Source organism: Coloeus monedula (assembly GCF_965178545.1).
Source record: "Coloeus monedula genome assembly, chromosome: 10".
In the NCBI taxonomy this organism is placed as follows: domain Eukaryota; kingdom Metazoa; phylum Chordata; class Aves; order Passeriformes; family Corvidae; genus Coloeus; species Coloeus monedula.
In genome coordinates, this window is record NC_138790.1 from 173,211 (window position 1) to 316,014 (window position 142,804).

At 44.2% G+C, this 142,804-nt stretch overlaps 5 protein-coding genes across 17 annotated transcripts in view; 1 reads left to right on the top strand and 4 right to left on the bottom strand.

Moving 5' to 3' along the window:
* Positions 1 to 1,030: 1,030 nt before the first annotated feature.
* Positions 1,031 to 16,651, top strand: IWS1 (interacts with SUPT6H, CTD assembly factor 1). Of its 5 annotated transcripts, none has more exons than XM_082287781.1 (15): positions 1,031 to 1,165; positions 1,477 to 1,592; positions 7,351 to 8,023; positions 8,518 to 8,710; positions 8,949 to 9,006; positions 9,309 to 9,409; positions 9,680 to 9,830; positions 11,280 to 11,362; positions 11,647 to 11,776; positions 12,466 to 12,583; positions 13,295 to 13,406; positions 13,598 to 13,654; positions 13,845 to 13,956; positions 14,102 to 14,164; positions 16,228 to 16,651. In XM_082287781.1, exons 1-15 carry the CDS (start codon positions 1,132 to 1,134, stop codon positions 16,351 to 16,353), a joined length of 2,127 nt encoding a protein of 708 aa, XP_082143907.1. In that variant the 5' UTR covers positions 1,031 to 1,131; the 3' UTR covers positions 16,354 to 16,651. The 5 variants fall into 5 exon arrangements, with proteins under 5 accessions (XP_082143907.1, XP_082143910.1, XP_082143909.1 ...); XM_082287784.1 differs by lacking the exon at positions 14,102 to 14,164 and adding an exon at positions 14,500 to 14,657 and having other exon boundaries at positions 16,228 to 16,363; XM_082287783.1 differs by lacking the exon at positions 14,102 to 14,164 and adding an exon at positions 14,500 to 14,657 and having other exon boundaries at positions 16,222 to 16,360.
* Positions 16,652 to 18,463: 1,812 nt separating this feature from the next.
* Positions 18,464 to 38,332, bottom strand: LOC309576594 (uncharacterized protein; the record flags this gene model as incomplete). The annotated part of the gene is made up of 19 exons (XM_082288004.1): positions 37,779 to 38,332; positions 37,334 to 37,417; positions 36,787 to 36,947; positions 35,837 to 35,861; positions 35,247 to 35,357; positions 34,415 to 34,555; positions 33,942 to 34,051; positions 32,932 to 33,049; positions 29,548 to 30,088; positions 28,253 to 28,280; positions 27,394 to 27,446; positions 26,791 to 26,882; positions 24,990 to 25,150; positions 24,088 to 24,112; positions 23,841 to 23,954; positions 22,797 to 22,931; positions 21,456 to 22,162; positions 19,904 to 20,021; positions 18,464 to 19,041 (listed from the first exon to the last, which is right to left on the bottom strand). Exons 2-19 carry the CDS (start codon positions 37,398 to 37,400, stop codon positions 18,464 to 18,466), a joined length of 3,285 nt encoding a protein of 1,094 aa, XP_082144130.1. The 5' UTR covers positions 37,401 to 37,417; positions 37,779 to 38,332.
* A 3,653-nt stretch (positions 38,333 to 41,985) lies between these two features.
* On the bottom strand, positions 41,986 to 100,398 carry DGKD (diacylglycerol kinase delta; the record flags this gene model as incomplete). 5 transcript variants are annotated; one of them, XM_082288226.1, is made up of 30 exons in its annotated part: positions 41,986 to 46,579; positions 47,689 to 47,819; positions 49,066 to 49,183; positions 49,524 to 49,643; positions 49,986 to 50,078; positions 50,245 to 50,356; positions 51,098 to 51,249; positions 53,688 to 53,822; positions 54,197 to 54,310; positions 54,411 to 54,518; positions 55,276 to 55,372; positions 56,111 to 56,221; positions 56,512 to 56,608; positions 57,550 to 57,678; positions 58,406 to 58,567; positions 60,411 to 60,684; positions 60,838 to 60,937; positions 61,025 to 61,119; positions 61,682 to 61,766; positions 62,483 to 62,622; positions 63,361 to 63,469; positions 65,503 to 65,665; positions 66,188 to 66,290; positions 67,342 to 67,467; positions 67,984 to 68,090; positions 68,641 to 68,773; positions 69,586 to 69,690; positions 84,123 to 84,203; positions 84,873 to 84,983; positions 100,243 to 100,398. In XM_082288226.1, 30 exons carry the CDS (start codon positions 100,396 to 100,398, stop codon positions 46,490 to 46,492), a joined length of 3,657 nt encoding a protein of 1,218 aa, XP_082144352.1. In that variant the 3' UTR covers positions 41,986 to 46,489. The 5 variants fall into 5 exon arrangements, with proteins under 5 accessions (XP_082144352.1, XP_082144354.1, XP_082144355.1 ...); XM_082288228.1 differs by lacking the exons at positions 84,123 to 84,203; positions 84,873 to 84,983; positions 100,243 to 100,398 and adding exons at positions 79,239 to 79,375; positions 79,683 to 79,816; XM_082288229.1 differs by lacking the exons at positions 84,123 to 84,203; positions 84,873 to 84,983; positions 100,243 to 100,398 and adding an exon at positions 79,683 to 79,823.
* A 3,206-nt stretch (positions 100,399 to 103,604) lies between these two features.
* SAG (S-antigen visual arrestin) lies at positions 103,605 to 117,841 on the bottom strand (the record flags this gene model as incomplete). The annotated part of the gene is made up of 14 exons (XM_082287978.1): positions 103,605 to 103,648; positions 109,637 to 109,701; positions 110,112 to 110,135; positions 111,011 to 111,088; positions 111,389 to 111,526; positions 112,557 to 112,629; positions 113,842 to 113,926; positions 114,233 to 114,368; positions 114,554 to 114,621; positions 115,714 to 115,773; positions 116,496 to 116,689; positions 116,976 to 117,020; positions 117,107 to 117,167; positions 117,743 to 117,841. 14 exons carry the CDS (start codon positions 117,839 to 117,841, stop codon positions 103,605 to 103,607), a joined length of 1,170 nt encoding a protein of 389 aa, XP_082144104.1.
* Positions 117,842 to 121,719: 3,878 nt separating this feature from the next.
* Positions 121,720 to 142,804, bottom strand: part of ATG16L1 (autophagy related 16 like 1) — a 21,157-nt gene continuing 72 nt past the window's right edge. Inside the window, exons 1-19 of one of the 5 annotated variants that reach the window (XM_082287713.1) lie at positions 142,532 to 142,804; positions 141,410 to 141,503; positions 139,110 to 139,215; positions 137,580 to 137,653; positions 137,139 to 137,390; positions 136,197 to 136,262; positions 133,895 to 133,981; positions 133,127 to 133,183; positions 132,890 to 132,937; positions 132,095 to 132,197; positions 130,001 to 130,106; positions 129,811 to 129,881; positions 128,191 to 128,262; positions 126,105 to 126,225; positions 125,158 to 125,263; positions 124,506 to 124,655; positions 124,057 to 124,104; positions 123,588 to 123,689; positions 121,720 to 123,189 (exon numbers count right to left, since the gene is read on the bottom strand). The exon at positions 142,532 to 142,804 is cut by the window's right edge and continues 72 nt beyond it. In XM_082287713.1, the coding sequence (XP_082143839.1) occupies positions 123,096 to 123,189; positions 123,588 to 123,689; positions 124,057 to 124,104; positions 124,506 to 124,655; positions 125,158 to 125,263; positions 126,105 to 126,225; positions 128,191 to 128,262; positions 129,811 to 129,881; positions 130,001 to 130,106; positions 132,095 to 132,197; positions 132,890 to 132,937; positions 133,127 to 133,183; positions 133,895 to 133,981; positions 136,197 to 136,262; positions 137,139 to 137,390; positions 137,580 to 137,653; positions 139,110 to 139,215; positions 141,410 to 141,503; positions 142,532 to 142,646 (1,872 nt within the window). In that variant the 5' untranslated portion in view covers positions 142,647 to 142,804 and the 3' untranslated portion in view covers positions 121,720 to 123,095. Of the gene's footprint in view, positions 123,190 to 123,587; positions 123,690 to 124,056; positions 124,105 to 124,505; positions 124,656 to 125,157; positions 125,264 to 126,104; positions 126,226 to 128,190; positions 128,263 to 129,810; positions 129,882 to 130,000; positions 130,107 to 132,094; positions 132,198 to 132,889; positions 132,938 to 133,126; positions 133,184 to 133,894; positions 133,985 to 136,196; positions 136,263 to 137,138; positions 137,391 to 137,579; positions 137,654 to 139,109; positions 139,216 to 141,409; positions 141,504 to 142,531 lie in introns of those variants that run through there. The other 4 variants (XM_082287712.1, XM_082287715.1, XM_082287714.1 and 1 more) reach the window with 4 other exon arrangements.

The following is a 142,804-nucleotide window of genomic DNA, read 5'->3' on the forward strand; positions in this document are numbered from 1 at the left end:
CACATTTATTAGACTCACATTTTTAAATGCTGAATCAATGACAGCAGCCATCCCTAATAATCCTCAACTTGCATATCATGGGTGTGCCAAATTCTTGAGTAATGCAACTACTCAGAGGATAGGGGCTATTGAAACAGAACACAACAATCCCTGAAAAATACCAGCATTGTTTTGCCCTGCCTGTGTTTACTCCAGAAGTCACCATCCCCTGGGAGCTCAGGATGAACTTTCAATGGATCCTGACGGCTAAATCTGGAGGAACCGCCCACACATGAACTAGATTGAACTGGAGCTTCAGCCAGGACAGTCACACCTAAATTTGCTGAGAGAACCTGTCCTTCCTTTCCATGGCCACGGCGGGTCCAGCCAGCTGCAAACATGAACAGTGCCAACCCTATTGCAGCATCAGAGCCCACCTGTGTGCGTGTGCCTGACCTCAGGCTCTGCTTTGCCACCTTCTTGTAGAGATGCATGTTAATCTTGCTGACTTGATAAATTTACCTATTATTTAAATGGCAAAACCTTTTCTGCTCTAGATGACACTCCGGATCTCGCACCCTTAATCACTGTGGGAAGCATCGCACCGGATGGCCCTCGGTCTGGTGGAACGGAGATGTTGGGAACTCCGGTGTAGCTCAGGCCTGTGGTTCCGAGCAGCCATTAACAGTGTCAGGGGTCGGTTTGGTCTCCTGGAAATTCCCGCAGGGCTCAGACAAGGAAACACCTTTGCCAGGATCGCAGCCACGTCACCCTGCAGCCGAGCACTGCCGTGGTCACCCAGGGGCTACAAATAGCCTTTTATCCTCCAAGGCTGCTTCAATTTCCCCAGCGCTTCAGTGATCAAACTGAAACCAAACCATATTCTAGGGGAGGGAAGCAAAAAGGAGAGGCCAGCACGTTCCTGCTCGCTGTGGCACAGCCCGACCCCACGGCGCGGGGGCGGCTGTGACCGTGCAACGCCCCCTGGCGGCCGCTGCCCCGGGAGTCTCGCGAGACCCGGCGCGCCGTGCGCGCGGGGCGGGCGTGCTGCTGGGCGGGGAGGCGCCATCTTGTTCCTGTGCGAGGCGGCGGGGCCGGGCCCGCGCTGAGGGAGCGCCCGGGGCAGCGCCCGCCGCCACCGCGGGGCGCGGCATGGACACCCACTATTACGGCGGGGAGCAGTCAGGTAGCGGCGCGGGGCGCGGGACCCTCCGGGGAAGGCATCGGTCACGGCGGGGCCCGCGGGTTCGGGGGGACAGCGGGCGGGCCTTGGCCTGAGGGCAGCACGGCGTTAATTCCTTCAATAGTCCGGTGTGTAGGCAGTGCATCAGTCGCTGCCCGCATGGTGTGGGCGGTTTTGTGCGCTCTCCGGGGGTGTCTGGGGTGCTTTGTTCGGACAGCCCCGTTTTCCTGCCCCGTTAGAGCGGGAGCCCGCCCGGTTCCTGTGCGGTTCCTTTAAACGCTGAGTTTTACTTTCTTTTTTTAACCTCGGGATAGATGATGGAGGAGCTACTCCGGTGCAAGACGAGCGAGACTCAGGATCTGATGTGGAAGATGAAGGAAACGAGCAGCATTCTGGATCCGAGAATGGAAGTGTAGGGCATCATTCAGAGGTACTACGGGAGCTTTATCTAGATAAAGTTTACTGTTCTCTGAATTCTTTTTTGTTGTTGTTTAAAGTGGCATTCTCTCATAACCGAGGCATACGTATTTATTCAGTTCTTCTTAAGGGTCCTATCGGGGAAAACTTTACTTCCATAAAAACGCATCGGATAGTCTCTTGACAAGTATGTTGGCTAGGGTTTTGATTTTCTTCTTAATTGTTATGATAGCACACATTGTTCTGAACCTGAATAAGCTGTACTCGATTAGCTTCGATTTCACAAAGATAAAGTTTTGGGGTTTGAAACTCTAAGCAATGGATTATGAGGAATTCGAAGTTGCACCTGAAATTCTGCGCAGTGATGTAAAACCACATGCTTTGGAGGTGTAGATTTCCTTGCCAGAGAATAAATGCTCTCCCAGCTTCCATGTCAGATGGGGGCACTGACTCTTGAGTCTGCCTTATGCTGGTTTTCACCTTGTAATTCACAAAGGAGCAGGTGTGCATGTGGAGCAGGTTAAGGTTTCTAAATAGGACCTGTTCTTCCTCTGAAGTGGTTCCCATTTGGAGAAACATTCAGCATGGAAAGGCTTTGGTCCAGGATTGTATCTGGGACAGAGTCACTTCATTTGTGGATTGACTTTTTGGGCTGAGAAGGAATTGTGATAAAAGAGAAGGCTCCCTTTAGACTTCTAGGACAGTTTGGAAGTTAAGAGTTAATTTTTAAGAATTGTTTGTGACTCACAATAGAGTTATATCTGGTCTTAGTCGGATGGAGTAATTCTGGCCTGTGAACTCAGGTTTTCTAGCCAGCAAAGTTACAGAGAACTTTTTGATACTCATAAAAACTGTAATCAAAGCCATTTCATAGTGGTGTGCATATTTTATGTAAAGATCAGGATTCACTCTGGCTGGGTTTTCAGTGTTACACATTTTAGAAATTGCTTAAAATGCGACATAGGCTGATGTGGGAGAAGGCTTGACTCCATTGTGGCATAACTTGCAATCCTTTTTTTTTTCTTCTTTTTTTTCCCTGCCTTTATTGAATTCATACTTCCCTCAGAGTTAGAAACTGGATGAAGATTTTGTATTTGTATAAAGTGAGAGTTCTTCCCATGTATTTGAACTTACCTGTAAAGCACATTTGGAATTTACGTTTTTTGAAAGGTGTTGATAAGTACAAGGGAAGAAATAGATTTGGTGTGAGGCAGCATCTCCTATTGTGACAATTACAAATTCAGTGTGGCAGGAAACATATTTCTCAGCCTGGGAAACATAACTATCTGTCAGGAGGGATTTAGTACTTCTGTTTTAATGAAGGAAAAGTGTGATGAGTATGTGAAGAGTCATGGTGCTGCTACAATAATATTAAACTTTTTCTGCCATGTACAAAAGCTTAATCATTGGCTCTTACTTTCCTATGCTTCTCTGAGATTTTACTTTTACTTACTGTGACAAGGAAGTTGACTGTTGTTTACATCTGCAGCATGTCTTCTTCAGATTTAGGTAAGCAGAAAGTACCAGTTATCATTGTTTACTGGTCCTCTTCATGTGCTGCAATATTTTAAGGGCTTTGTTCTGTGGTGGCAGGTGAATATTCCTCTATAGATAAAATACTTCAGAAAGTCAATTAAAAGAAAAGAGCCAAGCTAAGCCACCTTTCTGACCAATACTAAATGTGAACCGTCAAGTCTTAATGCTTTATTTGATTCAGCTCAAATCAAAATCTGAATATTTTGTTTTGCTATGAAGTCTTAATTTTTCTTGCCCTGCATTGAGTTCACTTTGCACTCAAAAGGCAATGTGGAGCAGCCATCTCTGAAAGGAGTAGCTTTCAGTCATTTGTCTTATTATTTACTCTAAATATTCTCTCGTCTTATTTTCTTCATCTTTAGGAGTATGTGGGAGAAATGACACTCAAAGGTAATAAAACCTTTGAGACAGCCTAATCAGTTAAGTCTATTTAATTACTATTTTGTCTCTAATTTAGAACTCAGATGTAAAGAACTAAAGTTTTAAAATTTCAAACTTTTCTTTCAGGTTCTTAACTTTAAAGAAAAGGGGAATCCTGAGGAATTACTTATGTAGGTCTCAGGTATGTGGGTTTTTCTTCTCCACAATTCTTTTCTGGCTTTCCTTCCCCCAATCCCACTTTATCTATAAATGTTCTCCTTGATGTCCTTACTGATTCTGCTTTAGACAATTAGAATTAGTTTTAGTACAGTAATGAATCTGAAATCATGTTTACAGTGTTTGTCCAAGTCAGGGTCATATGGAAATCTGTAATAACTTAGTTCTTACACTTCCACCAAGTTGCTGCTGTTTCATGAATTGAGTTCTGGTTAGACTGTGACTGTTAGCAAGCACCAATATGTGACACTTCTGAAAAAAGGAGGAACTTGCTGATCTGCCCATGATGGTTATGTAGGTCTTAGTTTAACACTCATCTTTCATGAGATTGTAGTGGATGGGTTCCATTTTGTTGAAGTTACTGAATTATCAAAGAAGTAGCTCTTAAAAGTGGCTGCATGTTGATCCAATAAACTGCTTGGTAGCTGAAATTTTTACATAGAAGTGTAACACTGTAAATTTGATTTTGATGTATTCTTTATTTTATACTGTACTAAAGCCTCATGTTATAGAACTCTTTCATTTAAAAAAAAAAGTTAAGGACATCTCAATTAAAATGTTTATAGATAAAGAGGAGGAAGAAAAGAAAGCAAAGGAATTAGAGAAAAATGCAGTAGCAATTACCTGAGACCTACTTGGTTTTGAGAATGTCTGATCTTTCAGTTAAGTATTTGGAAAAGGGAAACTAGAAAAGTCAAAAATTACATACTTAATTTCTTTGAAAACACTTTTTTAGAGATGAACTAATACATTTTAAAAGGGGTGGTGAAGACTATCAAACTTAATCCAACAGTGTTTAGTCATTTTACTGTGAAGTTGGTACACTTTTTATATCAATTACATTCCAAAACATGTGGATTCATTAATTGTATGCAGAAGTCTTTCCCGCTGTGGGCAGCTCCGGCCCGTGCAGGGTCTCAGCTCTGCTGCAGAAGGTGCTCCGCGGTGCTGGGTGGGGGCTCTGGGGCGCTGCTGCGCTCACTGGCACAGTGCTGCTGCCTGGCCTAGCCTCCCACACCAGGCTGGAGGAGGTGGTGCTGAGTGCCCAGAGTGTGCAGGGACACCTCTGTTACCTCGGTGCTGCTTCTCCAGGTGGTCACACTGCAGCAGTTGAGCTGCTCTGAGCGCTGGGCGAGCCTGCCAGCTGTGTGTCTGCTCTCCCTCCCCAAACATCTTCATTCTCAGGAGTGATTGTCAGTTTGCAATAACAGAGTAAAGGTTTGGAATCTTGTAATAATCTGCAGTAATAATGCTCGATAATTATAGTGTCCTCTCACCAAGCTTTTGCATAAGAAGTTCATTGTAATTTAGTGATTAATTCTGAACAGGTGCATATATAACCTGCAGCCACACTTCTGATCTTAGAAATATTGAGTATCATTACTGATTCTAGTTGGTTCTTAAATTTGTTTGTTCACCAAAGAATTTCTAAACTGGAAGCTGGGATGGTGATGATCCTAATATCTTAAAGAGTAGTATTTTAATTAATTTCCTTGGGTTCATTTAGGAAGATCCTTTATTACTGCTGGCATAATTATCAGTACTATTCAGCATTCACCTCTGACATTGAGAGAAGACAGACAAACCTACAAAAAATAAAATGGTAGAAAAACAAGGATTAAATAATTTTTGTTACTGTAGATACCAATTTCATTTCAGTGTTTCTCAATGACCTTACCTGTAACTGCTGTGGAATCTGCTTTCTGTTCTGTTTGCAGCTGCAGTTTTCTTTAATCTTAAGTATTACAGTCAGGGAAGATCTGTCACATGCACCTGTGATTGGTTTATGTGAGACATACTAGGAGATGGCAATCAAAGTGATTTTTTGGTAGGGGAAAAAAATAGTAAGTAACAAGCTGAGAGCAGTTGAGTGTACATCCTCAATTCTGTCACTTCCTAATATTCATATTGTTTAAAATTCCAGATTCAGGTTTTAACAGAACGATGTTTCCTTTCTGTGAGGAGAAACGAGAACTACTGGATACAAAAGATTCAAAAGATGCATCACTGTAGAGACAGGAGCAAGCAGCAGAGAGAAAACAACTCAGATTGTCACATCAGCTGTTTGTAATTAGGATTAAGCAGCATGGAAATAGTGAAGTAGTATTTAAAGTGCATGTTTTAAAATTGCATAGTCCTTGGGTTTTTTTCATTGTTCAGTAACTTTGTTAGTCATTCTGCAGTAATTTAGAAGATCTTTATCAAGTGCTAGCCAAGGGAATAAACATATAAAGTCCAAAGTCTTAAAAAGCAGTGCTCTTTGCCACTTAGAATAATTATGAAGGAAGTAGTTCCTAAAAGCAATTGAAATTAATTTTATTTAAAATTCTTCCTACGTCATGCATTTTAAAGATTAATAGTATTTTTTGTTGTAGGTGTAGGATAGCTACACCTATGATTTTTTTATGGCTCTGAATGTGGGAGTAGAATGACTACAGAAAATAAAAATAGATAGAATGTCTGTTTCCAAGGAAATTAAATTGCAGAATAGAGAGATTTGGAAACTCCAGCACGTATAGGTCTTAAAGCATCCCCTAGGACAATACTCAGTTTGGAAGTAGAAAAAGTTTATAGCTGAGACAGAATGACTGAGGTAAGCCTGGCTGAGGCTTTGAATTGAGTATGCAGAAGAGAAGTTCCTTGTGCAGTGTTGTTTTCAGCTGAAAACAGGATTATGGTGAGAGTAGCTGTGAGATCTGAGTTAATGGAGCGAGTGTTCAAGAATCTAATTTCATATTCTCAGGTAAATGCAATTGAAATTTTTTTCCCAAGTAGAAATTAGATGTTGGAAAGATAAAAGATGATGCTGTAAGTAATTATATTTAGCAAGATGGCTTGTGAGAGGTTCTAAAATGGAGCGTATGGCTCAGTATTTTTTACTGTGTAGAAAAGTCAAAGGATTGTTTCAGTTCTAAAGTTGTCAGGTGGGTGTATTTGTGCATGGGTTATCTTGGGTGTCTGGATGAGCATGGGAGCTGTCAGCATAGGGGAGCGAAGTGTTGAAACTCTTCTGGTGCATAGAAACACAAAACTTTTTAACAATAATACTCTGAAAGGTCTGACTAAAACTTAGTTCCTGGTTTTTGGTAGGCTTTTGGTCTTGACTTGTTCTTAAATAGGTTTCTTGGACAAAGAAACAGGCGCTAGCTTCCCTTGGAGAGTAATGCTTGTGCTGTTTCAGTAAGATGTATTTCACAGAGAAAACATCTCTCTGAGATCTTCAGGAAAATAAAATGATAGATGCAAGATACTCTTTCTTGCTTTATTACTGGGAATGTCACCTAAACCACTTTGAAGGCCTGACCTATTAAAATAAAAGTACTAAGCCTTTTCCCTTGAGCAACTGGACCCTTCTTAGACATGCTTTAAGTGTTCTGTGAGTTCTGTTAGCATTTTCAAAATACCATGGGGCTGCAGGATGGACATACTTCCATTGATCTCTTAATACTTTTCTTAGTATAAAGTATTAGATAGTCTTTTGATGTAAATTTTCTAATTATTTCTACGTAGAAATTATTTCAGTTTGCAGCTCCTTGGATAATCAGATTGCAGGAAGGACAAGCAAAAATTCAGAACATTTTTTCTTTACTTTTTAAGGTGTTTTTGCTTAGTTGCCTGAGATTATTTTTCTGTTTCAGAATGAACACAGTGATGGAGAAGATGACAGGCAAGTGGGAGAGCCTCATATGACAGACTCTGAAAATGAAGATATCCCAAGGCAAAAAGACAGTGACTCAGATAATGAGGAGCCCCCAAATCACAATGTAAGTGATTCAGAAAATGAAGCAACGCATGGAGGGAAAGACAGTGATTCTGATACTGAGGACCATCCAAACCAGCATTTAAGTGACTCTGAAAATGAAGAGGCCTTAAATCATCGAGCGAGTGACTCTGACAATGGAGAACCTCCGAGGGATCACAGCAGTGATTTTGAAAATGAGGAATCACACAAGCAGCCAGCCAGTGACTCTGAGAGCGAGGAGCTCCAGAAGCAGCCAGCCAGTGACTCCGAGAGTGAAGAGCTCCAGAAGCAGCCAGCCAGTGACTCAGAGAGTGAGGATGTCTCCAGACACAAGCAGGTAGAGTCTGAAGATAGCGATGGGGAGGACAGGAAGGAAGACGTGCAGAATGACTCTCATCATTCAGATAATGAACACGTAAGGAAAGGATTTCAGGGCTCTGACAGTGAAGATGAAGCCCCTAAGAGACATAAAATATCGGACAGTGAGGAAGATGAGAAAGAGGAAGAAAAGACGGTGAAGAGGAAAACAGCCATCCTTTCTGACAGTGAGGATGACAGTGAGAAAACACGTAAGAAACTATACTGTGAAAACCTGCTGTGACAGGCAGTGGTGTGAAAGTTAAATTGTTGCTTTTATGTGAATAAAACATCTAAGTGAGAAACCATAAATCAGATTTGGTTTTGGAGCAGAATTGCAATTGTAGTGGCTGTTCTAACTGCTTTGCTGTGTGAATGTGTATCTAATACTTCTGAGTAATAAGTAGGTCTAACTCAGACTAACAGAAGACTGCAGGGATCTTACTGGCATCTGTTGACATGATAGTTTGTTATTTATCTACTTCATTGCTGTTTCTCCAGTAATTTTTTCCTGTCGGTTTTTTTTTCATATACTGGGGGTGAGAGATTTAAAATTACAGCTCCAGTTGCTGATTTAATAAAGTGGATATGCTTTTTAAGAAATGGCAATGGTCTGGTGTAGGAAGACTAGACAGAGAATAGTTTGAGAGTAACAGTTGTCCCCTCTGTTACTGGGACAAGTAGTAATGCTCTTTTCTGCTGGCAGCTGCAAAAAAGGTGCGAATCCTTTCTGATGTTGAAGAATCAGATAGTGACGCTGCTTCAGAGAAATCTGACAAAAGGAAGAAAAATGTTGTGTCTGATAGTGAGGAGGAGGAAGAAGAAGGAAAAGAGAATGCTGGGAAGAAAAAAGAGAAAGATCTGTTTGGCAGTGACAGTGAATCTGGAAATGAACAAGAGTAAGTGTGAAAGAATATGAATTATTTTGGGGTTGAAGACTGTGGGAGTGATGGTGAATAGAAAATGGATAAATCCCAACCAGTGAATGACTGTCTACCTTCATTGGTGGCATGAAGAGGAAGGTCAGTAGTAGGAGACAGAATGAAAGGGGGATCTTCTCACATTAGAGATTTTGCAGAAAAGACACATCTCATTGTTGGCAGTCCAAATAGATAAATGTTGCTGTTACCTTCATAGGAACCTGATCGCAGATATATTTGGAGAATCTGGTGATGAGGAAGAGGAGGAATTTACGGTAAGTATTATTCTGGATGTCTCCTGCTCACTTGCTAGATCTGAAGAGAATGTATATGCTGCATCAGGTCAGTTTTGTATCTGCCAGACTCACTGGGGAGCAGTCTTTGGGTTAAATAACATTTACAGCTCATCTTTTGGGAGAGTTGGTGTGACAGTAGTCACAGGGGGAATTAAAAAGACTGTTCATCTTGCTAGATCCTCTGAAGACTTACCTGAAGCTTTTTTAGTGTCAGTGTCAGGTACCTGCATAGATGCTCAGTCCTGATCCATATACTGATTTGCACTGTCTTTACCCATCAGGGTTTTAACCAGGAGGATTTGGAGGAAGAAAAAGGTGGTGGAGACATGAAGGAGACAGCAGATGAATCGGACTCTGACGATAACATCAAAAGAGGGAAGCAGTAAGTCAGTGGGTTGTGTATTCCTTTCTTAATGCCAGATTTTGGTGAAATGGCATTGTGGACCCTGGATATTACAGGTGTGCACATGTTGGGTATTACAGCGAGGTCTGAGGGCCTCTGGGAGCCATTGGAGTCCTTTGGTAGTTTTGCATTTTGCATACTGAGAATAACTAATTATCTCACAGGGACCTTGAGACAGTGTTTGTACACTACAGAAACACAATTATTTCCTACCAAGGACCATCAGCAAATGCTGTGGTTGTGTTTCAGCATGGACTTCATGTCAGATTTTGACATGATGCTGCAGCGGAAGAAGAGCATGAGCGGCAAGCGCAGGCGGAACCGTGATGGGGGAACTTTCATCAGTGATGCAGATGATGTGGTCAGTGCCATGATTGTGAAGATGAATGAAGCTGCTGAGGTGAGTTTTCCAGGTTCCAAAGATACCTTAAAATTCAGTTCCCTTCTATGGGCAAATCTTGTGATTAAAAAGATACAAAAATCTGGCTTGTATTCAGCAGGAGTAATCTGTACACTATGGAAAGCTTCTAATGTCTATATAACAATTTAAATATTTATTCTGTTGAAATTTTGATAAAATACAAATTTTTAAAATTAAAATTAGCTAAATTGCTAAACTTTGATCAGCTGAGATCAACTTACATCAAAAAGGATATATAGGTGCTCTATAAACTACCTAGAAGTATATTAAATACTGAGAAAGGGAATGTGCTTTAATTCCATTATACTGTTACTGGCATGCGTCATACTTTGGTATTTGTTCCTGAGAAGAGCCCTTTTCCAAATTGTTTGAATGACAGTGCTGGTAACGATGTCAGAGGAACAGATTCATGGGACATTCTGTCTTGGCAGCCCGTGTTTTTCAAGGAGAAATGTTTTAATATGTTGCTGTGGAAGGTTTATTGGGATCTTGCCTTTTGTCAGGTGTCTTCTGTTTTGTTGGAGTAGCAATTAAATTAATAAACAGCACAGCAAAACGCATTAGAACCAATTGAGGGATATACAGGACTTGAGAAAGAGGAGCTTTACAAACAGTAAAAACAAAAAAATATCTTCTTGAGAATGAGATCAGAAGGATAATGAGTTCAGAAAGATGGGGAGACTGAGAAAGCAATATGGAAGGCAACTGAAACTTCATTGGGCTTGACAGGAAAGCCTTTCTTGGACAAAATGACAGCCAGATGTTTTGAGTGAGGTGGTAAAGTTCGAAATCTGGGGGCAGGAAGAGGGAAGAGATGCAGTAGAAGAATCTTCCCCCTTGCAATAAAACAAACACTGCACAGAAAGAGCCTTCAGTGGATTAGGATGAGTGGAAAGGAATTACCACATCTGGACAGAAATCTGTTAATTGCAGTGGGTGTTTTTGATATGGGAGACAAGTACTGAACAGATAGTGACAGTCAGGCCTTGGATTAAAGTAATTTTGAAATTACAGAGGTGAAAATACATGTTCTCCCTTCCCACTGTTCTGGTTAGCTTTTTCTGCTTTTTAGGTGAGGCTTTACTAACAAAGTGTTGAGTTACCTGTGCACAGCATAGAGGACCTCCACTTAATTGTAGTCAATCTAAGTCATGAAGTGGAAAAAAATCGTAAATTTAGGGGCACTCTCCTAATGTGATGCTTTTGTGGGAAATATTAACTAAAGTGATGACCCTTTTTTCAGAGAAATTATTGCATAATTGTTTGTGAGCTGTGGGATGGTGGGGCAGGAGATAAAGTTAGTGTAATCCCTCCAAAGTTGCACTTCTAGTTTAATAGACTAGTCTTTTTCTTGTAAGTGTTGCAAAGAATGAGAGTTGCTGATTTCTTTCTTCCATTAATTTGTGCTCATTCTTCAACTCTTTACAGGAGGATCGTCAGCTGAATACACAAAAGAAACCAGCACTAAAGAAATTAACTTTGTTACCAACTGTAGTTATGCATCTTAAAAAGTGAGTTGTCATTCTTTCAGTTAACTGTAACTTTGGGGAATAGTAAGAATTTTTAAGATTTCATGGAGTTACACTACAGCTGTACTGAGTATGGAGTCAAACACTTTCTTTTTATTCCAAGTAAATGCTGAAGCTAGGTGACCTCAAAAACCTAAAATTACACATAATTTTCCCTCTTAATTTAACATGAAACAAACTCAAATGCACTATTTTCCTGAAGGAACATCACATCTTAAGATTTTGCTGTATTACATGACTTCAGGGCTTCTCTTTAAACCTTTTAGGCAGGATCTCAAAGAAACTTTCATCGACAGTGGTGTTATGTCTGCCATCAAAGAGTGGCTTTCTCCTCTTCCAGACCGAAGTCTGCCAGCACTAAAGATAAGGGAGGAGCTTCTGAAGATCCTGCAAGAGGTTTGGAACTGATTTTTAACCATATTTGATTAGTGGCTTCCATGGTTTTACAGTCATGTGCTTTAGGGAAATATTTGGTGATAAATGAACTGCAGCTGCTGCCAATGGGCTGTGCAGGGAAACACACAAGGAAAGCAACCTGCACAACAGATGTCTAAAACAATTTAGATGATTTGGCCCTGCCTGCCTGTTTCAGGTTTATATGGAGATTTAAGTGAAGAGTTATTTGCTGTGCATCCCTGAATTTTCTTCTGTTGTGGTCCCTTCTCTTTTCCAGTCTGTTAAAATGTGCAGTGCATGGGAAGGCCCCTCACACTCAGTGTAGGCTTTCAGTGTCTGTAGCTAAGCTGATTGCTTGAGTGTCTTTGCCACGTAAGATTTTATCTTTGTAGAATGAATGATTTGAAGGCAGTAGCACAGTTTTGGGGTAATACAAGCTAAAGAGCATTCAGAGCAAAAAAGTTCTAGAAAGCTACTTAATTTTGTGTATAAACCTAAGAATGTTATGGCAAATTTCTAGGTTTAGGTGTTTGATCCTTTAAACAGTTCCTAGTGGGGCAATGAAAAACATTAATTTTTCCAAGGATATTTAAGTGAAAGGTGAGTTTTGGTCTTTTGCAAAGTTCAGCAACACCATTAATATTCAGACATAATTTATTGCTATTTTCTGACTTGCCTTTACTCTGCAGCTGCCCAGTGTGAGCCAAGAGACCCTGAAGCACAGCGGCATTGGACGGGCTGTGATGTACCTGTACAAACACCCCAAGGAGTCGAGACCGAACAAGGACATGGCTGGGAAGCTGATCAGTACGTAAACCTGCCTGTCTGAGATTCCACTGATGGGGAATGGAACTTCTGCATCAGTTTCTGATGCACTTCTGTTGTCTGTAGAATAGATTCTGCAATGTAGGAACCTCACTGATCTGTTCCATCACTTCATAGAGCTCTTAACAAACACTGTTACGTTAACTACTGCATGCACCTGTTTCATTCTTATCCTAAACCAGAGGGTGGCATTTGTTTTGTCCCGCTTCTCTCTTGGCTCATTGTCCAGATCTTGTGTATATGCTGCAAAGGCAGGAAGGTGCTGCCAGAGGACTATTTATTCCGTGGACTTCAGAGAGAACTTGGCTGACTGAATGTTTACTACTCAACCAGCTCTACTCCATGTGGAGCGCATTCCATCCAGAACGGCTGCAGACTGATGATAAACTTAGGTTCTTTAGGGACTTTCCTGCGTATTTCTAAAATAGCATTCCTGTGGTGTGCAGGACAACTGACACTGAGTATTCTGAGAGCTTGGAGACATTCTAAAAGAGCAGGCAACAGAGGCTTTGGAGATGAAAGCTCTTGTTTCTGTTAACAAGGCTACTTCTCCATTAAATACTAAGGGCTCAAAAATCGTTTGGTTAAAGGAAGCGTAAATACTAGCCACAAACTTTCAAAGCTGTACTTTTATCACCAGTGTGGTTTGAGAGAAACAAAGGCCTCGTCTTTAACTCATTATTTTTTTAATAGATGAATGGTCTCGACCCATCTTTGGCCTTACCTCAAACTACAAAGGCATGACCAGAGAAGAGAGGGAACAGCGAGATTTGGAACAGATGCCTCATCGAAGGAAATTGAGCAGGTAGGAGTAGCAGGCCGAAACAGGAAATCCTCCTTTCTAAGACTCCATCAAGAGAAACAAAGTGGTGTGTAAATACTACAGGAAATAAAAGGGTAGTGAGTTACGGCCTCTTTCTTTTAACACACTTGATTGTCTTTTAAAATTTCTTTCTCTTCGTATAGATGCCTATAAATACGTAACTTTTCTTGCAGCTCTGGTGGTCAGACTCCCCGCAGAGACCTGGAGAAAGTGTTGACAGGAGAGGAAAAGTAGGTTGGAATTTTTTTTTTTTTTTTAATAAATTGAGTGAAGTATTTTGGTGGCACTACCACTACGGAACTTGTGTAGAGGTTTTAGAGGCAGTGGTATGCAGTGTGTTTCAGAGGAGAGCACACTGTGTGGCTTTACTTCTTTCTGGATAAGATTTGTCCATTACAGTCACATCCTTTTTTTCCATAGGGCTCTCAGGCCCGGGGACCCTGGTTTCTGTGCCCGTGCAAGGGTGCCAATGCCCTCCAACAAAGACTACGTGGTCAGGCCCAAGTGGAACGTGGAGATGGAGTCCTCCAGGGTAAGCACTGGCAGTGTCCTGGTGATTATTCCTAAGCCTGGTTACTGTACAGGAGGGTAGTTCTTTTAAGGGCCTCTTCTAGTGAGCATCGACAGTAAATTCTCTGCTAAGTAGGCTGCTCTAAGCTCATCACGTGTTTTCACAGGAAAACATCTTCTCTGACCAAAAAGAGATTTTTGAGTTAACTTTTCTAGAATTTCTCTCTCAGGTGAGAATCTGATTTACAGGCCTCTTGCTTTTAAAGCATTTTGAGCTAAAGCTGCAGTTCAGTCCTTGTGTCACTGCACTGATGTTTTTATACCTCTCCCAGCTTTTGTATCATGTTCTGATAATGTTCCAGTTTGGGAAACCTTTGAGGTTTTGGTAAACATGAACAGCTTCAGTGGAGGCCTTTGTGTTGCTTTATGTGTTCATCCATTACTCATACAGTTTCATTTAAAAGGGGTATATGTGGTAGAATATGTATAAATGGAAGAAGTAACAATTGCTGTGCTGTCTGCTGTTCTCTCTCCTTCTGTCCATTAATTGAGATGTTGTTTCTAGCCCGGGACTATTAAGAGAGGTATTAGTCGCTTGGAAAAGCACAAGAGACGGTTTGCTGAACAGAAACGACTCAGCAAAGTGCATCGGGCCATCAAGTTCAGCATTGAAGGCAACAGGATGCCCCTGTAGCCATACCACTGCCTTCCCAAGTTGGAGAGGTATCCCTCGAGGGAGGTGTGAACAGTGCATGTGCTCCAGCTGTTGGCAGTTTGCACATGCAGGACAGGAGTGTGTACACCCTAACTTAAACCTGGAAAACTCTCCTTGAATTCTCTCGTGTCTGTACTGTGACCTACAAGGGAACTTGTACAGGACTAAACAGGCTCTAGCACGTAACATCTGCCATGGCTCCTGCCTGCACAGCTTCAGGGTATCAGAATGACAGGAGTTCAGTGAAAATACCTGTGCTCAAAACCAGCTTTGCACCACCTGTGGTTTTGAATGCTGTTCTGGTACAATTAGGTTTTCCAGGTTCACCTGAAGCGACATATGGGAATTCTTAGCCCTTGGTACAGGACCTCGTGTCACTGCATGCCGGCGTCTGCGGCTGACCTCTGACTGGGGCACAGTGAGGTGTTTTCACACCTGCTCATTCAAGGAAGTAGAATGATGTGAGATGAGGGTGGCTGATGGGAGGTACAGAGTGAGACCAGGGGGAGAGGAGTCCTCTGCTGTGAGTGTGGGTTGGGAGAACATGCATCAGTCTGGGAATTGTTTTCACAATTCCTGGTCTGCATTTCAGTGCTGTGAGCAGGGCTGCCACAAGCTAACAGTGACAGGAAGAGGTGAACACAAGTCATAGATAACTGTTGAGTTTAAGCGTCATATTTATTTGGTTTTTAAAATATATTTTCTTAAACATCACTGTGAAATTTTAGCTATAATTTCAATGAATAGTGAACAGTTTTATGAATAAAGCTTATTTAAAATCAGCGCGTCAGGAGCACCTTCCTTAGCCATGGGAACAGGTTTTTAATGGATGTGTTTTTCAGATACTAAGTAGCATGTTCTGGATATCACTGTTTCTCCCAAACTTAAAGGTGTCATGTTTCCATCACTTACTGTTTCTGTTGTCTAGTTAAGGAAAATTGCCTTCTAGGAAGCACTGGCTATGGCTTGGAAGGTCCTTGCTGTTTGTCTTCAGTGGTGTGTCAGCACAGCATCACTGTATTAATCTGTGCGGAATAACTGTTGCGCCACCTGGTTTTCGTTTGCAGTTCAAATACAGAGATGAAATGCAATAACTTCTAATAGCTTGTATAGTCTGCTTAGGCATTTCTTTTTGCTACCCCCTACACTGCCTTTGTCCAGTAATCCCTTGCTTTCTAAATACTAATCCTTGACTTTTAAAATAAATGGCAGTGTGGAATTGATGTGTCAGTCTTAGTCACAGTGTATCCGTGTCTAACTCTCCTGCAGGGCTGACACTGGTGCACTGTGGTTCTGACAGAGCTCCAGCCAATAGATACCAAACTTCCAAACTGTATCCAGCTACACAGTGATTGACCCTGCACTGTGATGGCTGTGAGTGCCACTGCCTCTGCCTGGGCCCTGCAGATACTGCGGGAAGCATTTTCCCCCTCTGGGAAGAGAAAAGACAGACCAGCTGGGCCTAGGGGCTCCCCAGCTCCTTGACCGGGTGCAGCCTCGCATGCGCCGCTTGCCTTGGACCTCTGGGGCGTCTGCTTTTTTTCAGTGGTAATTATTAGTTTTATTTTTAAGTTCCAGGGGACCTCTAAGAAAGGGGTGAGTCGACTGGACAAACAGATGCGGAAATTCACAGATATCAGGAAAAAAAGCAGATCGGCCCATGCAGTGAAAATCAGCATTGAGGGCAATAAGATGCCATTGTGACCCTTCACAGAATGCCCCATGAGCTCTGCTGTAAGACAATACACCCACAGACTCTTTGGAGACCTTTAAATTTTTTAACTTGTTTGGGGTGGGTTTGGTTTTTTGGTTTGTTTTATAAGTGAATCCTTAAATTGTTGGTTCAGGTTCTGGTAGAAGATGTTGTCCAAGGACTGTGAATATGGGGACTCCTTTCTCCTGATTGTATTTAAACTGGCCCTGTTGTGTCCTGTGTACAGATCATGTATTTGTTGTATTGCAACACTTTAAAAAATAAAACATCTTCTGGGTTTTTTTGGGAGGGGACTGCCTGTTTATTGCTCAGAAGAAGGTATGCACAGACCATCTGGGATGTGGAAAAAATGAGGGGGTTACCTTTTTGTTCACCTGTGTCCTTTTTATTCATTGCTTTATTAATCAGTTGTTACATCTTTGGAGATCTGCATCTATTGCTTTTGATTTAGAAATATTGATCATCTTCCACGCAAAAGATTTTCTTTTCATGAAGACTAATGTAAAGTTCAGGAGAAAGCCAGCAGATTGACCACTTAAAGTTCCAGCAGCTTCTAGGTAAAATGTCGCTGTAGCTTACCAGTGATTTTGCAAAAGTTTATTTTACCAGTGGGAAGGAGAACGTTCTTGTGTAAGGGGGGATAATGCTGTTTCTTTGTTCCTGCTGCTACAGAATGACAACAGAGTAACATCTGGTACTGTGGCTTCTTTGCCTCTACCTCTGAAAATGGCTGTCTTTGCTGAGCTTGCCTCCAAGAAGAGGACTCTTTTGCACAGGTAATTGGCAGTTGGTATTTCTTCAGTAAAGAAGTCATCTTTGTGCCAGAGGAGCAGAGCCTGTGTGCTGTAATTAGCCTGTAATTCTGGGGATCCTGATGTTGGCTGAGTTACTGCTGGGACCAGTCATGGAGAGATTGCAAGTGTGTGGAGGGTCACATGTTAAATTTGTCCCTGTGAGAGTGGAGGGAGTGACAGTAACATAGAGCTGTGTGCTGGCTGGGGCACTAAAGAGCTCTGTTCCTGCTTTCCCCAGGTACGCGTATAATGCAGTAACCATGTCAGGTGTGTGTTTTTAGTGTGCTGAGCCCTTCAGGGGTTTAGGGTTTGGGGTTTTGGGTTTTTTTTTTTGTTCATTTCTTGAAAGCCAGGACATTCTTTACTGCCATAGTAGCAGATGCAACCCTGTGAACTGTGTAGAGCTGTTCAGAGCCAGAGTCTGGCCAGAAGGTTCAGGGGTTAGAATGGATTCTTTTTTCATCTCCCAACTTTTTTTGTAGGTCTTATGCTACAGTCTGGTCCTGTAGTTAGGGGGGGTGCTGGGGACTGCTTCTAAGAGACATTTCCCTGAAGTACTGAACCTGGTTGGTCTTGTGCAATGCCTAATGCAAATTCTTCCAGCCAAAATTAATTGTAATTGCTCAGCACTGCTTGTTCTCTGATGAAAACAAAGATTCTGTTGTGGAACAGTAAGAATGGACTTTCACAAGTTCTGGGGATTTGTAATCATAATGTCATAGTCAACTGTTAGAAAGGGTCACAAAATCGAAACTTTCGATGTGAAACACAACTTTTCAGAATTCTATGACAAAATCCTTTTATCCTGCAGAAGGTTCCTACTCAGTTTATACACAATTCCATACAGCCACTGGTTTTTGTACTGAAAAACATCTGTAATTTTAGTAAACTGATTTGTATTTGAGGTTGTACTTTGTGCCAGAACTTTGGAGCTCCCTCCCTGTGTTGAGCACTGTCTTCTGATGGACACCATTAGCACAACTGCACTTCATTCGGTGAGCACTGAATTCACACAGGGCTGTGGGCCTGGCTGTGGTAACACAGGTGGGCTTGAGACATGGAAAGTGCTTGCTTTCTCTAAAACAAATCTTCCAAATTCACATTAAGAAAAGTTATCTCCTCCTTTGTTACTTGCAGATAGTTCTTTATTATACACAAGGACTTTACTCAGCAATACTTAGCAATTTATGCTTTTCAAAACTTCTTTGAGGCTAAGTTGATTTTACACCATTAAGGATGGGAGCAAGCATAGTGTCATAGGCTGAAACATTGTAATAACAGAATTGCTCCGTTCATAGAGGTGGTATTAAGAAAAGTCAATTGTAAAGTCTTCTGAATCTGCTACACTTTCAACCACCTCTTTGATCCAAGGGATGTAGTTGGATACTCTGGTGTATACGCCATATTTCCCTTGCTCAGCACAGCCCTCGCCCCAGCTGACAATGCCCAGGAGGAACCAGGTGTTGCGGTGGGACACAGTGAAGGGCCCCCCGCTGTCCCCCTTGCAGGCATCGGCTGTGGCCGTGCTGTGCCCTGCACAGAACATGCTGTCGGTGAGGAGCCTGTCCATGGCCTGCTGGCAGCGCTCCAGGCCCACGATGGGCAGCCGCACCTTCATGAGGAAGCGCAGGGTGGAGCCCCTCTCGTGAGTGGCTCCCCAGCCACTAACCATCCCCACTCTCCCCTCTTCGGAGAGCAGTGCAGCCAGGTTAGGGCTGGGCAGGCAGATGGGAATCACGTACTCGTTCAAAACAGCAGCACTGCTCAAGTAGAGCAGGGCAATGTCACCGTCGTAGTTGTTGGAATTGTAATGTGGGTGCGTCCAGCTCCGTTCCACAGCGATCTTCTGTTCCTTGAACTCTCTCTGGTATTTGTCAAAGTCTCCTGCACTCAGGACAAGTTAAACCATTAAGCAAACTGAACAGCCTCGGTGATATTGTCACAGGAAACAGGAAGGATAGGGGGTTATAATGCTTTTATCTTTTGTTCCAAGGTGGGACAGCCCAAACCAAATCCTGCTTGTGACACTGATTTCTGATGCTGTAGCTGTGATCCTGCAGTCCAAACTATCCAGGTGCCCTTTAGAGGCAGGACAGAGCTGGAGCCTGGATGCTGACACACTAACAGAGATTATTTATTTCCCATAAATACTGTCAGTTATTTTTAGTAAGCACTGTTGTGTCTAAACTTCCATGTTTTCCCCTCAGGAACATGACATCAGCATTAAGCTGCAGCTGGATCTAAGGCTGGAGAATTGTTTCCTGTCACGTGCCCAGTGGTGGAACACTGTTTGCTCCTCCCACTCCTCCCTCTCTGCAAGAGTTTAAGCACAAATTGTGTTTGCAGCATTCCCGCTGCAACGGGTCCAGTTCCTGTGGCTGGAGCTGGCGAGAGGAGCTTTATGCTCTGATGCAGTTACAGGCTTAGTGGAAGAGGCAGCACAGGAGGAAGCTAATCTTAAGGCTGACTGAAACCCCAAATGGCCTTGAGCGCAGACTGTCACCTGCAGAAACTCTTCACCCTGAAGTGTCCCTGAGATGTGCACAGTGAGTTTGCCAGAATGGGTGTGTGCTTTATGCTCTCAGGTTCTCAGTGGAAACAGAAGGGACCAGCTGCAGCCCTTCAGCCCTTGCATGGTGCCAAGGCCATGATGTGTTCTCTAAATCCCAGAGAGGTTGGGCCTGTCTCAGCCCTGCCTTCTGTGTCACACAAGGCCCAGCTGCAGTCAGAGGTGCCCCTTGCTCACCCAGGGTGACGTGCTGGGGGCTGACGAGGTCGAGGCAGTGCGCAGCCGTGAGCACCCAGCGCGGGCTGATGAGGCTCCCGCCGCAGAACCCGACGTTCCGGCTGTTCCGGAGCAGCACCTGCGGGAGGGGAGAAGCGGAACCCGGCACCAGGGCGGGGCCAGGCTCTTGCACACATGGTCGGCTGCAGGCCTGACCCTGGGTAAGGAACACGGCTGGTGGGAACGACCCACCAGCAGACCAAGCACAGGTGGGGTGAGAACAGTAATAAAATGATTGCACTCCTGGAACAAGGGAGCAGAGTATGATAAGGAACTAAGCTTGACAAACTCAAATCGATTGCCTGCTGCAGTGGCTGGCATTCTTCTGAAGGAACATGTATGACTGAGATTTTGTTTCATGTGGTTTGAAAAGTTGGGGGCTAGGAACAGAACTGCAAGGTGTAGTTCCCTGGGATTTTGTTCATCAAATTTGTAATCATCTACACAGTAGCAAATGGAGAAGTTAAAACATGCTGCTCTGTGTTTGATGTTCGTCTTGTCTGTTCAAAGTTATAAGCTCCATCAGTGCCTCAGCATCTCCTCAATTAAACTCTCTAGACCTGTAAATTAATGTGTTAAACTCAAGAAAATATATATATACAAACTTAAGTTACAAATTGCCTGCTGTAATGAAAACTTGAAACTTCCATGATGGTAACACTTCATTTCAAGAAGAAAATGTATAGGTTGGGCAGCATTCAAACTACATTCCCATATAACTACTCAGAATCAGGCTATAACATGGTGGAAACCCCTAAAATTGGCTAATAGTGACATTTTCACTTGTCCACCTCTGATTTTTCTACCTGTAAATAGCTCCTGACTTGTGGAATTGGGAAATCCACTTGTGTGACAGCAGTAAAAGAGACTGATGATAACATGAGGGTTTTTTAGATCAGAATTTCTGTGCACAAACCCCCACACAGCACTAGGACACCGACCAGAGACAATAGAGTGAAAATTAGCAACAAATAAGGACATGCACAAAAAATGCCCCAAACCATGATTTAAAATCCAAAACAAGACAATGGAAACAAACACTTCAGTTATCCCTGTTTGCCACATGCACTTGCCTTCACCTTTGAGCCCTCAGTTTTACCTCCCTTACTGTAACACCTGTGAACAGCTCTAAGGAATCTCAGTTGGCCATGGAACCTGACTTGTGAAAAGTACCAGCCTTCCAAAAGGAGGCAAAGCCTGGCTTTTCCCCAAGGACATGCAGACCCAACCTGAATGAGAGCACAGAAGATGTGACTGACTTAAGAGAGAGGGTATTAACATTCCAATCCAAAAGCAAGATAGGGGAAGAATGATAAAGGTATTTAAGGTCCCTATCATCAAAAAGCCCTGCAGAGGACTGAGAAAATACCTGTGGTTCCATTGCTCTTGACCTGAAACAAACAACTTTATAATGGCTTGATGAACTCTGCTCCTCCTGATGGACCCAGTGATGATAAAGTAAACAAGCATTTAGGTGTGGTGTTTTATGGTGAGACTGGAAGGAAAGTATTACCTGCCAGGGGCAATGTCCACGATGACACAGTGTTCCTCCCGTTACTCTGGAGTCATACTGCTCCCAAGTAGAGCCGATGTTTGCCTGGGAGGGCTGAGGGGCGGGCTGAGGCGTGTCCAAAACATCTTCCCCGTCACTGCTCTGATGCAGCCCCTCATTCCCATGCTGAACAGCTCCTGTTCCGTTCTGGCCAGAGCCCTCCCCTTGCTGGTTTTGCCCTGTAGTATTTCCCGCTGTTCCTTCCCGTCTGGCCGCAGGTGCTGTGGTCTTGTTCTGCCCTGCAGGACCCTGGGTCGGCTCACCCTGGGCAGCCAGGGCTCCCCTGGGCCTACCAGGCCTGGTGGTCTCCTCCACTGCCTCGTAGTGCTTAGAGACATCCAGCTCTTGCCCCACGGCACTGTCCCACAGTGGTTTCTGGGTCACAGAGCCCACCTGTGTCTTGTTCCAGCTGAAAACATCTCCTGCCATCCCCGTTTGTCCAGTGTCACCCTTTGTGCACACGCTCTGTCCAAAAGCATCCTTTAAAGTCTCCTTTCCCCCAACATCACTGTGTTCCAGCTCTGTCTGCCTAACCATGCCCTCTGTGCTCCCATTCCACTTGGGCACGACATCCCTGTGCTCCCATTGGCCCCTGCGGAGCCATTTCGGCCCCAGCCGCTGTTCCTCCAGAGCCCACCTGGCTTTGATCAGGCCACAGGGAAACGGTGCTGGAGGGAGGAATGACAGAAACAGCCTTGAGCTTAGGGTATGTGGTGTCGTGTTGAACTCAACGCAGCTTTTCCAAAGATAGGACTCAACCTTCCAGTAAGAGCCCAGGAACAACTCTGACAGCGTGATGTTCAACAGCCCATTGGCCAGCACCCGACTGAGGTGTGCAGAGCTCATTGCCCGGAAACGGGCCCGCGGCTGTGCCTTTTCTGAGTCACTGGCATCAGCCAGCAGCAGCCTGCCCAGGGCCCTCTTCAGGACAGAACGCAAACTCAGCGCTCCCTTCCTGCCTGAACAACCACTTTTAAAGCCCCCGGCCTGTCCCCTCGGCACTTCAGCATCATGACTCTGTTTAGCCCGTATGGATGCAGAAGGAACAGACCCAGAGCTGACTGTCCTGCTGCTCCTTGACCCAGTATCTGTTCACAGGGGCACTGGATTACAGACACCTGATAGAGAGGAACCTTAACATTTAAAAGAGATAAACATTTTAAATAAGACGGATCTTTTCATACACTAAGTGGAAGCTGCAGTAGCTGCAGCGTCTGCAGCTCTTCTGCAATTAGTGAAGGAGAAGTCGCTGCCTGCCAACTTGCCCCTTGCCTGAGGTAACCCGAGCCGCCCCTGCTTTACCTGCCTGCACGCATCTCTTCCCATCTTCATGCAGGGCGTAGTCCCTGGCGCAGGAACACACCACGTGGAAGGCGCTGTCGCCGTCCCTGCAGTACTGCCAGCAGCCGCCGTTCTTGTACCAGCACTCCAACTTTTCTGCCAGGAAAACACCGGCACCGCGCGGTCACAGCTGCGCACGGGCGCCGGGCAGCTCCCAGAGCTACCACTGCATCAAGGAAAGTAGGAAAACATCTGCTGGAATCTCACAGGGAAACAGAAGGAACCACCTCTTACAGTTCTAGAAACCCACGCTGAATTGCAGCAAACCAGACTTTATGTTTGCTGTTCTGTTTAAACTATTCTCCTCCTATTTGCCAACTTAGTCCTGAGGCCACAGCTGAGCTCAGGGCCTTTCTATCTGTGGACCAGGGGCAAGAAAAGGCCTAGAAGAGAAAACATTTCTAAATACACCTGGTTTTGATCCATCTGCATACCCTGTCTTTTATATCAACGCAAGTTTAAAGCACAGGGCATTTTAGGGGCAGGGGGGAAGTTCTCTGAGAAACTGACTGAGATTTTTATTCATTGTTACAGTAAAAATAATCATGTTTAATTGCTTCACTGTACAGACAAAAAGTTGACACTTGGAGGAAAAAAATTACTTATGATTCATAGTTTCCACATTAGTTTAGCTTTTGCTATTATTTCATGCCTCAGTTTGCAAACTGGATACAGCCTTTCAGAGGATCAAAAATCTGACAAGAGAAGGCAGTTTTTCTCCTTCCTTTCCCATTATTCATATATGACAACATAAATATAATAATTTTTTTTTTGCTTACAGTAGGCTTTGTCTCATTTGTTTGATGATTGACTCAATAAAAGAGAAGAGCCTCACCATGACTGATCTCCAGTGCAGACATCTATGGCAGGAGTTACTAGAGTTGTTATCCCTCTAAAGTGATAAAAAGGGGTAATTCCCTGTCATTTCTTGAAAGCAGATGGGAGATGACCACATGCCATCCTTCCTTCAGAATGAATGTCAATGTGTCTGCTCCTGTACTCTACCTGTTTCACAGTTGTGTCCTCCAAATGCGGGGGGGCAGATGCAAAAGTAACTGTAGTGTCTTACTTTGCACACTCCACCATTGTTACAGGGATTTGCACTACATGGATTTAAACCTACGGAGAAGAAACAAGGTAGAGAGTGTAGCTCCAGGAATTAAGAGAAACCTGGCTCTAAATTGCTACATAATTCTTTGTACCCAAGAGGGACACAAGAGATACATTTTCTAAAAATTCCTTTTTTACCTACCTTTGTAATTGAACCAAAATTCCATCTGCAAGAAGAAATCACAAATGAAGAGAACAGTCATAAACGGTCATATTGATTACTGAAGATATAATTTAGAAAACTTTTTTTTAGGGTCCATGTAAACTAACATTTTGATTAGAACCATGAATGCACTCTCAAAGCAGATCTCCTGATCACCACCATGCCACTCACTTTTGTTTGCACCATGGACCAGCCTTAGAGTGCACAAACTGGGCTGTCCTGGAACCAAAATGAAACTGGAAAGCTCAGGTCCATAAACCCTTTAGCCAGTGTCTCCTGGCCCAGGAGTTTCAAATGGCACCACCATCACCTGCACCACCCCCCCACCCCCCCCCCCCCCAAAATGTGTCAATGCAAGGCCTCAGCACCAGCTGCCTTGCTCTGAAGAGCCACTTCCCCTGCACTGCTCTACCTGCTGAGGAGACATCACCTGGCACCTTGGGCTGGATCCAGGAGAGCTCAGGCCCCTCTGTGAGAGCTCTGTGTGACACCCCTGAGCAGAAGGCCCTGGCAGAATGCCCCAGCCCTGCTCCCAGCAGGATGCTTTCAGGCCCTTGGGAGCAGGATACCCCTCCTTTGTATTTGGAGGGTCTGATCAAGCAAGTGACCTCTGAAAATGTCCCAGTCATGTTGCTGGATTGATACTCACACAGATACGGGGTTTAGATACTTTCAAGGAATTGTGTTTAACATTTACACAACAAACTGAGCACTCAACAAAGTGAAATCTCACAGGTGCCTTGAGTGACCTACCCTGAAGGGACTCAAGCTGCAGCATCCGTAGGCACACACCTACCAAAGCCACACCAGCTGGCTCGGGAAGGATTATTTATACCCCACTGCTAACTTTCCTCTATTTCTCCTAAAATCAGGTTTCTCACTGTTTTCTCCTGTGACTGGAAGATCTCCTTAGCCTCCTCAAACGAACACTTTTCCTCATTGCATTCTCTCTCCAGGTTCCCTGGGCGAATCTCTTCTAGGAAGTAGTTGGCACGTTTATGGACTTGCAGCACCTCATGGGCTTTTTCTTTTCTCATAAACACTAGAAGAGCAAAACTGAACAGTTGGTACAGGAACACAAAGCAGCAGCAGCATTGTTACAGTCACAGTCAGACAAGTATTCAGTGGGCTGGTATAAATAGGGGGAATGGAAATTTACACAAACAGCCCAAAGGAAAATAAAATTATCCTGTGTTCCAGCAAAAGATACCAGTAGTTTAAGCTTTCTTTCAGTGAATCAAAAGAGCCACTACTGAGACCTGCAGATAAGTGCAGAAATAATTTTTTATTCCACAAGACTCCTGAGTATTGCAGCTTCTTCCGTGGAGGATGGTTATATTTTTCTGCTCAACCATCTTGATTCACAGCAATCATTAGTTTGGTATTTGGTAATGGAGACCCAGAGTTTTCCAGGTGCTACCGTGGCCACAACAGGACAGCCACCAATCCTCCATTGAGAGAAATATTAAAGTGTCAGATCTGTACTTATACCTAGGTCATCTCAGCTTCACTTCACTAAACTACCTGCCCTTCTCCTGTGGTGCCTGAAGCTACTACTGTAAGTTAAGGGAGGAATGCAAAGAGTATGGCAGTAAGGTCCCCCCCCCACACCCCCTGCTGCTTCTAAAGGTTTTTGCCTTTTTGTTACATCTCCAGAAGTGTGGCCCAGTACCCAAAGCCCACTCAGCAGATGGAGAGGCTGCTGCTACCAGTGCTCTAAGCTGAAGGCTCAGGCTGTAATCCCCACAAAGTCCACAAAAAACCACGTAGAAGTGCACCTAACAATGCTCCATTTTCCAAGTCAAGGGGCAATGCCCTGCACAAATCAAAGCCTTGGACAAAGAACCCAGTTTTGGAGGTGGACTGTGAAAACACACATTTCTATGTAGCTGCAGGAACAGTATCTACAGCAATGCCTGAAATTCTAGAATGATATTAAATTGTCTCATTTCTAGGCAATTAGTAACAGCCCATAAAAACTCTTAGTGGAGAAAGGCTTTGGATAGATCCTGCTGTCTGGTAACAGAAAATATCTTTCATGAGTGGAGAAAGGCTTTGGATAGATCCTGCTGTCTGGTAACAGAAAATATCTTTCATGAGTGAAATGTCTTTCATGAGTGAAATTCCCCCTCAGCACTCCTTGTATTCTGGGGTAACCTCAGAGGATTTACCTGCTCTAAGTAGATGTTGCACACAGACGAGATGCCTGTGGTGAGCCTTCTAGTGTGCAGATACACTGGCAGCTCTGCTCTTCCTCCTCTGCAAGAGCAGCCACAATGATCCCCGAGATCCTGCACACTCTCGTGCCTGTTTTACAGCTCTCTGAAGCCATTTCCAAACCTTGTGTAAAACAGTCAACACAAGGTCCAAGGATACATGTTGAGAGTGCCTCATTTTAGTGTCCCAAATTGGAAATCTTTGCCATGAAAAAATCATGATGATTTTGGGTTCAGTATCACAAGGAGAATATTTTTCAGCAGGGGTGTGGGCTAAGTAGAAAGCTAAGAAAAGCTGATTTCTCTTGGAAATATATATATACAAATATTATTTTTTTTCTTGTGCATTTCAGGAAGTGTTTCTTCAACCCACAGGACTTTGTGTTCAGAACAGGAATGTGGTTTCAGTTTAAATGCTGAAATTACCACACTAACACAAGTTAAAAAGGTAACTCAGAAGTACTACCTGAATATGAAAACGGGCAGCTGCTGTTGATGGAGCACATCAGCAGGAGAAATATCGCAAGTAAGGAGCTGCTCCCCATGTCAGTGAGTATTCAGAACACTCTGACTTCCTTCAGAGGGAAAAGAAGAATCAAGTTAGTATGTTGTCACAAAACCAGCCAGCAACAAAGATGAAGTAGAAGCAAAAGGACAAAGAAATCAACATCTCGCCAGTTCATTTTGACCTTGTGTCCCTTGTTTCTCCAAGTCACCACAGCAGGAATCCCCACAGGCAGAGGCTGAGCCAGCCCAGGATGTGGTGCAGGGTCTGAGCCAGAGGCCCCACAGAAAAGCCATGGGGAGCATGGGAGTGCAGGGGCCAGACCCCAGAGGAGCAGGGGCCGCTCCCAGTCACAGCCCAGGCCCCGCTGTGCCAGCTCTCGCACCAAGGGCAGATGCACAACCAGCCACGAGCTCCAGCAGTCCCAGCAGTTCCAGCAGCCACTGTGCAATTCCTGATGGTCTGGGCAAGTAAGATCATCCACACCAACCCCAGCCAGGCACCAACCAGCACATACCTGGGAGTCACAGGTACAAGACAGAAGTTTGGATTTCTTGGCATTACCTTCCCCCGCTGAAAGATTTACCAGGATTCGACAGCGCGTACTTCTCTGCTACCTGCAGCGTGTTTTCAAAAACACAGGATCCAGAGTGAGTTCAGCTTACACAGAACCATGCAATTATACTCACTTTATTTTTTTTAGGGGAAGACAGGAAAGAGATTTGGATGTACACCAGGAACAGCCATGAGGTCAAGAGATTGATCATTAACCCGTCACAAATATTGACAGAGGAGAGACAACCTGGATTCTATGAAACACATTAGAAACCCAAAATCAGAACAAAATTGCATGTGTTTCCACATATACACAGGTGCATTAAAAAGAGAATTCAAAAGGTCTTAAAAAATATCCTTCAGTAATAAAAGCCACCTTTTGCAACAAATTTATTCAGGAAGATGTGGAAATTTCGAGAGCACATTTCTGACATTCCATCACCTTTCAGCAGGTAAGACCGACCAATTTGGAACACACACAAGCTGCTCTGTAGCCCTCTGTTGAAATATGCAAAGCTGGGAGTGTGCAGGAGGATTCACAGCAGTCACCTGCAAGCAGGCAAATATTGCCCTGCCACAGTGACAGCCACCCCTGACATTACAATTTCTGCTGTTTCTCAGATCTGTGTTTTACTGCCTTTGAACACAATCGTGTTTTTCCCTGCGAGACAGTGATACAGGTTCCCTCTTCCCAGTGCAGGCCTGGTGGGAAGGCTGCTGTTCAAAGCATTATTCTTTAGCATTCATCCATCCCTAAATCCTGTCCCAAGGCAAAAAGAGGAGGAGAAGAGAGAGACAGAGCCAGCAAGTGACAAAGAAGCCCTTGGCTTGACTGCTACTTCTTCAGTGCATGACTCAACATCCTCACTTGGGTAATGAGCACAGAGAGGCAGCTTCTGAGGGAACAAGCTCACGAATTTAAGAGGTTTTAAGCCTCCTTGCTGATACCATATTAAATTTCTCACAAACCCTAATAAAATTTTGTGGTACCTGGGGTTTTTTTGTTTAACAGTCTCATCACAAGAGCAGAGTGAAGTTCTTCACTGATCCAAACATGTATCCAAGCCCATCGAGACGTTGGAAATACAACACTACAGCAGAGGTAGTTTTCCTTTCTCTTTCTACAGGATTAATTATGTTTAACAAGTCTCAAGTACTAAGATGAGAAACAAGTACAAATTGTGATATTAAACTTCACTTGGACTACTGCTACTTCCTATAGACTTACTGGTGCTGAATGTCTATTTTTTTTACTGATACACACACAGACAGAGATGCAAACAAACACATATTTCTCAGTAAAAGCACCAGCAATGCTAACACAGCCTGCAGTCGTTTGCATTCACCAGAACAGGAATGAACAGAATTGTTTGCTTGCCTTGTTAATTAGAGGACAATTACAGATCTCATGATAAATAGAGCCGGCAAAAGCTTGGAATTAAATTTTGTTGGGTTTTTTTGGTTTGTTTGTTTTGGGGTTTTTTTGTGAATAACACTAAAGACAGTTCCCATTCCTTTTGAAGGAAGTTTGGTAGGGTAAAATCAGGCATGAAGTGTGCAAAGAATGGAAAATACAGATAAGTTCCAGTCACCTGCTGAATCAACAGTCTGTGAAAAGATGTGAAGAACTGGAGGTAGTAATGATATAATAAAAATTTCACTGAGTTGAAAGAAAAATTATACAAATACAGAGCAAACCAAAACAGTTACTGTGGGTAATACCTTGCAGTACAGCTGAAATGATAGAGCTGCATCTCTAGGGTTATTTGCAAAACACTTTTCTCTGTCCCCTCCTCCCTTCACCCCAACCACTTTAGACATTTTAGATCTCAAAGATGGAGTTGTCTGACCATGGACGACCTTATTTTCTACAATGCTGTATGTATGTACAGCATCTCAGCTAACAGAGGATTTTTTCTTGCCTGTAAGGCCTAAGTAGGACCATACCACAAATAAATAACATAACCTGCAACAAACCAATGTAAACAAGAAAAAAAAGGAGGAAAAAAAAAATAGATACCAAGGAAAACAGCACACAAGGTTAACACATACTCAATATTTAATACTGAAGATCTGACAGTACATTTCACTGCATACTGTCACTGGCACAGAGCCACAACATTCCAGACCGTGGATCAGAATCAACCCTTCAAAGGAGCTGACGTATCTATGTGGTGCTGGATCCACTCAAGGTACTGACTAACTTTGGTGTAGACTCCAAATTTCTCCCTTCTTCCACAGCCTTCACCCCAGCTCACCAGTCCTACCAGAAACCAAGTATCCTTATATCTAGTGAACATAGGGCCCCCGCTGTCCCCGCTGCAGGAATCTTTCCTGTCTCCCAGGCTCCCAGCACACAGCATGTTGTCAGAGATAGGGAAGCTCATGGCCTGGGCGCACTCGTTCCGGGCCACGATGGGGATTTCGATGTACCTGAGGGAAGCAGCGTAGCTGTTGTTGCGCTCACTCGTGGTGCCCCAGCCCGTCACCACCATCTGCTTCCCACTCCTCGTCAGCTCCTGCTCTGCCAGGCTGCGGGTGGGAAGGCAGATGGGGAGCGCATATTTGTAATACATCACGTGCTCAGCCAAGTGCAGCATGGCTATGTCATTATCCGAGGTCTTCTTGGTGTAATTCTCGTGGGTCACCCATTTATCCACCCAAATGGTTTGCTCATCTGCCTCAGGACGGAAACGGAATTTACCTGGAAGAGCAAACAAGATGACAGATGCTGCCAAAGCTTCCCTTACCTTGAACACCCAAGTATCTGGATTACACCAGGCGTTAGGACTGCACTCCATGTTTCTACTTCTCTTGTAATACAGACAACTGTTTATGTTATAAGTTAACGGTGTTCTTAACAGATGGACAAATCTGTAAACTTTTCATATTTATGGAAATCATGAATACCTACAGAGCCCTAGAGCTCTGGTCATCAGCTGAGAAACAAAATTGCCCTGTGGTGTTTGTATTTCAGTACACTTGTGTGATGTGAGAGACCTTCAGGAGGTAAACAACCTTCTTGGAGCCAGCATGAAAAGCTGGGAGAGCAAGCACACCACAAAACAGGACATTAACAACAGGACATGAGCTTTAGGCTGCACAGCCAGGGCCTGGATGGCTGAATGTCAGTATTTGTAAGATAAAGTTGACTGATGGGTAAGGTTATTCCTTTCTGAAATCTTAACATCTGTATTTTAAGGAATTTTTCACTGCTTAAGACTCCTCAGTTGCTATTTGTTCTACGTGATCATGGCTACTTCATGGGCCAAGCAGCTATGGAACAGCAAGCAAGAAACTAAGTTGAAAAGGGCCAGAAAGGCAAGAAGTCATTTGTGATACACTGCAATAGGAAAGGCAGAGCTAGGTCTTTCTGGCAGGCTGTCAAGGAGGTTTTGCAGGTTTTTTTCTGTAAGGAGTGTCTCCAAGCACAGGGACTTATGAGCCACAGTAGTTACAGAAATACATTCCCAGCAAATCCCTTAAATCCAACTTTGGATCTTGGACTTCCAAACCACTTATTTCTGAGTCTCCGTTCTTGTTCCTCCACAGACAGACAATGGACAGTTTACCCACGGCCAGAGTAGACAGCTGAAACTGCTCTGATGTCTTGTACTAAGTGGCACCAGCCCCTGAAGGACTTGCTAGTATCGAGTCAACAATCACAAACCAGTTTTTCTCTCCTATCACAACCTCTTTTCCTTGCAGTGACAGTGTCCACAGCACCCCTGAGGCAGCCTGAAGCCACTGCATCTGGAGGCTGGCTGGCAGGTAAGAGGCAGGGCTTTATTCCTGCCTTCACAGGTACAGACTCTGCTTTAGGCCTTAGAAATAACTCTGGAGTCGAGCAGTGTCTCCTCTGAGGAAAGCAGAGTGGCTGTGCAGGAACACACTTGCTGTGGGGTCACACTCTCCGTACACCAGCGCAGCCACCAACTGTCCCCATCCTGGGGCACTCATCAAGCAGTGGATGACACCTTTTGCACTGCAGGTGAGGGACAGATTCCCTCACCCCAACCCAGGGGGACACCCTTTGACTTCTGGTGACTATCCACCCCCAGAGTTTCAAATTCCAGAAATCCTGGATGTACACCTGGATGTACTGAACCCACAGGCTGTGGAAATGCATCAAGTTCCTTCTACACAATAAGGAGCATCACAGTATTGCTGCTGACATGAATATATTAACTATGAAGGCAGAGGCAGTATTTTGAATTGAATCATTACATCTACCTATCTGCTCTATTTTCGTGGAGTTCTGAACACACTTCTGGATGCTCTTAGGCTGGTGATGCAGGAACAAGAGGCACAAACAGAAATACTGTGCTGTTCTCAAATCCATCTTCCAAAACTTCAGCTACTCTGAGAACTAACTTTCTACATCAGACACTAAAAAGCCACACGAGCCCCGCTACAAGACTTCTCCCCAGGCTGAGTGCAAACCCAGATGCAAGTTCCCCCTCCAGTTTAGCTCCTGTGGGTGGCAAGCTGCAGTGGGACAAGTCCAAAAGGGTGTGGGGTATCCTAGCCTGACAGACACAGGCTGAGTACCACCTGTGCAGGCACAGTACAAACACTTTCCTGGCTGCCCCCATGGACATGGCAATGTCGCCATCCAAAACTCTGCTCCATGTCCCTCACAGAAGTTTTCTGATTGAGAACTGCTTTTGTGGTGGCAGGTGTCTCTCTGTGAAAAGGTGAATATTCTGGCACCAAGACTACATCACACACTTTTCAATTCATTCTTTGCATTGGATGTACATAAACTTATTGTCTCTGCTCTCAAGCACCTGCACATCCACAGCGTGTATGGAACATGCACACAGAGCATCTATTTTTAAGGCTATATACACAGATGATATATTGGCAGGACTCTCCACAAATACTTGGAATAATCTATCCTTTCACTCATGGAAAGCAAGCAGTTGAGCTGTTATGCCTCAGCACCAATGGTAGATAGAAAACATTGTTCGAAAAAAAATCTGTGAGTGTGAATGAAACACTGATTATTTTTGTCTATTAATTCAGAAGAAGCACTTACTTGACATAGTGACATTTTCTCATGCTCCAGAGCAGCAGAGCAAGTAAAGGCAGTGTTGCCATTCTGTAGCACCTCTCCTTCTCCAGTGAAACATTGAAGTAGCAGTGTTTAAATGAATGAAAAGGCAAGAAGAGTCCCTGTGACATTCTCCTTCTGGGATCAACTTTTTTTCAGACTTTTTTTCAGTATTGGGATGGGCTTAAATATTTTCATCACCAGAAAAACACAGGCAGAAGAGACCAAGTCTTTCTACTTCACAGACCAGCAGCAGTGCTCAGAAGACATCAGCTCACTTCCAGAGTAAGGTTGAAAATGGCTCAAATGAAATCAGGTTTTTACTAAACTTTGTTTTAAGCTAAGGTGCATATTAAATACTACCTAGACAGACCACTCCTACAGCCAAGGACTTTTGTCTTCAGAACCTGCTAGTCTTTTCCCTGAGATGATAAATGTTGGGGATGAAACAGTTATATTTAATAATCACAGGGATAGGTGCTTTTCCATACCAAGTTTTACTCTGAACCCCTTTTGTTCCTCAAGGCAGTGTGCTGCTGTTAGGACCCAAGCTGGATGGATGAGAACACCCCCACACAGAAACTTCCCTTTGGTATTTTGCAGCATAATCTGAAACAAGACAAAAGAGGTGTGACACTGCATGGAGCATGGCTCACAGAATACTGTACTCATTCTTCTTGGAGGCTGCCAAATACCCAGACTTATCAAGCACCAAAGCATGTCACATTCACTGAAGCCAAAGCTCTACACGGGGACAAAAGCTCTATGAACAGAGTCTCTGTGAAACACCTACAAAAAAGTTTTGAATGTTCTTCCTGAGTGAGGGCTGGCTTCATCCAAATCAGCATGGGGTGATGCTGGTCATTGCAAAGAAGCACTTTGTACTCAAAGCTTTGAAATACAGAGCACAAATGAGGGCTGTGTCCCACAGCAGAGACAGTGCATCATCTCAGGCTGCAGCTCTCATGCTAAGGTGTAAAAGGCCCTTTAATATCAAAGGGAACCTGGCCCTAATTATTTGCATTCATTAGTTCCATGGTAAGCTCTGTGAGATCTCCCTTTTCTCTATGATAACCCAACCTGCCATGGCATATTTTGCTGATTAAATCTGCTAACTTGAATTTATGACAGACAAGGCTTATAAGACAGGGCAGGAAGATCACCTCCCACTGGAAGGCTGTTGCGGGAGCTGAAGTACACATCACACAGCACGAGTTCCCCAGGATGCAGCAACAGAGCAGGTGAGTGTCATCACCATCCTCTATCTTGGCAGTGTTGGCAATGTAAGGTCAAAAACTTGGCAACAGCAACAAGGTCAAGAATCCTCACAGACACTAAATTTTTTTTTTCCTGCCACTCCAGCCTTTGGGATGCTTTGAAAAAGCTAGCTTCATATGACACCACCAGTAGCAATGCAAGAGCGTTTCTGGAGCAGAGAGGCAGGCAGAGCAGTTCAGGAAGAGCCTGGACTATTTGTGGCAAAGAATCCCTTTCTCCTCACCTGCCAAGGGCTGCCTCCCCTTCTTCCAGCTGTTCCATCAATGAGCCTAATATTGAAGTCTGCTTTGGCTTCAATGTAGTCCGCCTTCACTCTTCCACAGGGGAACTCCACTGTAGGAGATGCAGAGAAATTTACCAGCAAAGCCCAGATCACCCAATACAAAACCTCTTTCTAGAGGATTCCCTCTGTCTCTCTAATCTAGGCAATATTGTTCAAAGGCTTCATGGAAGTCCCTCAATGCTTGGCAGAGGAGGCAGTCTCCTGATTCCCCTCTGTGTCTCCATAAGGCAAACATGGATTAAGGGCCATAAAGTGGGTATGGAGTTGGGAAATGCAGGCAGAGTTACTCTTCATGGAATAGATGTTTTGAAAATGAGTACAAAGTGCACTGCAGACAAATCTCCCCTAAAACTCTTTTACATCAGTCTGAATAATCCTCTGTCAAAGCTGGACTACAAACATCCTGCTCTTACCTACAGGCTCACACATGGTGTGGTCATCCTTGAGCTGATACCCCGATGCGCAGCTGCACAAGCGATGCTGCTCGGCAGGGTCCTCCCTGCAGAAATGTTCACAGCCGCCATTGTCCACAGAACAGTTGCTGTATTTGACCTCTGTGGGAAAAACAAACAGCAAGAGAGACGTGGAGTTGGGAAGTCAGAGTCACAGAAAGGTAAGGTGGCAAAATGACATCGTGCTTCAAGTGGGCAACAGCCGTCAATGGATTTGGGACGACAGCTGTGGGCTTCAATGGCACTTGGGCCCCTAGACAACAAACAGACCTAGGTCCAGAATCAGGCAATGGGCAGATGGAGGAAACAGATTACTGTCAGGCAGACTGGAGAACAGAAAATTCCCTGTCGCTATGTGCCAAGTCACACAGTGAAAAGTGTTGATGACACATGACATACAATGCTCATCCCTAAATATATTATCCAGCTTTTGTCCAAGGAAGGAACTGCCACAGTAATAAAATATTAGCAGTGGACTGGGTCCTGTATTTAAAAACCCCACCATAACCCCTGTGTGGACAATTCTGGAGTAAACCCCTGCTTTACAGAGTTATTTCCAGTATTGTCCAAAATTTAGATATCTCATACCTCTAAAATTCTCCCGTGACAACACAAAGTTAATTTTGCCTTAGATAAGCACAGATAAACCTCTTTACACATCAAGAAGCAAGAGAGAAATCACATTAGTAAAGAAAGTGAGTATGCTGTGCAATGACTGAGGTGTTGATCCCTATTGCACAGAGATCCCTGTCACAAAGAATGTTATTTTATAGCGGATTAAATGCAGCGTTACCATAACTGCACAAAACCCCCTCCCAGCCTTTGTTACAGATGCAGGAAAATTTTCCAATATTGTCCTTGCAGATCCCGTTGGAACAAGGATGTTGCTCACACTGATCTCCATCTGAAACAGAGGTAGGCAAACGCAGTTGCTGAACCATACAGAGCTCACAGATCAAACTCCAACACGAACAGACCCTCCCCAGAATCCCAAGTATCAGCCATGTTACTGGCACTTAATGGTGACACCTCCGTGGCACTCGGCCAGAGACAGGGCCATCAGTTCGGGTTCTCAATCACAGCTGCAGAGCGAGTGGAGTGGGCAGAAGAGGAGGAAAGAGTAAAGCCTGAGGCAGGCAGGGCAGCAGCAGGTTACTGCTGGACCACGTCAGGCAGGGTTCCCTAACTCTGCAAAGATGACTAGTGATAGGTACAGGTGCACCTCAAGTGTTTTAGGAAGGTTGCTTGTATGATAGAACAGGAAAACATTCTCTGCACACCCCATATGAGAGAGAATGAGAATTTGAATCTGGCAGGAGGAAGGCTGAGTACAAGTGACTCCTGAGGAAGCACAGAGAAGTGATTAGGAAAGTCTTTACTTACCTACATACTTGCTCCAAAAATTTAGCTGTGGAGAAACAAAACTTGTATTATGGCAAGAAAACCATTTTTAGCAAGTGAGGGATTTAAAGTGTTTCGTGGTCTTGGCCAACAGGACATAGTACTCGGGTCAATAGCATCGGTCTCATTCTTCTTGGCAGTGTCTCAGTTTTCTTGGCAGTGTAGTGACTGGCACTACAAACTAAAAAAACTTTCCAGTGATCCTCCTGTACTGTCTCTACTAAGCACAGAGTCCCCTGCTCTGCTTGCAGGCTTTGTTTTCTTGGCATTTACTGCCAGGTAAGTAACCCAGTTCACTTGAGCCCAGTTAGACAAAACATGGGCATTCCAAGGACAGCTGCTCTCTCCTCTGGGGTCTGAGGGACAGCAAGGACTAGCTCGTTCTATGCTTTGAGCCTACTCTGCTCAACATAGCAACAGAGATTGAGTGTGGAAAGGGGCAGGAATCAGCAGACAGTAAACATAGTGTGCAATTCAAATTAGGAGTTCGGAGAAGGAAAGAGAGAACATAGTGATGAGAGAAATGTTTGTCAGGCATAACTGGGAGACTTGGGACATACAGTGAAAAGCAGCCAGGACTTGTGAATGGACAACAAAGGGGAAAGACTAGAAGGACTGGGAAAAACTTAGTGGCAGCAAGAACAGCCAGTGGGATCAAGCAAGGATTGGAATTAACTGTCTGGGACCTAAACCTCACTAGGTGGGTCAGGTGGGACATGCCTGAGTAGCCAAGCTTCGTGGCCCATACAGAGGTAACCTGGCAATCACTGTAACACAGTGACACTCAAGACCATGCCTACACCTGAGGAGTCAGGAGAGATCCATGTTCAGTACTGACAGCATGATCTCCTATGCCCTGGATACAGCAAATATTTTAAGAAAAAAAATTGATTGGCTAAGTTCCCCACTCATCCTTAAAAAAACCAACTTACTGTTGCTTCCCTGGTTTCAAATATCTCACTGGCCTCCTCAAAGTCACAGAGCTCTTCAATACACTCACGCTCCACAGAGCCTGGCTTGAGCTCCTCTAGGAAAGTGTTTGCCCGCTTCTGGATTCTCAGGACTTGGTTTGCATCTTTACTGCTGTAAAATACTGCAAGCAAAAAAGTGAAAGCACAAGCAGAGAAAAGAGCTGGCTGAAAACTGGTAGTGCTGCTTCCCAAAGGACACTTCTGAGAGCAACAGCCCCTCTCCAGCACAGCAAGAGAGGCTGCCCTAGACACCATGTGCTGTCTGTGCTGTGCTGCAGAAGCAAGCTCCAGCCTCTGCCCTGTGCTGCTCTGAGAGCTCATGGGGCTCAGCAGGGCTCTCACCAGGCAGCTGCCATGGCCCCAGCACCGTCTGTCAACCACTGCTAAAGGAAGTCAAAGCCCCCTAACGGGAACTATTTCAGCCACTCCCTCTGACTAACAGAGGAGCAGGAAATGCACTTGCACTGACTGGGAAAGGGTGAAGGCCATCTCCCAAAAGAACACTTACTTGAGGTGCCACAGCCCCATGAAAAGCAGGCAGCCAGCAGCAGCCCCACAGTGAGGAGCTTCCACATCCTGCAGCAGGAGTTACCTGAGGAGGAGAAGGCAGGTGTAAAGAGGAGCACACTGCAGAGTGACACAAGACCCTGCTGCAGACAGCTCCCATCCATCCAGCTCAGCCAGGTTGCTCACTTGCTTTTAAGAGAGCAGCTTCCCTGCTGAATGCTCTGCTGTGCCTCGTCTCTGACTCCAGCTCTGGAGAGGCTGTTCACTAGAGCCCCTCCAGACTGGTTTGCTTGTTCCCTTTAACACATCAGCAGCTCTCCCAGAACATTTCTGGTCTGTCCTGACACCCTCCCCTTGTCACTGGACATTTTTGACAAGCTTCATGCTCCAGTAAAGCAAGCTGTACCTGGAAATCTCAAAGAATACAATACTTTCAAAGCACTTACTGCTTTATTCAGTGGGAATCAGTGTGATCTGTTCTTCCTCCATGAGCTCTGCTGGAACTTAGTTAATCCATAACTTCAGATATTTACTCTTTGGAGTGACATGAAGTGCTTTCTTTTTAGTTGTTAAACAAACAGTGCTCAGGCAGAGCTTGACCATTTACCTGCATACAGGGGGAAAGTGAAACAGCTGAGGCACCCACTCTGCCTTTCTCAAACTTTTTTTTTCCCTTTTGATTCTTTGGTAAGCAGAAATGGTTATATATAATTTGCAAGTGTACATACCCAGTGCTGAGGTCTCTTGAGAGATCCTGCCCTCTTCTCACAGCACACAATCACCCAAAAGGGACACATATTGCAATTTTAAGTCCTCCCAGTTCACTTTCTCATCAAAGCTTCCACTACAAAACAGCCAAGGGAACTCCCCCAACGGCCATGAGCAGGTACCAGATGCTTGTACCAGCATGTTGTATCTTCTGGTGTCCTGGGCAGAACAAAGTATTCTACTGAATTCTGAACACTAAGCATTTAGAGAAAACCCCCAATCGTTTTCAGAAGTTTTCTTGCATTCGAGGTGGTAGGAACCAGCGTGTCCCAGTTCTCTGAGAACAGCATGTGCAGTGGCACCTCTGTGAGCTGCGCAGCAGAATTCCAGAATCATTCAGGTTGGAAAAGACTTCCACGACAATTGAGTACAACCCGTGACTGATCCCCACCTTGCCACTAGCCCAGAGCACTGAGTGCCACGTCCAGTTGTTCCTTGAACACCTCCAGGGATGTGGAATCCAAACCCCCCTGGGCAGCCCCTTCCAATGCCTGACCATCCTTTGCAGGAAGAAATTCTTCCTGGTGTTGAAGATGCATCATCTTAATCCAAATTACCTGTGCACCCAGGAGTCCTCTGGGGTCCTTCATCAGGGAAGGTGCCACCAGAGGTTAGGGAAAGATGGGCCCCCCCCAGGATCTCAGCTCACATCCCGTGACACTGATTAGGAGAGCTCTGACTGCTTATAAACCTTTTATTTCCTTTTTCCCTCACAAACTTGGCCAGGGACTTTCTTGAAAACAAGTTCTCTTTAAACAAAGTTCATCCATTTGGGACTTCAGCTAAAAAGATTGGTGCATCCATATCCCAGCTGGGGAAGATGTGTGCACTGCAAAGCTCTACTGATATGGTGTTTATCCTCATTTCAGCCATTCAACAAGAAAACTTCAGCTGAGATTAATGATAACAGATTTTTGCTGCAAATTAAATTTATGAAACACACCTCAAGACAGGAAACATAAAATAGGAAACCTAAATAGAAACATGGGTAGTACCCTGTATTACATGTATTTCTCCTATTTGTAGCTGACTATTTGCTACCACGTAGGTTACATGGTTTTGAACACATGTTTGTTTCTAAGATTTGGTATAGTCTTAGAAATAAGATTGGAAGTTCAGGACACGCACCCCAACTGCCAACCTCAAACATCCACACCAATGTGTCAGCCTCCTAAAAACTTTTTTTTTTTTTTTTTTTAAACCCCTGTATTGATACTTAGTAAGAATTAACTTACTTCTTCACCACCCCTTTTGTTTTGAGGGCTTTATTTTCCTGTTTTCTCCTGCCACTGCAGTAAAGAAGTAAGTATTTTAAAAGCCAGCACTTGGGCTCTCAGGTGATCTTATGACTTCAGGTGCAGAGGATTGAAGAAAAGATGCTCCAGGGTACTTCAAGTTTTGCATGCCAGGGAACAATTTCAATCTAAAAAAATCACAGTGCTGGGCTCACTGCTTTCTAGTTCACCTTCATTTTTAAAAAATAGGGATTTTTCTAAGGAGGGCTAGAAGAGCATAAAGAGGAGAAAGGCAAAACCTCAGAAGAGAATGGCAAGACAGAAGCTCCATAAATTTAAATTAACACTGTGGAGACTTCTGATCCAGTGTGTTATGAACAGGCACTAATATTTGAAGAAATCACCTCCTTGAAGTAAAAAAGCATCATGGATGTCTCAAATTTCACAGCTGAAAGATACTCCCCCTTACAGCCTGAAGGGACAGAGCACACCAGAATGTTTACACACCCCGGTGTGAAAAGAAAGCCAAAAGCTTTGGTTTTCCCCTTTCTACAGGAAAGCTTCTGGCAAATTCTCAAATATGTTCTCAGCCTTTAGCCTCTTAGCCAGGAGTACCAAATCGCTCCTCTCAAATGTTTCTAAATTGAAATAAAAAATGTAAATTTCTGCAAATTAAATTATAGACAGATGTAAATTTTGATAGAGAAGGAAAGTGAAGTGGGGAAAAAAAAATCAAAAAAATGAAAATCCCCAGCTCTTCAGCGGTCATCCTGTGCTGCATTTATCAGTGCTTCCTAGTTCATAGCTTTTAATTTGCAACAAATCTGAACGATTCACTGAGCAATAAAAGCACCAAGCCTACTTCCTACATGCTCACTGGAGCCTCTACCTGCCAGGGCTCTACCAAAGTCTCCCGCTCATCCCAAGTCCAGATTTCTTGCAAGACTTGAAGAAACACAGTGTTCTGTGAACCATCATCTCTCCCTGTGAACTGTCTGAAAAGAGACAGCAGTTCCAAACAGGCATTAAAAGGGGAAAGACAGGCTCATACACACATCACCAGACAAACAGACTGCTCCTGCTTCCTTAGGAAACCCAAGGAGAAGTATTAGTCTCCTTGGGCAGCTCTTCTAAAAAGAAAAGGTCCTTGGAGCCCAAGGTTTTGCACAGTTCAGAGGAGCACTGGAATATGTGCCAGAAAGGCAAGAACCTCTCCATGGAGAACCTTTGTGCTGCTGGGAAGTGCTGCTGTGAATCCAGTTGTAGCCTGGGAGCAAGAGAAATTGGACAACCTGAGAGGTATCAAGTTTCTCCCAGCCTGTCACTTCCCCGGTTGGGATCTGCTCACACCTGAAGTGCTGCTGGGGCTGCAGATCTGCACAGCCCTGCCACGAGAGACACCGTCCGCTCGCTCCAACGCCTCCCCTGGAGCAGCCCACCAGTGCAAACCAACCTGCTCATGGAGGAGGACACGAGGGCTGAGGCCACCCCTTTCCCTGCTCCCATGAAGAAAAGCCATAGGCCACAACTGATTTGCGTTTTACCAGGAAGTCGACCAAAGGGGTCTTCTAGGTCATATGCAAACTGCCCCAGCTCTTCCTTTCTTGTAAAGGTCACTGGGTAAGCCAGCAAAATGCTGGAACTCTTCAGATGGAAGTTGCTGGAGGACTGCCATGACTCTTTCAGCTGTCAACATGGAATGTCACTTTCCACAGTCTCAGGACCTTTTCTTTCTGCCCACATGAGAATTAAACACCTCAAGCTACTCCAGGCCCAGCTAGGGGGTGCACTTACTAATAATTTTTTATTTAAACTCATTAGTAGAGATCTTCACAGCACACCTTCCTCCCAACCCACTCCACCCTCCTGAGATCCATTAGGTAGTTAAACCAAGAGGATGGCAGCCCTGAGAAGGAGGTCTGACATTCAGTAATGACACACTGAGTGGGGCAGTAAGATTTTTTGCTATTGGCTTCTGCCACATTATTTTAAAAAAAAGACCAAAATTAATAAACCTGTAATAAACCAGAGGAGAAAGAATATCTTCTGTTTCCGCTGTTGCTTTCTTTGCATGTTTTCTGCAGTGCCACTTAAAGCAGAGCCTGATACTCAGGGTCTGTGTGAGTAAACACAGTAACTTTTTTTTTTTCCTTATTCTGTCTCCAGGTAACTAACATCGTAGTAATCAATTTTACCATTTTCATCATGCAAGAGTATATAATACTAGAATGATGTTCCTGTTCCATACACTATTCTCTCCATACTTCTGTTTAATTATCAAGTACAAAGGTGCTTTTCACACAGAAAATACTCACGACCATTGTAACTTACTTTCCACCCACTTTGCAACAGTACTGTGGAACTCTACAACCATCCTCTCAGTTTAAATAAATCTGCTGGAAGTTTCCTGTCAGCATCTTATGAACACACCAATCTGTACAGATGGAAGAGAAGCTTGTCACAATCCCTCCATGGACTGCTCACCCGAACACCTCCAGATTTTTTAGTTTCAAGTTTACAGGTGTCATTTATGGCATTCAGTTTCTACATTTCATGAGAAAATTCACTTCTCCCACATTCTTGTGAATGCGTTTTCACTTTCTTCAGTCACTGTACATACTGCCTGCAATAAACTGAGAGCACAGAGGCCGAGGTGGAGGAGAGAACAACGGCTCCTGTCTCATCCTGGCACCGCAGCACTGTGGCCAGGAACAGCCACCCGAGGAGGGGTAACCAAGAGAGCCCTGCCGAGTCTCACATTTCCCATCGAGCTGTGGGTTTGCTGCCAGCAGAGCTATGATCAGGATGAGCACCAGTAGAAGCACCACATTTAAAACGTCTTTTGTTCACTGCAAGACAGCTAAAAAAAATTAAACTACCTAATGTCCTCTACTCCATGCCAATTAAACCAACACAAAAAATGCTACAAAACTAGTCTACAACACTTAAATTTACCATTTCACTCCTCTCTAAGGAACAGCTCTGAACTTCTGATGCAAGCCAGGATAAAGCCATTTAATCACAGCACAGGTTTTTATTAGCTGGTTCCCACCAGACGGGCACAGTGGCCCTCTCACAATGAAATCAGTAACAGAGAATCCTTACTGGAAGCTCAGAAACATGTTTACTTTATATACAACAAAAACATATTTACAACAAGTAAACTATGTACAAAAAAAAAATACAAGAGACATTTCCATGGCAATCACTGTATAAATTAACAAAATAAATAGGAAGGAAGCAGGTCCCATTCTTAAGGCACAAAACCTTCTTCCCAAGACTGTACAGGGATTCACTTGCTTCCCAACACTTTTGATAGGATCACAGGAATGGTGGGGAGACCCCTGAGGAACGACGGTCGCTGGGCAATGATACAGACACACAGTCACTGCTGACAGTTGTAGAAAAACATCATTTTTCATCCTTTCCTTTTTTTTCTTTTGACAGTACACACACCTTAAGATACAAAATAAGTCTTGTAAACAGCCTGTTTTATAAATCACATCACTATTATGCACATTTTTAAATAACACTAAAACAATGAACAAAGCTTTCCATACAATTTGGGTGCAGAAGCAGTTGCAGCACTGGCACTTGAAGGCCTTGGCAGTGCTGGAGGCTCCCAGGTGCCAGGCCAGCACCTCCAGGCACCCAGTGGCACAGCTGCCCTTGGCCACCGTGCTGGCTCCTGCTGACATCCCACGAGCTACAACAGAGAGGTTGTACCAGCCCGCCCAAGGGCAGCCCAGGGCAGGGCACTGCCAACAGCCAAACCTCCCTCCAGCCTCCACTGCATGCAATCTCACCTAGCCTGAACATCATTCCTCAGAACCTGCCATTAAATACCCACGATGCTGCCAGAATGTGAGAGAACGGACTGAAGCCTCCTCCAAGCAGAAGAAACCCCAGGCCCAGCTCACTGCAGCCACTGCCAGGGGTGAGGGATGCAAACAGAAGGCGTCGCACAGCTTTCACAGGAGTTGCATTTCTTCAGGGACTGAACACCTGTGTGATATGTGCCGTTCTAGCTTCTCTCAGGCTGGTGTTCCTGACACTGCTGGACAGTCTCTTTTTGGCAAAGCAGCAGGTTTTTTACTAACTATCTTTCCTGAGTTTCTCTCCCACAAAAAATTATCAGATGCCAGAAGAGAAACTCAGAATAATGTAGCCAGTTCTACCTGGCTCCCTACTTTGCACATAGCTCTCACTGATGTTCAACACAAATTGTCTTCATCTATTCACAAAAATCTCTGCAACAGAAATCTGCACTATTCCCAGTGAGACACACGGAACTACAACCCTTTTAGGTTTTTTAGATCTATACCTTAATAAATATTCAAAGGCACTCAGGTTAAATGTAGATCCCATTTTCTAGCTCTTAAAAGAAGGTAGAACTCCTTCCCTGCCTCCGGTAAGTAATAGACAGGAATATAGTGGCTGTCAACCCTTTGATAAATGTGCATGTGCACAAAAAGAATCTGAAGGCATTGACACACAGACCATAAAAATGATTGACACACAGATCAAAAGAAACGAGATGGGTCTGTCCAGGCCTCATCACTCATGCAGATGGCTAAAGGCCATGAGGTCTTGATAGATACGGCATGAATTAAGGAACACACCTGAACGTAAAAACTCTTTGGATTCCTCTGTTGCTCTGGGCAGGAAGAGTAGAGAGGAGCTGTTTCTATGGAATCAAGAATTTAATCCCTCAGGGATTATGCAAGCAAAGCAAGTGCTTATTGTTCATGCATCTTTAACCATGAGGCTGCCTGGGGAAAGTCCACAGCAAGAACAGTTCCTTCACTACATACAGGAACAAACACAGATCTCACCTCTTCCCAGAGTTATCACCTGCCTCACCCCCCCCACTGCACTCTCCTGGGAAGGCACATGGATGTCCCAGCCACGGACAATTCTGGGACAGGCAGTGGGATGCACACACTGTGAGGTCACTGCACACCACCACTGATGGCTGCATACTGGGGCTCTCCTAAGGAGGTTTCTCCTCATTTTCATCCAGACACTGGTCTGTGCCTCAACAAGCAAGTGGGACAATACAGTATGTCTGCAATTCTTACTTACCTGATACCTCAGGAATTCAATATAGTAAGAGGGGGTCTGTACTGATAAAAAATACAGCTATGGAAGCAACTGCCAACATATAGATAGGAGAAATAAATTCAGGGCAAGGCTGGACATATTTCCTGCTCAGGCCCCAGAGTCTTTCTACCATTAGTGTTTCTAGCTGGATCAAGAACGTTTAGTCTTCTTTTACCTTCTCATGAGCAAACGCTGTCATTTGCCAGGCTGAGAGGAGACACATGGGTGAACGTGTCTGGTTAGAACAGACAGGCAGAGTCAGAATTACCCTTGGTGAAATACTAGAGAATTCAGTGGAGTTTGCCCAGCTGAAACAAAATCAGCCCAGAGCCTTTATAAGCTGCCAAATCTTTACATAAACTAACTTGACTGATAGTTATTAGACTAGAGAAGTGATATCAATTTGATAAAAATCCTTACATGTAAAAAATGAAGAATGATGTCCTCAGCAAATTATCTTTTATTCCACTGTGTATGTGGCCTTTTCTGTCTGCAGCCATAGTCAGACAGGTGCCACTCTAAAAATAAAAAATAAATACACAGAAGATGACAGAGTAATTAAAAATTCTTGCTGTCTCTCGAGTTTCACAGCAATGACTGTTGCCAAATTCCCCTTGAAGTGATAAACTATGCATGCTGGTTTTGGGCTTTAACAGCCATCCAGCTGGGGTCAGCCATCTAGAAACTCTGATTCAGAGGCACTAATTTTTCCATGCTTCACTGTAGCTGGTACCAAAGGCAATGTATCAACACACTCCAGTTTTCATTATGATGCTCATTTACTTGGTAACAATCCTCTTTCTCTCAGTGCTCTTACAGGAGCCCCAATGTTTGACAGCATAAGGAATTCCTCTTAGGGGTACAGCCCAGGGAACTGAGTTACCCTTGTCTTTTGTATCACCCTGGAGTGAAGCAGCAAGGCAGCAAGAAAGAGAAGCAAGGTGCAAAAGCCACTAAAACCAAGACAGGTGAAAAGATCCAAGTACTAGACACAAATAACGTATTTTGTGACAGAAATAGTTTCCTACACTGCAAGCTGAAGTAAAGAAACAGCTCTCGTGTTTATGGCCACAGAAGTGGCACTAAATGGGCAGGAAGCTACACCTGGCCATTGACAGTCGTGCTGCTGCCTCCACCAAGATGAAGTAAGTTGTCCAGTATCTCCCTTCTTGTGCAGCCCAAACAGCTCATTAGCTTTTCCCTCCCTTTTATCTGGTCTCCCAAAGATAAATTCAGAACAAATGTCAGAGCTGATCCCCTGTAACCATTTGGCTCTCCAGAATTTTCTTTTCTTACTGCCAGGAATTTCTGAACAATTGTCCGTGATGACTCAGCACCACATTTTTTGTGAAAACCTAAAGGTTGTACCACTGCCCCTGGCTGGAAGAGGAGAGATGGCCCAGCAGAAGGCCCCACCAGCTGGTGCAGACCCTGTCTGAACCACGTGCACTGTTTGCTGCAAAGGCATGAGTGAGTGAGAATCACTGGATATTCATCGGAAGAGGCCTGTACTGGCTTCCAATTTTGGATGCACATTGCACACAACTACAGACGCATTAAAAAGGGATTAGTAAGACACAAGGAAAGGCTTTGTCCCACTTAAATACGCTAAATACAGGTGCGACACGCAGATGAGCAGGAAAGTTTTGGGTCTGAAATGACTGTCAGATGCTCCTGAACTAAGACTGGCCAATATATCTTTTGCCCTGAATGATTCTACTGTGATGAAGTTAACCAGTAAAGGTAGCTGTGTTGCAATTCTCAGGATTCCTGCACTGTCCCTGGAACCAGAACTTCCCACGTCGGAGGACATGGCTCTTCCAACAGCGAGTGAGTTCTCTCCAGGAGGCTCTGCCAACCGCAGAGGAGGTGCCTCTCCACTGGGTGCAGCCATACCCCACAGGAAAGAAGTAGCACCATGCTTGGTTGATATGAGCTCTGAACAGCTAAAATTTGGCTGTTCAGCAGAGACAGTTGTGAGGACATCTGCTTTGTGAGGTGACTGCTGTGCAGTTAGGGGGAATGGTAGACACAGGCTGTGAAAACAGAAGCTAAGCCTCGCTGGCAGGAGTACTCCGGCTCAGCTCCTTGATCCCGTGCAGTATCCTCTTCATGTGACCCACTTTGGTCACACCCAGGTCCTGGAAGAAAAAAGAAAACCTTACATTAAGAGAAAGGCAGAAGGAAACTCCAGGTGGCCAAGCAATGGTTATGAACTAGTCAGCCAGCTACAAAGAGAGGAAGAAACCAACCAGAAAAATTCCAAACCTGACCGTTATATATAGAGCCTCAAACCACATGTCAAAAAGCTACTAAGGAATGCAGAGTGGGCACAGAGCAATGCAGAGAAACAACTGCAGACTGTGAGCCAGAACCACAAATTGCTTTGGCTGTCAAAGGCTGAGAAAACAGAAAGAGGACACAGATGTCAAGGACCTAAACTAGTAGTCAAAACATGCAGGAAGAACTAACCAGTCACATCTGATAACTGGGTACCATGCAACAAACACAGGCTGTAGGTGGATGACATGCAGAGAGCTCAGCTACACAGGTTACAGCAAACCTCACCAGAGGAAGATGGTTAAAACAACAAAGATTCAAGGGGCATTGAACAAATGCCATGCACTGCTTAAAAAAAACAGTGTTCTCCTCCTCTATGCAAGTCACCAGAATGATGACACAAGTCTCTTGCACATGCAAGGAACCACCACTTTCAATTTCTCTCAGTAGAAACAATGTCTCCTGGTGAGGAGAAGAAAAGTTGTGCAATGTGGTTTCTAAGCACTATAAAAAAGGATTCTCTCCATTCATAAGCCTCATCAAAGTGCACAATCATGTTTTCTTGTAACAAAGTGTGATGATCTATTTGTCCAGTCGCTGCATAGTGAGAACCAAATCTTCCCATCAGAGCACCTGCTGCAAAGATGGTAAAGTAGCTGAGAAAAACTTCACCATTAAAAACAGAGACTCTCAAGAGCACTATTGGCAATCTGTGTGCTGGACTGCATCACATCTCCAGGAAGCTGTGGCAGAACTAGACGGCTGGTCCCTCAACCACCTCTTCTACCTCCCTGCTATTAAAAACCAGGTGAACTGAAACGGTGAGAAAATAAAATGAGGCTGTAGTGAACCCGTCCATCTTGCCAAGGCACCTGGAATGAACAGCAGGCAGACCACCTCCAAGCACATTCAGCACAGAAAGTCATGCAGATGCAGCTGGCTATTTCTCATGAGCTGACCATGAAAGTACCTTGAGGTCCCTCCGTTCGAGGTGTAGGAGCTCAGAGCCCCGGACGTCATGGCGGATGAAGATATCCTTATACTCACAAAGACTGAGGTGCTCAAGCCACGCCGCAACCTCCTCCGTTCCCCAGAGGTGAACTGTTAGAGATGGAAAAGCAGGAGTGCATTGAGTACCCAGAATCCCAGGAGACAGGGAGAGATGAGGACACCACAGCACTCAGTGCCAGAGGAGGAGGGCAAGCAGGACCACAGCCTCTAACCAAGGGGAGGGCAGCACAACCTTCAATCTCGAATGAAGGAGGAAGGGCAAAAAAAGGTAAGAGACATTCTCTTAAGAAGAGGCCTGCTGCAGTACAGCCAGGAGGAAGTGCGTATTTGTTTTGATGGGATGGGTTATCCTTTGATGGGCATAACTTTTTTAAAGTTTACCCCCATGTTTAAGAACAGTTAATTCATTGTGTAAATTCTGTGTACAAAACAACAGATTTGTAAAATATATGATGGAGAATCACAGCACAGATTAGTTTGCATATTATCATGTACAACCACTTGTGCTCAGTTAACAAAATGGCAGCCTCTCTCCCCCTTGTCTGAGGGAGAGAGGAAGTGTTTAGACTTCCACCTTCTTGCACAGTCTCTAAATAAGAGAATAATACAGTTTCCCAGTTCTGGGAGACAGCGAATGAACACCAGCCCGTCAGACAGGAGACTGTACCCACAACTCCATGGCAGAGGACAGGACCCAAAAGCCAACAAAACAGGTCATACTTCTGAATTTTGGAAGAAAGCCTTCATAATGAGAGCATAAACCAAAAATCAACTACACCAATTTAGAGAGAAAGTGTCTTGAACGGCAATTTGTTGATTCATAGCCAGTTTTTATCTACTGACCAATAGGATTAAAGGTCAGGGAGCACCTGTGGTGATGCTGATCCCCAGCCAATTAGACAGGAAACTTGATTAAAGCCTGAAGGTGAATCAATGAGAAAAATATCATTTACTGTATCATAGAGAACAAGCAGTGAAAAGACCGGAGTTATGTGGACTTGGGCCCCACAGTCATTTTTATACTTAAAATGCCGAAATCCTCGAATTCACTTCCCTAAGCACCCTCTGAAATATCCCTGAAAATCTGTACAGTGTCAGGAGAATTCTTCAGAGGGTACTTCCTGCTCAGGAATGTTTTGCATGGTACAGGGGGACCATGACTCAGAAGGGAACAATAAGCTACTCTGCCACATGAAAAAGATCGACTAGACCTGCAAGAAGAGGCAGATGCAGGTGAAACAGAAGGAGAGGACGTGTGAGGAAACAGACCAAGAAAAGGTAGTGGTGTGACCACATTGATGTGACAAAAGACACAATGAATGAGCAGACTTGGTACCCGGCAATCCCACGCTACTGTGAGTCTCCTTATTTTTGTTGTTCTTCTCCTTTTTAAACTTGGTCACCAGGCGGAATTTGCCACTGCGGCTGCGTTTAGAATAATCCAGCATCTGGTTCTGCAAGAACAGAAAGGGAAAATCAAGCACACAATCATAAACTGATTGGAATGGACCAAGAGCAACAAGCACTGTCAAGCTCAGCTCCATGATCTTGTAAGAAAGGGAAAAAAAAAAAATCATAAGCTCGTTCTGATCAGGCCAGAAAAGGAAGCAGAGAAAGTTGATCCCACGTTAGGCAAGGGATCTTAGCAGGAAATTAATTTCTTTAGCCCTAGGGACTCAAGTTTCTTCCTTAATAATTATTTCTCACATCAGTCACATAGTAACAGAAGTCAAACACACAGCCAACTAGGGAAAAAGAGAACAGCTAGGGAAAAATAGCCTTGATCCTCCTCACCTCCTCATCACAGGGCTCCATAAGCTGCCACAGCCAAGGGATGTCTGCCAGTTTCCTCAGCTGGAGGTCCATGTCTGCCAGGGCTGCCTGGAGCTGCTCCTTCTGTGGAGGATCTAATTGCTGGATCAGGAATAGAAGGAAGGCAGAGTTAAAAGCCACATGGTAGAACACACAGCCAGGCCCTTGCCTTGAAGTTCCTCACTAACAAAGCAGTTCCTCCTTTTGAAAGGAAGTGCACAGCAGGCACTCTGCCCAGACCAAGTTAACAATTCTTATCTTTTCTGAGCTCTAGGCTCCACAGCATGCCCATGAAGCAAAATCTTCTGTAGCAAATGATTTCTGGATGATTAACATCTAAACTGACTTACAGAGTCCAAGACAAGCAAAATGCTAGGCCAAGGCAATAGGAGGAGAGGGGAGAAAGTGAGTGGCTGCTTTTTCCTCTTGCTTTGTGCTCCTTACCAGTGCCATCTTGCCCGCCAGCAGGAGCTCTGTCTCATTGTGCAGGGCTCTGACATTATTCACCATCTCTACAACAAGGCTGCAGTTCAGACCCTGCAGGGAAGCAATTCATGCACAAGTTAAGCTTAGAAGTGCAGAGGTCTGAGCAGTCAAAAGGAAGAAGTCTTAGACTAGCAAGGCCTACTTTTGGTCAAGCAGAATGGAAAACCAAGGGCTATGGAGCAAGGACAAAATGGGAGATGCCAAGTGAGTGCAGTACCTCTGTAGACTTGGATTTAGCGTAGACTTTATCCATAGACTTGGAGCTGGCATTGACAGCATGGGCAAGCTCCTGTTCCATGTCCTGATAGGACTGAGCTATTTCCCGAATGCTAAAGAGAGAATTACAGATTGCATCAGCATATGCTCAAAGCAGGAGATCTCTCCTGACTGGATATCCCATTTTAACACCCATCCGAGCAGCGAGCCGAGCTCACGGCAGGGGCACAGCCTCTGGCAAGGCAGGCCAGTCCTCCTGTCACACTGAGCGTGCACAGGCAAGGAAACGCAGCTCTCACAGACACAGCATGTTCAGTTCTGCACACAGACTGGGATCAGTTTGAAATACAACCCAGACATTTTAGTATGACCAGAGTGATGTGAAAGGCAGCTGCACTTATAGCAGCCTTCTCTAATGACTCTGGGAATTTTCTCTCAGAAGCCTGACTAAAGGATGAGCAGGTAAGCATACATTCTGGGCTTTGTACAAAAATTTCTGCTGGGCATCAGGGTTACAAGAACCCAGGTTGTAATCTGATCTCCCTGAGAGGCCTTTCTTTCTTTTCTGAAAAAATTAATTTATATTCAAAGGTAACAGGTTCTTTCAGAATTAAAGGATCCATGTTTGCTCATGAAAGTAACATTTTTTTGTTCAGAATGGCCTAAGAAAGTTTATTGAACTTCAGTCCTCGTTCAGCTGGGACACTGAACAATGAATGACGCTACTCCCAGTGACATGGACCAGTAATGCAGCAGGTAAGACTGAACAAGAACATCTCCAGAAACAGCAAGCAGGACAAGAACTTCAGGTCCTAAAGGAGGCTCTATTCATCCAAAAGCAAGTTGAGTCACACCTGTGGATCAGAGCACCTGCAGCTTGACCAAACTGGATGATCTGGGTGGATTCTTCTTCAGACATGATCTCTGGTTGCAGAGAGAAAGAGGAGGGTCGTGACAACTCACACTTCTGTTTGTCCTCCCAAGACTTCAGGGTGCTCTCAAATGCCTAAAAACACAGCAAGCAAACTATAAGGTCCCTTGTAAAGCTCCTATAAAAACCCAGTGACTGTGCCTATGCCTGTAAAACATGTAGATCTGCTACAGGCACTTTTCACTGCAGGGCCCAGTAGTTAAGTTGCTTATAACTTCACTAACTAGCTGGCTGGGATGGAGTTTTCCAGGTCACATGCTTGCCTTGGCTGAATTTTTGCTTAAGCACAGTTTTAGTCAAAATTACTGGGCCAATTCTGAGGACCAGACTAGCAAAATCCAACAATTCCCTACTGGTAGCAGCCTTTTATTTGAGCAGCTGTATCACCTTCCCACTTCAGTATTACTGTGACACTTCAGAGCTTGAAATGAAAAATGGTCAAGGCTCCTTCTTATCTGGACGTAAACTGGGCTTCCCTAGGAACTGGTGGGCTAAGCAGCTGCATTTGGAGCTAGGACCTGTCCCATCTGCAACCTTACTGATATTCCTGTGGGCAGCAGCTAATGGTGCAGGAAGAAGAGAACAGATCCCATGTAGAAAAATCAATATTGTATATGGTGAGAATGAAAACTATGGAGCCCTGTGGTAAAGCATTCCCTTCCCCTACTGCCCCTCATACTGGAAAACCAGGCTCTGTCAGCATAGTGCAAGCTACCTGCTGATCTCACTCTTGCTGATGACTCTTCAGTGGTCCAGATGAGGCCAAATAAGGGAATTTGAGTTTTTCCATCTTCGGTTTAGGAAACTATATATCCCAAATCACATTTGAAAAATGTTACCAAAGGTACATGGTCACGTGCATGAAGGGAGGACCCCCCTTCATCAGCTGAATAGGACAGGTTTGCTCTGTGAAAGCAGGGGCATGCAATGACCATCAAAAGGACAGCAGGAAAAACAAGAATAAGTTGAGACAAAGTTGAGTGTGCAACTGAAAAACTGGAACTTCTTCCTCAGTGGCAATTCCATGACTGCAAAACCAAGTTGGCAGGCAATTAGGAATGGGCTGGCACAATCAGAGCTATGGCTTCTGATGGTCCAACACATAGCACACTCACAAAGGGACTGCTGTGTCCTCTCTATCTCTTGTGCTTCCCATCGCCTTTCCCACCATGCCCATACATAGGTTGCCTCTCCTTTTCTCCCTCCCTTTACCTTTTACAGCAGCAATCCTGTTCTCTCATGCTGTTTGTGCTATCTCCTTCAAGCACTCTCCCTCCAAGTGTCAGTGTGATGCTGCAGAAGCTCTCTTAACCTTCACAAAAGATGGTGTGCACTATTCCTGTCTGCTCTCCACAACATTCACATCATAGCTGACAAGACTCTCTTTGAGCTCAAATGAGGATAGATTCAGACTAGATACAAGGCAGGACTTTATACGATGAGGGGGATGAAACACTGGCACAGGTTGCCCAGAGAAGTGGTGGATGCCCCATCTCTGGCAACATTTAGACCACAGGCTGGATGGGGCTTTAAGCAACCTGGTGTAGTGGAAGGTGTCCAGCCCCAAGACACAGGGTTCAACTAGATGACCTTTAAAGTCCCTTCCAACCCAAACCATTCTGTGGTTTTATCATCAACACCCACTGCTCTCCCAGCTAAGAGGTCTCCAGTGCCCTGTCCTACCATGACAGGGGCTTTGTATGCCCACCTTTGCTTTCTTTTCATACTATCATCTTTGTAACTCCCTGCCAGGCAATGTGCCTCAGGCCTGTACCAGGCTGCTTTCCCTTTTTCCCTTTGTTGTACTCCTTCCTCTTGTGATTCAGCAGGTGAGTCCTTTGCAGAGGACTTTGATTTGCTCTGGAAGCTAGGTAAAGGGGTGTTACCCTGGAAAGTATGAAGAGCTGCTATCAACTGAACTGTTTATGCACGGACAGTTACAGAGTTAGGCGGAATCATAAAGCCTGTCTGTGCCACAGCAAGGTCTTTATCCTTTCCTTTGTCTTACCACTGCTCAGTCATACAGCAAAAGAGCAAAAAGGCTTCCTTATTTGCTGGTACTCATCAGATGTATTTGAAAATTATCAGATGAGACCAACACACACTTCTGAACAAGGCATAAGACGCTGCTTTACATGGTCAATGAGGTATAAGCCACATACTGAACAACAATGAGAAATTAAAACATTGACCGTCTGAATTTAGACAATCCACAGCACTTGGCGAGGCAGGCATCCTGTGGGAAAAACAGCATGCAAGCATGTTAAGAAACACTGTCATAAGACACCTAGAAAAGGAAGTAAAATAAGCTTGCATAGAGAATCTTATTTATGCCCTTTCCCAAGTGGTGAATGAAAGTTTAACCACATTCTTTCCCAAAAGGTTTATGGTGTGTAACAAAACATTCCTACATTCACAAAGATAATATTCACATGTGGCCCTTGCCACGCTCTCCAGAAATATGTGACATCAAAACACATGTGTACTGCACAGGGCATTCAAGATGCTCTTACCCTGTCTCGGGTGAGGGTCTGTGCCCTGTTCTTATGAACAATCCAAATGTAACCTGGAGGCTGGATCCAGGCTTCTCCATCCACTTGTACGGGAACTCCCTCTTCTCCAAGGATTGCTATCTTTACTGTCCGGCACTGCAAGGAGTGACTGGGTAAGAAAAGCTCTAAAATGTTGATTTTCCAAAAGCATAAGCCAATCTCTGTCTTTCCAAAGCCCCACCCCACGTGCTGTAGCTTTGGTGCTACTTGAGGGAAACATGTCTGAGCAGCAGGGCACACCTCACCCTTAAGCAGTCTTTGGACTACCCCGCATTTGAGCTGTTGGTCTAACTCCTACTACAGTGAATGCTAGCAAACAATTCCATACTCAAATGTCTCTTGAGCATGCCCATTTCCAGCCCTGGTGGATGCTCTTTCCATGGACCAGAGAGAGCAGAAAGAAGAGCCTTACAAAGTCACCAGCTGGAGAGTGGGGCAGGTGGGAAGAACTCACAAAAAGCAGCTGATACCTGTGCAATCCGGTGATGCTGTAGGTTTATCACACGTGACACTGCCATCTGCATGCTACCAAACACGGCTACCACCTCCAAAATCTTGTCATCGAAGGAAGGGGCTGTAAATGTCTGCCACATACAAGGGAGAGAGAATTCGGCTGAGGCACAGCTCTGTTGGAGAGCAACATTAAGTAGAAACATTTTTTGGATGGCCTTAGAGAATACTCACATCATCTTCCTTGGTTCCCCCCCAGAAATTGGTGCCTCCTGCGTAGCTGGGAATGTTGAGTACAGCAATCCCCTGGAGACTGGGCAGAGGGATTGGCCTCCCATCGCACTGCACAGAAACGAAGGCAACACTACTCTCAGCCCAGCAAGAGAGAGACCCTCCTGCCAGAGCACATGCTCTGTGAACAGAAACAGCCTGCACCATCTTAGTAATACATTAATTCAGGTTTTGTCCTGTGCATTCTTGGCCTAGAAGAGCAGAAGTTATCCACTCAAGCCTCACGAGCCACACATCTTCTGGCAGACACAGATTTTAGAGAGATACCGTTGCTTCTGTTTCTCTAACAGGAACAGGGCACACCTCAGAGCCTTGGCAAAGCCTCTTGATTTATTCCTCAAGAAAGGGGAATAAAACTCCTGAAACATCCATATGATCAGAGTCTCCTCCTGCAAGTTACCTGTTTATGCTGTACATGACCTATACAAAAATACTTCTTTTCCAGTTGGATGCACGTTATAGCACTGTTAAATTCAGAGCTTTCCACTGCACCCACCATCTAAAGTGATGTGTTCATGTGAGATACCACATGTAATATAACAATCTTATCCATGCTGAACACTGTGTTGCGAACAGCAAATACTTTCCAGCAGGAAGACACTTCTTCCCTCATGAGCTGAGAATACAAGTTATGCTCCAGAACCAAGAAAAGCCACTTTTAGTTAGCTCAGGGTGACATATAGCAAATACATTGTTTCAGGCAGGCAAATGGCACCAAGTCAAATCACCATGCCAAAGTCACAGTGCCTGAAGGAGATGGAATTAGGCATCCCAGTCTTAGGAACAGAAGAGCATGCTAATCCCTCACCTCCAGCAAGACCTTCTGCTCCAGGTTTCTATATGTTCTGTGCAGCAGCTCCTTGGTCCCCAATACTCCATACCACATCATGTTCTTAGTACGACTTCTAACAGGGCAAATAAAAAGAGAAGAAGTCAGCACAGACATTTACCCTTTCACTAAGAAGAAATAAAAACTTCACACTGAAATGGTACCTGCTACATCCTAAAACACAAAGGTGCTTTGCTTCAAAAAGGGTGAAGCACTCCAAGTGGTCACTGTTTGTGCTGGGAAACTACTTCCCTTTAAATAAATGTCAGGTAGGAATAGAGCATGAGTAACAGACACTACCAGAAACATACACAGACTGCCCTGGCACAGAACTTGTCCATCTCATACACCAGGACATCAACAGTGCTTGGTTGTATTAGCTCATATACAGCAAATGTAGCCAATCCCAGGCTACACAAAGCATCCTGTAGTTGCTCAGGTATTCAAAAGGCCAAACCTGTGGTTTGTACTGAGTCAGGATCAACCAGCCTCTGTGGCATTTAGAATTGAAATGTGCTTCTCTCATAGCTAAATAGCAAGCCCAGGAGAAAAATCTGTGAGCGAGATGACATAAATAGAACCAATGTGCTAAATCTGCACCAATGTAGCTACTTAAATACCTTACAGTATAATGAATCAGTAATAAATCAGTAACTAATCGCTTCCACCATGATTTCAAGCCTTGAAGAAGCATTATGGAGACAATACACCTATTCAGCACATTGTATACAACCAGCTTCAAAACCACTCAAAAGCACCAAGTGGTTCAGTCGCTTCTGGCATCAATCCAAAGGTCAGTCAAAACCAAACCCACCTGCATTTCTCTGGGTGCTCATCACGTTTGTTGTTGAAGTCCAAAGAAATCTTTGCATCCAGTCCAATTCCAAAGTAATTATTCATGACACACTTCTCTGTGTAATATTCACTGCCAAACAGAAAAACAAAACTTCCATTTGTACCATTTGGTGCGTATCTCACACAGAATCAGAATCATTTAGGCTCGAAAAGACCACCAAGCCCAACCGTGTCAGATGTGTCACTGCATGTGTAACTCCATAAACTGATCCTTAATCCCTGGAGTCCAGCATATGGATCCATTTACATAACTCCAGGCTGCTGCAGTCCATTAGTTTGGTCTATAAACTAATGCCCCTCTCTGCTGAGGTCTGTTTGCAAACACCCACTCCCTCCCTTAAAGCTCCTGAGCACACTCACAGATTTTCAGGCTCAGAGTTAAAGGGATCAGCATGGATCAACAATCGGCTGATGACAGAGCTCCCAGGCAAAGAACCTGACATTCCAGCACGGATATCTGTAGGAAAATTGACCATGGAGAAGAGCATGATGAATAATAAGCAGAAAACAGGTAACTTCAATCCAAAAGATGAGATAACAAGAGTTGATACATTCTTCCCTGTCATTCATGAAGAAAGCAAATAGCATTAGTGCTTTCTTTCACTCCAGAGGTTAGGTCTTTTGACAAGGAGAAGGGTTTCTGGGGCTGCCAGCAGGGTTTCTGACTGACAGTGAACTGCCTAAGGCCAGCAGCACAGTTGTACAGAAACACAGAAAAGGGAAATAGGAGTGTACTCTCTGCCGCAGCTTTTTTGTTCCAGGGCGAGACACACAATATCCCTGCTACAGTGAATAGAGAAAAAGAAGTAGGAGTAAAGCTATGACCCAAGTTATTCAAGAATTACTGTCTCCTGCCTCTTAAATTATTAACTGGTGACCCACAAATAGTAGGTTTGTCAGAGAGAAAGGAAATTATCTGCTTCCAGAAGGAGCAATTTGAACAAATTATTTGGGGGAAGAGATGGAAAGATACTGCCACAGTGATGGGGAGAAGTTGCTGTGCATCATGTGGGAGGTGGGATTCTGCTGGGTCTGTGCACTTCCAGTCACTTCAGCCTTCACAGAAAGGGACTGCTGCTCCCAAACCTATGGCTGTCACTCTTCAGAAACCTTCCTCAACAGCATTGTCTCCCCCTTCTCATGGTTACTTTGAGATCAGTATGTCCTTGCAACTGGCATCTAAATTCTGCCACTTCACAGCATTAATAAAAATCTGTGTCTAAGTCTTAGCTACAAACTGGAAACCACTACAGTTCCAAGCCCCCACTTGCAGCTACCCACAAAGGGACTTCTCTCACGGTCAACCCTGCACAAAAGGGCACCTGGCAGGACAATTTCGTGTTTTCACCCATGCTCCAGTTGGCTGCCTCGGTGGGAAGTGCTGGGTGTTACACTTACTTGGGTAGAGGATTTTTGTGTTCAGCATAGGCAAGTTGTCCCGGTTTCCTGTCTGGGGAGGAAGGGATGCAGAGCTGCCCAATGACAAACTTCCTTTGTTTACTAGTCTTTCGCAAGGAGACTTTGAGGCTGTAAAACACAACACAAACTTGGTTATTGACAAACATAGTGCTGTGATTCAGACCAGCACAGCCCAAGCAGAAAGACTGGGTTATGAATCACTCAACAGCAAAACACTTGAGCCCCCAGAAAACAAAGAATTGACAGAATCAGTCATTAAGAGACAGAGATGTCACATATGTGCTGCTGGAAAACCTCAGAGACTGGAAGTATCAAAATGCCACATGAAAAATATTAGCAATGGAGATGAGAAAAAGCTGGTGCCAGCAGCACAACAGACAGGGTATTTGGCCCCAAATCAATACTCAGGGAAGTTCCACATGTATCTGGAGTGATCAGGGATCTCTAACAAATCACTCACATAACACATTTACTAAAGCAAACTGGCTGCTGTTCTCTGTCATCTGCAAAGGATGACATGAAAAATGCACAAGACTGTACTTGTCCAAGCACTGAAAGCCAAGAGAACCCAGATTACTGGCTAAGGTGCAAGAAAATTTCTGAATCCTAGGCTTCATATGCTAAGATCATGGAAGCCATGAGAATGTAGCAAAAAGTGGGGTGTACAGCACAGGCTAGAACACAGCAACGTGCAAGGCCTGAAGAGCAATCATGCAAAAATTTGAGAAGAACAGAACACAGAGGGTAATACACATAACACCTCCTTCCTTTTTTACAGCTAACAGAAATGTAATCCACAGGCAAGACCTGCATGGTGGCAGCCCCAGAGCAGTACCTTTCCTCTGGCTCCTCCCCTTGGACACTCCAAAGCTGCTGCTGTGTGATGACTGCATGGAAATCTTATCCTCATTCCTCAGCTCCTTGCCCTCCTCAGAGGCTGAGAGACTAAGGAGGAAGCCCTCTTGCTCCTGCGTCTGGGCATTCTGCTCATCTACAGCTGTATGGAGAGATAAAGTAGGTGAGTGCCTCACAGCTCTTCTGGCAAGGAATACCTCCCACTCATGTAAATAACAACAGGATGGGACTCTAAATGTCCTGATTCCTTAAAGGAAAGAACAGGAATAACACAAAGCTTTCTTTTATCATTTGTCTCAGCTCTGCTCTGAAGAGATTTTGGAACCAGCCTGGCTCAGCCTCCTTGTTTACTTTGCTGAGCTCTTTAACAGTGAGGCTCTAAACAGAAGTGTCCATTTTTAATGCCACAGGTTCTCAGGCATCCTGAGATGTAAACTGTGCTAGAGGTGATCGGCTTCCATTTATTTGCATTTAGATGTTGCCAGGAATTCTAACCAGATGGATGTGAAATGATTAATGAATTTCCTGTTTGTTTAATCTGTAGTGGTGCAATAACATAAGCCACTTGAAAAGGGAACTTAGACACATATAATCAAGAAGGAAGAAAATAGCAGCTGGTAAAAACCAATACAAACAGAGGAAAGAATCAGATTGCGCACTTTAGAAGAAGAAAAACAGTTTAGAAAAGTTGAACAAATACATCTGAAATGTAACTGGAGTTTGCTTGAGAGCTGGTAAAATTCAAATGTTAGCATGCTGCCTAAAGAAATCAAAACTGCCTTTGAATGCCATCAACAGGTCTTTTCCTCCCCAGCAGCCCCTGCCAGGGACACAGCTCTGAATGCCCTCAGCTGCTCTACCAGCTGACTACCTGCATAGCTCACCCCCTTCTTTCAGTCTCTTCCTCTCCCTTGTGTGCTAACCCTGTAGTTCATCAGAACTGCCCACGAGGCAATCCAACCCACTTGCACAGCAGAAACAGAACACTTCTGGCTGGGTTAAGCAAATTTCTTGGGCTCCAAAAGAACTCCACAAACATCAAACTGGCCTAAGGTAAGCAGCAGCAAATGAGGGAGCAGTGAGGTCAAGGCCTCCTACTTCACCAGAAGCAGGCTGTTTGCTGAACTTCCACTACTCACCTTCAGCAAAGGTTGTACACAATGCTGCAGTGCTGGAAATCCAAGCAATATTGCAATGATTCATAACTCACTACACAGTTGTTCATAGTGCACACCTGGGTGTGCATGAAGTTACATCTGCAGCTTCAATGCTTTTATCTCCAGTAACAATCTGTTAAGTACTTCCTTTGGTCTCAGTTAACCCCCGAGTTTATTACTAACACCTGGAGACTGACGCCTTTCAAAGGAAAGGGAACTTGGAGCATTGGGCGGCGTGTGCCTGGAGAGAGATAAGGGTCAAGATGTGGAGAAGACGGTCACCTGCCTAAAAAGTTAATGTCAGAACAGAACTGACTTGCACCAAGGTGCAGTGTTTTCTTTCCAAGGACAAAGCTCATTTAAGAAGTTCCTGTCCTTTCCTGCAGTTGTACCACAGCAATGTTTTGCTGGGCTCTGCTATAAAGAGATTGAAACAATTCAAGTTAAAATACTTAAAATCCTTTCTTCCCAAGTATTTTCAGATCTTGTTTTACAGTAAGGCCACACAAAGAGCTGCACTGACACAATTGTGGTATGGGTGGGGACAGACAGGAAATGCAAAGTAACAGTGTGGGAGGGTAGGAACTTCCTAAAGCAGCCCGCTGGGAGAGAACACACCTTGAACTTCAGACTCATTTACCAAGCAATGTTTCCAAAACGTGGGCTTGGCAGAGGTGACACTGAAACTAAATGGCCAGGCTTACTGAGTAGCTTATCTAGCTCAGGAAAGCTGCTTTCAAGAAGGAAGCCTGCTGCCCCTAGAACAAAGGAAATTTTTACTTTCTAAGAGGCTGTAGGAAGCGACAAGCAGGACTCCTGACAGGTTACCTTTCTCTGCATGCTCTATTATCTGGCGAATGGCTTTTTTCAAGCTGTTAGCTCTGAGCATGAGCTGCTCTCGGGGACGGAATATCTGGGGCCTTGCAGTGCATGCCGAGCCCACCGAGCGCTCGCTCGAAGAGTCACCAGCACTGCCCGACCCATCCCCGTCCTCCGTCTCCTCTGCAATGGTGGGAGGAGGGTTGGACAGAGAGGAAGATGCTTGAGATTCATCATTCAGTGTCTTCAGCAATGAGTCCAGCTTCTCCTTCAGGACAGAGCACTACATGAAGAAGAACAACATTTGAGTAAAACTAACAGTTGCCTGGGTAGCTCATTCTTTAGTACTTACTGAACTGCTGCTATCCTAGTTCTATGAGAACAGAGCATCTTTACATTGCAGAAGTAGAAACCCAAACATTTTTTCAAATTTTACCTTCCTGGCCATGACCTCTGATTCCTCTGAGCTTTCTGTTGCCTTCTCATAGGCTTTCCCTACTCGAGCCACAAAATCCTTCACTGTCTCACAAAGCACCCTAGACAAAGAGGAAAACAAAATCACACAAGGATTGTCGCAGGATTTTCACAGTGCAACTTAGAGCAGTTTTCCTCTAAGTACTCACTTGGCTGAGGAGATCACCACTGAGTGTTGGTCAGAAGTCAAAATTTTGGACAAATGAGCAGCCACAGAATCTTCATAGCAGAGAATCTTCTGCACCTGTTGACAGTCAGAAAGAAGCCACTAGGGTGCTGCTTCCCAACATAACAACATATGCTGTGAAATCCTGGCTCCTCAGGGAGTACCTATCACTCTACAGATTCTTTTTGCCCTGAGAAAGTTCCACAGACCAGGGCTCTGTTACTCACTGAAGATCTGAATGTGATGAAGAAACTAATTCTGAACCTACAAATCATCAGCAATGCAGTTCTTAGAGTCTCTGATCAACTGCAAATCTAAAAGCACTTGGTTGTTTTGTGACTGCTATGCAGCTTGCCACTATTTCAACAACTTGATGTCATGAAGCAAATAAAAGGCAGTACTTTCCTTTCCGTCCCGTTCCAAAGTATCTTCTCCTCATCCCTCACTATGGTTTGTTGACTCTTGTAACCCAACCTCCATCCTTCTCCATAATACTTCATTGACTTAAAGCCCCAGATTTTTGCAGCTCTGGCTACACCCATGCTCAGGTCTGCTCCACTGGAGCTCAACCACTGCCTCCTATCTGGTGTGCTCCAAGGCTGATGCTCCAGACCCCTGCCCTCTGCATCCTGCAAGGTACCTCTGAATCCTCACTGAAATCTTCAGTGACTGTGCAAGTGGAGGCCTGGCGAGGGAATTTGGTTTCATACACCATGATGCTCCACCTGTTGAAAATCACACTTGTCACTACAATGCAGATGGTTTCCTCTGTTATCCAAATATAACAGGCTAGAACCTCAAAGCAGAACAAACTTTGAGGAGCCATCACTGATATAAAGAAGCCACAGAGGGGCAATGGAAGTACAGAGGGGCTGAACTGGGGAAGAAGGAAGGGTGACACTATGAACAAGCATTCTACAGCACAGGGAACATCTCTTTTCCCTCTCCACAGAAATTCCATGGGCATTACTTGATTCAATGTAAGAGATGCCAAGACGCAACTCTAAAGACATGAAACAGTTTTAAATGTACAAAGATACACAGGATCTATCAATACTAAGGGTAGACATCCACTTCTGCATTTGGCTTCCATTTCTAAGCCAAGCTCAAGATAAATTGGTTCAGATTTACCAACAAGAAATTGCTTAAAAAAAAAAGTCATGACTTTAAGGCTGACAAATTCAATTAATGAGGACTCTGGGACAGAAGAGAGGACACTGGACATCAGATAATTTCACTTGTTACTGTTCTGCAGCAGCAACATGGAAAGCCAGACCACTTTCTGTTGCTAGAGGGTGACAGTAGATTATCAATGACAAAAGGTTATCTGACATTAGTAAGAGGTCCAGAAGCTTGGCAGAGTCAGGACTGCCCCGTGCTCCTGAAAGGATATTTGCACACAACTTTCAAAGAGCAGACAATGTTAGTGATGGTTACTCACCTGTCCAGCATTTTGGTACTGGCCCTCTCCAGCTTCTCTAGGATCTGAGGGAGCTGGGTATCATCATCACAAGCAGAACCCCAGCCTAAAACACGAGCAAGGTCATTCCCTGTTCCCAAGGGCAGCACTCCCAGCTGGCACTGCATTAGAGAAAAGGAAAATAAAAGTGATAGTCAAATGGGAAAACACAAGCTGGGAACAGCCATGAGTAACATGACTGATTCCTTTACACACCAGTCACTGAGAAACAGCTAATCCCAGGGTGGGGACAAAGTAACTGGATGGGGAAAACAGCCAGAAAGCATACAAATAAGGAAAAATTTCCTCTACTTTTGGTTGCGATTTGAGAGAGGAGCATTTAACAGCTACCATCTCAAGGAGCACCTCGCTACAGTAAACCTCCTAGAGGTTTGTATCTAGCCATCAGGTGGTGCCATTGTGTTTCTGTAAAATCAGCAGAGACAGCTCCCAGGCAAAACACTGTATGATACCTCTACCCCAGTGAAGTTTCTGCCTATCCCTAAGACTCAGATACTACACTATGAGAATTAAAGGGAACAGAGCACAACCCATGTGCAACTCCCAAGTTTTCTAACCACAGCCCTTTCAGAGCATGTCTCTGCTGGCGATAGAGCAGGAATACTCAGAGCTACTCCAAAAGCTGGATCTTGTGGAGGAACACTGGAGACAGGAATAAAGAATTAATCCATTACTGGATTCATTTCTTGCAGAAAACTAGTGCAAGAGCACTGCTACGGTAAGCTTTCAGCAACTTCAGTCCTGGGGCAAACGACATCTGCATGACCAAGGAAAGTTCTCTTCAGCCCATGCTGTTGTTACTACATTCCCTCATCCAACCAAGCTCTTGGGGCAGGTACCTGCTTGTGAAGGTTGAGGCTATCAATTTCAGAGAGAACCCAGCCAACACTTCCGTCCCCACCACAAACTAGAATCCGGAAAGTGTCAAATTTCTGGAATAAGCGTAAACTACAGAGAAAAGAAAAAAAAACAAAGCAAGGGGGAAAAACAATCAGCTGTTACAGAAAGAAATGATAATTCCTATCTAGGTAATAAACATGGCAGCTTTGCTTAAAGTAGGCTCTGATTTCACAATGAATGTGGGTCACTGCCAGGTTACAGATGAATTTAAATGGTTATAATTAAGGGATTATAAATACAGCTAAGCAATTTACAATAGCTATTCACTACAGAAGTATCTCCCAAGACATACTCATCTACTAAAGCAGAGCACTTTTGTCTGCAGAGAACAGGAAACAAGCATGTGATAGCTGATTATCCATTGAATTAACTCCTTGCAGCCTTGCTGTGTCCAGCCTAACACTAGTTATTTGTCACTGTTCTAAGTGCTCTGATGTCACTGCCTTTGCACTCATGGCCACACCAATTAAAGCAAAGCTTCAACAGGGGGCTTTTCATGCAGCCAATCAGCCAGGAGACAACTGCAAGAGGACATAAAGCAACACAGGCTTTGGTCCTTCTGGGAAAGCAACATAAATCACTGTTCTGGTGCCTTGTCTGTTCCGCAGGCTAGCAAACAGCTCACTAGTGTCAATTTCTCCATTCACCCTTTCCAGAATAATAAAAAACAACCTCTCCTGTTTGAAACTGTGCTTCCTACTGAACATTTTTGAGATCTACTACCTGTTTTTATTTTGGGTTTTTATGTGTGTTTTTTACTATTGTTACCTAAATAGGATTTGCTGTAGTACACGAAAATCCTTATTTTATCAAGCACTGCTGACACACAAAAGATGACTACCAGAAATGACAACATCCTATGGTACCCGTCTGACTAACAGCAGCTGAAAATATTCAAATTATCAAGAAGCAGCCTTTCTCTGTACCATCACTCCCTTTTTAAGTGAATATATAAGAGCAGCTGTTTTAGAAGTGTGCACCACAGCTCAAGAAGGTAATTGATTCCCTCCCTTCCATTCCTGCTTAAAAGCAAAATTCCTCACGACAGTCAGCCCAGCTGGGGAGGGGAGCAAGGAAAGTACTCAATTTTACAAGTCTTTAGTAAATTATTTTTCAGCCAAACACATCCCCTGGACAGAATACTGCAGTTTTAAATGCCAGTGTTTTGCAATATGCTATGGCAAAGAACCACAACAGTTCTCAGGACCCAATGATCACTCATCCAGGGATGGACACTCCCAGATTTAGCCCCCTGCATCTACACATCTAGTCAAAGACTTGGAGTCATAGTTAGGAAAAGATGAGAGAAATTCACCTTGTATTGGCTCTTATTATAAGGAGCACCAGTTAATGACAGAAGTTACTCAAATATGAAAAACATTTGGAAGTGGGCAAACTAAAGACGAAACTTTTTTTTTAAGCGAGAGTTGCAGAAATACACAAAAATTTATTTCACAGCACTCACATTTTTTTAATATCCACAGATATTCTAGCATAATCTGGTAAAAAGTCTGAAATGTAACTTAGATCCTAGGGCAGAACGAACTTTACCAAATGCACTCATAAAAGATCTTTCCACAACATCACCACAAAGTCTTTGAGGGATGGAAGCTTCACAGACTTCTCAGGTAAGTTATTTCTCAATACATCTCATCTTGACAATATTAATTTGCTATCTATGACATCCGTCTGTTCACTTGAGTTAACTGAAGTTAACTCTTCTTAGCAGTACATCAGGATGTCGGTTACAAGACTGTTTGCTGACAAGTTTTCTTATGGATTCAAGCTTTCCACGCTTTGTCTTCTTCCAGGGGAGTGTTTCTGGAATTTCCCCAAAACGCCTCAAGCTGTCCTGCTATTACCGATGAATAGATACAATAACCTTTTTGACAACGTTTTTGGTTTTAGCTAATCAATAACACTAAACACAGAGAGAGGAAAACCCCTAAAAACCTCATGTGTTCAGTTTTCTCTGAGGAATGAGTTCCCTGTTACATTTGAGGATGAGCTTAATCAAATAAATCCCTTGTACTTTTCAGGTATTTACAAGGAATTTCTGTTTCCATAGAATATATGCCTACCCAAGGTGAGGTCCTCCATTCATGAGGTCAAAGACCTGGGCTGGATTCAGCAGCTGCTTGAATCTTCGTAGAAATTTTACGCCTTGGTTGTCTCCGCTTTTTGAGTTGACAAAGACCAACAACGGGCTTGTGCAAGAAGGGGGACAAGTAGCTTTCCAGAAACCTGTTGGGGCAAAGGGAAGTGAGAGGGAGCAAAAGCCAAGAGATGTGAAGCTTCCCATGGGGATGAAAAGAGAGAAAAAACAACAGCCCACACCCCAGGCCAGCTATGAACAACTAGTACTTTCCTTGTGCTTATGGCACTCACTGGGTGAATGCCAAATGTGCACAGCCCTGAATCCAGCATGAACCACACCTCATGCTGCTAAATGTCACACTTATTTCCTAGCAGTATTCCAAAATTTTCAGCTTCTCCAACCTTCCCAGAGTGCTTCTGCAATATAGTCACTGTCAATAAATAACCAGCTGCAGCTTGGCAAACACTGACATTACAGGGCGATAAACTGAACGCAAAAGCAAAGCAATCACAGTTCACTGCCATAACTCAGCAATGGCTTCCAGTGGGGAGTTTCAGCAACACCAAAAGCAGAATTTTCAGCTGGCAAAACATGGCATTAGTAGTGCCAGCTGAAGCCACTGAGACCGAGAGGAAGAGAAAGAAGTGCTACTTACTAGCAGTACTTACCATCTGAATCAATGCTGTTAAGGGCAGTAGGAGGAATGACAGACACTTTGCAGAGCCCAAGAGGGCACTTGCTTGACAACAACTCTTTACATGCTGTGTGTACCTGGAAACACCACCAAGAAAGAGTAATTCAGACTCTTTTGGACACTGTGGTATAACTCCTAAAGCCACCCAAAAGAAGTTGTAAGAGGAAGAAAGGCAGAGGGGCTGAAATCACCAAAAAATGTCAATTGATAAATTTATTGATAAAGTTATTTTAAGAATGATCTAATCAGAGCCTTCTACTAAATCTCGTCTTTCCATTAGTATGTACTTTCCTGCCATTTGAATTTATGAGACCAGCACTTTGGCTGCTGAAAGAATCAGGTACAGATTCTGTGGCTTTAGGAGCCTTCAGGCATTCTGCTTTCAAAATCCCAGCCTCAGCTGAGAGATCTGAAATAGCAACTAAAGAAAAAGCTGGGAACTCAAGAGAACAAGAAAGCAAAAAACAAAGCAAGAAGACATGAGGGACTTAAGAGGTAAGAGAAGACGAGATTAATGAAGCCACCCAAAAAAGGAAATACAAAGTAGAGCAGGACTTTTCTGGTACATAAAGACTGCAAGATAGAGGGTTTCCTTGGCATTTGAGCCCCCCCATTCTAAAAACATTTTGTGATACTTCTCTTACTAGTATTATAGACAACTGGAAACATAGCAAGATCTGCATCACTTCAGTGGTTAGGCAAGAGCAATCTATTGCAATGGAAAGGAAATTGCTATTATTAAAATAGAGGAGTATTCTTTATAGTTTGTTGCACCTTTTCAACCTGTAGAAATAACAAATTAACGGCTCCTTAAAATCCAACATACGCCATGTCTGAAGCATTGATTCATGTCTACTGTAGTTAGATCCTTCTATGAAAGCTCACTCAAAATAAAATGAGCTTGGCTAGAAGCTTGATACTTTTTTCAGGCCTTGCTTTTATGTATCACAGCAACACTTCTGAGCACAAATTAAATTTCTATTTCTTGCAGAACAATAAAGTCCTCCACGGCAAACACGGAGAGCTTGGTTAGAGATTTTATTCTAAGCAAATGTCATTAAAAGAACATACCACAGAGCTGATCAAAACCTGTCCTTTTACTGCAATGATCACACTTATTCAACTCACCATGGCTTTGCACCACAGGCAGCGCCAGTCTTGCAAACGCAGGACACTGCCACAGGTTTTATCACACACAGTGCATTTGGCACTCACGGGCAGGTTTCCTTCCAGCCACTGATGTGGCATTGAGATCTGCAAAAGGTACAGAGGGACAGAAGCTTAAAGGAGGCACTGTGGCTCTGAGACACACAGAGAAGCAACTCTTTATATGCGCTATTTGAGGACAGCAAAGGCAATTTCTACAAGACACCTGAGGACCAGTTCTGGCACTTTACATCATGCTCAAGCACCAAGAGTCCAGGTGACTCACCCCAGGCTACCCAGAAACACTGAGTTACATCAGACATTCCAATATGCTAAGGCGCTGTTCCAAACACTCATTTATTTTTCTTTTGCCAAAACTCAGACCAGGTTCCCCATGCCTCCAATTATTTAATCTCAGCTCCCCCAGTACATAGCAGTTTATTCCTACTAAGGAGTCCTTGCTACCCTGGTTGGAATTTTCACACAGAATCTCATGCTCTGACAGCAGAAATCTTTTCCATGTAAAGGCAGAATCTGCTATTTATGAAGTGAAAAAAAGCTACAGAACACAAGGCAGTGCTTCCAGATCAAGGTAAGGCTGGAAGAGTTCAGACTAACACCTACCCCATCTTCATCCTCAATGATATCCTTCCCAATAGAGGCCAGAGTTGTCCACTTGCAGTTGTTGGTTGCCCGCACAGCACAGCGCTTGTGGGCTTTAAACTTGCACACTAGGGAGGAAGAGAAGAATGCATTAATCCTGCCTCAGGAAGTCTGATGTGGCAGTGTGTATTTGGCTCCAGAAGAAAGCACAGGCACACTCTATCCTTTTCAGCACCACCGAAATGATTAGCTGTCATAGTTCTGATCTAGCTATTAATTCTTGCCTTGTCACTTTTGCCAGTTGCTTGTACAAAGCTTAGTTATTACCTTGTTAAATTTAACACGATTGACACTCCTCCACCCTTTTACACAGAGTAGGTGTCACCTCATTCATGTTAGAAGCATGAGCTGTGCATGGCCAGGCATTTCTGCTAAGCCAAAGCTGAGAAAGAAGAATCTCCCGGCACTCAAACACTTAACAAGGATGTTCTTACAAATACAATTATTCTCGTGAACAGGAGTCTTCTTACGAATATTCTCTCAGATACCTCAGAAGCGTGTATCTGCTCACTGCAGACACATGACTTTAATAAGAGATGGCAGTATTTGGGTATATGGGCAAAACCAAAAATAAAATAAGGCTGTCCCTCCCCAGGCAGGGGACGAGGGCACGCTTACCTTCACAGGACAGCCCATGTGATGTGACCCCGGACAAGGCCTCCCGACACACGTTGCAGTACGTTGGCCGGGCATGGGAGCAGGCGTACCAGTTATGCATCCCTGAGAAATGGTCCATGCTGTACTGGGTAGACTGATGATATAAATGTATTACAGCAAGGTCTAAAGTAGAGCAACGAGACTTTTTTTTCTCTGAAGACTTGCATGAAGCAGTCAGAAAAGGCAGAAACAGAACACTTTTTTACTAGGAAAGAGTAGGCCACATGCAGTTTATACACATTAGCTGCAACTCAAGAAGGTCTCTAAGGCAAAAGAGACTTCCTGAGGAAGCCACACCTTCATTACAGCTCCTGAACCACCTCTCATCCTTGTCTTACTACAAGTGTGTGTAGGGAAATGAACTGGAGAATTTATCTGCTGGAGAATTTATCCCCATTTTTTTGTCAGATTAAATTCTCAGCAAGATCAATTCCCCAACCTGGCTCATTATGTAGCAGAGAAATGCTTGTGCTAGCATGCGGGAGGCAAGCATCAGAGTGGGGAAAACACAAGACAGCTTCTTGTGGTGGCTGTGCTGGTCTCACTCAGCCCTGGGAAGCAGGCAGATGCACTGAAGCTGGCAGAATACCAAGCAGGCAAGATGTGAATTACGACAGGGAGGATAACTGAAGAATGAAAAGAGGGTGGGAAGGGAACTTTGTTTCATAACCTACCCATACTCTGAAAAGTTCTCTACAAATTTTCAAGGGAGCATATACAAAGCCAAACTTTCTTTGGAGAATCACTTCAATGTATTTGGGATCCATTTTACAGAAGGTCCTAACACTATTACCCATTACAGTCAATAAAATGACTTCTAGTAACTTCACTGGAAGCTGACTCCCAAAACAAGCTGTGATTTAGCAGATGAAGCACAGAATACAAAGGTACACACTTTCCTAGTACCTCAAAATGTTCACGGTTTTGTACAGTCTTCAGTGCTGCAATCCAATCTTCCATCTCTTTTCTGTTATCAGCACAAAGGATGAGCTTCCGACACGGAGTGATAATCTGAAGAGAGAGAAAATGAGGAGTGGCCATGACAGTGAGAGCCAGCAAGAGAACACCTTACCACTAGTGTAGTCTGTTGAAGCTCTTTTCAGAGCTGCACAAGAAAAGTTATTTGCACCTTTGAACCATGTTTCTCTTCCACCACAGCACACCTTAATCTCTTCCTAAATGTACAGAGCCACCAAGATTTTAGCTGTCATTCCCAATACTGAACTGAGTAAAAAAAATCTCACATAGCTAAATAACAGCACATCACAAATCAAGCACAGAGCAGCAGGAGTAATTATGTGCAGATCTTGCATAAGTCTTTTTAAAGGACTTACTGTACTTTTAGAACTGGTAAGAACATTGAGACATTTTGTTAATAGCATAATTTACCAGTTTCTAGCAATGAATTAATCAGATAACATACTCTGATATACAATAGGATACTAAAAATTTGTTTAGTCTCCCTTATGGGGAGGGGAGAAATAAAACAAAATAAGCAATTTAGAAGAGAAATCAAATAATCTAGAAGTGAAATCACTGTATTTTGAACCCTCATGTTTCCTGAGGGCTTGTTCTACGTACCTAAAGATATTCCAACAAATGTTCCCCTATCAGGCTGAGGCTGTGGCGAGTTTGCCTCCCTCCAACAATCCTCTCCTCAGTATGTTTGTACCCTGGGCTAATTCCCATGCATTAGTTGCCCTGTGTTAAATAAACAATGTTTTAACAAACCAGCAGAAGACACACAGGGTGGCAAAAGTTTCCCTCTGCCCAGGGAGGCACCAGGCCCCTGTGTCCTCTAGCACCAACTCCCTCTCTTTCAGTCAGCTGGTGGCAGCAGAGAGAAATAAAAGCTCTGCTCTTCAGAGGACCATGTCTGCTGTTCCCAGGGCTGCTCATACAGCTGGAGTCGACTTGACTATGTATCAACCTTTATTCTTCCTAAGACAAAAGGCTTTCTTCCCCACAGTGTAGTGATCTCACTGTCTCTTTGTGCACACCTCTGTATTGATTTCCATCAAGCTGACTTAAATTAGACCAATACTGAAGTGTTTGCAAGACCTGGATTTAAGAAAAGCTGCATTAAGGTTGAGCACTGTTAACAAAAATCAAAAGGCTTCCTTTTATGTCAACTCTAAAAATTTCCAGCTGTCCAGACTCTCCTGCACTCCTCTACATATTGTGCATGGGAAAATTTGTCTACATCATCTGCTTTTCAAGCAAATTGTACCTAACATCTGAAAGAATGGATTAAAATAAACTAGGATTGTATCGATCTCATGAGGCCAAACCATTCAGCCAAAGTTTTGTTAATGAACATTAAAACACCCACACACATCACCCCAATACATGACCCCTGTTTTCCCGTCTGTTTCTCACTTCTCTCATTATCATTCATAAAACAGATGAAAAATAAAAGCCTCTCAAGTTGAACACCAAACTTTTAGTCGATGTTGAAGTGCCTCAGAGCATCTGCCAAGAAATGTGGATGTAATGTCAACAAAAAAGATACACCTGGAAAGTGCTGCTTTATTTTAAGCTCTTCAATTTTTAGACTGTATTTCTTTTCATTGACAGACTGCAGATTCACCTGCAGTAACACCGCCTTACCCAGAGGCATGACCAACACCTAGAAATGGGTGCTACAGACACATTAAGTAGGCAAGGAAAGGAGCTAAATCCCTTTTTAAAGAAAGGACTGGCCATTCATATTAGAAACACAGTTTTAGCATTTGGAGCATTCTATCTTGGACAAAACGATCTGATCTGTATCAACTGTAAGCACACAGAAGTAAATATTTACACTATTCTAAAAATAAAACTTTGAAGAACTCCTTCTCTCTTCCCTCACTTTCCTTTCAACATTTCCAGCTTTGAAAAAAATTATTTCCAAAGAAAGTAATCACAGGAATGTTTCTTCTTCCTTGTGAAAACAGGAAAGTATTTAGTTAAATGTATTTCCATCAAAAACTCTGCTATGTAAGAATGAAGCAACCCTAGAAGAACTTCTTCCAGAGCGTGAAACACTGATGCAAAAAATCAGTGTGAAGTTAGAGAAGAACAAGGGGCATGTCTGAGTCCTGCTAAGAAGAAGTACCTTTTTTACTTCCCTGGAAGTAAAACCAAGGTTAACTAATTTGTTCAGACACCACTGGGCCTCACTTTCTTCCTGGCAATAATGCCAAGAACATCTATAGTTGCATGTGTACAACAGGAGCACATATAAAGTCCAAACATTGTAGGATGAAGCATCCAAGGACCTTTCATGGCTGTAAAACCAGCAAAATTCTGTAAGGAACCACCAGTTAGTTCATTTGAGTCACTGGCATGCTCTGGGGCACTGGTGAAGAACAGCTTCAGAACACTCCTACTCTGTGCTGTCCCTTTTCCCATTTTTCTGCCTTTTTGGGGGAGGGAAGGAAAATGCAAACTATAGCATAGTTTTTAATCACACTGGAAGACAAGAAATTTAAAATACTGACATAAAATTCAGAAATGCAGACACTCCTTTGATAAGAATGAATTTCTGAGGCTACTGACTTCCTGATCAATGGATGGATCATCCAGTATAGAAAACAACTACATCCTTCTTCAGTCACCTACTGCATCATCTTAAAAATCCCCACACTCAGTGTTAGACAACCCTCTGCTCAAAGAACAAAGTCAAAGTTTATAAGACAAGAGGATAAATAAAGAGATTAAAAGATTTTCATACATGAATCATCCAGACAAAGAGTCACAGATTTAAAACAAAGGGTCTACTGTGTAACTACAAATAAAAATGTAACTCTGCAGGATAAATATATGAAGAGCATTCCCCATTTGTCAGTTCAAAAGCAACATTTGCACTGGGATTTATTGATATTACCAGAGATGGGAAATACAAGAATAAATCTCTTTTAAAAGCTTGCTCCTAAGGAGCACTAACTGGGACAATTCAGTCTTCACTATGAAGGACAGACAAGATTTTAATGTAACTAGTGCAGCAATTATTCGGGGAAATGAAGAAACCGTACAAACCTGTTTTCCTGATTAATATGCAGCAGTATTACAGTTAAACATCTTAATGAGGATAATCAGGAATCCAGAAACATGTTAACAGGGCCTCTTCCTTTGCAGAGCAGTTCAGCAGCTCTGCCGTTCACACACCCCACACCCACCAGCCCAGCCCGGGTACCTGGGGACCCTCAGCCCCTCGTGCCTGCCCTGCAGCACGGCAGCCGCCCGCCCGCTCCTTCCTGCACAGGCCGGTGGGCAGCACGCGTGCTGCGGCACTGGGCTGAGCCACAGAAACGCTCACTCACACTCCTCCTACCACTGCTCCCTCCCTCTCCTTGAACCAGCTATTTCAGCTCCAGATATCCACCTGCTGAAGGATACTGACAGAGGGGCAAAGCTGTTACATACATGGCGTTGTCTGAGCAAGAGCGATGATCAATCTAACATCTAACCAGTGCACCAGAAAAAATAAAATCATTCTTGTCATCTCAAAAGAAGCCACAGCAATCTTCCTTCTGGAAAGCTGTCCTTTCCCAGCCAGGAGTCCAGGGAGTTCACTCTCAGCTACAGCTGCAATGAGCCAACACTCTGGAACACAAGGCTTGGTTATCCCTGTTGGCGAACATGGCTACAAATGAGCACGGTCCAGCTATTTTTTTATGTTCCGGCTACAGCTTTTGACTAACATCCTGGAACAGTATATTCCACAGGATGACGATGCACTAGGTGAAGTAGCATTTCCTTTTATTTGTTCTAAATTTACAGACCAGTAATGTCACCAGTGACCTCTTGTTCTCAGAAACGAAGAGCACAAAAACAACGATCTAATTGCTTCTGAGTTAGGATGAGGGCTGCCTTACTAGGAGTTAAGAAAAACCAACCCAATAAAAAGTCTTCAGATTTATTTTTAATCTCACAGGTTTTTGGCCTGTTTGAGGATTGGCAGAACTCTGAGCATTAATGCCCCAAAACAGCTCCGAATTTTATCTAGATATGAGCAATTACACTAATTAAAAGTGCTTGTTCTGCCTAAAAAGTGAATATTAAAAACTTTTTTGATCCTCAATGCTACTGAACTTCTGGGTGTGGCTCTTTAGATTTCACTCATTAGAAGAAACTGGGTGCCCAGAGCTCACCACATTGTGACATGACTGACACCTAATCCTGACCAGAAAAAGAGCTCCGCAGCCACGGGGGGGAAAAAAGGCTGCCAATCCCTCTTAATCACTCCTGGAGAGTCATAAGGACACACAGGAACGGCAGGAAGGGTTAAAGAGATTTCAGACCACAACACAGGTTAATTATGAACTTCCGAAACCCCTGAAATACCTTTTGCAGAAATGGGGGTGACAGTCAGGTCCCCAGCAAGTAGTTATGCGCCCTCCATGACTCATCTCAAGTCTATTAGAGAAATTCTCAATTTTCAAGCTTGCCCACTCTAAATCTAAAAAAACTTAAATCTGAAAATAGCCATGCCTTCATTGGCTGTCTTGTGCAAACACAGACACTCTTGACACTGAAAATTTAGCTTTATCTCCTCTGTCTCTCTCTCACATGGCCCATTCCCTCTTACCAGCTGTTAACCCCCACCTCTCATGTTGACCTACACTCCTCTGTCCAACACTAACATCAGTTTACCGACACTTCAAATCCAGCCAGCTAACAAACAACAGAGCCAACCAAAGAAAATTCCTCACTTCATGTTCTAAAAATGGACTAATGTCCCTGGATGTCCTTTCCTGATGAACAGCTGTGAATAATCAGATTAGAAAGGCAGTCCAAAAAAGACTCCTATATTAGACCAAATTTTAAGCAGAAATCTGCTATACTGCACCCTTTGCTGTACTGAGCAACCTTCCTCCCAACATTCGGAGCAAAACTTCATCCTCTGGTCTTGCTGCCACCCAAGACAACTTTATCATTTCTGCTCACGTGGGGCATTTTCTGGCTGCCCAGAAACTTCTCAGCAATAAAGTGACAGTCCAGCCAAGCATGCCCTGGAACTGTTTATTATCAGGGTACATCTGGTGAGCTCAGTGACCACAAAAGATGGCAAAGCAAGTTAAGATCACACTGGCCCAACCACAGAGCTGACAGAAGAAATGCTGCGGCGGGAGACGGGGTGGGGGGACATTGAACTTCACAAAATATAGTTTTCCTGATGTGTACATTTCTCAGAATGGCCAAAAGTGGGAGTATGAGAACACCTGCTCATTCTGACTGCTTCCTTTTACTCATATCCTGTTCAAATATAGTCTTACATTCAAAGGTGCTAGCCCTGAATCTCCCTAGGAGAAACAGTTGATGACTTGAGTAAAGAGACAACAGGAATTTCTGGAGCTCTAGAGACCTAGAAACTAGAAAAAAAAACAAAACTGCAAAACCTTCAGCTGGATCAGATATGGCAAAGGTAGGGAAACCATCCACCACCTGTAGCTAACTGCTACGTCTGCTCTGTATGGTGGAGAATGCTCTCGGCATCCTGAGAACCCAAGACTCAGGAAGGAAAATTGGGTGAGATTCTAATGAGGACCCAGCCATTTTTCCACTTCAGCTCCTGTTTCAATGACAACAGTAGTGAAATGAATGCTGGAATATAGTAAAACACCTCGCCTGTATTCATCAGCAAGGTTCACAAAGCAGCAAATCCACTGTGTTTCAAACACAATTACTGAACTCACACGGGGCAAAATGGATTAAGTGTGGATTAGCAAGTGCAACTCCCTCAGCAAATACACAAAAAAGAAGACTGTGAAAAAGGGAGAAGAAAACACAAGTTTGAGATTCAAACCAGTCCTTAAAACTTAGAATCTTTAACGTCTGTCTCACTGATGTCTATTTCTGAAACAATCTGGAGCTCAGCATCAGGCCAGCAAAGCCTTAGGCAGCGAGACAGTATGACTTTAGTAGGTCTCTACAGTTTGGAAGAGAGCAATAACATGAGTATCAAAGATTCATGAGGGCCCAAGCCTTGCCTTCCTCCACAGACTACAGCCCTATTCAATTTTGCAATTCAGCTTTCACCCAGTTTTGCCAACAAATTCCATTAAGTCACTGCAGAGGTCAGTTAGAGCTCTCTAGAACCACACCAATTATCTTCCCCCAAAACCCAGATGATACAGGAAAGAAGAAGTAGCTTTTTATATAACACTGGAGAAATGCACCAGTTTTGTATGTTTTTTTATAGTGCGAGATCTTAATTTCCTGCTAAAGTGACCATCTTCCACCGATGGAAACTCTCATTTCCACCAAATAAAACAGGTCATTAATGTTCTTATAGTTGTACCAAATTCCTTCCCCCTCCCCCCCCCAAATACTAAGATTTTCCTCAAAGCCCTAAGTGCCCAAACCTCTGTCCACAATACACTGGGTATTTTATCCCCACCTTCCATGCGGCCGTTTCTTCAATCTGTAAAATCCAGGACAGCTCATTTCCATAGGAAAGCAGGTCTGGCATGTGCTGTGGTCTCTTTAGGACATTTTTACATTATTAGGTTCACTCACCTTGCAATCTGTCCCTCCTGAGCCAGGGCAGCAGTGCATTTTCTCTGAGCACTGGCACTTACAGCACTATGCTGTGCCACAGGTCAAGTTCAACTCATGCTGACCCTCCATCTGGGATTTCTCCCAGTCCCTATCCTCCCCCATGCTGCAGCAGGAAACTAGACCAGACAAAGTGTTCCCTGGGAAAATTATCATCTCTCATACCAGGGTCACATTCCTACAGGCTTCTGGAAACTGTCCTAAACAAGGCACGTTCCTGTTCTTGGCAATTGGTAAGAGAAGCACAGACAAGGCGGGGATTTTAAGACTTTAGCAACAACTTAACAAATGTAAAAACCTAGAGTGTGCAAGGTCCTGTCCACTGTCAGCAGGTAAGAAATGCAAACTATCCTGGTAGTTCAGGTCTGTTAATCCCTAGAGATCTCCATGGATGGAGCAGTACCCAGCGGGAGTGGATAGGGTGGCTGTACCAAGTGCCAGAGCACCTTAGCATAGCTCCATTACCCACACACCCTCCACTTCATGCAGCAGATGCACATGCATCCCTTTACCTGTTTTCCAAAGGACACAGTCCTGCCAGGAAGAGTTCCTAAACAGAACCACTCTCTTCAGAAAGGGCAGCCCACTTGGGAAGTAAAGGATATTTCAGAGAAAGCCTTCCACTCACTCAAACAGAAGCAAACCCATGGAGAACAGAGGGGCAGGGTTGTTCCCCAGTGGTAGAGCTGCTGTCTCAGTAAATCACAACACTGGGCAACAAAAGGTCTTGTCCATGGTAGGAAAATGACCTATTACTGAGAGCTTATTGTTAGCAGCAGCTCCTCACAGCCCCCTAACTTCAGCGGTGTTGAATGCAGGCTGTTAGCAAGCACAAAAGGAAATTAATAGCTTTCAACAGCTTGATGAACCCAGGAGCTTTCCACACTGGGTCACCAGGCAAAGACAAGTCCTGTTTCACACACCATCACAAGCATCAGAAATAAGGAGGCAGCATTTCTGCAAGTACTGCTAGCAAGCCTCTCCCTTGCATAAAAAGGAGCCTTTTCCTTCTAGAGCAGCTTCCATGTAAAGCTGAACATGTTCTCAAATGACCACACATTGTTCTGCCTTTGTGCTCCCACCTGGAAGAGGAAAAGATGCTGAAATCTGCAGTCTTGCTCAGGAAGGCAGGTGAAACCCCAACTCAGCCTAACAAAGAGCAAAGAGATTATCAAACAAAAGCTTCCACTGTTCAGGCACAAGGGCAGACACGAATTTCGAAGCTGTAAACTTCCCTCTAGGAAAACAAAAGCTTTTCACAAACAGTGGCCTTCACTTTTCAGCTCCCTGCCTATCCTGTCCTACAATAAAACAGACAAAGCTCAGTCTGACTTCTTCTTACAGTAGTTTCATCTCTCTCAAAACCTCCTGCATATTTTCGGGTCACTCTGTAACGCACAGTAGCAATTGCCAGATCTCTCCACCCACAGCAACTTCTTCCAGACTCTCTAACTCTGCTTCCATGTTTATCTTCTCTTGGATAGTTTTTCTCCAGATTTTTCCTTCTTTTGTGACAGCAGACTAATGACCACCTCCCACTGGAGGCTGGATTAAGAGTCCCAAAAATCCTTGACATGAAAGGATTTTAAATTATTCTTTTCACTGACTAACAGTGACTCAGAATGGTCTGTTTACCAAAGGGCCTTTTCTCAAGGAGAAAAAAACTGCACTGAAGTCTGGATTACAAACTACTAAAATAGCAAAGTATTTTGAAACTGCAGTGGTTCTGACAGGAAATGGGGACTGAGCTGCACTTAATGAAGGGAGGCAGAAAACCAGCAGAGTGATTCTAGACACGGCAATACACGGCTCTACTCATATTTTCACTTGCTTATAAAGGAAAATTCTGACAGCTGCCAATATAAACAGAGTACAAGCACTAGCAAAGAGTGCACAATTCCTGAACATGTACACACATGGGTGTGGAAAAGACAACAACCCCCAGCAAAATCTGAATTTCCAACACGTGCTCTAATTTTGCCCAATTTAGAAGAGAGAGCTTAAAAACAAGGAAGAACCATCCTGTTCAAAAGTCCCTCTTTTCTAATCTTTCCCTTTTCCAAACGTTAACAGGGCAATCCATGATTGTGTGAGAATTCAGGACACCTGGGACTGCCCTGTGTCACTATGTCCCTGGATCAGTCAGTCTTTTTGCCCAGCTGATGCCTTCTCTCTGGGCCCCTTTACACCCCTGTTGAGGAAGCAGGGGAGAAAAATCCTCTCCCTTGCTAGGAAGCCCAGTGACTCCCTGGAGCATATGTTCAATTCCATTTTTTTTTTTTCAGAGGGCTGAGGCCACATAGGGCAGTTTTGGGAATCTGTGCAAGTGCTAAACCACGCAGATTTTCCTGATCTCTATCAGCTGAAGCTTGAAGTCCAACTATGACTTCCTGCAAACAGCTTACAACAGAAGTTCTTATATTCTTTCTCCTCATAAAAATAAGTCACATGCTCTTTCTTGAAACCTGTATTTCAAACCAGCACAACCAACCTCTGATCTGGGTTCCTCTTGTTCCAACACAGCTCCTATGCTAGGCATGAGCAGCAAACTTTCTGTAGCTTGAGCAGCTCTATCTTCTTTCAAAACCAAACTCTTCAGAGAAGACATCACTGCCTTCTCTGCTGAAAAGGATGTATTTTAACTTAAGAGCACCTATACCAATAACTCAACTTGACACAAAATCACGAAGAGGCAAAGGCACTTTCACTTCATTGCGAATGAACCCGCAAACAGCAACAACATACTCTCCCCATTAGGAAGGACTGTCAGTACTTTGATTTTTTTATCTAAGTTCAAGCACTTTGCCCTCTGTTCATAGGAAAAGTTACTTACCCCAAAATGAAAATTCATGCTATTTCCCAACACTGTCAATAAGCCCTGGGACAATACAGCAAAAATACACACTGTGGAGGAGATCAGTAACGTAAAACTTCACAAGACAGAAACTGGCAACTTTGCTGCTGAATAAAGTCAGTACTAAGTAACAAGGTTATAATAAGAAAAAATTGTAGCACACCTCAGGCTTCCATACAGCTGGAGAATGACATCCATACTCCTTCTCAGAGATGATTGCTCTCTCTCATTCAGGGGCACCAGCAACTCCCTGTTCCTCAGCCTACCACAACCACTGTCGCCTCCAGTCATGCAAGTGCTCTGGAAGAGAGGTATTACTCTAACCTCAGTATTTCCTCTCTGCTGGGACATTGGTCAGGGTGAATCATCAGTTAATAAACAGTATTTCTTAACTGGGTGCAGCATTTCCAACGGCACTGCAGGCACATTTCCCTTTAGTCCTGTTCTAGAGAACACATCTACATAAATCCACTCAGGAGAGAACACCTGAACAGTAAGCTTGTAGCAAACATATTCCAAAGAACCTGAACTCCTGAAATCTGTTACGCTGGCACAGGTGCCATGTTTCCCAGTGCTCAATCCAGAAAACTCACGCTCCTGATCTTACCTTTCATGTTCAATCTTCCTCTAAACTAGTGTCCAGAGCAGCCTACTCCCTCAGAAAAAAACCTAAACAGATTGCTTGACATGCAATTAATAGGATTAGTCTCGTCTGTGGTCAGTTTCTCTGAGCTATGTTCCACTTGCCACAAGCTGATTAGCTGCCTGCTTAAGGAGGAGCTGGGATAAGTTTCCTTCTGACAGCGACGAAGTAGAGAGGCAGGCGCTGACTGTAATAATACACTGTTTCCTGTCTGCGGCTGAGCTGAGAGGTACTTCCCAACAAAAAAGGGTTTACAGGAGTTCAGGAACTCAAGCTCCACCTCTTCCAGTGAAGAGCCTTTAACTATTGAGGAAGGGTCACTAACATGGCTTCTGGCACTCAAAAACATGCTCTGAACCACCTTCCATTTCACCAAAGCATCAGAAAGAAGAAACCAAACTACACAAAATTCCCTCTCCACACAGAGGAGCCTTCTCCTATGGGATCTCAAAGCTCTGAATCAGATGGCATAAGAAGTAAATGTTGTAATTCATGTTATGTGAATGAGGGTGAAAGTCCACAACACCATTTGGTAGCAATAACTAGAAAACATTTACCAATCCACCACGTGAGAATCATATCAGAACACAAAATGTGTACCTGGAAAGATATGATGTCCTTTCCAGGCCCTCTCCTGACAATGACAGGCGTTTCTGACTAGTGTTAAAGAATACATGCTTTATACAAATCCTCCACGAAGCAGAAATGGGTCAATGAATTGATAAGGACTCACTTCAGCGTACCAACCACGCTGAAGGCAGCAGGCTTAACCCAGCTGGCACCTTCTAGAAGAGAGCAGATCTTCAGCCCATACATCAGTCTGAGGAGGAAGAATTTGTTCACCACACAAACATTTACAAAACTGGGCCAAAGGAGATGACCCAAAGTCTTTTCAAAGACTTTTGAGGGGACAGCTGTGGTGGCAAAGTGTTGACCTGAGCAACAGGCAAGAGAGTGACTGGTGTCCCCCAAACCTTGCAGGTGTCGCAGGGGAGAACAGGCATGATGGGTGGCTCAGGTCCATGACACAGGTAAAACAGATCATTTTGAGACAGAGATCAGTAAAACCTAGGCTTCCCAGCATCATCTTGAGAAAACACTATTCCAGGTTGAAGTATGGAACTCATTCTCATGGCAGATTTTGTTTTAATGCTCCTAACACAACTGCAGGCTAGTCCATTACATGGGCACCTTAACAAATCACGTTACTGCAGAACTGCACTGTCCAAGAAAAAACTGTTCATGAAAAGAGCTAAAGTCTCACTGGGAAGACCAAATGTACCCACTGTCACCCCAGATCATCTGCTTTTTAGAAATCACAAGAGGTTTTGAGGGTATGGCTGAGAAAGCACTGCTCAGAAATCAGGGCAGACTCTGACCTCACCCATCCAATGCTGCTGTGATCTCTATTTTGTTAGGAGCACAAATATAGCACACACTGATGGCAAGAATCCAGGCTAAAAGTTGACTGCTCTTGTTGAAATAAAGGGTCCTGAACTACCAGGACAACATAGTTATCATTGCATTTGTGCCACAGCAGATCTTCTCTAAGACCCTGTGCAAGATAGCAACCCTAGGAAAAGGGACTATTGAGAGACCTATACACCACTGTACCAAGGGATCATACGTGGAAAGCACCTGTCACAGCCCAGACATCCCAGAAGAATTTACCGTGCAGACAGGTGACTCTCAAGGACAGAGATGGCAGAGATGTGACAGAACCAGCAAATACCTAGAGGCCTAATGGGAGAAGAGAGCTCTGGCATAGGCTTCCCAGAGGCTTCCTGTTAAATACCTCTGCAGCCACACTGCCTGACCTAAAGGAACAATAGCTAAATATAAAGCTCTTCATTACACATCAGGGAACGGAGTTGATGTTTATTAAGAACATCATCTCAAGCTCAAAAATGCCCCATGTCACGTTCCCAGCCGATTCTGTAGTCATCTATCTGCTAATTCTGGGTAGCAGTCCTGAAAACTGTCCCCGTTGCAAACACTTACTGTGGATATCTACGCAAGATCAACCAAGTAAACCATGGTGGAATTTGTTATTACACACTTTTTTTTTAGAGGAAGAGGTCTGTGTCTTAAAACTCACTTTTCTTGCTCTCCTTCCTGCTGAGAGCAAACAAATTACCTGCCAGACATCCCATGTAAAAGGTTTACTGGCAGTTACTTTTTAACCTTACTCCTCTATCCATGCAGGACAACCTTTGCTGGCTTTGTGCTCTGGTTTTCTCCTCTCATGATGCTGCCTCCCCATGCTTCTCAATGCACTTTCAACAGTTTCTCTTCTGACTGGTCAGCCCTTATTACCTGTTTGTTTTGGATACACATTGTTCCTCCGAGGGGTTTATATGATGTTTTTGTTGGTTGTCTTTATGTCAGGACCTTAGGGATATCATTCAGGCAACCTAACCTGCAGAATCCATACATTAGGCAGTACAGATGTCTGGAGAGAGGCTGAGTTTTCTGAGAAAGAAACCACTCTTTTATAAATCCACAAGTACCAGTCTCCATTGAAAAAAAAACAGAAAACCAAAAAGAAAACCAGAACATCTAAGACTCTGCTTACAACACCACATGCTACATACTTTCAGTTTAGGAGAAAAACTCAATCGTACAACTCACTGATTTGAAACAGGGAAAAAATGCATCAAAAAATTCTGAATTTTGGAAAGGAAGATACAGAGGGGAAGCACAATGCTCTCAAAGGAAACCAACAGAAAACTGCATGACTGCATGGAATCCAAAGTACTGACAACAAAGATGTAACAGAGCAAAGAGCAGCAAGACTAGGCCACCTTCTGATCTCCTCAATGTTTTTAGAGCTCAAGTTAAACGAGTCAAGCACCTCCATAAGCCACAAGAAGAAAAAGCAGATAGAAATTAAGAGGAAACATGTTTTTCTTGAAGTTTACCTAAGCCCCATGACAGACTGCTCAGCTGGAGACAGTGCAAACCGCACCTGCTTGAATTTCAAGGTAACCCTTTACCTTTCACCAGGTAGGGAAAGCAGGGACTGGCAGAGCCTGATACCAGAGTCTTGGAAATAACTCTTCACTCTTGGACTTGGATAGGGCAGTCTGAGAGAGAAAATACACTGCTTCCTTCTGTCCCTAACGCAGTCTTCACGATGGAGATTAGATCTCTCCCAACCACAACAGTAAGCAGCACAGTAACAGTATGCTTACCTGAAAAATCTGAAGCAAAATCCAGGATAAAATGCTTTATTAACAGGTAAATAACATGACATTCTTGAAAACATATCCCCTACTCAAATCACTGCATAAACCTTCTCTTTGTACTCTCACACTGACACCTGATACCAACATTTACTTACCATACCCAGATATGCCTCCTACTTATCCAACTATGGATGTAGAAAGTGTTTTCAAGCTTTGGGAAGGTGTTGGGGTTTTATCTGGACATAGACACTGCAAAGCCAAAAGCTACAGCTACACAACAGAAACACCCTTTGACAGATGTTTAAAGCAGCAGGTCACTCGTGCTGCAGCACAAGGCACACTGCTCAGTGTTGGCCACCACCTGCAGGATCAGGAGGGATTCCTCCCCCCACCTGGATTGCTCCCCCCTTCACCTTGCCTCAGAGCAACATTTCCTTTCCCCAGGCGCTCCTTTTCCTCCATTCTGAGCCCCTCAGGAGCTGTGTGGAGGTTTGTTGCTGTTCACCAGCTCAACACTCACCCTGCAGGGCTGGCATTGATGGCTTTTTTTCTGCATGCCAGGTACTCCCCCAAATTGGAGCTTGCAGAACACCTGCACCTTAGAAATACAATCATTTTTCCTCCTACTTCTCGAGCCTGGAGAAAACGAATCAGGGACACCACCACGTTTCCAGACCGCAAATACTTAGCACACATTCCACATGTAATGAGTATCCTGAACCAATCCCACAGTTATTTCTCTCTGTTCCTCCTTTTGCTTTCCCACTATATATAGCACGCATATATAAACACACACACAGACACACACAAAGTCAGAGAAAGAAGTTTACATATTTTAATGCCTCTGGGAAAAACTAAATTCCTTTAGCAAGATCTCCAGCATAAACATGAACATCACCTCTAACTCCCTCAGCAGAACAAATTTTTCTGTCCCACTGTGCAAACGGGTTCTATCAAACCATCCTAGCTTATAGGTAAGAAAATCCCTGAATGCCAAGTCTTAGCACAATACATAGTAACCTGAGGTATTTCCCTGAGGTAATTCTCACGTGCACAAATATGAGTTATCATATTGTAAAGAAAAGTAAGTTTGTAGTTTTTTTATTTTCAGTGAAAGATGCTCTGAAGATTGTTCAGATGTTTTTCAGCTCTGCAAAAGAGACGGGATGTGGGGAAAAGATGCAAGAAGAACAGAAAATAATGCAAAAAGTCCTACCGTGAAGCTGTTGTTGACATTCTTTGTGCTTGATTCTGCCACGCTGGCATCTGTCAGATCCACCTCATCAAAAATAATGGACTGGAAAGAAATTAAAAATCCCAATAAATTCTTGAATCCAATCTATAAGCAGCAGACTCAAAGGAAGTCTGCCTAGCATGCTCTATATCACAGCCTTTTATGATTTGAAGGAAAGACACAGCACCAACAACATCAAGGACCTGGAAGTCTAGTTCCATTCACTGGGGATCACTCTGACCTATCTTCAGACAGTGAACACAATGACTTTATTTTTATTAAAGGATTATTTTAAAAGAACACCAAATAACTGTAGGTTTTGTTCTTGTGAAAGGAGACAGTTTTATGTCTAGTTGACTATCAACATACTAAGCCAGATGCATAGCATCTCTGATTTGATAAATTCTAGCCTTGCTGTCTCCTCCACTTTCTCTTTTCATTCATATTTTCTCCCTTCTATTGATTCAGAGTCCATTCCCTACTAACATGCACCAAAGGGGGAAAAAATATGGAAAAATCAGTATCACAGGTCCGCATGATGCTTCACTTCGAAACCAAGGATTTCCAAGTGTGAGGCAAAACACAGGGATCTTCTAGTAGCTACAAAGCCTGAAGACCAGTGCTTAAAGAGCTCTTTTCTCTGCTGAGGCTGCCTCCCCACTGACACCCATCTGCCCAAAGCCTCTCCACTGACTTCCCTCCTTGGCCTCACAGGTACTCTCAGGACCTTACCTTAGCAGTTTTTGCATAGTAGAGCGTCCGTCCTCGCAGCTTAAAGTATCGTCTCTTCCAGCGCTGGAAGGAGCTGGTCTGTTTCATCAGCATCCCCTCTTTTATGACAGTCTACAAAAGCATCAGAGGAGAGGGGTGAAGCACAGGTTTTACTGACAGGCACCCAGCACACACCCGTAGGGAAACAACTGCAGCTGGAGACCAATAACCTCAGTGCCCTCTGCTGGAAGCGTTGCACAGATTCATTCAGCAAAACTGAGCAGCCTTCACAAGATAAAACTCTCATGAACACACAACCCACACTGCGGTGCGGTTTTACCCTTGTCTCCAGTGCTATCACGACACCAAAGAAGATAAGTAACTTAAAACTGAATGAGCATTTCGAATCTAACAGTGACTCAGGGAGTGTAACAGTTAAACTCACCGAGGTCGGATTTCAGTCACAGGTAATTGCACCTTTCGTTTAATTGGCATCTGATTACCTGCACATACACACCCAGGATACCTGTCTCTACCTCCAGCTGTGCCTTGTGAAACTACCAGCATCTACCTGGCACGGAGGTGGCAAGCTGCAAGCCCAGGGGGTGAAGAGTGAAACCAGAGCAAAGAAGGAGCTATATCCAACCTCAGCACTTGGTATTCTTCAGATAGTCTTGGCCCTGCCTCGGTACTCTCTGGCCAGCTGCCATTTCCCAGGGCTGCAGTGCCAAAACTGTCTACGCACACTGACTTTTTTTCTTTAACTGCTTTATAACTAAACTGACATACCAGCACACACAGGCTCGTATGCTCGTTCACATACTGTGCATATGTGGGGGTATGGATTTAATCCACATGCGCTTCATTCTGCATTGTCAAAGCCATTTGATTCCTTTACTGAGGACAGGTTTGAATACCAACAGCTACATGAAAATAATCTCAAAAACTGCAGCTCAGGAAGACAAAAGGCTTGTCAGGGCTGAATGTCCAACCCCAAATTCCTGATTTTAATTACTGCCTAGGAGCTACAAGCAGTGCTATGTCATGCCTCAGTACCACAAGAAACCTAGTCGCAGGAACATACTTCTTGCTGAGAGCCCAATGCAATAAACACACAGTTAAAACACAGGACACAAATGGTCTGACAATCTTGTAAGACAGGTTATTCTGTATCTTGGTGCCAGGAAAATGACACAGCTTTAACATACCAGAGGTCTCAGTGGAATTCGGGTTTGTAACAGTCAGGTCACTGATAAGGATCAATTAATTCACAAACACAGCACCAAATGGACACTGCCAGGCTACTAGAGCACACAAAATACATACTCTTACTGATCCACAGGGTTTAGTTCATTTTAGAAATCCTTTCCAGAGCATTAAACTTGCTCTTAAAATGCTATATATATTTCTTATGTGTGCCTTTAGTTTTTGAAACAGCTGCGGATTTTAACATGTTCCACATACCCTGGCCCTTGCCAAGCTCAAAGCTTCTTCAAAAACCACTTTGAAAAAAATGCTGACTATAAGGAGAAACATCCATCTGACAATATATGCTTCTCTTCTGCTAGACTGAGCCATCCTCAAGCTGGCCTGAGAGATCACAGGGTCTGGACCACCATGGTGAAGCCTCTACTCACAAATCAGCTGGGAAAGAGCAGGCTCCAAATTCCACCAGATCCTAAAGAGAGCTGTTGGATATAGAAGCCACTATAATCTTCCTTCACTGTGTTGGGAAAGAGAAAAGGGGGACAGTTCCCCCATCTCCTGGAAGAACATCATCTACCTTGGATCCTGGGCCCTGGCCAGCTCCAAGGTTAGCAAACCCCAAGCCTCAGCACTTCCCAGTGGTCTGTTTCACAAAGCCACCTGCACCATGGCAGAAGTACCTGCCAGTGCTCAGGCAAACACCAGCTCAGTGTGCCTGCTTCAACTGGGAATTGTCAAACTCCACAGTACTTCCAGCAGAATGAAAAGAGAAAATGAAAATGCACAATCGAGGATTAAGCTCCTGTAAGGATTCCCAGACCAGCTCCCCACAGCTCTGAAACAGTCACCGAAAGGCATCTTGGCAGTCGTTTTCACAGGACACAGCAGTAGGAATACACTCTAAGAAGCATAAAGTATCTGGGAGTGGCTTTAGGGTCCGGAAGTTAAACACACTATAGCAATACCCAGAAACAAAATGTTAAACCACCTTGGAGCTGGTGTTACGTAAACAATCCAAAATTCAGACATTATCTTAGCTGAAGCTCAGCACACGAGAAAATGGAATGCAAAGACCGACTGAACAGCATCCCTTGCTGAAATGACCCTGAAGGCAAGGCCAGAGCTGAAGGCACTCATGTGGAACTGGGAAAGATGCATTCATGCTCCTATTCTGCCACGGATTTTTTATGAGTTCCCAATAAAGCAATTTTCACTCTGTGTGTCTCCATCCCCCATCTGTCAAGTGGAACAAACAGCACTAACCAACTTTGTGGAAACCCACTAAAATATATATTTCTCTCACAACCTCCAGCACCTGAGTATCAAAGAGAAATGTAAAGTCCCAGCATCCAAGTTACCACACTAATGAAATCACACATCTCTGCAGCTCATTTTTTTAAAGGGAAGAAAATGGGAAAGTGGCAGGAGATTTTCCAGATTAAGACAGAAACATATAAATAAAAAATGAGACACAGCAAGCAGCTATTGAACTCTGCAAAGCCCTGAACCAAAATCAGAGAGGAACTAAAAATTCTGGGGAAGACTCCTGGGATGCAAAGCCCAAAGATATCAAGTCAGACAGAAGGCTGATCAAAAAATAGCAACTTGCTGGAGGAGATTTCAGAGCTCTGTTGCTATGCCTATTTACAGCTATGGTTAAACTGGGGTCAGCCAGAGCCCTTACACACCCCAGGATCAGGCAGCATCACTTTAGCAAAACTCTTTCCCAGCCCACCATCATGGTAACTCTCAGCAAAACAATGCTTCTGCTTTCCCTCAGCTCTCACCTGCTCCCTGACCTCAGCTGGGCTCACTCACCTCTGCACAAGACGTGCATTCCTCCATTCCTCTTTTAAACCTTGGTTTTTTGGTTTTTTTTTTACCAAAAGGCAACACTTGCAGAGGTCACCTTGCCCCGCCCTAAGCAGCAGCTTCTGTCATTGCCAGGCTCTAACCTATAGAAAACCTCTCAGCTACCCTGCTCAGACATGAAAGGCCAGAGCAGGAGCGCTCGCTCTGCTCACAGCAAACGTGTCTGGTTCAGCACTGCCCATCTCTGCACGAGAGCAGCCGGGCTATTTATAGGCACTCAGCTCAGCACAGTTTGGTGGGTTTGGGCGGAAATGGCCAGAGATAAGATCAAGATGACTTTATAAAATGATGCAGACATCGTTGCCTTTCTCCTCATCTATTTTGACTTTACAGCCAAAGGACTTGCTACTTGCAGAGGAATGCAGCTGAAGAAAATGAACTGGGGAAAGGACCTGACTGCAAAGTGACACAAAGGAAATAAAAGGGGGGAGGTGAAGTTACTTCTGCTCCCCAGCCTCTCTGCAGATTTTTAATTGAAGATCTACTCTGATCAGATTACTGGGCATGTAATTCATCATGTAATTCAAGGTAAAAGTGAAATTGCTTCTCCCATAATGAAAAGAGAGTGTTAAGTCTATTTTTAGTATCATATATTGAATTCTATGGGAAAAGCTACTGCCCTGAAACATTATGAGATTTGATTATGCGCATCCTATCCAGGATAAATACGAAAATTGTTTGCAGTGGAACTATGCAGACTGTTTTCTTTCCAGCTGAGTCCCTTTCCAGTGTGGTGTCCTGTGGCATGGCATTCTGTGGGCAGAGAGATAACACTATGAAAAAATGAATTATCTTCTTGGATCAAATGTAAAATGATGTGCTACTGGTTTCAACACTGACCCCCTTTTATCATATTTCAAATCAGTGTAAAAAAGGCTACCAAACAAGCCGACAATTTAAAGCAACACGGCACATAGCAGAGAGTCTTAAAAAGTCTGAAAACATAGACAGCTGAAAGGCAAGGCCTAGGCAATTTCTAGCATTTTAGTATTTATCTCTGGCCTTGAAGAACAGCAACTTCCTGCAGAAAAATATTCAGTTCATGGCAAGCAATACACAACCCTCCCCCCAGCTCATCCCCTTTCAAAACTTGATATTTAGGAAGAGACATAGTATCTTCTCAGATTTGTCCTGTCAAAACGGGTGCAGGGTTCAGGCCTAATCCTGAACTGACAAAAGAAAAGTTTTGCCACTGACCTCAACAGAAATAATTTCAAACATCTCAGAGGACTTAAAAGAAGAACTTAAAAGAGAGCCTAATGCTTCACTGCTTCCCCTTCCCACCCTGTAAGAACAAGAAGCCAAAAGATTAACAGGAGCTGTTCAGAAAACCAGCAAGACACAGCTGTGTTTTCGGCAGCACGGCTCATGTGAGGTGTCTTTGCACCCAGTAACCCATGTCAGGAGGTCAGAGACAGCCTCCACAGTTTTAAGTGCTTTCTACACTGATAACATGAGTGATTCTACTAGAAGTTAGGAAGGATCATGTCAGATTTCAGCTACTTTCCGATTACATCCCTTGTTCTCCTGCACATAGTAGTGCTCACCAAGTGAAACACAGGAGCAGACAATCCTTTCTGAAGTTTAAACCTATTGCCCCATTTGGAAGTAGGGCTCTTGATAAAACTAATTTCCTCATCTGGAAAACAAGCCCTATTAGCCAGACTGAGGGTGACTATCAAGCGTGTCCTGCTGTCAGGCTGGCAAGTGTCCCTTGGCACAGGGAGGCTCAAAACCATGTTTGATAGAGACAGAGGAAGAACAATGCAACTTATTTCACTGCTGAGATCATAACATATTTTCAGGGGCAATTACTCAGTGCAGAGTATCTAAAACAAGAATTATGCTCCACTGACACTTCTTTCCAATGAGGAAAAAGAACTATGTACAAGGTAACAGCAAAATGATTCAAAGCTATCTAAATAGCAACTAAAGAATCCCAAACCCGAAGTTCTCAGCATCTGGATTTCTGTTTTCCATGTGTCTTCAAAATCTAAAAGCTTTAGGACACACACTGTTTTTATTTGTATGTACCATAAAACACTGATGCCAAACAACGAATAATTGACTACACAAAGCACCAAATGCAGAGAGGAAAAAACAAAATGCAAAAGCATATGGGGAACTGGGCTGTCTTTACAGATGCTTACTAGGGAATTTTACAGGCAGCTGATCCCCAGGGACCAAACAACCTCATCTAGTCACTGATTTTGGGTAAACCATGGCAAAAAGGATAGGAGTAGGTCTGCAGGCGCTTAAACACGGCCAGCCAGCCTTGCCGTGCTAGAGCAGGTACAAATCTGAGCCCTGTACCTTGTTGTGGGTAAAACAGCTTTAGTAGCTGGTGTCATAAAAGCTCTCTGTGGTCATAAACATGAAACTAATTAATATTTAGAAATCAAATAAAACACAGTAAATCCAACAAAGAAACTACAGGAATAAATCCAGCCAACCCCACAGAACAAGACATGAAAGGTCAAAACAAGGGGGTTAACAAGCTAATCTGAGAGCAACATCCTTCCACCAGACAGTGGTCACACCCTGGAAATGAACGCCAGGAAGTTTGGAGAGGTGAAATCTGATCAGTAAAGCAATTCTAACTATGGGACACACAGAGAGCTATACAGATCTATAGGGGAGCACAAGGTAATTACCGGTTGTGTAGTCCTGTTTTGGAATTCTACAGTAAATGCACTTTGCTCTTGAAAAAGTGAAAATGGCATTAAGATTTCTTTCACTGGTATCAAAAGAGCAAGACATTATGAGAACTCACAGCAAAAAAAGGACTCCTGAAGAGGAGAAAAAGAAAAGAAAATCAGAGCTGGAATCAAATGTCAAAATAGAAGCTGGGGCAGTGAGTCAGAGGCCCAACAACAGAAGCCGAGCACTACAGCTAATGAAGGGGGTTACAGCACAGACCTTTGTACACGCACACGGGAAAGCCTGCGAAAACTCTCCTAACAATCATCCTCCCAATTCTCCTCTTTTGTAACCTCCAGCCCTGCTGAATGAGCTGGACTCGGCACACCCAGTGAGAGACTGGGGCGAGCACGGCGAGCTCTCCTACAGCCTCCCTGCAACTCCCGAGACAGCAGCCTATCCAAGGAGTAGCTGAGGTATCACTGAAACAGGAAATGCAAGCTCATTCTCCAGATCCGCAGGAAAAAACAGGAGTTTGTAGCAAATAAATACTGCAAAGGTTTAATTTGCCTTGGCACAGATAAATGGTCAAACACTTCATTCTTCATTAGTTAAGGCTGCAGCCAATAAAGAACAGGTCTTTGAACCAGCTTCTTTCAATACCAGGTTCAGCTGCTACTGTTACGAACAACTCTCCTAAAAGAGATATACAGTCACAGACCTAAAGTGAACAAATTAACAAATGAAAAACAATTTGAAAAAACACAAGAATGTATATGGGGAAGGAAATACAACATACAGCATATCAATGCACAGCTCCTTAGTAAAATGAGCTCTGTCAGAGAGCTCCAAGCAAAGTACTTAAAACAGATGAATACTCTGGTCAGCTACTTAGAAGGGAGAATGAAAAACACACCAGTACACTGATTCAGGATGAGTTAGGAGCTGGACAACTCCTGGCACACTAACTGCTTAAGCCTCAGGATGCTTTCCATAGGCTTCCAGCATCCTTCCCAAACACATTTATCACAAGAGGGAAACTGAGTATAAAGCTCCAGTCAAACTATAGCAAAGCTGGAAGATAAGGGCTCAAACCCATGCACAGAGGTAACTAAAGCCAAAAAGGCAACAGTTTAACAGCTACCTGAAAATTCTGGAATAGAATAAAATTTTAAAGGGTACTAATTAAACACGAGCTTTATACATTTAAGGACAAACATGAAAAGTTTGACTGTTATTTTTTCTACCATCTAAAATTACACATACATGACTACATCCCATCCTTGGGCATTTTTCCCATACACAAAAAATGCCAAAGCATGCTACCTACTATAAAACCTTCAGGTCTGAGACACACCTGTCACAAGCTATGCACCAGCACCACAGAATCCCGTCTGAACTCAGAAGCACGTGGCTCTGCTGGCTGAGGTGCAGCGAAAGAACCTCATTTGGAATCACAGCTTGTACACAGAACCCTCTAACACTGCAGCCTGCACCACCACAGCTTAAGTCACACTCTTATTCGTTCAGAGAGACAAGTTACTACCAAAAAACACATGTCTAAGCCCCCCCATCCACTTCACCAGCAGGCAGAAAGAGCCAGGCACTCACCACAGTGGGCTGTCAGGGCCATTTGACATGAGAGTACCAGGCTGGGGAGTGTGACCAGTGCGAGCACAGAAGAGCAAATATAAGGGAAAGCACATGCAGAATACAGCTGTGGATCTCACCCTCACACTCATAACCACCCCATCCTTCCCACACCACTAAACGTCATGGAGACCTTGGCCAAGTAGGAAGGAAAAGTCAGCAGAAAGTACTGGTATGAGAACTTCAGGACACGGGAAAGCAAAAGTTATACCTTGAGGAAGAAAACTGAATCCTTTGCCCTTGCGTTGAGGAGACTGAAAGAAGACAGCTTCCTCCCGCTGTGTATGGATTCCCATCACCTCTGCTACTGAATTCTGCAAGGAGCCTTGTTTGGTGGGGACTGGCAGATGCAGAGCCAAATCCTCATCCTTTTACTCCAACTGGTATTCAAATAGGTTGAGAGCAGAAAGCAGCTCTTGGCCTTTGGCCACTTAATTAATACTCAGGTATCTTAAAATTTATTTTTATCTCCTCTGTAACAACTGTCGTAATCAGATTTTCCATATTTATGTATTAAACAACCTATGCTTTAAAGTTTTTTTTTCCCCTCATCTATTTAACGTAGTTTTTAAAGGATACTGCAAAGTTTTAATTTGTTTTTCCACTTTCCCTCTTTTAATGTTCTGCAAATACCTTTGACCATGCCAAGACTTCTTGATCAGCACCAGCAACAACAAGGAAGATGAGCACAGCCCTGGGAACACCATTTTGTTAACTTTCAGCTGAACAGAAGGGGCTGGCTCAAGTTCCCAGAATACTAATTTTTAATAAAACCTCAATGATAGATCTACACATTCTAGACAGTGCTCTGCCCTGCCTCAGCCGAGAGCAGTTCCAAGAGCAGGCAGCTCGCCCTCCCTGTTTTACCAGACACGTTTCTGTCATTCAAAGACCACTGCAGGCGGCTGTTCCACAGGGTGTGACATTACGTGGAGCTTGCACCACCTGCCTCAGCTCCCAGGTCTGGGGATGCCCTGGGTGATTTTATGCATTTGATATAGGAAGTATGTATCTACATTTCCCCTGTAGGAAACTGCAGGTGGTATCACCTCTCCTCACTAGAAAATTACATGGCTAAATTTACTAAAGCTTGCAAGACTCAAGTGCAATTTGCTCGATGCAAGCATTATGTGATCAAGAGGGCATTTCCTTTCTGAAAAAAGCCAAACCACAACATCAGAACAGTGATCAGATGTAAAACTTTTCAACTTAGCAATGAGACGATGAGGAAACAAAGAGATCTCCTCTAAAACCAAATGAAGTGATCCTGTATAATCAATCACCTAACTCAGAAGTGGTAATGTAGCCATCAAGCCAACCTTCTCCTCTCTGGACAAGAGCAGCCAGCTTTAGACCTCCTTCTCCTCTATGTAAGCACTCTCATGTCCAGGTGTGGTCCAGGGCCTGCAGACTGCAAGCTCCACAGCCTGTGGAAGCACTGCACTGCTGCTGCAGAGGTGCAGCACTACTGAACAGGGCATGCATGATAAGCACATTGCCTTCTGGAGTGTTTTATATAAAATGTGTGAGAAGGGAGCACAAACTATGGCAGCTGCTGTGGAACAGTGCTGCTGCCTCAGCTATTCTGCCTAAAGCTCAGCTACCCCTGGATAACTATCCCACAGGGCTGCAGTACCAAACAGAAGCACCTTCTTTCTTCAAGAGACACATAAATTCTTAGTGAAACAAGAAGCAATAACCACTTAGTGAAGAAAAAGCAGGGAACGAACTGTTTCAGTGGAGAGTTAATAAAACAGCCTTTAAATAATGGTTGCTGCATATGAGATCTTGAAAAAACGTGTTCCAAGAGGAACACGTATTCACTTGGGACAGTAGTGTGCTGCGAAATTTCCAATGATGCTGTCCCTACATCGAGGGTAAATCTCAAGCTTTCCAGGAACAGGGAACAAACCCTCTCTGTTTTACTTGTGCTTTCTCTTACATATGCAGGTATAGCTGCTATTTCAGAAAGAATCAGACTGGATTTGTAGTTAAAGAAGGTAGAGTTATACAGTGTCTTACGTGGTATACTGGGTTTTCTAATCAGGTAATTTGGCGATAGACATTTCACAGTTTTCATTTATGATCCTGTACTCCTCCAAGTAAGAACTCAATAATTTTTCCATAACTAGAGGTTTTAGGGAAAATACACCAAATATATGACTTAAGTTTTATTTTTAAAAACCAAGCAATCAGACCAAAACATTCATTTGTCTCTAATTTTATTAGAGAGAAGAATTAGTAGCCTGGAAACTTTTTAGCAATGTGGTCTAAGTAAATCCATGCTCTCAACACATGCAAAAAAAAAGTTTAATGTTAGCTCTTTAGTTCCTGGAACCTGATCTATAGTTAGAAGGAATGAGAAACGCTACAAGTGCGCGTGGTTTTGTGCTTTGTTTCGTTGTGCAGTAGGTTTTTTTTAGTTTGGGCTTGTTGTTTTTTGGGGTTTTTTTAACAAGGAAGTAACAGCTGTTGCTTTCATACAGCATCCAAAACTCTCCAGCAGCAAGGCACAAGTGGGAACAGTGCTGGGAGGCTTTCCAAATTGTCAGAACAGATGAGTCTGAAGTGCACATGAAACAGAATGTAGATTAAGACAGAAACATTCATACGGCCTAAAATCCTACCTTTTTCCTTAGTGCTCAGAGAAGAAACTAGTATGCTCATGCTGTTAATCCAAGAAAATTCACGTCCTTAAACCTATGCTCAAGATGTTCAGTTTCAGTTCAATCATGAAAACTTCTCTTTTGCAAAAGCTCTCTCTCTTTTTAGGTGAAGAGTTCCCAGTTTCTACCTGGATTAAAGCATAAGCCACCACAATTTATAACATGAAGATCCTAAAGTGTCCTCTTTCAAATAACCTGTTAGAAAGCAGCAAAACAAAGCCAGAAAGACATTTTAATATGTTTTAGTGGAAGATGCCACAGACAGAACATGAATTAAGTCATGAATTCCTGAAAATTCCTTCCTCATTTCTTGCTTATTTCTTTTACAATGTTGCTTTACTGAAATGCTTTGCTTCTTATCATAACACTTCTTTCAATACTTGTATTTCAAACTAATAAACTTCTCATTTTCCTCACTCTCATCTCAGGAAATCTTAAAACATTTGCACTACAGAAATAAAAATAACACTTCTTTACCTATAAAATGGACATTTTATCTAACAGGCAATACAAGAAGAAACAAAATTAGCTTTCTTCAGTTGCCCATGCTGCCCACCATGTCTCTGAGGACTCAGCATAGTATGCTCTGGAAACCTGCACAAAAACCAGGAGAAACGTTTTGCTTCCCCCTGTTTTTCTGCCTTCATGCTGCAAGGTGGCTCCAAGACCTCAAGGCTATTCATCAGAAAGACAATCACAACTTCCCACAGTGCAAAAGGCATCACCTATACCTGGTACACAGCACAGAGAAGGGAAATGTGCTAGTTCAGATAGTGAACAGCCTGTCCACTGCAGCATAAAGCTCAACGCTAGTTCATTTGTACTGCTTTTCAGAATATAAATGAACCTGACATATCTCTGCTACTGGAGCTAGACAGCTTCCAGTATCCCAGAAAGTTTGGAAAGAGGCTCACTCTGTTTGCAACCCTGGTGAAATAAATATTGCAAACTTGTGTTTAAAAGTTCAAGGCAATGATAAATGCTTATAAAAATGAAAATATTACAGAGAAATTGCTTGTGAAAGTAAACAGAACTTAGACGGAATTAGTCTAAACAAGAAGCTCTCCTGATGCCACCCAAGGACGCTGCTGAAATCCTGTCTGGTAAACAAACTGAGAGCTCAACACACCAAAGTCGGCAGGCTGGAAATCCCACAGAACTGATGAATGAAATGGGAAGATGGCCTGTTCATCCAACCTCCTGCTTTCTGAGGGTTGTAATGTGATGCTGGAAATGAAAGGTCAAGTTCGAAGGAAGAAGCACACTTCATTCTCAGAGCTTATAAAAGGCGCTGCACTCCTTGGTTTCACACCCTCAGCTCACAGGACCACTTTGGATATTCCTGTGCCTCAGTCCATGCCGAGTGAAAACAAGATGACATTACCACTTCGGCTGGCCAGCTGAGGTCTCAGCACTGCTTAGGAGGTGGGAGCAAAGTCCTGCTGTTGCCTCTCCTCACACACGCCTTCCTTCTCTTAGGTCATTTCATCTCTTTCCTAATTCCTATCCATTCAAAAATACTTAATCTTAGCTGACCAACAGTTTCTGCAGCTGCACCAACACCAGCCTGAGACCAGAGAGGAGCTAAAAGCTCCTCTGAAGCTTGATGCTGGTACAAGTCTGTCAGGCCTCGAAATGGCTGATCAAGCACACAGTGCAGCCTCTGCTTCTTGGCCAGCTGAGACAAGAGCACTCACACTACCTGCTATACCTGATCATGTGAGGCTTTCTTCTTTCCCCATAATCAGTAAAAGACTGTTAAACATGCTTCCTTTATACCTTCTTCTCTGCCTCAAAAATTCTTTCTAGCTAAAAGCAAGTAAGTACATTAGAACACAGTACTTCACTTTCCAAACACTGAGCCTTCCACCTCTCCTTCCCCCACCCTTTGCCTCACAAGGGACTGGATTTTTAGCTAAAGAGATATTACCTATGATTTGCCTTTAGACCCTGCACATCAACACCTCAGTCCTTAAACATCCAAACAATTCCACTTGCCCACTACTACCACACCAAGCTACTTCAGTCAAACATGGTTGGACAATCTCTGGGCTCTAAGACAAGTTCACTGAAGTTTTATGGTCTTGCAAGCAAGCAAGCAGCTTTAAGTTACAGCATTTCTTAGGAAAACAAATGGCAGGACCAGAGGAAGGGAAAAGTATCTTCCAAGTGCTTGCAGCTGTGACAAACAAGAAAATTCTGAGGAATTCCATGGCCACAGCAGACTTCGCGCTCAAGCTGTGATAACCGTAAGCTTCCATGGTGACTTAGCTGTACTTACAGGCATGGTCTTAAGCTAACTGCAGCAAAAGATGTGATCAGAAGAGATTTATATCCTCAGGCCACAGTAAAAGTCTGCCTGCATCTCTTACTGTCACTGACGGACCTGTCCAACAGCTTCTACAGCTTGCAGCAGTCTGCACTCTATCATTCAACAGACAAATTCAGAATTAGGTCTGCCTTTACAAAGGAAGTGAGCTCCTCAAAGTCTCATCAAAACTATGATTACCCACAGAGTTGTCTTTGCTCCTTGCCCTCAGGGCAAGGAAAGAGTATACATGCAGCAGCATGCAGAAAAGACGATGACAAACCAAAATGACAACAACAAGCAATAGAACAAATCAATCTGGAATACCCTAATACCTGGGCTTAGTTGGAAAATATGACACTATTTAGTCAAAGGTTTTCTGCAGGTTAACACACAGAAGGCTTACCAGCTGTAGACAATATCTGTTTATAATCCTTGTTCTTAATACGCTTATGTTTGCATATACAAGTGGCTGGTTTCATCTTTTTCCAGCCATGCTGACACGGGAAGTGATGTAAAACAGGGAAAACTATTAAGTAGGGACAGGAGGACATGTTCTGCTATATTCAAACAAAAATACAACCCAATGCACCTTTCACCTTAGCATCTCTAACATCCTGCTACAAGCAAGAGTTCCCACTCTAGCACTGGAAAAGTCTTTGTATCCCTGCTCTCAACACCACCATGGAGGCATCCTTCCTCCCTTTCCACGAGACCCCTGCCACAAGTGGTGTTAATAAATCCCAAGGTTCATCCAATCTCCAGCAAGACAAATTCTTAACATTCAGCACTCCAGGTGCAGGAAAATATCGCAAAAGGCTTATTTTTTTTCACAGCAGAATAACAGACTAGCTTAAGTCACCCGGTGCTACAGCACAGTTGAAATCTGCTTGATACAGAACATCAACAGATTTAGAGGGCTCCAGGGTCTCCTCATGTGATCAAAAGAACCATCTCCCAGCCCAGCCCCACAGTGCCTCAGCCCACAAAGCCAGTGGCAGTGCCAGCAGCACCTCACAGATGGAGGAAGCAGCCCCATCATGGTCCTCACATAACGACTGCACTTTGTCACAGGGGTTTCACAGCTGCAACCAATGCAGCCAAACAAGGATGCGCAGCAGAATGATGGCAGATCCTGTGTCTGAAAGCAGGGCAAACCAGCCAGCATGAAGAAGAGCCCTTTGGACAATGCTTCAGACACTGCACCATGCAGAGACACTTGCTCTCCTTTGATATGAGTACAAGAGAAGCAACACTGAGATGCAGCACCAGTGCCGAGCGAGCTTTTGCATCCCCAAAGCTGCACCGTGCTTGTCCATGCTGCAGAGACAAGGTGAGCACAAGGCAGGTGATGGCAGAGTAACTAACCTGGTATTTCTAAGCAGAAATACATGACACAACAGTCCAAGAGTTACACAGGAGCTTAATGGCTACAAAGAAAAATCATGCTGCTATAATAAAAATAGTACAGAAAAGGGAAACTCCCTATGGGTGGTTCCCAGTCTAAGGTTGAAGGAAACCTTCACATCTTCTCTTACAGTAACAATACAGAGGAACTACAGCTGCGGTTATAGTTGCAGAATGTTGTTACTGCCCCTAAAAAACCGGTGTCATTGTTCCAGGATGCACCAGAGAGGGGTAAAATATGACTGGGCCAAGGGAATCTGGGTGGAAAGGACTGTTACCTTACCAGGAAGACAAAGCAGGACAGACAAAGCTGGGAACAAAGACTAACCAGCTGTAAGATCACTGCTTGGCCAGACAGAACGCCAAATACTGCTATATCGCTACAGAAAGGTAAAACAGCACAATGCAAGATGGGGAAAATTAGGATGCACAAAAAGGATGAGAAGATGCTGAGGGAGGCACACGCAAGGACTGTAGGAAATAACAACGAGGGCTGCACCTTCCAAAAGCAGAGCTCTGATGATGAGACAGTGACTTGTGCCAAGTACAACAGGACGACAGAGGAGGGAGGTGTTGGAAGGTGATATGGAACAATGTGACAGGGATCTATGGCTGGGATGTGCAGAGGTTCTCAGGGAACGTATGGGGAGGTGAGGAAGGAGCCCGTGGCAATGGTGACATGGGGAGAAAAGGGGAGATGCAGCTTCATGGAGTGAGGATGCCCTTAAGGACTCAAATACCAGGTAAATGGGGCAGCACTAGGGAGTAGGAGCCCAAATCTGACCTCCATGATTCCAAGAAAATATTACAGGGAAAGAGAGTAAGGAAGGAAAGAAGTAAAACAGGGTTCTACTGAGCCTGGGTACACTGATCACTGAGCTGGGTAAAGCTCCCTGGAAGGTCTGAACCTTGGCACTGGGAAGAAGGTGGCCTGAGCTGGGCTACTGGGGAGGGGAACTGGAGAGGTTCAGGGAGGCAGTTTGGGGATGGCACCTGCCGGGTGGTCAGGGGCAACTCCAGCAGCCCCTGAGGGCAGTTTGTGGGGCGCTGGCAGACGCTGAAGGGCATTTAGGGGGCAGCTGTTAATGAGCACCTGAGAAACAGTTCATTATGGGGATCCCTGAGGGGCATTTTTGGGGTTCACAAGTGCCTGGAAAGCTGTTGGGGGTGTTGTCAGGGGGTCTCTGCTGTGTGGATTGGAGATGGCCAGCAGGACCCTGAGGGGTGGTTCGGCTGACACCGAAAACGACGGGGTAAATAAAACTAACATAAACACTATTTGTTACAATTAAAGATTTTCCCAACAGGGGCAAAGGGGGAAATGGCCGAGTCCTGAGGGGCGCTTTGGCGGATGTGAGGTGGTCACCGGCAGATCCCTGAGGGGTTGTTGTGAGGGGAGAGGAGCAGGATGTGTGGGGGATCGCCGGCAGCTCCCTGAGGGACGGGCTCGGTGACAGGCCGCCGGAGAAAGCTTCGGGGGTCTCTGGCAACTCCCAAAGCGGCGGCCCGGGCTGGCGGCGGCGCGGACCGTGCCGGGCGGGAGGGAGGGGCGGCAGCACCGAGCGCAACGCGGAGGCAGCGCCGGCCGCAGCGCCGCCAGCAGCCCGAGGCCCTGCCCGCGGCCCCCTCCCGCCGCACGCACCTTCTGGCGGATCTGCCCGGACGTCGACACTTTGCGGATGAGCTTCTGCAGGGAGCCGGGCTCCTGCTCCGGCTCGCTGTCCGACGACTCCTCGGGCACGGCGCCGGCGGCCGGCTCCGGCTGTGTCTGCTCAGCCCCCGCCGCCGCCGCCGCCATGCTGCACGGACCGGCGGCGCGAGCGGCGCCCCCTACCGGCCGGCCCCGCGCGAGCGGCGCCCCCCAGCGGCGGCCGCGTCACAGGGCGGCGGCGGCGGAGGGGCGGGAGGGGCCCGGGGCGGGGAAGGGCCCGGCCGCCGTAACGGGACGGTCACGGCCCTTCCCCGCTCCTCCGCGGCTCGCTGCGAACCGCCCGAGCGCCGATCGTACCGGCCCAGCCGTGGCTCCGTGGAGCCGAAGCAAAGGTGTTCAGCGCAGCCCTCCCTGCTGAGGCGAGCCCGACAGCCCGGACCGCGGTCCCCGTTTCTCCCCATTGTTTGTGGCTACTGCAGCACAGCATCACACAATCATTCGGGTTGGAAAAGACCTCTGACATCATCGAGTCCAACCTGTAACCGAACACCACCTCCTCAGCCAGACCAGAGCACTGAGTGCCACGTCCCGTCGTTCTGTGAATACCTCCACGGACGAGGACTCCCCCACATCCCTGGGCAAGCCCTCTCCGTGTTCCAGGATTTAATGAAACGCTGCGAGCACGCCCTCCCGCCCAGGCTCCACCTGCCGTGCCGCCCCGAAGGGCACTCCAGGGGCGCTGAGGCCGTGGGCCGAGGGCCGGGCCTGCCCCGGGGCCACAGCAGCCCCGGCCCCATTCGCAATGGCCCGGTCACTCCCCCGCCTCTCTAACACCCAGCAGCTCCGGGCACTGCCGCGTTCCCGCTGGGATCTCACGGAGATGTGCGAGGGGAAAGCATCGGTTACCAAACCCGTCCTGTCGTGCATTTGCTCTAAGCTATCTTCAAACACAGCAGGTCCAGGGATGCCATCGCTCCCAGAGCGCATCCCTCTCCGGGAGCTAGCAAGCTCTCTACAAACGGAGTCCCACCACATCAAAGCCACGGGGTCAGGAAATTGGATCTGCTGTCCCCCAGCTGTAAACAGGAGGAGCAGGCCACAGGTCTGACTCGGTAGATCAACATAGTACCAGAACCAGAAGAAAGGGAAGATAAAAGGCAAACAGTTCTAGCTAGAGACCTATTTTCTGCTCACAGCAGTCAGCATCTGCTGGTTGAAGGGCCGGAGAATAAAAGTCCAGCTTGTCCTGCAGGACAGGGAATTGCAGAGACCAGCAGAAAGCTCTCATTGCTCTCTGAGCAAATGTCCAGCATGAGCTAAACAAACAGTGTTTCAAAGTGCTTTCCCAAGCCCAGACAAAAGAACAGATTTGATAACCATTTAACAACTATTTCCTCCCCACCGCACAACAGAGTGCACTGTGATTTTGTCACACTTAGCTTACAGAAGTCATCACCACAGCTGAATTTGAGAGGAAAGTCAGGCAGCGACAGGGGCCCCTCACAAAGCTGACATATAAGAAATTTTTAAAAAAGAAGAAAAAAGAAGGAATCAGATCTCGGAGTTTACTAGTCTCATACTTACAGGTCCAGTAGTCAGAAGCACTGAAGGAAACACCTCGCTGAAGAAAGATGCACTTTGAAGCATAACAGGGGAAACCCTGTTCCCCCCTCCTTCTCTTACATCTTTAAAGGATTTTCTGAACACCTGCTCTCCAAGACCAGCATATTCACAACCAGCAATTTGTTCAACCTTACTGTATCTTCTGTGTGTTCTCAAGCCACCAACAAATTAGTAACAAAAATACCAGGGAAAAGCCTTCCCAGACATCCAGATACAAATGCCTGACCCTCCCCCAAAGCTGAAATCACACAGAAATTACCTGGATCACAAACACCTGGAGCTGGCTGGGTTCCTTTAGCAGCAAAGCACCCAGTGCAGAGCAAACATTGTGCCTCTTGCAATTCAAGCTAAGGTGAGATACCTGTGACTAATGCACAGCACCGAGAAACAGGTGCATTGGGGAGAGCACTGATGGAGCCCTGAAGTCAGCTGTGGTCTTAATTAACTGCTTCCAGCATCTTAATCAAGACCAGTTTACAGAAACAGAAGGATAGAAGTATGAAGTTCTTAATTTCATTTTCCAGAGTGTGAGGTGGGAAACGTAAGTCTGTATTAATAAGTGTGGGGCCTGCATTCAGACTTTCCAGGAGAATTTAAACCAGGGACACTGAAAAGCAGATTTAAAGCAAAAATGAGAAAAAGAAAACACCCATTGTTTTATATGCAAAATGTAATTAGCTGATGCAACTTACTTCAGCAAAAACCTAAGTGAAATTCAGGAAAAGATCTTACATTTACATGGATAATGAGAATATCCAGATCAACAAGAGAAAACAGTTTCCAGAATGCAATCTCACTTTTTAGAGCATAAACCAACTGCTGGCAGATAGATGTTGGGAAAGGCTCCTCAGCTTATGGCTGTGCCATAATTTCCTCCTTAGTTTTCCTGCACCCTCTTTTGAAGTAGTTGCCTACAGGAAACTAGAATAAATACAAGCTCTGTCTGGACTTGTATTTCTGTTTGGGGTTGTATATAGGGACCTTTAAGCAATTCATGGACAGTGCACATTTATCTCATCTTTAATACCGTGGTTGTTAAGCATATTGCTAGAAAGCTAATACTGTGTATCAGCATTGTCTCTGCTAGGGGAGACAACTTGTGAGACATTTACTGGTACAGAAGTGGATGTAAAAACCACATGGGCAAAGTGCAAGCACTGAAAAAATTCACTGGCTGAATTTGGTAAAGCATCAACACAAAAGCAACCAGAAGGAAATAAAATCAGTTTTGTACAGTCTGCTGAGAAACTTTGATGAATCACCCACAGCTGCAAGCCAGCCTTCCAGGCTAGGATTTGGTGCACTGGCACTTCAAAGTCACAGACTCTGACACTGAGTAAGTCCAGGCAGGCTGCATAAACCCTCATTTAAGCTCTCACCAGTGCTGAAAGCAACCAACCTTTTTATTAGGCAGCCCTGAAAGCAGAAGTCATGACATGGCAGCTGTCCCATCTTCCTCTGGTAGCTTGAGTAAGCACCAGGTGCTGTGTTTGCCACATTCCTCCAGAGGTGACTCTTGTAATAAGCAATAGAGATTCCTGATGTCATGTCCACTGACTCAGGGCTAATCCCTGGAAGACCATGCATGAACTGAGAACATGCAGATTTACTAGAAACTTAGGTCCTACATTTCTAATTGAAGCCAGACAACACAGCTCCTCTGTCAGCCTGTTCTTTTAATCACTCATCAGTTGAGGGTGAATTCTTGTCCTCTTCATCAGGTGTATTTTTTAGCTGCTGACGAGCAAACTCCTCGAATACCAGCTCTGCTTCACTGCAATGGAAGAAACACAGGTCTTTCAAAATTATGTTACCCTATTTTTACACCAGTAGACTAGAGGCAACACAAAAGAGGAAGAAGCCCAGAGCAGGCTGGTAGTGTTTCCTTTGTCTCCAAAGGGATTGGGACCACATTCCCACAGGCACCATGTTCACTGGTGCTATTCTAGCGAAAATGAAAAGTTGATTGAGCAAGTCAAGGCACAAACTGAGGATATTTTCATCTGTACTGAATCATGTCCATTCCAAATACATATTTATCAGCTAACTGAACAGCCTAGAGCCTGCAAAGGGCTTTGTGAGAGAATAAAATGTGAAACCTTTCATCCTTATTCTTTCTATACTAAAAGAGAGGCACATCAAACCTATTAAGTTCCTTAAACTCAGAGCTACAGGGCATCAGCTCTACACAAACACACCCCTCCTGGGTGTGTTTGCACTGTTAGGCAAAACAATCTCTTAATCTATCTTCACATGGTCAGTGACTGCTATTTAACTCAGAGCAGCCATTTGTCAGACCACAGTAACTTTCTCACTTTGGATTTTGAGCTGGGGATTTTTGGACAATTTTGAGGAGTTTTTAAGAGTCAATGCACAAGTATAGCTAGAATGTGAAATACTAAAAGAAACTTACCCATCCTTCCCTGCAGTCGTGAGCATGCAGCAAAGGAGGAAAAAAGACACACCGGGCAGTTAGAAGAGCAGATGCTAAAACATTTGCAAAATATTTAATGCAAAAATGTATAGACTGACAAGTCAGAGCAGTGACAAGAAGCAGGATCTGCAGCAGTATAAGCAGAATTCCAGAAAGTCTCAAAATGGGTATACATACACCTGAGGAGGCAAAACTTTATGTCCCAAACAGAAAAGCATTCCAGCAATGCTGCCCAAGCCATCTGAAGGGCTGAGGAGCAAAGACAGATTTTCCCATCTATGCTTGCTGGTGGTCACAGCTGTGGGAGACCTCTGTGCACACAGCTGGACTCTGAGCTGACAGTGCTTGCATGACATGATGTCAGCTTTAATTGCTCTATCACTGTGATTGAAGAAGTCAGCTGATGAGAAGACAATGCTCTTGTTCAACAAACATGAGGGTATTAAAATTAAAGGTCAAAGTACAGAGACACCTCAGGGGTCTCTCATCAGATGGGTTAAGCCCTTTGGGGCAACACTCCTGATTTCATCTTGTCCTAAAAATGGTCTCAAGACCTTTGGCATTTGTGTCTCCTGAGAGGGATCTTTGCTAACCACACTATAACAAATCCTGCTTGCTAGCAGGATTCCTTGGAAGTTGTTTAAGCACAGCCTAAAATAAGCAGAACAGACTTTATTTGCAGGGATTTTTATTGTTCTCACATATTTTAGCAAGGCACAGTCACTTCTCTGGCTTACTTCCCATGGCTTTGGATTAGGGAGCAAAGCACCCTTGTTCTACAGAAGTCAGCAGGAATCTGGGGCACTTCAGTGACTGGATAACTCACTACCTGGAGAATTCCCATCCACAACACACACTGCAATCAAGGGCAACCAAGTCGTGACAAGCACTGCTGGAAAAGTCAGCATTAAAAGTGTGCCAAAGGCAGCCAGCCACTCCAGGCAAAATGCCTCAAAGGATGGGTTGTGTAAAGACACTCCTGATGGCATCTCTCCAGACCAGGATGGTTTCAAATACTCACAGAAGCCAAGATGAAGTCTGGAAAGTCTCAGGGCATGTGTGCTTGATTGAAATGGATTTAAAATGAAACATTTAGAACTTCTAAAATTTCCAACATATAAAGCATCATTCTCATTCAATTTTTCCTCCAATTTTTATTCTTTAGTCTGCTCTCTTTCACCACTTGGAGGTACTTTCATTAGTATGGGAACAGTGATAGCAGTGACGTGGGTGAAGCTGAGCAAGAGCCCCACCAGCAATTTGAAACCAATTTTACAGAATGGAGTGCAGGGGGAAATAGGTATTGTTTCAATTGGGTATATGTTTTACTGTCAGATAAATGATTACTGAGTCAATACACAGATAGTGTGGCAGCAGAGTAGTGCTTGTAATACACCTCAGATGGAAGATTACATTTGGAGATGCACCACTTCACCTTCAGGCTGCAACACTGCAGCAACATGCTGCACCACAGCAGGGAGTTTGGTCCACTCCAGAGTTCTCTGGCTGTCCTGTGGCTTATTTAATATTATAATATTGAAAAATTCTCAGAAAATGGGTAGCCTTTTGCTGCTTCTAATTAGCATTCCAGCAATTGTTTTGAGGGTTGGGATGGGAGGGGGATCCATGAGGGTCCAAATTACCATCGTCCTCTCAGCAGAGGGTTTTCTGGAAGCTTTTATTATGCAGCCACAGAAATTATTCCATATAATTAAAGTCATAGCATGTGGTAATTTTCATTATAAACTTGCTTTTAACCTCTCTTAACTTGATTGGGGAGAAAAGAAAAAGAGAATAGGTTTTGTTATTTTCCAAGACATTCAATGCTTTAAAATTTCCTAATTTCTGAAAGTCACAACACCAAAACAGGGAAAGTATTGCTTTACTGTTAGAGGGACAAAGCACTCCTGGGTTTCTTGAAAACAGCCCTTTTGTGCAAGTTTAACTAGGGAGGAGATAAATGGTCATTTGTTGAACAACAGCCAAAACAAAGGCCAGTAACCAAGACATAGGCCCACAAAATGTAAAACATCAGGAGATTGGCAGGAAAACCCCAGACCAAAGAACTCATGCTGAGACCACAGCCTTGAGGAAAACCCAGCAGGAATTTCTGGGTTAACTGCTGATCAGGAAAGGTCTTGGAAGCATGAAGAGGTATAGCCCAGTTTGAATCTATCTTTAAAAGAAACAGATCCCTACACATTTTTTGTCAACAGGCGGAACAGAGAGACTGCCAATGTGACAGGAGCTGCTTTGCCTAAAAATAACCACATGTGAACCACATGGGTCCAAAAACAGTCACAAAACCAGCACACATGAAACATGCAAATCCTGGCCTAGCAGAAGACCAAGAGAAGGAAGCAATAAATAAACACAGGGAAGGAAAGGTAGCAAGCTGTTTCTTTTCTGTCTCCTCCAGGCACAGGGAAGAAAGATCAAGCAATCTGCAATAACCATGCACTGTGACAGACCTGCTGTTTACTGAGTGATGAATGCTTCAGAGCTTGCTCACAGACAACTAGAGAGGGCAAAGCCATCTGCTGTGAAACAGAGCACACAGCACTTGCTCACGCTTGCCCTGGTTTGGCCCTGAAAAAATGACATCACGTTCTTGGGAAGCTTATGTTTCTGAGGTTCTCTGTACTCAAGTCAGCCCTGCATGATTAAATGCATTGATGCTACATGTTTTACTTCTGCCATAAATCACCTTGGCTAGAGAAAAGGATATTCACCCACTGCAAAATAAATCATAATATGTGGCCTTTTTTAATCCCACTCCAGCTTTAATTCCATAGAATGGTTGCTCTGACTTCTTTCTGTTCTTCCAGCTATGCCTTAGGACAGTCAAGTGAGCAGGAAGGTGCAATAGGCAAACTGATCACTACTGACTCGTCAGTAAAAACAAAAGAGAATGGAAAAAGAAGACATGGAGTGATCTCAAAGCTGCCTGTGCATGCACCTCTGCGTGCACCCACTGCAGAGGCTGCTGAACAAGCCAACAAAGAAAAATTACATCTTCTGGGACCTTCAAGAGTCTAAACACTGTTTGTTGAAACTCCATCTCTGCAATTAAGTCTTGATTTGCTTGATTCCAAATTAGATGGTATTTCACTAATGAAACACATTATGTTTCTCAGAGTTCATGAGCTAAAGTGGTAGAATAAAAAATTTAAAAGCCTGAACTCACAACTGGGAAAAGTGATGACGCACAGTGCATGGAAAACTACCAGCCAATAAAGCTGAAAAGTTTTTCAGTTTACCAGCTTCATATGGGAGACTGTTTTATTCCCTGTAATGAGCTCAGACACCACATTCCAGCACAGTTTTCAAGTCAGCTATTCAGGCTTCAGAGGAATTTTCTGTTGTGTTAGGGTATCTTTTTTTAAGAGAAAGCATTTATTTCCTGAGTTGACCATTTGCAGGGCTTTCCCATGGGAGAGCTCCTGAAACTACCTGCATTTTTTTCAGTTTATAAGAAACCTGGTATTTCCATCTGTACAAAATGCATGGACCATAGCTGACACTTCTGACAGCAAGCTCCTAGAAGACTTTGATGTAGCAAACAACATATGGGTGGTGCCTCTTGTAAGAGGATGTGCTGGGGAAAGCAATCTGAGAAATATTGCAGCTCTCCATTTCCCTTCTGCCCACATCCTTTTGAGTGTACTGTATAAAGGAGTACATCAGCCCTCCTTTGAAATGATCTTAGAAGGGAGAAGTGTCTGACTTCCATTTTTCCTCATATTACAAATGCTTCTGCCAGAAGTATAAAGTAATAAAAAGGGAGTTGTAGCATTTTTAACACCAAAAAAGTAATGTAAAAAAAAATTCCCACCACTAAAAATGTAGAATTCTTTATAGCTGCCTAAACCTTTGGATGAGCCTTGTTAGAAGTTTTCAAGCTTTCCTTGGTGTCCATGAAAGCTCCTGAGCTGCCCAGAGGCACTAGATGGCTCTCACCAGTCACACTGCTGGGATCACCAGTGCCATCCCAGCCCCCCACCACTTCTATGCCAAGAGAATGTGCTGGCACTGCTCACAGCAAGGGCTTTCCCAGGGAAAATGAGTTTCCTGTAGTGCAGCTGTTACAGGAGAGATAAAACCGACCTTTGTCCACTCCAGCACATCCATAATTAGCAAAGCCTGATTCCCAACCAGAGCAGCTGAAGGTGGAGTAGATCACCAGCTCTCATCACTCACACTTGATTCCTCCAACAATTTCACACAGTAAGGACTCAAGTCACCCCTTTCTAATGCTTCCAGTATAGACCAAAGCATCTATCTCAGGGTAAGTCTTCTCACAGGTTCCACCATCACTTTCAAGTTTCATGTTCTTAGAAATAGCAGCTTTAGATCAGTTTGGGCACAAAGAGAAAAAGAAAGAAAGAAAAAGCCACACAAAAGCAGCCATGGCTTTTGTTTGGAGCCCATGAAACTCTGTCCCAGTATAGAGGGCAGGACAAGATGGCTCATCTGTAACAGACCCAACATGAAAGGGCTGGTGTGTCTGGTGGTCAAGAGCTGCTTCAGATACTGTTCAGGAGCTTCTGATTGAGTGTGAGCACCTTGCCATCTGTGGTGCTCACCACCAGCAAACAGAGCTAGTCAGGGCCTGGGGAAGTGGGAGGATGCTCCTGACAGCCTGTGGTTTTGGCATCTGATCCCAAGCCTCAAGATGCCTGGGGAAGGCTTGCTCCTTACACTGTTATAGAGTTCCCCCACTTCCACGCAGAGACCTGACATTGAAGAGATGCTCGTCTTGGATAACCACTGAACAAGAAGGCCACATCACAGACACCATGGCAAATGCCACATCAAGGTAACAGGGACTCAAGAATCATCAATAGTTTTATCACCTCTTCACCTTGCTTAAAACTATTTGACTTTGTACAATGGTCATGTGTGTTAGGTGTTTTCTGTGTCAGATATTTTTTTTTTGCTTATACTGCAGTCTGGCTGGGAATTGCTGACAGCTTCATGTAGGATATTTTGCACTGCAGTCATGACATTTAACTGTGCAGATCTTCCTCAAACCCCTGTTCTTTGAACTGTGATTCCATACATTAAAGACGAAAGGGAACATGACTCATTTCCATCTTCTCCCATCTTAGCATCCCTGCTCTCTGTTATTTCGTGCCTGGAGGTTGATACATACATACATACATACATACACACACATCTATATACACACAAGCACACAGAGCAGCTCCATACTGGAGCCTTGTATGCTCTGAAGGCTTCCTGTAGCACAAATCCCTCTCAGCCTTGCAACGGTGAGATCTCACCAGAGCCTCTAATGAACAAAGGCAAAAACCAGGTGTAACTGACCTGCTGGGTTCTTTTCCTCAGGTTTGCGGTGCATGAGACGAAATGGCAGCTCTGTGCCCACTTCACTTTAGGGAGAAGAAAGAATGCTTCAGATCCACAGCTCCACACACATGCCTGGTTCAGCCTCCCTCCTCCTCAGGCCAGCCTGAGCCCTCAACTCCAGCTTCACCCATTCTTTCATAGTTTTGTAATCATAATTTTCCCCTCAAAAAAAGTTAAGCTCCAATTTTTCCACAAATATCCCAGGCATATCCACTTTCATAGACTGGGTTTCTTGTGTGCTGAAGATACTTGCATGTACATAAAATCAAAAGATATTTTTGTAATTGCTTCATTTTCACAGCTGAACCACAAACTTCTTGCTTCTAACAGCTTAAGGGATAGTTACTTTTTTTAGCGAGATGGGAATAAGAAAGCATAAAAAGATGAACTAACAACTAGGACTGCATGGTCTGCAGAGGAAGATGACATTTACCTGGAAGTGAGGTCTCCCAGCATGCTAGAAAAGAAAACAAGGAAAAAAACAAAGCATATTTAATGCTTTTCCATTCTGGTGCTCCAGCAAATGCTATTTTATTGGTGGACTACTGAAATCACTTTTCTCATATACTGTTCTCTACTTGCCACAAATTCAACTGAATTTGTTTTTAAAAAAGATAGTCTTACTTTTTCATGTCATTCCTATGGAGAAGGAGTCTAAGTTTTTGAACTCCTGACCAAGTGCTGGGCATGGCTCCTTTTCCAAGAGCCAGAAGGCAAGTGGATGACCACAAAAGGCAGCAGGCGTTTTATCATGCTTTTTGCAAATCTTTGATGCATTTTTATGGACAGATGAATGAAATACAAGTGTGAACAGTGACTAGAATCAACTGAGAGTCACTATCCTTGTCCTTTTTTGCACTGTATCCTGGAACTAATTCATGTTGATAACATCAGCTTTATCCAGAAAGCTGGCTGAGTACAGAACCTGAGCTACTGTATTTATGACACTCAGGCAGATATTTTCACCTATTGCTCTGGGAGAACGGCAATGCCAACATAAAAGTTCACACAAAGTTTCACCTCACTTCTCACAAAATAGGTTATGGCTTTGAAACAAAAGATTGCAATGCAAATCAGAGGTTCCTACTTCAACCATAAAGTTATACGGTATCTAAGGAGAGGAATACAAACCCTTTGGCTTAGGACAAGTTCTGTGGATAGGCCAAGATTGTTTTCCAGGCAATTTATGCTTTATAGGGAGTCTTATGTCCTATAACATGTGCCCTTTCTCTTGGGGCGGACTGTTCTGCTCTCTCCTCACCCATCAATGACATCAACACACTCCCCTCCCTTAACTCCAGGAAGATGTAGCAAAAAGTGTGTTACACTTACCCTGGAACAGTGAGCTTCACTTTGACCTTGTAGGAAACCAGAATCCCCATCACTGCCTTGTCTATTCCATCCTTAATGCTGCCAGAGAAAACAGAGAGCAGTGTGAGGTGGCAGAGCAACATAGCAACAACACATGCCTGGAGCAAGAACTAGGGGAACATCCTGGAAGTGGGAGGGCAGGCAAGCCTCAGGTACAGCCAACACCTCTCCAGATCTGTGATCACTGTTCACCCAGAATGAACACGATGGCAGAAGCACTCGTGCTACACGTACCCATCCGGGCACACCTTTACAAAGTCTTGAGGGAAGTGTCTGCTCCATCCTCCCCTCTTCTCTGTAACTCTCCCACTACCTGGGACCATTTAAAATTCCACTCACATAGTACTAGAAGCCAAGTTGGTGTCCTCATCCTTCAGTTTTCCATCCAGAGCTATTTCCCTTGTCTCCCGGTTATTTGCAAGCAAGGGCAAAAGTGTCAGTGTCTTGGTCAGGCTGCTGTTGGGCTGCACCTTCTCCCTGAAAATAAGAAGGGAAGTGATACACAGTGATTTGTTATACACTCAGCTAGGAGAATTTCAAAACAAATTACAAAGCTGCCCAAAAGGAGAGGAATTTATCTGTCCAAATCCAGTTGTCAACAATGCAGATGTCCACCTCTAATCTAATCAGCAAAATTCCCTTTATAATCAGCAGAGAAAAACAAGCACTTACAGAAAATGCTTGATTTCACATTAAGGCAGAAAAGTAGGTCAAAACCACCATAGAATAATAGAATAGTTTAGGTTGGAAAAGCCCTTTAGGATTATCAAGTCCAACCATTAACCCAGCACTGCCAAGGCCACCAGTGAACCATGTCCCCAAGTGCCACGTCTATTTTTCCTAATATCCAACCTACACCTCTCCTCAGCTACAACTTGAGGTTACTTCCTCTGTGCTGCAGACCTCTGAATTTGGACAGAATGAATCCTAGTTGAGAATACCAATACTGAATGGAAAACATGTCCCTAAGCTACAGAGCAGAACACCAAAGTACCCGGGTGTGTCCAACCCTCCTCACAGAGTGAGGTTCAGAGCTGCACTGCCAGTGCAGTGGAAAAAAGCAAGTGGTTCTCCATAACATCTACAGGCTCAAGGTTTCCGTGGGCTTTCTCAGGCCAGAAGAAACCAAATGAAATGCTGTTGCTCAAGCAAGAGGGTCCATGACTTCCACTCAAACAGCAGCACCTTTCAGAAGTGTTGCATCTCTATTTGAAGATTTCCAGCAACGGGGAACCTTCCGCCGCTGCCACTAAGCTTGTCTAGCAGGTAATTACTCTTCAAACCTCTTCTGCAACATCCCTGTTCCCTGAAAAAACATGAGGATCTCTGCTGCTCTGTGAAAAGGGGACCAGCTGCATCCAGAGAGTATGAGTGGTGTGGCACACACAAGGTAAGAGGAGAGAGCACTGTAACAGCAGGAGACTGTCAGACTGTAATTATGAGAACCTCCCACTACTGATGACGAGGGTAATTAAAAGGGTGTGAAGGAGCAGGAGCATTCACTCACTGTGCTTCCTCAGCAGCCACCACTTTGGTATAGAAGTCACTGGAGTACAGCACCACATTGGCCACCTGCTCCACTGAGGGAGAAAGAAGAAAGCAGACACTCAGGTGTCCACAAACAACACAGTTGCCCCCACCCCAAGTCCCAGGAGTGGGAAACATGGTGAAGACAGCAGAAAACCCCATCCATTTAGAGCCTGAAGGGACCACCAGGTCAGATAGTCTGACCTGGACAGAGACCAACAGCACACCAATGGCCAAAGTCTGTCTTCCCTGAAAGGCACCTTGCCTTGATTTGGAGACAACAGAAAGTCAATAACCCACAAGAAGATTCTCTTGGGATCTTCTCTTTCTATCACAGAGATCTCCTTCTTCCTTCTCTCTTTGGGTCTGCTTTTATCTCTGGTCCTGGTATCTCTTGTGTGCCTACAGCCCATGCATGTGGAGACAGCATCAGCACAGACTGCAGTCAAGAGCCTGTGGTAACAAATGGCTTATATTCTTATTATATAAACCCCAAGGTAATTCTGACTGAAACACGGAAGACGAGAGAATCTGGGACCAACGAGGTCTTTTTAAGCCTAACAGAGGAATATCAGCCTAAAAATATTTGGGAATCACAGTGCATCCCAGACTGGCACTGAAACAGCTTTCTCTGGTATAGTTCTGTAGGAACCTCAGCCATTTTGTTCCCCTCCCTGCCTTCTTTTCTCTTTCCTATCCTCTGTCTTTCAGACTGTCTTCCCCAGCTCCACAGCTTGTGGGATGAAAACATGTAGTGTCACAGATAAAACACTGGCACAGCACTGAAGCTCAGCCCCTGCCCTCAGCTTCTTGAGGAGGAATGACACCACTGCTGGCAGAGTGGCTGTTTCTCACACTGCCAGAGGTTTCTGGAACACCAGACAAAGCTGTATGTGATCTAGGCACGTTCACAGTTAGCAGGAGCATCACACTGACAGGGAGCCCTTCCCAATGACCTCCCAAAAATGTGGATTTTTCTCCACTTTTCCCACACCTGCATTGCCCACTGTAGGTGCCAGACCCTTTCTCTTTTTCTAGGGGGGGACAATCTGGTACCTGAAATTAAGACATACAAGTAACCATAAGAATCAGGAAAAAAGGTACAGCACTTCACTTGACGAACAGCAAAGAAACAGCAACACACAGGGGGAGGGAAAAATTCCTGATATCCCCAACTGCCTTCTTAAACTGCTACAAGCACTAAATTCTGGCTCTCTTTCAATCCTATTGTGCTCAAAGAATCCCAAGCAACAGTAAAAACATACCCTGGACTTTGATCTTCTTCACTGTTTTCTCTGTGCAGTTGTTGATGGTGACAGTGACTGGAATGGGCTCGCCATGGTAGTATAGCTAGAAGGAATGTGATGCTCTGAAATCCAGCCAGGAGACTTCTTCCAATCCCTAAACCCATCTTAAATTCCCCCAGATTACACCTCACAGAGGCCAGATAGGGGAAGATGACCCTTCCCAGCAATTCATGACCTCAAATGTGTTTGGTAACAGGATTTCAGCCACCCCTAGCAGTAGCCACTGACTGAAATTACATTAGAGCCCTTGAGTGCTGGGACAAGTCAGTCTCAGCTGGGAAAGCAGCAAAATGCCCACTGGCCTGCAGATATCATGATGTCCCCAGCCCCAGGGCAAACGCCCCCTGACCTCTTTACTGAGGCAAGCTTTCAGGTGCAGGGGCTTGTTGGACATGAAGAACTGCCAGGTGGTCTCCGCACAAGGCTGCGGTCCCGGCTTCTCCGGAGCATACTGCATCTTACGGATCAGCAGACGTGCAGAGTTCCTGGGAAGTAACAGAGGACAACACGGTGACACCTGGTGCTTGGCAGAGGCAGGAGTTCTGCATTCCCATGTGCTCACACCCGAGAAGCCACTGACAATGGAGGCAAAGCTGAACAAGCACCGAGGTGCATCATTGGATCACCCATCCCCTTTAAGGCAAAGCTGAAGAGAAACACATCCTGTTACCTCCTATGAATTCTCTCTTCCACATTTTCTGTTGAGAAAGCTTTCACCTCAAAGTCCACCCCACAAGTCTGCCAGAGAGAGAGAGAGAGGACAGCTGTGAAATCAGGATCATCTGTAGATGTTTCAGTATCTTTATGCACACCAGAAACTGGCAGACTCCTGCCAGCTGCAAATTCTTCTAGCCTTCCACCATTGCCACAGACACCCCTGACAACTGGTGTTGGCACATCCACCTGTTCCATGGTGCTTCTGATAAATGAGGTTTAATCCCAGCCTCTGAAAGAGGATGTCCCTGCTCCTGAAAGGCTTCCAGTGAGAGCAGTGCTGGAAAGGTCACATCGTAAGACTGACCAGTGTGCAGTGCTCTCTGGCCCCCCCTGGGTTTCTGAACTGAATTTCTGAGTTGGCTTTGTAATGCCAATACCAGCATCTAAGGAGTGGAAGTGATCAGGCCAAGCTAACCTTTGCTTTCACAGGTTTATAGCATTGTGGGACACCTGTGCGAGTCCAGGTACCTCTCTACAGAGACATTTTTGATAGAATATCATTCCCTGGCATAAAATACAGCTTATCCTTTTTGCACTATATTATACAACCCTCATTCCACTTTGCCTGGCTGACTGCATAGTTCTGCTGTCCAGACAAACATCCAGTAAAGTATAAATGGAATCTTTTTAACAGTATCAGAAACCTTGCAGAACATATCATTATTTAGTGACTTTTACTCCAGGGTTGTTCTGTTTACACATATGTACAAGCCAGCTCTTCTCTGCATTTAATTCAGGGCAGGTCTTAACACATGTTATTTATAGCAATCTGTGAGATTTTAGGCACTCAGTCTCCTTTTCTTTCATACAGCCTCACAGCCACAATCATTTTATGTGCAGCCAACCCACAAATCATGTGGTAGTCTTAAGGAAGCTACAGCACTGCAGATTTTGTAGTCTTGCTGCTATTGGTCTGGATTCCCTTTCTTATTTTGAGGATTTCAACTCCAATTCTGTGACACACACTTGTAGCCCTTAGTTCTTGACATTTGTGGTACAGCACAGTAAAATCAGTAGCACCTTCTCCTACTCCCAAGCTAGACAAATTGACATGATTTTTTTCCATCTGACTTTCCTTAACCATGATAAGCATAAGTGTCCCACTGGTCTCACCTTATCAACATCACGAGGTGCAGGCTGCAGACAGACTGAGCAAGGCAGGTAATCGGGGAACTGCGTGAGGAAGAAGAGGAAATGCACCAAAGCAATAGTACACAGACGTTCTAGGCAACATACTGCTCACAAAAGCAATGCTGAAGACAAGGGGTCACTCCTTGTAATGCAGTAACCCTTTGGAATTCTGGCTAGTGCACTTGCCTGGTATGAACAAATCCCTCTCTGCCAAAAATACTTTAAAAGTCAAGAAAGAAAAAAAGAAAAAAGTCCACGCACTACATGAATCTTCCTCAGGAACACTAAGGCAGACGTGACTGACAGTACTGGAAGGATTTCCTGTCAGAATTTGGCAGTCAGCTGTCATTTGCTGACAACATCTGGTAAAGAGCTTTTCATCTCCTTATTTGATCCACAAAGTTTTTAAAGAAAAAGGATCTAGCACTGGGGCAATGGTATAAAGTATTCCAGCCCCTCAGGAATGGGAAGGCAAGGATATATAGGGCTGTTGCTAGCATAAAGCCATTGCAAATTCCCTTGCCTTTTTAAGGAAAACCATTTTCACAGTGCTGTGACCACTGCACAGTTAGGATGCTCTTGCACTTCGCCTTTCGGGATTGCAAGAAGGAAAAAAACTATTGGTAACACCACCTGTCACTCAAAATTGGAACTTGCAGAACATGAACTCACTATTAATTCCCATCTTCAGTCCATCATCAGGCCTCAACAGCCTGGTGAGTACAGACAAGAATAGAATCAGAGGCTCTTTCTGAGACACTTACTGTAAAGAAAAAGGGATAAGCATTTTTCCCCAGCTTCTTCAGCAGAGATTCCTGCAAGAGGGTGAGAGACTCTGGCTTGTCAGCAGGCGGGTACACCTGGACCCTGGAGAAGAACAGGTCCCGGCGGAAGGTGAGGCCAATCACATCAATGTCTTCCTGGCCATAGCGGAACGCGCAGGTGAGGGACACGAACACTGAGAAGAAGCACAGGACAGGTGACACATGTGGCAGGATAACAGTGAAACCAGGCTGGGATGGGGACATCTCCTGCCTCAGGGAGACGTGGAAACTCATTTCAACACTTGAATAACCCAGTGAGTATTCATCCCATGTGTAACAACAAGCATTGCATTGATAAGAAGCCCATTCACTGGGGGAGAGTTACATTTGTACCCTTAAAAGAATAAAAAGGTTCTACCTCAGCATCTCACTCAGAAAGACAAACAATTTCTGAGAAATACATTGCATAAAACCTCAAACCTTTTTTCCCCTTGATAATAGCAGGATCCACCAACACAACACCATCTGAAAGAAAGGAAAAAAAATCAAGATTAACAGAGGATAAGCAGGGTTGAGAGCAGGAAGAGCAGCACATAACCTTGTGGACTTACCTACAGGTTCCACACTCCCTATGTTGTCAATGAAGTCCCGCTTTCCCAGGTAGATGGTCAGCTGTGGGGAGAGGATGACCACAGCTGAACTATAAAATGCTTGTGGTTGTTGAGGGAAGGGGCACATGCACATCAGGGAGCTATAAATCTTGCAGAGATCAGAACAATTCCATTTTAAATGGATTTTTTTTTTCCCAGCAAATATGCAACCCACCCCCACCAGACTCAACAGGATTATTCACGTGCTTCAGGACATCAGACCTGAAGACCTGATCTAGACCAACTCCCAAAGGTACAGCAAAAATACTTGTGCATGGGACAAAGAAGTGTAGATTTTAAGATTTTTGGTGCCATCAGGTTGGAAAGACAATGAATGAGCTTTGTTTTAAACATTTACCAGCAGAAGTACAACCCAGGAGGAGAGTGAGGTGAGCTGCCTTCCTCTTGTATTTATAACACATGAAAAGTTTGCCCTAAAAACTGTTTACATCATCTCCTCAAACTTAGTGCTAAATATGGCTCACACTCCTTTGTCAGAAAAAAAAAAAAGGGGACAGGAAAGAGCTTTCTAGTAAGTCTCCAGTCTGACTACAGGTAAAACTCAAACCTAAATAAGCCCACTATTACCATACTCACAGCTTTGTCACGGGTGCTTTTTCTGAAGATAACTTGTTTTTGAGGAGAATCAGCATTCTTCCCACCCATCCCAGTCTTTTGAGAGTCAGGGCAGCTCATGGTCAAAGACAGGGATGCGTCTGTGGGTGAATGAAGCTCTTTTGTCCCAAAATGTCCTGTCCCAGATGCCTGGGAAAAACAGGTGGATGAGATTAAAGCAGTGGGTAAAGCACTGTACTCTTGTGATGTTTCAGAACCCCTCACACATCCAAATGGTGTCTCTGTTTAAAATCTACTCGGGTGGTTTGTGTTGATAAGGAGTCAGACCAACCCCCAAATGAGAACTCATCTGTCCTGCTGCATTTTCCTCAACCAGAACCCAAAGCAACCCATTATGGGCAGAATAGCACTGAGCTCAAACCAGAATGGACCTTAAGGATAGAACAGTCCAGCCACCTGCCCAGAAAGGCAACAATTATACTTAGAGGTAGGAAACAGCTTGCATCTGAGTGGTAAAAAACAGATGGAATAAAAAATCTTCAGGAGGAGAAAAATAATGAGGGAGAGAAAAGGGGGGGGGGGGAGGGGAAGAGAATGGGGGAAAAATTAGAGAAGCAGTGGAAAAAAGAAGAGGAAGGAAGAAGAGAAAGGGGAGACCACAAGGGCACAAGAGATATCCAGACAGAGAAGTCCAGAAAACCTACGTTGTACAAAGCAGAGAGACTAGCTTTTCATTTTGTTGTGAGTCATAAAATAGCATCCAGGTAATCATCAGACAGCAAATTTAAAATAAGGTGAAGCATTTCCCCAGTTAACAGAAGATTCAAGGTGGCTCTGGAAATCATCAATATGAATTGAATCACAGGATTAGACACATTCACAGGGAAAAGGCCTTTGGCAGCTGCTGAACAATGGTCCAGGAGCAACCCTAAGCCAGTAAGATTCTGAAGCAGAGGAGCAGCACCAGGAAAGGATGAGGCCACATGTACCCTGTCCTTACACTCCTCACCATCAGAGCTGTGTGAATGAGAGCACTGTGTTAGACAGACCCCAGCTCTGATGGAGTATGACTGTCCTTGCAGATTGCTCCCATTCTATTTCCCTGCTTACTTTCCCATTTTAAAACTGCTTCAAGAGTAAAACAGTTTCTAGGGCCTATTTGCAGACAACAAACCATAGAAAAAGGAAACACTTGGCTTCTTGGAGAGCTGAAAAAAAAGGTAATGCAGACATTAGAAACAGACCATACACATGTAAGCATTCTATTTTTATGAAGTAGGTTTTTCAAGCCCAGACCAGTATTTGTTGCTGACTATACACACTACTCATGCTGTAGACTCAAAGAAACACACCAGCAAATAACATTAAATACCTCGCTGTGTTCCAAATGGCACAGGAGCTTCCACAGACAGCACAGGGAACTTCCAAATTATTGAAGAAAGATGAATTTTCCAAGGCAGCTGTGTCCTATGCTTCTTTGCATCTACCAGAGGGAATCACTGCCCTCTTCACAAACAAGGAAGACAATTTGTAGGGGATTTGAAAGCTCTTCTCTAGTTGCGTCCATCCAGGATTTCAAGAATTAATCCCTCTCCAAGAGCAAATATTGTACCTGGGCTAAGATTCAACTGGGAAGTGGTTAAGTCAGCAACATTAAGCATTACCTAAGGACACTCAGGTAGTCAGCAAAGAGGTCTACAATGTCCTACTCACGTTTTGCAAAGACTACAGACTTATGTAGCACAGGACAGCTACTAAAAGCAGCTTTATTTATTCTAAAGCTGTATCTCCTCCTTCCTAGGGCTGCAAGACATCCAGCCTGGTAAGAAACTGAACAGACAAGAGCCATTTCTGAAAGAGGGAGTATATAAAACAGCAAAATGCCCTTTTGATGAACTGTCAAACACTGAGAACAATGCATTATTCTCATGATCACTAAGCAATTTATCTATTAATTCACCAGCATCCAACTGACATGCTGATGCAAAACAATACACTGCTGGCTTGTACAATCCCCTCCTCAATTTACTCACAAAAGCACAACATCCAGGATTAAAGAAATACAGATTTTTCAATTAACTTGAGCTTTTCTGTTCATTAATCTTCCAAGAGTAGCTTTCCCCCACCAATGAATTTGGCCCTGGTATTTAGCACAACAGGTATGTGTTAACCTTGGGCTTGTGAGCTGCAGGAACAGCTGTAGCTTTCCTCTGGCTGCATCTGTTCATTTGATTACAAGAATCACAGGATATCCTGTCCACTTGCCAGCCTAACAGCTCCCTCCAGCTCAAGCAACCTTGCAGTCACAAATCAAGTTTGCTTTTCACAATCAATCACCAACATTTCCCTGAGTATAGTGGCTGTATATTCCCAAAAAATGAATGATAGAACCAGTGTTCCTCAGCTCTTTCAAGGTCCCAGTAACATTTTATTAACTGGAGGTGGATTATTTGGAGAGCTTAACCACTACCCTAATCAACTCTGGCAAACACAAACCAACCAGGCTGGAACCACAGAAATTCACATGTGCCTGTGCTGCAGAAGGAAAGTCAGGTCTTGATTGTAGGAAGTAGTGAAGAAACCCTAGACATGTTCTACTCAGTCACACTTTGCAAAAGCAAAAGGGAGGAAGCTGGTTTTGTACAAGTCTGAGCTGCAGCCACTGCAGGGTTATTAGTTCTCCAGACGAGCATGAGCATTCCTGTTGGTACATGTACCATTGCAAACACCTTCAGGGGATCTTGGAAACAGCTTCTCTGTAACACACGTTCTAGTGCACCCTTAATCCAGAGAAAGATGCCCAACCCACCCCCAAATCCACTTGAAGGGCAGCTCCACCTCTGGCAGCAAAACCGCTACAGCCACCTCTGCACTGCAGGTACCTTCATTTGCTCTTCTTCCCTCTGCAGGCTGAAGCAGTAAAGGAGGCAATGGAAGTAATCAAAATATAGGAAAAAAACAAAAGCTAAAATTGCTCACTAGAATTTCTTACATACCTTGGTGCTAAGGAAATTTAATCTAAAATGCTTAAGGACTTAGCTAGCTGGCCCTTATCCTTCAGCATTATTAACCTGCTTTATACCAGCATCAGTGGGCCAAACAAAGCCTTTTGTGTAAGATCTGTGGCCATGCTGTAGAAAAACACAAGTGTAGCAGCCTAAATTATAAACATCCTAAACCCATTCTCATCCTCTTCAGCAGACCTGCAGTTTTTATTATGCTAATCTCTTAATAAACTTTCATCATGCTGACTTGCCACTTCATGATCTGCTTTCCTGCAGTAAGCAAGGTCACCTGGACTAGTGGCAGATGCCTTTTCAAGGACTATCTGCCACTGCAACAGGCAGAAGAAAAAATATCTTGCCTTTAAAAACTGTTCAGAATGCCAACTTTTAATTTTTGCTACCGTTCTCACTGCCATGAGCTGGATAGAAGCTTATTTTCTTATAAAGGAAGGAGGGTGGCCAGTGATGGCTCTTAAGTTATGAAATTTGTACAATGAAGAGCTGAAGACTTTGTTTCATTACTCTGAAGCTGGAACCAGAGCAACACCTTCAACACTGTTTTTGTGCAACTCCTATTCCTGACTTAAAAACTTGACAAGGTAGGGAGTCGAAGTCTCACAGCAGAAAAAGCTGCCTATTTTCAGCTGTGTTTGACATATAGATCCTGATTTCCTCAGTTCAGTAGTTTATCTAAAACATCCAAGAACACATCAACCTTTCAAGGACAGAGACAGAGGCACCTGCTCAATGTGGCAAGACTTCCTTCAGTCTCAAGGCAACTCCTGAGACAGGGCAAGCCCAGGCTGCACCTGCGGGACATCCAGCCCCAAGCTAAGAGCATTATCCTCTTTCCCCCTCTACACCAAATCCCACAATGGGGGTGAACACAAATCCACAATTCACCAAGGAAATGACATTTCAGGTTCCCCTCTGCACTCATTCCAAACAAGATCTCGCACACAGATGCACAAATAAATGAATCAGAACAGTGTGGGGTTTTAAAAGCAGAACACAGGTTTATTTACAATCAAATTCTTATGGGCAGCTGAATAAATAAAAACTTTGCCCCATATACTCTAATTTCCCTCTGCAGAAAGTGTCTGAACGAAAGGCTGGGTTAGAGGGAGCCTGTCAGAGCAGCTCTCCCAACCCAGCCCCTCCAAAGAACACACTTCCATAGTAAAACACTATCGGGAAAGAAGAAAATAAAGTGCAAATAAAAAGGCAATAAAACGCTGGTGGCTTGTCTTGAGGCCCAGACATTGTGGAAATGTTTGGCTGGATAAAGATATGCCAGGCAGCTCACACTCAGTCACATCATGGTTTGGGGTGCCAGAAGAGGGACAGAGCCAAGACACCGCTCCGTACCACAGAGCAAATGGGAATATTGCACGTGTGCTCAAGAATGGGGCAAGTGGCCTGGAATTGCCAGCACCAAAACAATGGATTTGGGATTTGATGCCACTGCTCCCCTGTGTTCTACTGACAGCCGCCAGGACAGGACGGATGAACAGAAAAAGGAACCAAACGTCTGCATTCCAGGACTGAAATCACAGGATTACTACATTCCTCATCACCGCAGCACAACTTCTACAACAACCTCAACAAGCCGAGCTCTCTCCTCATGCCCAGTAACCAAACTTTCTGTGGTATAAAAAGATTAAAAACCTCCTATTTTGTGATGCCCAAGCTGTTGAAGCTTCTTCAACACAAGAGTGCAGAAGTCCCGAAGAACAGAACGTTGCCTCAAGAATTGATACACAGGGTTCACACGACAGTGCTGGAGAGCCTATGCCAGGATCAGAACAGATCCAAACTGAGCTGATGACTCAAAAGGCAGATCTGTCAGAGCCATGGGAGACTCTCTTTAAAAGCTGTTCCAACATTTCAAACTGCCTAGGATGTGTTTCAGGATCTTCTCACCCCATGACTGAACTAGGCCACCAGAACAGAACACAGGAGACAGGACATGCTTTAAGTCAGCATACACAATGACTTCTTTCCAAACTTTCCACCTCAGAAGTGCTGTTGACACATTTGTGTGACAGGATATTTTGGCACAGCTGTCTGGTGAGGAATCCCGCTAGGTATCTTCAGCTCCATGTGGTGCATAGATACTGCATGTAAAGGCATGAGTAAGTAGCATTCCCCATCCAGAACAGCTAATTCCATGCTGAGCCCAAGTGCCACAGTGCAGTTACGGCCGTGAGAAGTCTTTGACTCGGGCTCCTTTCTCCATTGCTTTAGAACTTCCCTCTGGAAAGCAAAGCCCATGCGCTTGTCAATATCCTGATGGATCTGGGCTCAGGTCTCCATGCTGTGCAGCCACGGACCAGCACCACCACACACAGCCTTTCACCCTCCGTCAGTCAAAACTCAGACCACAGCACAGCCTTGTTTCCTTTGTCCACACTGACCACGTGGGCACCCGCTGGTGACCACGCGACTGCATTGATAGAAGAACTGAAAGGGAAGGCAGGAGTAAGTTTACAAGAAAGCTGAATTCCACAACAGCACTTAGCACTGGAATGAAATACTATAATACTCTTATTACCAATAAAAAAGCCCCCCAGTTTCTCAGATCTCAAGATCTTGGGCTTTTACTAAGCCTGAGGAAGGTACCATTTATTCAAAATACATTGAATGCACTTTATTAGAATTATATCTCAGTTTAACAAGATAACAATCTAATCTAATTCAACCTGGAGAGTACTGCCATGAATCCACAAAGACTTTGCGTATTAATAATTTTCACACGCCAATAAAAGTTGCAAAGCTGTACAACTCCAACTTTTTCATAGCTCAGCAAAGAGCCACAACCCAGATCCCCACCCTAGGCTGCATGTCCCACTTCCCCTCACCTGTGATGCTTTGCAAGCGTCCTCTCCAATTTCCCAGTAAGCACATTCCAAACGTAGAGGGCCCCATCAGCTGAGCCAGCAGCCACATAGTTACCATCAGGGCTGTGGGATCACACAAGGCACAGAGGGCAAAGAACAATTTTCAAGTCAGCAATTTTCAGCACACATCATCATTCCACCCACAACTTCCTAAGCAAGCAGCTTGGCATTAAATAGTCTTTTAGGAGTTATGTGTTATCACCTGCTAATACTAAGAGGTGAAAGCACTTTAAAATCAGAGCATTTCCAAGACATTGGATCAATATCTACAGATACACTCTGGCTTGACCAAGAGGTAACCTTGGGCAAATTACAAACTCTGCCCCTGTTTTTCTAGCTGTAACTGGGGACCAGTGCAGCCAAGCATCAGGACTCACTCAATTTAGCTGGGGAAAGGTTTATCAGGTATCTTGTTTATGTCTGAACTTACCTGAACACAACTCTCGTCCAGTCAGAGCCACATTTGAATCCCTGGGCACTGGAAAGTTAGAATCAGATAACCATTAGCTCATTTATTAGAAGAGATACTTACTAAAGACAATATTAAGGATTTCTGCATGGTTCAGAATAAACTCCAGCATCCCTTTATCCCAATTAATGTTTCTCATATACCCTTCTCTCAATGGCACCTGAAGTAATTCTTTCCCTTAGACCACAGACTTCTAAATCAAGCTGCCTTCTTTAAAGAGACACATGAGAAGATCCATTAGAGCAGATCTTTGCTGTTTCTAGACATTCTAGAGAACTTTGCCAGCATGTAGAAAAAAAAGTGAGGAGACTGCTCTCTCCACAGAGGTCCTGACAACCACTCCAGCACTGAGGGTAACCCACAACACAAGGTTCTGAAATTGACTGTACTCCTGTGAATAATACACTCACCTGAACGTCTGCTTGACAGCACTGACTCGCAGATCGATGATCTTGAGTAGATCATCACGGGAACAGGTCAGAAGCTCTGTTCGCTCTGGATTCAGGTCCAGAGCTGTGATTCTTCCAAGCAGCTCCAGTTCTTTTACTATGCTTTCAGTCCTACAGACAGAAAGAGGAAAAAAAAAAAGGGGGGGGAAGGAAAAAGAAAGCAGTGAACTAGGGTCCAGAAGCCAAACCAGTGCATCAAAACCTTGACTTGTCCCAATGTGGAAGAGGAGAAAAAGGATTAACAGTTTATTCTTACATTTTCTTTTTTTCCCAAGCTAGATCCTGCCTTGTGTATAGCATTTCCAGCTAACAGACACTATTTTCCTCACAACCCCACCCTAGAACAGCAAGTACTGACCAATGAAAAGTATTCACCAGCAAGCAAGCTGCCTTTTCAGAAAAGAAATAGCATCCCCCCCCCACCCCAAATCCCAAACCTATAATACCAAACAGCATAAAAGTAGTAACAAAAGTCTCTTTAATGGCCTTTTGCCACCTTTACAACAGTCTCCCCAGATGCCAAGCTCGGGAAGAAGAGTTCCCTACTTCAGATTAACCTGACAGCAAACCCATAACCACTCCTACACCATAAGCTCTCCTACAATAGTTTTACCTGATGTCCCAGAAACGAATTTTCTTATCAAAATGTCCACTCATTACACACTGCTCAGTACACACGATGTCATTGCAGCTAGATCCTGCAAACACTGTTTTTATACCTAAAAAGAAGGAACAAACAGTGACACTTAAATTCACATTGTCCAAACTGATGAAAATAAGAGACAGAAAACAACCCCTAAAACACCCCCCACCCCACATACAGTGGCCACACAGAGCAGTGCCCAAGGAGAGGCACAGGGCAAACTGTCTTAAAATAATCCTGATTAAGTCTTCAACCTCTCTGCCCTTCTCAGTCTCCTTTGCTGGGACTTTAAATGTTCCCATGATAGCTGCTTCATTTCCATTTCATATTTAGCCAGATGTCATGTGCTGCTGTTAAACAACATGAATCTGTCTCCTTGACCTATGTTTGCAATTCAGGTATCAAGGTAACTTTGAATCTCAAATGCTCTCTCAGTGCAAGCAGATTTAAGAGACCACAACAGGAGAAAAACCAAGGAAATAAGGTGTTTCTCCCAAAGAAAAGCCTCAATCTTAGCAATTCCTTCATTTGAGATGTTGAAATTTTTGGTGTGTTTTCAAGAGACACTTCCATCCACCTCCAGGTTAAAAACCCAGCCTGGCTCCAAGTTTTTAGTGGAAGACTAAAATACCCATCCCCAGACTGGTAAACAAAGAACACTCGCAAAAACAGCTGCTCTCAGTATAACAGCATTAACAGTGCTTCCTGTACACACAGGATTTCTTATTCCAGGTTAACAGGCAGAAAGAATTCAGTTACTGAAAGAATAACAGAAAATGGGATGACTGCTAGCTTTTTCTGGTTTTATACTGGCAAAAAGATTCAATAGATTCAATAACTGATCTGATGCCAGATTGCCATGAGCATTCAGCAGAAGCATAGAACATGAATGAAAGACAGAAGTTAGGTGTCCTTACAAACTTTGCTGCGGAGGTCCCAGAGCTTGAGGGTCCGGTCGTGACTTCCCGAAACAATACGTGCATTGTCCAGCAAGAACTTGGCTGACAGAACTTTACCACTGTGACCTGTCAGGGTGTGCTGGGGACAGGAGATTGACATGGTGAAACTGAGTATTTCCACTTGCTCAAATCATAATTTGCATGTCTCCTGTACTGTTTGGCAGAAAAAACATCTATTACAGTTAAACAGAAATCAACATTGAGTAGGAGGATTAATTATCACAGAGTCCAGCCTGGAGCTGGGAAACACAGGCCACCTTTGGCTGCAGTTTCTCCAGTTACTCAGGAACCTGCCAGCTCCTTCCTCAACACTCTGTACACCTACACTGCACGGACAGATGGCAACTGCAACACAGCCTTGCAGGGCAAATTGATGAGAAGGGGTGAAAGCATGCTGAAAATGGAAATTGTGCCTTCCTGCTTTCATACAGAGCTTCCCACAAGGACACAACAGGGTATCGAGTCTCAACTGTTATTACACCTTAAAGCCTGAAAGCTGAGACAACCAGGCATTTCAGAAAAGGTGCCTGCAGCAGCTTCTCTAAGTGTAGAGGGAGGCTCTGTGGGGCTGACAGCACGAGCCACATTCACTTAGAATTGCTCAACATTTACACACTAAATCACAAAACAGATAATGAATTACTAAAGTAAGAGCTATGACAAACAAGACAGAAATCTCTGTATACAGTTAGATTTTTTTTAAATACTCAATGGATTATCAGATTACACAAAGCAACCTGGGCTGGGGGAGACACAAAATAAAAGCCCTTAAGAATGGAAAGAAATGGGAGCAAGGTTTGGGGAAAAACCCCAAACGTGATACACACCACAAACTCAAAAGATCATCCCAAAAAGACCACCTTGCCTTAGGAAAGGAACACAAACTCCAGCAAGGAGGATCCATCTTTCACTCTGCGTATCTCTTCTGCCCTTGCTGCACAGATATCACACAGATATCTGCATTTAGGCAGGGAGTTTTAGCAAAGTTTACAGTGATTTCAGCTTTACTGCCTCCTGCCTATGTGCAAGCCATGAAAAGTCCACACCGCTCACACTCGAAACAGAGATCACTGTTTTATCTCAGCAAACAATGAATGTACTCCAAAGAATTACAGGAAGATTATATGAAGCCAGGTGAATGTTAGCAGGTGTAACTAACTTTTTGCAGTGAGTAATCTGTCTGCTAAACTTGTATTCACTATAATCCAGTAGTAGGTTTTGCAGCCAAGGAGAACATGCAAAAGAACTGGTAAGAGACGTCACTTTCCTAGCTGAGACCTGACATCTCCACAATGAGAACTACCCAGAGAATTATAGTGCATCTATAGTGCATCTAGTGCATGTTGGTTCTAACCAACACTGAAATGTCAGAAGATTTGAACATCAAAGTAGCACCTTCCTAAAATAAAAAGTTGAGGAAATGTACATAGGAAATTACAATTCTAAAAAGCTCTTGGAAAGCTGTGAAGAAACTTTTGGTCAATCAAAGGATAATTTTCAAATCCCAGCCAAGTGTTAGAGAAGAATATGAGTACAAAGTATTTGAGAGGAAAGGAGGAACCTGTCAAAAGACATTGAGGATGATGTCCAGCATGTTGAGGCTTGCTGCCTTGGACAGCCAAGCAAAGGGCTCCTTTTCAAGAATGCTGCTCCTGACTTAAAACTAAAGCTCCTCTTTGTCTTCTGCAAAGCCCTTTTCAGCAGCCTCCTTTGAGTGAGGCTGAAACATTGAGGTGGCTCTCCATAAATCTTAAGAAGCATTTAAACTTCCCCAGAGGGGTACACAAAAGTGCACTTTACGTGGCAAGGTTTTTCTAACTGGGAGGTTGTATTGAGAAAATACACAATAACTGGAGCTGGAGATCAACACTGCATTTTAGGTCTTGCTGTGAAGACCTTCACGAGATAAAGAAGCTTTCAACAAAAAGAACTGTTCAAAGTGTCTGTAAATGCCCAAGTTCCAAAACTGCCGTGTCCCCATTAGACAAAACTGGGAATACAAGACAGAAACAACCTGTGCACTGCTTTGCCTCACAAGACTCACCCGTAATCGATTGTCATCAACTGTCCAGATTCTGCTGGCAAAGTCATTTGAAGCTGCTAAGAGGTAAGAACCCTGTGAACACAAGATTCCTTTAAAATTCCATCTGCTAGTCAATATGCAAACCAAACTCAAATAGTTCCAGTAAATCATTAAAACCATATTAGTGCTATTTTGCCAAAGGAAAAAAAGAATAAAACCAAAACCACAGTAGCAAATGCCAGTATGGAAAGCTAATGTAGCCTTCCCAAAGGCCTATGGCACCTGCTTCTCACCAAAATGGGAGGGTTTGTAGTATCATGGCTATAAGTAAAACAATGTACTTATTATAACAGGAATAATGTATACCAATATACAATTAAAACAATAACCAGACCAGCAAAAGGACATTCATTTTTCCCTTCTGCTGCAGTGAGGAAACATATTCTAGTTTACCCTCATCTGTTGTGGAGTTGTTTTCCTTTTTTGTTGGGTTTTTTTTTGCTGTGGTTTTTTTTGGTTTGGTTTTTTTGTTGTTGTTTTGGTTTTTTCCAAGGGAAAAAGCCTTGCATCATCTACTCCCACTGCTTTGACAGGTCTCAGAGTGGAACTAGCCTGATTCTTGCCATTTTCATTAGAACTCTAACTAAGCTAAGATTCCAAAAATGAAATCTGCCTGAGGAGAGAGAAATCGACCTGTTCATGGCTTTAGGCTTAGGGCTCCCACAAGTCACCCATGATGGAGAATGGCCACCACAAAATTTATGCTTGCACTCCTGTCCATCTCAAAAGACTTTCCTGAATCCTTGTAATCCTTTGGCATTTCACCCAGGCAATACTCACTGCAAATGTGCTCAAGCAACTTGCCAAAACTCAGGACTATTTTCTCCTGCAGATTAACAGCACATCTCTAATGAGCTGGTCAGCGTCCAAAAGAAGGAACCTCTTGGGTGTGCACCATAATTTAGCACATAGAATCACCAAATGGCAGAAATTACATCAGCTTTGTGTTATGGAAGAGGTCTCAGCAGAAAAGTCAGATCACATGTCCAGTTAGACCACTCCAAGACCCCAAACTCCTTCAAGCAGGACTGTTGGATGCTGATCCCAGTCATGTCTCCGCTGCTCCAGGTGAACATGACCTGAGCACATCTCCCACTGTCAGCAAACGCTCTGCCAGCCACACCATTGCTGTGCCATGGCTGGGGAGAAACTGCTGGGAGAAGAGGGCATGGAACTGCAAGTCTTAGGATAATCAGACCTTTTACTATTCATCACAGACCTCTGTAAAGCACTTATGGAATTAAAACTTCACAGAAATACTGCCTTAGTGTATTTGCGTCTTCTGTGCTGTTATGCCAGCTTCAGTGGAAAGCTGAAGACTGATTTCTTACTTTAAACAAAAATCTGTAACAGCCAATGTCTGAGCCACATATCATCATCTGAATTGTAAAGCAAGGATCAGAATTACAGACTGCAACTTATCAAATAAAAATCTTTTGTACAATTTTAACAACTTTCAGCTACTTTCATGTTTTAACTCATTTCTTAGGTAACTTTTCAATTAGAATGGAAACAATAGTAGAGAACAACATAATTCCATTAATTTATTCCAAATTACAGTGATACTGCACAGATACTCACAGCACTATCAAATTCTATGCTTGTAATCCCAGCATTACTGCCAGAGAGGGAACCTTTGGGCTCACACCTATCTGCACAGAGAAAGATGAACAAAAACTTGAGCAATGGATTAGAACAGAAGTTGACACAAAGTGACCCATAATACAAGTTTATTTAGCATCCCATCATACCCCAAAACAAAAAGGTTTACCTCCCAAGACTTCCCACAGCTTAACCCTCCGGTCCATGCCTCCTGTTGCTAGTAACCGGGAGCCAGGGCTGAACTGCACTGCATTCACCTCCCCATCATGTGCATCCTGAGGAGGGGGAGGAACAGAACAGCCACCCAAAAGGGAATTAGCACACACCCACAACCCACAGACCAGAAAGCTACACAACTTAAAGGTTACACAGAAACACAGCTGTGCATCTTTCAGCAGTACATAGGAAATACAGCCACAGACTGAAACTCTGCTGTGGCTGGTGGTGTACGGACAGCAAAAAGGCTGATCCTTATCTGAAGGAAAAATAAAGGCACATCAAGAAAAACAGCAGCAAGGACTCAGCAGCGATAACAAACTACCAAAAGCCTTACCATGCTTCCTAAGCTTAGGCTCTTAAGTGACACCAGAAAAAAAAATACGGAAAGGACAGGACAAAAAACAGTAACAGGTGATGTGCTGTAGAAAGAAAGTAACTTTTCATTGTTCCACCTGTCCATAGACAGCCATGGATCCAATCAGTTCATGCAACCACAGAACACTCAAGTCAGGCTTGAGTTGGGCAGGTCTGTGAGGAAACAGCACAGCAGATGCACTGCATTCACCGGGTGTGTTGGTGATTAAGCAGTACCAGGACAGGTGTGACAGCACCTGCTTGCTGAGGACTTGGGCTTAAGCTGTGCCTCCTCTCTGCAGATGCAGAGCCCCTAGCACCCCTGCTCCTGACAGCTTAATGTTCTGAATTCCTAACCTTTTAAAACCTATGAGAATTTTAAGATTCATTCCTTTTTTATTCCTTTATTAATTTCATGGCTTTATACTACTTACCCACACAGTACAACCACCACAATCTTAACCATATTTTAAAGTATTTTCAGTTACTTCTCTTTCCAAGCCAGCTTTTCTGGAAACTTGTATTTTTACGGAACTTGTTCCTTGAACGGGTCTGCCAGCTCATATTTAAGGCTCATCACACTTCAAATCTGATCTTTCTGCAAACACAGAGAAGCCATTCACAACAAAACTGGTGAAAGGCCTTGCCTAGAAGCTATGCCTGGGAGTGATTCCTGAAGTGACTACCTTTCCCACCTCCTACTCTCCAGAGGTGAGCCCAGTCGGCTCCCTGCATCTGCCAAACCTCTGCCACAGAGCCCTTGCATTAATTCGTGGAATGCTCTGCCAGACCTAGACATGTCTTGACCCTCCACCTGGGCTCAAAACACTGGAGCTCAAGCCTAACACCTCCTCCCCGATGCCCCCTATTCAAGCCAGCTCCAGCTGCCACTTCAGTCATGACCCTATTCTCACTTGAGGTGACACTGCTACTCCCTCCATCCACGACTTCCACTACAGAATATGGTAACAGGGCAGGCAAAAATACACAAGCCTCCTTGCTGCAGTGAGCCACACTGATACTCTGGATGAAAAAAAGTAAGTAACTTCATATCCATGAAAAATCCACATCCAGCTCTGGAGTGCCCAAGAAAGCTCCAGAGGCATGTTCAAACGAGCAGCTGCACTACAAGACAATTGCCTTTCAGTCAAAAGACCATGCCCTGCACAGAAACTTAAGTTTATCTTTTTGAGGCCAAAAAACACACAAAGGAGGTCTCAGCTTGAAAACCTTTGATCATGCACGGTAAATGAGGACACCCCACCACCATGAGCTCCTCTTCACCAGGTCTGTTGGATTACATTTGGTGCCACAACTCCCTTTACTGTGGAGAACTGGAACTGAATTAATCCCAAACTGTCAGCAATCTCTTCCTCAATCACAGCTCTACTATGGCATGATTGAATAGGAACTGCTGGGAGCAAGAGGGTAATGGGGTGAAATTTCCCTGTGCCCTCAGAAAACTTCTTTGTCATCATCGACCTCAGTAAGACAGACATCAAACACACTGGCTCTGAGAAACATTTGGGCTAAGAATTAAATTGAATGAATGCTTCTACCAAACCAAGAATTGCTTCCTGTTTGGCAGTGCTAATAGAAAGTTTCAGGATATCAGTTCCCACATAGAGGATTCTCTTCCTCCAAAATCAGAACAAAGAATGGCACAGCAGAGAATTCCTTCTGTACTCACAAAGACACATATGGCAGTAGTGGGCACTCTCACTTCTTTACTGGCACCTGGATGTGGCTCTACATTATCCTGGGGTGCAGGGAATGAGGACACAGAACGCCTCCTGAGATGAAACAAAGCAGAAACATTTTAAAATGAGAAATGAACACTGTTTCTCTGGAGTTCATCCTGATCTGTACCTGTCACTTAACTACTCTGCACAACAAGTAAAAAATGGGGAAGGTGCTTTTAACTTTTTTTTAATCCCATCTTTCAAAAATTACATTTGTCATATAACACTACATTCACTTGCGGTTTTAGATATTTCACAGTTCACCACATAAGTTACCTGAACTGATTACTGAACTCGAGCAGTGTTTTAATTTTTTCAATAGGAAGCGAAACATGGGACTGACTGCAGCTCCACTGTTATGTCTAGGAAGACTCAACACCATTGCAGCACTACATCCCAGGCAGCAAAATGCTCTGTTCCAAAGCTTGGGCTGCTCCATTTAAGCAAAGACATCCACCTGCTGCAGAGCTTAGCTTAGAAGGAGTGGCTCCACTCTGGATACTAAGCACAGAACCCAATGACTTATTTTGAACAACCCTACTAAAGGAGCAAAGTGCAGTGGAAAGTAAGAGCAAACCCCATGTATTCTCTCCACAAAGAGGGGCTCGCTGCCTCTCTCATTGCAGACAGTTTCTAACCAGAGTTATCATCTGCAGAATCTGATCAGCACAATGCAGCTGGGTTCCATGTTACTTCAATGGAATACAATCACATGCCGGACTAAGAGCGGATAATGTTTTCACCTGGCAGTATCAGAAGACTGATGTCCCAAAAGGGGAGACTCAGACAGACTGGAGGGAAAGGTCAGAGGTCAGCACACGGCAAGATGGAAGAAACAGGAAGTTGAGGAGAACAAAAAAGAAAAAAAAAAGAAAGGCAGAAGCTAGAAGGAAGGCTGAAAATATTTGCTGCATCACCAAGATTTTGGTGTACATTGAAACCAATATACAAAACAAGGAGGTGAAAGTGTTCTAACCTACCCAAAGATATTACTGATAGAGTCCAGAAGGCCTCCAGCTGGCTGGGAGAGTCGCTTACTGAAGGAGGGGAGGACAGGTTTAAACCTTGTGAATAGCTTCTCCACATAAAGATCAATACAAACACATTTCATAGCAACACGTCTCTGGAAAGACTCCCTCCCCTCAGACCCAGCCCAGAGACAGAGAACACCAAGGCAGGCATCAGTGCAAAAGTCATCAATAACTACAACTCAGAACATGTTTTGTGGGTGAAGTTTCTTCAGTGTCCCTCAACCTCACCCTGTGAATTGCTGGGTTTAGATGTAACAGTCTACCAAGTCTGAAGTTTCAACCAAATTAATCCATAATCTCAGGTAACTACCTCTTACTTTCCACTCACTGCTATTTTAGAGAAAGAACAAGATGCATTTAATCTAGGTGAAAATTATTTTCAGCATTTCAGCTAAACCCAGCTATTTGCAAAGTCACATTGATATCTTGTAGAGTAATGGAGGCATACAACAATAGGCATTGTAACACCCACTTTAAAATAAATGTTTAAATAGTTAATAAAGAGTAAACAAATATTTTTCAGGCACTGGGGTAATTAAGTTAAAACAGCAAAGGAAAACCAGCACATGAGTTTCTTACTGCTCTGGTAGAAGCACTAAACTGTGTTCTACCTAAAGAGAACTAAAACCCTAAGTTACATTCCCAACATAGTTCCAGCTCTACCATGCCCCTTGCTCCGCCTCAGTGACATGCTACAAGAATCTCTTGGGCACACACCTGGATGTCCGGCTGATAGCTGGCACCGGAGAAGTTTCCTCAGCTGTGTCAGAGGTTTCATCCGCAAGCACTTCGATATCATCATCCCTGCTGAAGTGAGAGAAAACACCTCCTTTTCAATCAGCCACTGACAGCATGAACTGACAGGATGGCAATGTTCCAGGGCCTGTCGGTGTCCATGCCCAGCCCACCCCAGGTTTATGGAGCTGCAGCAACACACAGGTAGATCCAGACAATACACATTGATGCAGCTGCCACTGCCAGCGATATAACTCAACACGCAGTGTCTGAAAACAGATACAGACAGCAACTAAATTTCAGGTTTTTTCTTTCCAGCTGCCAGTTCCACTTCACTGATAGCAGGGCTGGATTTCCACATCCCCCTATTTCTGTTTTCAGACCTCCTTTCCAGATTCTCTTTACTACAGGCATCCTATTTTAGCCTGTAGCACTAACAAACAACCCACCACACCTGAGCAGGGCTTCCCTACAGAGTGAGTGATATTTGCTGGAACAGTTACAAAATAACAAAAACACGAGTTACTGCAACACCAAGTATAGGTGATATCAGTACCTTTTTTGCTGTTTCAAAACAAGTAAGTGTTAAAAAAAGCACAAGAGTTTGATTGAATTTTCCTGCTTCACCTACACCAAAGACACCCTGATACTTTCTACACTGTTGTACTTCAGGTGCTGCACCATTAAGTGTGAGAGCAGTTTTTGTTCACTCCACTAAAGTGTTGGTGGTTGACTGAACACAAGTGTGAGGTTCCAACACATGTACAATAAATTATTCCAGCTAAATTACTCAGCTAACACTGAAGATTTTTCCCCTATTAGTCATCATGGGCTGTGACAGCCTAGTATTTTTTCCTTCAATAATGATTTTTCCTCCACTGCTGATTTTGCAGACAAACTATTTTTAAACACACTTTACCAACCCAATGCTATTTGACTGAGCAGAAGTTTAAATTCAGCATTTAAATAACCAATTTGTGCCACCAGATAACACTCAGCTGCAAAAGCATTTAAAAGGATGAAACCATTTGTAACCCCTCATTTCAGAACACAGTTGCACTTTCAATTCTAAGATTTTGGAGGAGAGTATACATGAAAAGGCTATGGAAAATATACTCACTGATTGAATGTATGAGGCTGGAGTTTCAATAAAATACTATCAAGTTCTGCCAACATTTTTTTTTTTAATCTAAGGTTTCTGCTATTAAAAGTACATGTAGCAAAAGAACTTTACAGGTTAACAATGTGATTTTAAGTAAATATAAATACCAGGGCACCCCCCCGAAATGGTGCAGTTTTTCCCTTCAGTAAGCAGCACATTTACACAGCACAAACCCTCTCAAATTTTAAAATCATAAAGAAGAAATCAAAACCACCTCTGCAGCAGAGTTTGAGTAGTTTACAGAAGCAATTATGCTACAGGGTGTCCCATACTCTCTTTCCATATGCCTTTCCTCCCTCTCCCAGCCCTTCACGTAGCCTCCCTTCCACAGGGATGCACTGCTCCCGTCCTGCGCAAGGGCTTGCAGCACAGCACTCAACATGACTCTGATGTGAACATAAAGAGAAAAGATCTCCAGAAAAAGCCTGCAGGCTGCTCTGGCACCAGTCAGCAGGGCCCAGGAACAGAGCATCAGGTGCAGCTGTTCTAGACCGGGCAAACACAAACACCGTGACCAGCCCAGCTCAGAGCACCCACAGCTCACACTGCCCACTTCAGCCACCTGATCCAACACCACCCAGGGCCAAACACAGCAGGGCAAGGGACTAGAGGGATTTCTCTTCAGCTTACCAGGTAAAGGACTCCACTGGTTTTCCCTTAGACAATAAATCCCTGCCAGTATGGAAGCCATGTATTTTCACCCAGGTTAATTCACTCAGTACCTGCTCCTACAGGAAATCCTTGAGCACGTTCGTAGTGTAACATTTTAAAACCCAGGCATCTCCAGAGTAATTGTTTCATGACTTCCCTGTTTCATGAAAAACTACCTTAAAGACCAAAGGCACATATCTCAGCATAAAAACATTTGTTATAACAACATCTATTGACCATACGAACCATTCCTGGGACTTTCAGTCCAAGCATCCATTTTCAGTCCTAAAAGAGCTCCTTCTGTAAGTTCAGGTAGGGAGAGTTACTACACATTTCTGACTTCATACAAGAAGTTCAAACACTCCTCTACATCACCCAATTTAGGAATAAAAAAGATACCATTTATCATGCATCTACATAAACCTGAGGCATGAACTGATGAAAGAGACTCTACAAATCAAGAATGCTTACGGTTCAACAGGCAAGGGCTCTTTGGCAGCTTCTGCCAGCTCCTTCTGCAGCCTGGCCTGGCGTCTCCTAAGAAAGAGAACCCAAGGTTATTAAAGGAGAAAAACAACAACATTTCCTTAATCCCATTCCAAAGGCTACCCTGCACAGTTCTGATGGGCTTCATAAGATTAAAAAAAAATAATAATTAAAAAAAAAAATCCCATTCTGCTTTTCAAGGTGCTCTGAGCAGGAGAGGCAGTTTTCTTACTCTGAGTAGCAAAGGACAAGATCACTCAAGTGAGGCAATGAGGCAAAGTGGCTAGGTTTATGGCCCTTTATAATCCAAATGAATATGGATCAGCTTGGAGGGCAAGAACTTGCCAAAAGAATGATTATGTTAGTGAAGCTAATATAAAACTGCCAGCTTGTAACTGTGAGACTTGTAATATAGCTCAGTCTCCAGGTATCATCAGCTGGCAAGTAAGCTGAAACAATTCAGAAGAAAAATTATTTTGAAAAGGAAAAAAAGCCATACAAACTATTTTTGCAATCAGGTTTACATAGCTCAGTCTCATGGCACATGCTCATTCTAGAGGAATGCAAAAAACATTGAAATAAGTCAAGTCAAAAAAGGATAAAATTAGGAGCAGTATAAGCTGCAATATTAACAAGAGAAGTCCAAATCTAATGCCAGCAAAACCCCCCAGTTTCTATCTGATTTATGATATTCAGCCTGCAGTGAAATGTTGCTGAAGAAACAAAAGAACATGTTTTATTCATTTAAAAGGCAGAAATGTTTTTACAAAGCATCAGTCTGTGCTGGCTGGAAAAAAGAAGAGAAAGTTCTGGACTCTCACTGTGCTGTGCAAGAATAGAGATCTCAGAGGTCAAAACTAAATCTGGTTTTATCCTATGCACTCGTAACTGAAAAATATCTGTTTTATCAGAGGTCATGAATCTCACCTTGAATCCTTTTCATTTTCTGCATTCAAACGATTGGCTTCTTGTGCTTTCTCTGCCATCCAACGTGAGACCAGCTCCTGGTTGTCTTCAGTAGTTTTCCTTAGTTTCTCCTCCAAGGCATTGAAGGTGATCTGGAGAGCATCATATTCATCTTTCAGTGTCTGATTAGCTCGCTCAAGATCTTGCAGTTTGCTACGCAATTCCTGGCACTCTGTTTCCAGTTCAGAAATCTTTTGCAAATACTCTGCAATCCTGGAATGGCAACAAAACATACAAAACAGTGAGGACCTCCTTTGGGACCTGTGCCATCTTCCCTGCGCTGTTTGCACAACGCCTCACGAAGGCATTTTTAGCTCTGGGCTAAGACTCCTAGAGAATATTATAACTCTAATAAAGAACTTCACCAGAAGTCTGGTCACAGACAAAACAGTGCCTACTCACTTGGCTTCGTTCATCTGCATCTCCTTGTCTTTCTGCTGCATTTGGTTGTTCAGATCAATTACAGACTGGGCCAGCTGGGGAGAGGAGAAAACTGCATTACAAACTGCAGGGTTGTCAGTGGGTAACACACTGAGCAGCTGTCAGTGCAAGCACAGACAAATCTAGCATTAAAAGCATGGATCACACCTTTCATGTCTTTTTTACCCCAGCTTTCTATGCAGATCTGCTACAGGTCATTAAATCAGAGAATCCACGTTCAAAAATGAATTGTCAAAAAGCTTTGATGTCTCACTCTCTTCCCTCAAAAAGTTTCATTAATAGTCAGATCAAACAATGTACATTAGGAAGAAACTTTAGTAGTGGAAAAATCAATACAGAAACTAAGAACTGTCAAGTAAGTAAACAACAAATGAGTACTGACAACCAAAAAACAAATCGCCCTGTTATGGCCACAACAGCCATTTCAGGAGACACACAGCTCACACTGTGAACACAGGTGCCACCAAGAGTTTTCTCACAAAGAAAGTTGCTGGTGGAGTGCCTGCAGAGCACAGGGAACAGAGGAGCAGAGGCCAATACTGCCGAGCTGCAGCTGCCAGCTCACAGCTTAGCCAGCAGCACAGCCTCAGCTGCCTAGGAAGAAGGAAGACTGATTTTTGGGAAGAGTGGCTGCCTGTGTAAATGGTTTTAGGACACGAGGTTAGGAGCAAAGAAAGTATTGTGAGTGCCCTGACTACTTGGTGCACACCTCCTACAGGAAACAGTCTCCTCTTTGGAAAGCTCGGAATTGCTCACACTGGAGCTTCTCCACACCTTCAGTGGGGTGTGATCAAAGGAGCATTTTCCAGGTCATTCACACCTTTTCCCTATGAAAGTGTGCAGTTCCATTCAGCTTCTGGACTCATTCAGGCCACTGCTGTGCTTTTAAAAACCCAATTGTGCTGCTGAAGCTTCCATATCTCCTTATCAAAAAAACCCCACAAAACACAAACCCAAGACCCCCTGGCTTTTCCTCTCTTCCAGGTCCAAGTCTCATCGTTACAGAACTCCTGGGCTCTGAACCAGCACTTCCTTTCCAGCCTAGCACCATGGCTCTTTCACCCTTGGCTGGTGCTTGTTTATTTTGTCCACTGCCACAGAAGTGGTGCTGCAAAGTGAGACCAGTGAAACCACACACAGCCCCCTATGCCTCACTCATTTTAAGTCTTTTGAGGTACTAGTGGTCATACACAGCTCTGTGGCCCAGATCAGTTCCTTCCTCCTCTAATACAACTAAAAACCTACTAATGAAGCTGAAAATTCAGCACTTAAAAATCATGCTATGCTGACAAGGTAAGCTCTCATCTCCTGGTGACAGTGTTACAGACCAGCCCATCTGTGGTTGATCTTAATAATCAAAAACTGGGGAAGCTTAAAAAGGCTCTAGACAAAAGGAGAAAAAAATGATAATTAATGAGCCTGGTAAAATCATGGTCAGGCTCCCAAAAGGATACATATGGACCCACAGAGAACATCAGAGGACTTTCCAACCTCGCCACGTTTCTTGTGCAGCTCAGTCAGCTCCTCTTGGTGCTTTATCTTCAGCTGGGCCAGTTCCTGCAGCTGTGCATCGTTCCATGTGCCATCATGTCCTGGGCTGCAATTGGAAAGAGATGAGATGTCCCAAACTAGAATCCAGTTGCTTCTGTGCCTTTGCCAGGGTCCGGACATTGCCTCCCTTGGATGCTCTGTACACCAGGGACACAGGTGATTCGTAACAAACCAAGCCACAGCTGGCTTCCACACCACTCCTCACCAGCCAAAAGGCCATCACGCAGTACTGGAAAGTTGCACCTCCTGAGGACTAGATTCACTTTTTGTACATTTCTAAACCAGAATTCAAACTCCAATGGAAGATAACTAGCCTTTGTTTAAATCTGCATGAAGACAACTGAGTCTTAGAAGTACACTCTCTAAATTCTGGAACAATTACAAATATTTTACCACCCCAATTTGTTCTGGAGGGAGCTGGTGGATCTTGAAGATGCAAGATGTCTGGAGAGGGTACCAAACCAGAAGCTAGGAAACCAAGGGTGTATTCCCAGGCCCTTGGGTTTACAGTCCCAGGTGTGACAAGTCACTTCTCCATTGGCCTGACTATACACTTTTTGTGCATAAGTTTTGAAGTGGTTACCAACTGTGTTTTTCAACACTATTACTGTAAGATAATCTTGAATTTCTACATATCAGAAAATTTATATCAGCCTCCACCCCAAACAACTGTGGAGTGTAACATTTATCACTCATGTCTCTGAAAGCACAGGGGCAGGAACAGAGAAAACCAAGTTTTTTTTAAAGCATATACACACACAGACTCTGAGCACACTATCAGCTATATTTTGAATTACAGTTTTTTAAAAAAATCATAATTTTAACAGTTGTATCAGACAAACAGAACAAGGTAATTGCATCCCTTTATGCAGTCATTTTGTGTTGTAACAGTCCAAAGGGAAACAGATAATCCATCCAAAGGCCTGACAGTGGTATCAGTAACCTAATGCTCTTCCCAAAAAATTACCAACCAACCCCTCAGTGAACTAATGCTACACTAACTGCATTTCCAAAAAATGTGTGCACACAGACAGGAAGCCAAGTCCTGTGGTAACAGCCAACACATCCTATAGCTCCAGCCATGCATACCCCTACAGCCAGAACTAGATACTACTCCTTGGCCCCCAGGGTAGTAAAACCACTCTTCCTCAGCTATCTAGGATTAGAAAAATAGATCTGTTTCAAAGACCTGCCATATACTGAGCACAGTATCAGCGTTCAGCTGAGCATTTACTTTCAGATGCTGCTTCTGTGCCTTTCCTCTCACCCACATTTAGTCCAGCCTCATCTCTAAGAGCTGGCATTCAACCAGAACACGATTCCCGTAAACTGAGATGGTTCTAGACAACTGCAGCCATTAGAAAGCTTTTGAGAACTTTCACATGGGTATTAACTCCAGCCTGCTGGAGTTTTGCCTGCAATTCCTGTAAACCCAGGCATCCTTCCTTCTCTGCTACATTGATTTGTTTTGTATCCCAATTGGACATGCTCATACAGTTCCCTGCTGTACAGGGGTTCTGGTTTCAGGACAAGAGCAAAAAGGACTTCAACAGAGGAAGCAATTCTTACAGAAGTAGGAACTCTTAGCTCCTTGGCCCTGCCTTCTCTTCAGGTACACTGAGGGCAGAGCCTGCCAGTGTGTGACAGACAGGCTGCCAGGGGACACTTCTGGCACACGGGTTTGCTGCGCAGTCAAACACCAGCAGAACCAGCAGCACAACCCCTGCCTGCAGCACCAGAGTGCTACTCCCAGGTTAGGGAGGAAGCTTCCCAAGAAATCCTACTAAAAAGCAGGCAGAAAACACCTTCCTTTCGGCATCTGGTGCTTATTTAGGACCAATACTTCACAATCATGGTTTCTTTCTGTTCTCCCCTTCCACGTGATGACACAGATCAAAAGAAACTAAGCTATTACACCATCCCATACTCATCAGGAGGAGCAGGCAAACAGACCAGATGCAGCAGCTCATTGTGGTCCCCCTCTGCTCCATGAGCTTGTGATAAATCACTTTCCTTCCCAAACTTGGCCAGACCTTTCTGTGCTGCACATTCTAAACATACTGTAACTTTAGCACAGGCTTAGACACAGCTGTAAGTTATTTTTAATCCAACAGAATTCCAGCTTGTTGTGTGCCAAGTCACTGTAGGGATGCAGGAGCTGTTTGTGTGAGGCATCAAACAGTGGTTTAGGTTACAAGGTGCACAACAGACAGCTGCTGAGACATAGGAGTGTTACATACCTGGACTCATGTCTGCTCTGCATGTCATATTTTTCTGCTTGAAGCTTATCAGCCAGTACTGCATGAAGGTCTGACTTCTCCAGCAGCTTGTTATCTGCAGGAGCAAAAAGTGCACTTATGAGAACCAGAAAGCAAATCCAGATTCCCACCTTCTCCTGCCAGCTGTGATCTAGTCCCTTTAATTACTCTGACACAGCCAAATGCTACGTGAGCCTCCACCACCTCAGTGTGTTCTCCCTTCTCTTTGATCTCAACAGGTTAAGGCACCATCCACCTACAACCCCAGGAACTCCTCATTAATCCAGATGCTTTGTGGGACTGGTCTTATGAAATCTTAATAAAGAGAGAGTGACTGCTCAGGTGCATTGCTGTCTGCTAAAACAGACAGAGTTCAAAGTTCAGACTCTTTACAGCCCCTCAAAAGACGGCAACCAGGAGAACAGGCCTGGCAGAGAGGCCAAACCCACCTCTGCAGGGTCCTGCCCAGGACTATTTGCTTTCTCCCACAGTGTGTGGGACCCCCCTTCCATCCTGGCACAGCTGAGGCAGGAGAGGGGCAGGCAGGAAAGCCCTGGACAGACAGTGCTGGCCCCTGGATAGCTCCAAATTTTACAAAAGACCATGAGCAGGGTCAATAGCACCATTGTTCTCGGTTCCACAAGCAACTGGGCAGGAATTGTGCAGACAATTCAGACATTCAATCTCGTCCAGGGCACAAAGCACTTCAGCCTCTAAGAGAACTGAAACAACCACTTATTTTCCTCGAAAAAGCAGAAATGCCAGCTTTCCTGTTATTACAGACATGTCCCAAACAGTCCCGTGGAAATGGGTCGGGCGAGGCCCCGGGGACCCTCTGCCACCACGGCTTTCCCATTTCTGAAGAAAAGGAGGAATCCCAGAAAGATTCGCGCTGGAAGGGAGCGCAGCGGGTGACCAGGTCCCACCTCCCCGCTCAAGCAGGGTCAGCCCTGAGCACATGGAACCGAACAGAACCCACTTCTGGAATATCTGCAACGAGGAAAACTCCACACCCTCCCCACAGAGCAGTCTCCCCGCAGATATTGATGGCCATCGGACAGGGAGAAGCGCTACTCGGCCGTGCCCCCGCCGGGCCCCGCTTACACTGGGCGATGATCTCCTCGAAAGCCTGGCGCTGCAGCCGGTCCCGCCGCCGTAGCTCCTCCGCGATGTGCCGCTTCCAGGGGGGGAACCCAGCGGCGCGCAGCCCTGACGCCATGTCCGCGGAAGAGCCGGGGCGGAAGAGCCGGGGCGGGCGGCGCGGGGAGTCGGGAGGCGGCGGGGCCGCGGGGAGGCGGCGGGAGCGCGGGGAGGCGGCGGGAGCGCCCTCAGAGCCGGGCCCGGGCCCGCTGCCGCGCCCCCACGCCCGCCATGGCG

Coding starts and splice junctions, on each gene's coding strand:
- IWS1 (XM_082287781.1), top strand. CDS start 1,132: ATGGACACCCACTATTACGGCGGGGAGCAGTCAG. Junction 9,831..11,279: donor AGATGAATGAAGCTGCTGAG/GTGAGTTTTCCA, acceptor AACTCTTTACAG/GAGGATCGTCAGCTGAATAC. Junction 14,165..16,227: donor TTCTAGAATTTCTCTCTCAG/GTGAGAATCTGA, acceptor TTTAAGTTCCAG/GGGACCTCTAAGAAAGGGGT.